The 144,179-nt window shown below is 41.2% G+C and overlaps 1 long non-coding RNA gene and 1 pseudogene across 1 annotated transcript; both read left to right on the top strand.

Annotated features, from left to right (window-relative positions):
• Positions 1-23,980: 23,980 nt before the first annotated feature.
• LOC141545847 (cyclin-dependent kinase 11B pseudogene) lies at positions 23,981-26,252 on the top strand (annotated as a pseudogene).
• A 30,363-nt stretch (positions 26,253-56,615) lies between these two features.
• Positions 56,616-106,939, top strand: LOC141547002 (uncharacterized). Its single transcript, XR_012483489.1, has 3 exons — positions 56,616-56,807; positions 71,841-71,966; positions 106,023-106,939. It is a non-coding gene; the product is annotated as an uncharacterized LOC141547002 (long non-coding RNA).
• Positions 106,940-144,179: the final 37,240 nt, after the last annotated feature.

Genomic DNA, 144,179 nt, shown 5'->3' on the forward strand with positions numbered 1-144,179 from the left:
AATAAGTGCATGCTTTTTGGTTCAGTTCAGAGAAAACACCCTAAGTTAATAATAGTGCTCTTTGGACACCAGTAGCAGCCTCTTTGAGCCAGAATTCAGCATTCATGGAAAGGAGGAACACATGAGATAGCTATGGGAAACCCCAAAATCTTCTCTAATATCCAACATTATTAGACCAGTGAGGCAGCCAATAATCATTTAGTAAGTGCCTGTTGTTCAGATGGCTTTTATCACGTCTAATGCTATTTGTGACCTAGTTTGGGGTTAAAAATTCTGAGTGGTTTTTCATTTTTTTTTCTCCAGCTCATTTTACAGGTGAGGAAATGGAGGCAAACAATTAAGTGACTTGCCCAGGGTCATATACTAGTGAGGTCTGAAGTTTTCCTGTCAGAGCAATTCTTGGACTCTCTTCACTAGTGGATGGGGCACCAGTACCAAGGGAAGCAGAGATGCTTAAAGTATTTGAAGTATTATCTTAAGGAGTTGGTGTGATGTCATAGAAAGGGAACTGAATTTGGAGTCACAGGATGTGAGTTTTGATCCTGACTCTGCCATTTTACTCCCTTTGTGATTCTGGGCAAAATACTCAATTTCCCTGAGCTTAGTCTTATCTGTGACATGAAGAGGATAAACTAGCTGGCCATTCAGATGCCTCTTCGATCTAATTAATGATGTTGTGCCCCTAAATTAAGGCATGCAATTGATTGCTAGGAGATGCAAAAACAACGGGAACATCTATATCCTTCTCTTCTTGGCTCATATAAGAAAGCCATAGGCAATCTGAGGATATAGCCAGTGTTTGTTAAATGAAATGAGTGGATGGTCCAAAATCCCCAGGCTAGCTGAGGGCTTTTCCGGCTTCCCTTTTTAAATGTCTTATGAATACCATCTTCTAGCTGGCTTTGGTGGTGTCCAGTGTCCCTCCATGCCCTGTTGTGAGCATAGGCCTAAATCCAGGACACCCATTTGCTGGATTTGAAAAGAGCACTGGATCCTGCCTCTGTTAACATCAGAGTATCTCTTCAGACCTAACTTTCCTCAGCTATAGTAAGAGGATTGGGACTAGGTGACTTTTAAGATTTCTTCCAAATTTAGATCTGTGATCCTATGGACTCTAGACCTTGGAAGTTTAATTCGGGCCCATTTTCTACTCCAAAAGTTGGGGTTCTTTGGGTTCTGAACTCCATTAACTTCAAAAGGAAAAGAATATTAATATAGAGGAGCGGCATTAACGCCAGTATCATTTAACCAATAAGCCTAGGTTACTTTTATAAAAGGATATTTACTTAGAAGATATAATAAGGACTTAAGCACAATGCCTCCCTTCCCCAACCCAGTCCTTCCTTTATCATGCTGGTCCCTGGGAGGAATGGGCTCCAACTTAAAGCAATTGCTGCAGAGCATTCCCTCCACCAAGTTTACTTGGAAAAAAACAATAGATAGACCAATTCTTCTTGGCTGCTATGGATTCATTGCTTTGTTGGGTGAATGTTACTCCTCCTTGGGTGTGGTCACTGGCAAGCTCTAAGCTCCGGCTTGGGTCCCAGTTACTTATACCCTCCTTTTCACATGTATAAAGTCATAACCTGGGCCATCCAATTCTAATACTCCTTCACCCCAAAAAGAGAAAGAATATTCAAGAGAGACAGGGGAAAAAACACCAAAACATAAATCTACTCCATGAGTTGAAATGGGTTTTATTTATACAAAATAAATACAAAAGGGAGAGAGTGTGGAAAACAGGAAGAGATCTTTTATAGGTGGAAGTAGCATTTGAGCTAAGTCTTAAAGGGTTCCAGTTTGCAGAGGTGAGGAAGGAGAATCCACGTTCTGGGATTGGCGACCAGTCTAGGAGCCAGGCAACATGAACTAAAGACCCACAAAGGACTGTGGGTCTCCAGGGTCTTGGGACATTGGGAGGAATTCCGTGTGGGCATAGGAATAAGCGTGCCCGAGTGTGCCCAGGGCCACACACAGAAGTTGGGCACGGATATGTCTGCATGCAGAGGGCTAAAATGGGAGTTTCTGAAGCTCCTGTGTTCTCGTGCAGCCTTACAAAGCAGGGTGTTTGCCACCAAGGCATGGATTTCTCACTGATTTGGGGGGAAAACCCTGGATCCTTGGGCCATGTCCTGTTCTGCATATGAATATATGTAGGCTCCAGGGCAGACAGATTTATACTTACCCAGAAAGGAATTCATTAACTGTGTGGGTACATGATGATACACAGACACCCCATCCTCAGCTCCCACCTCCCGGAAATGTGAATATATAGACAGGACAGACATGGGTAAGCACACACACACACACACACACACACACACACATACACACACACACACACACACACACATACACACACCCGGGATAAGCCCCCTGTACTGCTGCAATCTGGTCTGAGGTTCACCTCCTCCCACCCCAGCCAAGGTCGGGGCCCCTTAAGTATTGGGAGGCCGAAGTAATGGTGAAGAAATAGAAAAAAAGACGACCTGGTTGCCCCAGGTTGGCCCAGAGGAAGGACAGCTGAGTTAGAAAGCTATTTGCTTAAAGAAAATTGGCTTTTATCCACAAGACCACGGCCTAGCTGGTTGTGCTGACTTCCACTGAGGTAGGTGGTGGGGAGTCTAAGAGCAGATCCAGGGTCTGCCCTCAGGGGGCTTCCAGAGTGATTGAACACACACATCTTAGTCAGAGGCAAATCAATTCGAACACGCCAGCCAATGGTCATTTATTATGTGGCCACTATATGCCGGACGCTGCATGCTTTGTGCAATGTGCTTAAGCGGGGATGCAGAGAAGGGCAAAAGCAATCTCTGCCCCCAGGGAGCTTACAGTTTAATGGAGAAGGCAACATGGAAATGACCAAGTGTGAAAAGAGACAGAATCAGTTGGAGCTAATAGAATCACAAGCCAGCTCTGGGGAGAGGATAGAGCACAGAAGTCTCCCTGGAGGAGGAGGCCTGGAGCTGGCATTGGAAAGCTGAATTTCATTCAGATGGACAGAGGGAAAGGAGAAAGGAAGGGGACTGCAGGGGGAGGAGGCGGCTGAGGTGGGGTTGAGAATGAACTCTATAGCCGTGGGAGACAGTACAAGGACCTGCTTGGCGAGATAGAGGGGTTGTGTTGGAAGGAGGTGGGCGGTGGGGGAAGGGAAGATATGGTTGGATTAATAGGTGGAACAAATACCTCCATCCTGTTTTTCCAGTTCTAATTTCTTACTTTCTCTGGGTCATCATCAGTGTATCTGTCACCTTCAGGGATCCTAGGAAATAATCTTAGAACAGAGAATGTCAGACACCCAAGGGGTCCTAGAAACAAACTCTCACGTACAGTGAAGAAGCCGGGATGGGAGGGAAGAGCGTTACTTGTCCATGATCATGCAGCTAGTACATAGCAAAACTGGGATTCAGTATTCTCAGTTATTGCATAGATTGTGGATACTGGGAGGTTATTTAAACTAGAGTTACAGAGAAGCGACCCTCTCCAGGCTAGAAGAAATGAGGAAGTCTTTACCTTTTTCCTATAGGTTTCATGGCTTGAACCAAAATGGGGGCAGTGCAAGGAGCTAATAAAAGCAATGTCAGAGACTGGGACAGAGTGAGCCATTGTGCAAGGTTGGGAGGAGGGAACCTACACAATAACCACTTTCAGTCCTCCTGGCCCACAGCCCCCTCTAGGATTTTTATTGGGGGCTGCTCAGCTGGGTTGGACTGGCTTGGCCTGGGCTGGGCTTTAATTAGGGACCAAGCCCAGGCCCCTTGTCCAGGGCTGGATTCTCCCCAACTTTGAATATAGGGAGAAGTGGACCTGTCCATCAGATATCACATCCAGGATGTCTTTCAGAGCTATCTAAGGGAGGGCTTCTGGGGGAGACCTGTTTGGCCCAAGGCCCAAAGCATCACACAGACACAGTTCCCTCTCCAAGAATGTTTGCCCAATGAATGAGATTCCAGGCTGCGGGGAAGAAATCCTAATGGTGGCAGTAACAGAACCTGGCTGCAGCCGTTGTGACCACACACACACACACACACACACACACACACACACACACACTTATTATTTCTAAAGTTTCATGACCAAAAGATTAAAAAAAATATCATCCTGGTGATGAGTTTTTCTTAAGTAAGCTGGCTTGGACAAGAGATACTTAGGTCTATACCTGAAGCCCTTTTAGCCCACCAGACCCTGAACTCTGCTGACATTACTTCCACATCCCAGGGAAACATGAAGAGATGCAGCTGAGGAGATGAGCACATGTGCATACATATCACCTAATCCCATCTTACATTTCAGAGGCTCATGGGATGGAACTAAGAGGGACCCTGCATACCATACCATCCAGTCTCACCCCACACTGTATAGCTGTTGAGAATGAGGTTCATAGAGATGGATTAACTTGCTTAAGGTCACATAGAGAGTGAATAGCAGAGACCAAGCCAAGATGGTATAGTACATTCTGGGACCCAGCTGAACTTTCCCAACAATGTGGAAATATGTAAAGAAATATTGCACATGTTTAACTTATATTGGATTACTTGCTGCCTAGGAGAAGAGGAAGGTGGAGAAGGAGGGAGAAAAATTTGGAATGCAAAGTTTTGCAAAGGTGAACATTGAAAATTATCTTTGCATGTATTTTGAAAAATTAAAAGCTATTATTATAAAAAAATTAAGTACAGTCAAAAATAAATGGGAGGTAGAGGAAAAATTGGAAAAAGAAATAAGAGCAATGCAAGACAATTATGAAAAAGAGAATTCATAGTTTGGTAAAAGAAGCACAAAAAATATTGCAGAAAGTAATATCTTAAAAAAAAAACAGAATTTGCCTACTGGTAAAAGAGGCACAAAAATTCACAAAAGAAAAGAATTCCTTTAAAAGAATTGGTCAAATGAAATAAGGGACACAAATGCTCCCTGAAGAAAATAATTCTTTAAAAATTAGAATTGGGCAAGTGGGAGTTAATCACTCTACAAGACTTGAAGAAACAATAGACTAAATTTAAAAGAATGAAAAAAAAATACAAGAAAATGAGATAAAACCTTTGTCCTGGGATTCTTCTTTAAATCTTTTCTGGTTGTCTCAGAAGGACCATATTCTGGCCCAACTTTTTTTTAAATTTTTACCACTCTATGTTCACCTAAACACACAATTTTATCTTGTTTGTTGGAGTGATCTGGAGAGCTTGAAATTTTCTGACTTATTCCATCATCTTTCCAGAATCCTCTCTCCAATAATTCTTAAATTATTCCTCTTTGATCTATTTCCAAATCAATTGTTTTTTCCAATGAGATATTTCACTTTTTTTTTCAGGTTAGCTCTGCTGAAACAGCAAGCAGCGAATCCTGTGGCTCAGTGATTTGGAAATAGCTTCAGCCCTAACTACTGGAATTTTCACTTCACAGATAGTGTGGGGAGCTGGACATCTGAATGGGAAAAGATTGAGGGGATCTCTGCTGATAAGGGACACCAGGTTCAGCTGTACTGCTGACAAGATGCTGGGATAGAAAGAGCCAGCTCATTCCTATGGGTGCAGAAGCAGTGGAGCAGGGATGCTACTGTCTGTGGGTGAAATTCTTGGTTTAGTTCCAGACCAGAAGAATCAAAAAAAGCTCTCCTACCTCAAAGAGTAACATCAAATGTCTATCTGCCCAAAAATAATTTATAGAATTTAAAAACTACTTTAAAAATAAAAAAAAGAACAATCCAAGAAAAACAAGATTATTAAAAAAAAAAAAAAAAAAAAGGAAAAATAAGTCACTGATCATGACCTGAAAGAGATCCTACGAGGAAAACCTACAGGAATATCAAAACCAAATTCTAAAACCCCCAGCTCAAGAGGAAATTTCACAAACAGTAAGGGGGAAAAAGCCAATTTAAATATAGCGGGAGCCATAATTAGAATCACAGAAAACCTAAAAGCTACTATACTAAATGACCAAAGATTTTGGAACATTATATATCAAAGTGCAAAAGAAATGAGGTAGATTAAATACTAGATGGGCAAGGTATTAGATAAAAGTAAAGCAGAAGAGTCAGTGTAAAATAAAGATCAGGAATAGAATTTATTAGGTTAAAAAAATCAGGAATAGTAATCATGATCTGAGACAAAGTTAAAGCTAAAATAGATTTAATCAAGAGAAAAAATGGGGAAACTACACTATATGTCAGCCATATTAATCAATATTATTTTACACTATTTAAAATAACTGCACAATATAAGATTGGACTGTTGCTGTGGTGTGGGAAATGATTATTTGGTAGATTTAGAAAATTATGGAACTTATGAAGGAAAACGTGATTAATCTTCAGAGAAAGAAGATAACAAATACAGTACAGTTTTACATAGATGAATATGAATATACATGTGTATGATTATAGATATTTATGTCTATATATGAGTGTGCACATATATATTCGTATGTATATGTGTAACTATGTATGTGTATATATTTTACACACACACACACACACACACACACACACACACACATATATATATTTCAGTTAATTATATGCTTAATTGTAGCCTGCTTGGGGGAGGGGGAAGAAAGGAGAAAAAGAATAATGTAAAAAGTATATAGCAGAGAACAAAAGAAAACCTGCAAGGAAAAGATGGATAGCTCTGAATATAATGTGTACTATTTATTACATAGGCTTTCTTGAAATGAAAATCTACTGCATTATACTTTTGAATTCTCTTCTGTTTTGTTATGCTCATTGCAATTTTAAAAAATGTCCTATTTTGTATTTAATTTTTGAATAAATAAATAAATCTGACTAGAAAATAATTACTGGGCTACCTGAAAGCCATGATTTAAAAAAAAAAAGCTTAGGCATTATGTTTTAAGAAATTATAAAGGAAAAACTGCTCTGATATTTTAGAGTCAGAGGGTAAAATAGAAATTGAAAGAATCCACCTATCAGCTCCCAAAAGAGATCCCAAAATGAAACCTTCTAGGAATATTATAGCCAAATTCCAGAATTTCTTGATCAAGTAGCAAAAGCTGCAAGCAGAAATAATTCAGATATCACAGAGTCACTTTTAGAATTAGATAACATTTAGCAGCTTTCACATTTAAGGAGCAGAATATCATACTCTAAGTATGATATTCCAAAGGGCAAAGGAAGCTAGGATTATAACCAAAAATAACCTACCCAAAAAAACTGAGTATAATTCTTCAGAAAAAATGAATATTTAATGAAATAGAGAAATTCCAAGCATTCCTAATGAAAAGAGATAAATTTGAATTAAGAATCATTAAAACCTAAAGGTGAAAGAATAATCAATAAAGTTAAACTATTTACATTCCAATATGGGAAGATGATATATGGAACTCCTAAGGACTTATTATTATTAGGACAATTAGAAGGAATCTACATAGACAGTAAGCAAGATGATCTCCATAAAAATTGTAAAGATGAGAAAGGGATGCTCTGGAAGAAGGGTAAAGAAAGAGTAGAATGGGAAATTTTTTTTCTCATATAAAAGAGGCACACAAGAAACTTGGTAAAAAAAAAAAAGGGGGGGGCAATGAGGGGAGTGGGTGATTGGTAATGCTTGAACCTTACTCTCATCAAAATTGGTTCAAAGAAGAAAGAATATATATATATATATATATATATATATATATATATATATACACACACACATATTCAGTTGGGTGTAAAAACCTATCTTACTCAATAAAGAAATGAGAGGGAAAAGAGATAAGAGATATGTGGGAGGGTGATAAAGAGAGGGTAGATTAATGAAAACAGTGGTCAAGAGAAAAACAGATTTTTGAAGAGGGACAGAATAAAAAGAGAGAGGAAAAGATTAATGGAAGAACTTGGAATGGAGGGAAATACACAGTAATCATAACTGTTGATGTATATGGGATAAACTAACTCATAAAATGGAAGCAGAAGGATGGATTAGAAATTAGAATCCAACAATATGTTGCATATAAGAGTCACACTTGAAACAAAAAGACACACAGAGAATTAAAATAAAGGGCTGAAGAAAAAAAGGCAGGTATTGCAATCATGATCTCATGATTGCAAAGCAAAAACAAAAAGAAATCATCAGGGCAACTGTATTGTACTAAAGATACTATAAGCAATGACGTAATGTTAAAAATGTTTACAGCAAATTTCTCTGATAAAGTCCTCATTTCTCAAATGCATTTGAGCTGAGTCAAATTTATATAAAAAATAAGAGCATTTTAAAATAAGCTATTTTCAGAAGAAGAAATCAAAGTAATCTATGGTCATTTGAAAAAGTGCTTTAAATCATTATTGGTTTAAGAATGTAAATTAAAACAATTATGAAAAATCACCTCACATCTATCAGAAATGAGAAATGCTGGAGGGGATGAGAGAAAATAGGTACATTAATGAACTATGGTGGAGAAGTGAACTGGTTCAACCATTTTGGAGAATAATTTGGGAAAGTGCTCAAGGACTATAAAACTGCATGTATCCTTTGATCCAACAATAGCACATGTAGGCCTATACCTCACAAGATCAAAGAAAAAGGAAAAGGACTTATATATATATGAAAAAAAAAACCGATGGCAAGTTTTATATGAACTGATGCAAAGTAAAATGAGTAAAAAGATGATTGTACACAGTAAAAACAACATTTTAATGATGATCAACTGTGAAAAACTTGGCTATTCAGATCCCAGAGAACATTTATACCAAGACAATTCCAAAGGATTCATCATGAAAAATTGCTATCTACTTCCAGAGAGAAAACTGATGAATCCTGAGTGCAAATTGAAGTATCATTTTCTCACTTTTTTTTGCTTTGTTTTTCAATATGACTAATATGGAAGTATGTTTTGCATGATTTGACATGTATAATTGTTAAAATATTGTTTGCTTTCTCAGTTGGTGGGGGGAGAAGTAAGAAGGAAGGAAAGAGTCTGGAAATCAAAATTTAAAAAGAAAAGAATAGTAAAAATAAATACTTTTTTTAAAAAGAGTAAATAACACAGCTGAAATTTAAACCCCATTCCCTGGGTCATTGAAATATATACTTAAAACTAGGGACCATTAAGCCCAAGCTCTCTATTTTACAGATGAAGAAATGGGCCCACAGAGTTCAGTATCCTAGTATTATACAACTAGGACTTTTTAGAAAGGACTTCTTATGATATCTATACCAAGTCCTTTGGTTTACAGAAGAAGGAATAGCTTGGGGGTAAGGATAAATGACTTCCCCAGTATCATCTGGATAGTAAGTGTTACAGATGGGATTTCAATAGAGTCAGAGGACCAGATTTCTATGTTTAGCCTTTTAATTTCTCTCAGCTTCAGATTCTTTGACTTTAAAATGAGAATTTTGACTTTAATGATCTTTCCTTCCAGGGGTAAATCAAAGTTCTGATGATGCTATGAATTATATACTACAGGGGAGAAGGAGGCAAGAAAAAAAGAGAAGTTCAGACCAAGTGCCAGGAGAAATCTGAAGCTTGGAGATCATCTCTAGTGGATTAGAGATGCTTCCTGGAAGAGGAGTGACATTAGAATTGTCCCTTTGAGAGCGAGAGAGACTTCAGTAAGTGGGAATGGGAGTAGGAGAAAGGACACCAAGGATAACACAGTTGAGGTCCAGATACTTAAATCCTGTGCAGGTACTTGAAAAAGGTAGAAGAAAAATGGGGAACAGGAAATAAGTTTGACAAGAATGTAAATTAAGTGAAACTGTCATCTGCGATAAATAGATTAAAGCTTGATTAGGAAGGGTCCTGAAGGCCAACCCAAGGAATTTATACTTTGTTCTACTGTCAGTATAGATGCACTACAGGTTTTTTAGGTTGAAAAATGATAGAGGTTCATAAGATTTGGACCTAAATGGGACTTTTCAACCCAATGTTCTCATAATACAGAAGAAAAAAATTAGACTCTATAGAGGAGAAATAATTTATTTACCAAGGTTCCATAGTTACTACAAATGGAAGAGCCGAGATTTCAAATCAAGTTTTTTGACCCCTAATCTTAGACTCTTTCTGCTATTCAAAGCTGCTTTTCATATCATAGTAAGATTTGGGAAAGACCTGAGCTTAAAAATACCAAGATGCATGCTGGGCCACTGTCAGTTATACTGACCTATCTTGCCACTGAATTCTGATGACCAGAGAAAGATATTGAAGCTGATGACTTTGCACAGCCCTGCCTCACTTAAATGCATTCATTTGCAAGTCTAGACATCCCTTCCTGATGTCATTGGTCCTCTTTGAGAATGAAGGATGAACAACAACGTTTCATAGTGATACATTAGGAAGATTACTCCGGGAGCATGGGTGAGCTATGGATTGTTAAGGAGAGACTAGAAAGGAGGTTATTATACTGGTCCATGGCCGGTAATAAGGCGTGGAGTTAGGGGAAGTGGAAGAGGAAGAGATGGAAAGGAGGAATATTGTGGACACAAATCTTTCCTGTTTTTGCCTTCACCACCTTACTTCTGAATCCTGTTTTCCCAAAATTTTTTTTCAAAGCACAGTTCAAAAGCTATTTCTTCTAGAATGTCTTTTTTTGACCTCCAACTGATAGTGGCCTTGTCAATTAACTTGAATTAATTTTATTTATGTAACACATACATATGTACCTGCTATTTCATTGGATAGAATGGAAGGCAGGAGTTGTTTAATTTTTAGCTCTGCTTCCTCTGCTTCTAAGACAATGCCAAGTACATAGTAGGTGCTTAATGATTGATTGATTTTCTTCTCAAGACATACATGAAGTTAATGATTGAACCAGGCCTGGAATGCAAGTCTTTTGACTCAGATTTACTGTGTTGTGATGCATTTATGAGAGAAAGTCCCCATCTAGCCTCATAGGCCAGGGGATGGGGTAGTAAGAGGAGAACTGGGTTTGAAATTCAAGGACCTTGATTAAAATCCAAGTTCCAACACCTACAATCCATATGATCTTTGGTGAGTCAGTTTTCGTATTGTAAAATGGTATATCTTCAAAATGAGGAGGTTTGACTGGGATTTCTCTAGGGTCCCTTCCAGCCGTGACATTCTGTGCTAAGATTCCTAGAGAGGCACAGAGTCATGTTCTAAACCATTGATCTTCAGAGTTTGTTTATAACTCCATTTCAGACCTAAGGCCATTACTACAAAGCTATCAATACAAAGCTTGTATTTCAAGGAGATTTCTGACACTGAACTCCTTGGCCTTGATGGAAATGCCTACAGTTTCACCATAAACACCTTCTTTATAGGGTGTGCCTGGCTTGTGTAATGGGAAACATATTTGAGCCTCCTTAGGAAAAGATGGGCACTAGATCCAAAGATAGAACATGGCTGGAACAGTAGTGAAGGCTCTCTGTTAGTGAATCCAGTGGCCCTTCAACTTCTTCTTTGAAGAAGGGGTATGAGAATTACCAGTATTAACTTCTATGTACTATGGTGTTCATACTGGAATATAGCTCAGGAAGGCTTGGGCCAAGGGAAATAGGAAACTGAACAATGATCTGGTCCTGGCAAGGCTGGCTGTTTGCTGTGTGCAAATACCTTCCTTTCCCTAGGCTTCAATTTTCATGCCTGCAAAATGGAGGAGTTTGGCCAGATTGAAGCATCGTGGTACCTTGGAAAGAATATTATCTCTAGAGTCAGAAGACCTGGGCGTAAATCCTCCTTTGAGTCTTGCCAATTGTATAACTTTGAACAAATCACTTTAGCATCCCAAACTTCAATTTCCTTATCTGTAAAATAAAGGAGTTGGACTAGATGATCTTTGGGGTCTTTTCTATCTCTAGTTTTATGATCCTTTGCTTCTTACAGTCAATGTTCTAACATCTTTTTTTAATTCTTTTTTTTTTAATTAAAGCTTTTTATTTTCAAACCATATGCAAAATCTTGCATTCCAAATATCCCCCCTCCTTCCCTCCATCCCTTCCTTTATGTGGCAAGTCCAATGTGTTAAATATGTGCAATTCTTCTGTACATATTTCCACAATTATTAAGAAAATTCAGATAAAAAAATGAGAAAGAAAACAAAATGAAAGCAAACACCACAAAAGTGAAAATACTATAACATCCTTTTTAAATAGTATTTTATTTTTCCAAATACATACAACATTCACCTTTGTAAATCCTTGTGTTCCAAATTTTTCCTCCTCCTCAAGACAGCAAGTAATCTGATATAAATTAATCATATGCACTTCTTCTAAACATATTTCCAGATTCATCATGTTGCACAAGAAAAATCAGATTAAAAGAAAAAAAACACAAGAAAAAATAAGCAAATAACAACAAAACAGTGAAAATACAATGCTTTGATCCATTTTGTCTCAATAGTTCTTTCTCTGGTCGTCAATGGCTCTCTCCATCACAAGTCTATGGAAACTGCCTCAAATCACTTCATTGTCTAATATCTTTTTAAAACTTGATCATTCTGTGTTTCAAGGTTACCTTTAGAACCAATATTCTTTACTTCCAGCTCTTAGGTTTTATGTTCTGTGATTCCATTAATTAAAGGATCTGAAATACAATCAGTCTACTTTACTGGGTCTCCTAGAAACACAACTGTCACCTGTTAGGAGAAAGGGTAACCATTTGCATCTTATTATGAATTAGAGAGTTGGATGAATTAGCTGTCTCTTGGAGAGCTGACAATCCAACCTGGAGCAACTAGCTAGTCATTAGCTTTTTAAAGTGTTGCTACAGCCCAAGAGTTGAGTGAGGTTCAAAACCATAGTCCTTGCCTTTAGGAAATTTCCAGTCTGGCTGGAGAGACAAGACAACACCTGGTAAAGAAAAAGGAGAAGATAAGTATGTAATCACTAGTAGCATACATCAATATTTGTATTTCAACACTGCCAACCATCTGCAAGATTGTCTCTGTGGATGCTTCCTTGTTTAATACCTTCTATCCTTCATGCCTTAGAAAAGGTATCCAGTTTTGTAGAGCTGGCCAAAGCCTGCTCTTTGATGCTGTCACTAGCTTTCCAGAGCTGAAAGATTGTCCCTGGTGCCATATTGAAACAGCAGAAGAGGACTTTACAGAGAAGAGTGTGTGGTGTGACCCTAAATGTTTTCTGGGATTAGGAGGAAACTGGGTCTGGGCAAGGGAAGTCATCTGTCATTATGCGAGAGCCAGAATCCCACTAGCATTTTCTTTCTTTCTTTCTTTTTCTTTCTTTCTTTCTTTCTTTCTTTCTTTCTTTCTTTCTTTCTTTTTTCTTCTTTCTTTCTTTCTTTCTTTCTTTTCTTTCTTTCTCTTTCTTTCTTTCTTTCTCTTCTTTCTTTCTTTCTTTCTTTCTTTCTTCTTTCTTTTCTCTTCTTTCTTCTCTTTCTTTCTCTCTCTCTCTCTCTCTCTCTCTCTCTCTCTCTCTCTCTCTCTCTCTCTCAAAAATATCCAAAAGGAAAATATCATGATATTTTAAGAAACATCAGAAATAATCACTTAATATATAAATATATATGTATTTATACTGGGTGTCCCACAACCCTTAATGTAGAGTTGAACTTTGAGTAAAATATCAGGAATGTTACATTACTATTTTACTTAAACTTTAATAGCTTATATTTACATTTTGGTACAACCTGCCTAGTATGTGTACCAAAAACAACCAAAACCAAATTTTATTATATGTCTTTGAAGGATGTTCTTAATGATGTTTTTACTTTTCTTCAATGTGTCCCACTTGACAGGATAGAGTTGAGGACACAATCCAATAAGATAAAGTTTAAAAGGGACTGATGCAAAATCTGACAACTGGATTAAAAAAATCCACTTTACAAGTTCAAAGTAGAGGTGGTATTAGTGATGGAGTCTGTTAGGATTATTAGATGAGAACTCAGGTTGTATGGACAGTGACAAGGTGAGAATTCAGGTTGTCTGGACAATTACAAGGTGAGAACTCAGGTTGACTTGACAGTTCTCTGGCTCAGACCTTTGGCTTGGGCTATTAAAGGGAGTTTACACCTTAAGAATTCTAAGAGGAGCAAGCTCATTGGTTGGAGTACTTCTTCCCAGAATCCCTTGCACTATCCCACGCCCATTCTCTGGGAGGATAAAAGAGGACACCACTCCAGAGATAGGAGAAGACTCTGTACTACATCAGGCTTGATGGGGCTCTCTGCAGGAAGGAAAGTCACTTCTCTGGACAAGAGTTAACGACAACTGCCTGGAGACAACAGTTCTCTACAGGAAGAAGAATCTGTCCGAGAGATTTGAGTTGACACAGCAGATCTCTTCCCAGAGAGCGATCGGCAGCTTCTGGAGACAACAGCACGTTACAATTGGCACCCAACGTGGGGCAGGACCTTTCCTTATTCTGACAAGGACTTATTCTGAGCCCTTCAGAGGAGCTAGACCTGACCATAGCAGGAGTCTTCATTTGAAAAAAGATAGTGATTCACTTGAAAAAGAGCTAGATACCACTACATACTTCTCAGATTGACTAAGATGTCAGGGAAAGATAATGATAAATGTGGGCAAGGATGTGGGAAAACTGGGACACTAATACATTGTTGGTGGAGTTGTGAACTGATCCAACTTTTCTGGAAAGCAGTATGGAACTATGCCCAAAGGGCTATCAAACTATGCATATTCATTGCTCCAATAGTGTTTCTATTGGCCTGTATCCAAAGAGATCATAAAAAAGGAAAAAGGACCTACATGCACAAAAATGTTTGTGCAGCCCTTTTTGTAGTGGCAAGGCACTAGAAACTAAGTAGATGTCCATTAGCTGAATAATGGCTGAATAACTTATGGTATATGAATCCTTATGAAATATTATTATTCTATAGGCAATGACCAGCAAGATAATTTCAGAAAGGCCTGGAGAGACTCACATGAACTGATGCTAAGTGAAGTGAGTAGGATCAAGGGGCCATTGTACACAGCAACAAGAAAATTATGTAATGATCAACTCTGATGGAAGTGTCTCTTTCCAACAAGGAGGTGATTCAGGCCAGTTCCAATGGTCTTGTGATGGAGAGAGCCATCTGCATCCAGAGAGAGAGCTTTGGAGACTGAATGTGGATCACCTTTTTGGTTGTTTGCTTACCTTTTGTTTTCTTTCTCTTTTTTTTCTTTTTTGATATGATTTTTCTTGTGCAGCATAATTATGGAAATATTTATAGAAGAACTGCTTATGTTTAGCACATATTGGATTGCTTGCTCTAGGGGAGAGATGAAAGGAAGAAAAGGAGAAAAAATTTGGAATGCAAGGTTTGGTAAGAGTGAACGTTGAAAACTATGTATATATTTTGAAAATAAAGAGCTATTTTAAAAGACCTGAGGTTTTAGTGGACTGTAAGCTCAATATATCCATAGCCAAAAAAGTGAAAGAATTTGGGCCTCATTGGGTTCACTTATAGCATTATGGTTTGGTCAGCCTACACCTAGAGTACTATGTACAGTTTGGGGCAACATTTTTGGAAGGACATCAATCACCCAGAGAACTTCTTCAAAAAAAGGTACAATAAGAATGGGAAGGGTCTTAGCTTCATAATACCCTAAGAGCAGAACTATGGAACAGAGGGAAGAGAAATTAATTTGAAGGCAGTGGAACTGGATTCAAACTGTCTATACTACACTAGACAAGTCATCTCAGGTCTTTTAGAACTCACTTTATTAAGCTATAAGAAGGACTAGATAACTTGAAGGATCCCTTCCAGTGTCAACTCTATAATATTGTGAACTGGGGGTGTTTAGCCTGGGAAAGAGAAGTTCTGGACCATATGATAAGTGTCTTCAAAGGCCTGAAGACTTGTCTCACGGTATTTGTTCTGCTTGGTCCCAAAAGTCAGAGGTAGAAGCAGTGGGTGTGAGATCTTTAGGAAAGATTTAAGCTTGTTAAAGAGGCAATACTAGTGCAGGTCTCAGGACTGAGGGCCCTTCTGAGACTCTGGGGTTCTGTTTCCCCTATGAGATAATGAGATTTTTGAGGAAAGAGTCAGGTTCTGTTCTTGTTCCTCCTATTCCCCCCAATTCTCTGAGTCTGCTTGTCTCTTGCAGACTGTAAGCTCACTGAAGGCAGGCTCTAAATACATTCTTTGTCTTTGGCAGTGTAGCTTGGTACCCAGGCAGAACTCATGACATACTTGGAGTCTCCCCCATTAGAGAGTAAGCTTCTTGAGGGTAGAGAAGGTCTCATTTTTGTGTTTAGCATAATTCTTGGCACCTAGTAAGGCATAATAAATGCTTGTTGAAGCACTGATTGATAAATGAATAAATTTGTTACTCAGAACCATTCTGAAATCAGATGGAAAATCTGAGGATTGGAAACTCTCTACCATTTTGGGGAGGTGGTGGCGTAGAAGAAGAAGGCATTGTCAGAGCAGGAAATCTACCTCAGCTGGGAAAGGGGGAGGGAGATTCTAGTCCATCAAAGCCCCTATTCAGCATAGCCTGGGCTGGCCACACGCATCTCCTAGCACTTCCCTATGCCTTAAGTTGTGGGTCGACCCGGGCCAGAATGTCTGACAATTTCTTCAGTCTGACTCTTCCCTGGGGAAAGCTAGTGCAGACCCGAAGCCTTTTGGGTGATCACTTCAGCAGACCCTCCCCCTTCCCCCAGGACCCCACACTCTGTTCCTTCTAATCGAAACAATATCGCATTATAGCTTGAGCCTTCTTGGTTCTATCTGTTTTCTCTCAAAGAGTATTTGTTTTATATCTGACATGTTTATATATGGTAACTGTTTGTTAAAGAAATCTGTCAGCGTAACTGCCTGGCCGGAAACTCTTGGCCCAAAGCCAGAAAGGCCTTCCTTGAAAACCCTTCTTCACGAGGGGACCCAGGGGTTGGATGCCTACCCAGAAAAGGGACAGTGTTAGCCTCCATGGGAAGGGCTTCATGGGAAAGAACCTGGTTTGTACTCGCTGAAGACCTGTCCAGGAGTCATCTGGGAGTGGTTCTCCCCCTCCCCAGCCCCCCAGCAAACATTCCGAGCAGGACTCACCCTTTGTCCCAAATCAGGGAACGACATTTATGAGCTGCTGCTGAATGGGACCAGAAGGTCCTTTAAGAAAGCAGAAAATATGTACAGTTTTGATCATATCAGGGGGACATTTCCGAGAAAGAGACATCTTTGGTGTAGGATCAGGGAGGAGGAAAAGAAAATAAGGAGCCTCTCTTTTATCTGTTTTTAGGGAGCTGAGCCACCTTTTATTCTCTGGCCAGGAAAGCTTTTCAAAGACAGACACAGGGCAAAACACCGACAACAGCAGCTTGTATTTCTCCAGGACTTTGCAGTTTGTAAATTGCTCATGTTTTGTAGACACTCCCTTTTCTATAGCATTTCATGGGATGTGGAATGCTTTCTCACCTCCACTCTGTGGTGGTAATGGTGGAGAGTAAAAAGATTCCTTTTTTTCCCCCAGTGATTGAGACAATTGGAGTTTAGTGACTTGCCCAAGGTCACACAGTTAGTAAATGTTAAGTGTTTGAAGCTGGATTTAAACTCCAGTTCCTCCTGACTCCAGAGTTGGGTGCTCTATGCACTGTGTCATCTAGGTGCCCCTGAAAGGGATTATTATTATTATTATCATTTTACAGAGCAGAAAAGAGGTGAAAAATACAAAGAGGGATGCCAGGATCCTTAGCTGGTACCATAAGTGGGCGGAGTGCTAGTTCTGGAGTTAGGAAATCCTGAGTTTAAGCACTGTCTCAATGACTTCCTAGCTATATAATCCTGGGCAAGTTACTTTACTTTTCTCAGCTTCAGCTTCTTCACAATGGGGATAAAAACAGCAAACTCCCAGGGTTGTTGTGAGAGTTGAATTAGATAATAGATGTGAAGTGCTTTGAAAACTTTAAATCCATCTATCCATCCATTTGCCCATATTCCCATATATCCATCCATTCACCCATCTATTCATCTATCCATCTCTTTCTCCACTCAACTATCCATCATCCATCCACCTATTTATCCATTAATCTACTCATCTTCCCATCTATTCATTCATTCATTCACCTGTCATATCTCTCTCTTTCCATCCATCTTCCCATCTATTCATCCATCTATCTATCTATCTATCTATCTATCTATCTATCTATTTATCTATCTTTCACTATCTCTATCTCAGTGTCTGAAAAATAGTAGACTCTTAATAAAGGTTGTAGAATGAATGAACAAACCCAGCATTTGAAATCCAAATAACTGGACTTGAACCCTTGCTTTACTGCTTACTATCTTTGTGATTTTGGGCAAGTGCCTTTCCTACTCTGAATCTGTCTCCTCTTCTATACAATGATTATCTGGTCATTGGACAGAGATTGGACAAGATAAATGGTCTTCCAATTCCCTTCTAGCTTTAAGTCTATTCTCTATAAACCCAGGTCTCTGGACTCTGAATCTAGAGCTCTTTTTACTATTAGTATACCACTCCCCAGAAAGTATTGTTGTTCTTTATTCATATCACCTTAAGAAAAGTGTGCACCCATACTTATACCTTTGGAATCTAATACTTAATGTGCAACAAGAAAATGGTATTTACACACATATATTGTATCTGGGTTATATTGTAACACATGTAAAATGTATGGGATTGGCTGTCATCGGAGGGAGGGTGTGGAGGGAGGGGGGGATAATTTGGAAAAATGAATACAAGGGATAATATTATAAAAAAATTACTCATGCATATATACTGTGGAAAAAAATTCTAAATTAAAAAAAAAAAGTGCACCCCAGACACAGCAAAGAAATAAGATGTCACCATGGTGGATAGATCTAAGTTAGTGAGATTTGTATATTTATAGAATTTTGCATTTGGAAAGCACCCCATGGTCATAGAAAGTTAGAGTTGAAAGAGATCTTTGGGATCATGAGAGTAGGAACAGCCAGTTTATCTGGTAGTATATGTCAGCTTATTTTATATTCTGCAACTTTACCCAAGTTGTTAATGATTTCAACTAGTTTTTCAGTTTATTCTCTAGGATTCTTTAAGTGTACCTATTATATTATCTGCAAAGAATAGTATAGACGTATCCCACCATCTAACACAATTCCCTGTACTTAACAGGTGTTTAATAAATGTTGGTTGAATAAATGAAGAAACCAAGATCCAGAAAATGAAATAGATCTGTCCAAGGCAATGTAGCCATTAAGTAGCAGGGCTAAGTCTAGTAGTACCCAAATCTCTTGCTTCTCAAATTGATGTTTCTCAGCCTTATAGAAACATTTCCACAGGAGTATTAGCATGGCATAGTATATAGTGGAAGGCATATTGGCTCTGGAACCAGGAGACTGGGGATCCCGGCCTCATGTTCATCACTTAATGCTTCTGTGATGTTGAGCATCATTGAGGAAACAATGGAGATGTGTACGGTGGATATGAGCAGGGCTGTAACACAACCCCAATGAGAACTCCAAACAACTGGAACGAACACTATTATTGGAGATACATACAATGGAAAAAAAGAAGATAGGCTATCATGGGGAAAAAAACAAAGATGGATAGCCTGGTTATTTTCTACTGGTGTTCTTTGAAATGTCAAGAGAAATCATTGAAGGTTCCCAGCAAGATGAGAACCTGAAGAGAGGGCAGGAGAAGGCTAAAGGATAAAATATTTGTTAAAAAAAAACAACAACAATTTTTTTTAAATTATATATATATATATATATTTTATAATATTATCCCTTGTATTCATTTTTCCAAATTACCCCCCCTCCCTCTATTCCCTCCCCCCGACGACAGGCAATACCATACATTTTACATGTGTTACAATATAGTCTAGGTACAATACATGTGTGTGAATATCATTTTCTTGTTGCACAATAAACATTAGAATCCGAAGGTACATGCAACCTGGGCAGACAGATATTAGTGCTAACAATTTACATTCACTTCCCAGTGTTTCTTCTCTGGGTGTAGCTACCTCTGTCCATCATTGATCAACTGGAAGTGAGTTGGATCTTCTTTATGTTGAAGATTTCCACTTCCATCAGAATACATCCTCATACAGTATTGTTGAACAACAACAATTTTAATGTTCAAAACTTTGTTCTGAGAAATTTTAAAAAATATTTAAAAATTAAAGCAATTATTAAAGATATTTTACCCAATTATATGCCAATAAATCTAACAATCTAAGTGAAATAGATGTTTGCAAAAAATCTAAATTGCTCAGATTAACAGAAGAGGAAATAAAATACTTAAATAATCAAGTATAAGGGAAAAAAAATTTAAAAGCTATCAATGAATTTCCTAAGACATAATCCCCAGGACCAGATAAATTCACAAGAGCATTTTACTAAACATTTAAAGAGCAATTAATTCCAATACTATATAAACTATTTAGAAAAATAGACACAGAAAGCAATCTATTAACTTACTTTTAGGGTGCAAATAAGATGCAAATAATGGTGCTAATACTTAAACCAGGAAGAGCTAAAACAGAGAAAGATAATTTTTACCAATTTCCCTAATGAATATTTATGCAAATTTAAAAATAAAATACAACTAATGAAATTACAACAATATATCATAATGATCTCACACTATGACCAGGAATGCAGGGTGGTTCACTATTAGGAAAACTAATAGCATAATTGACTCTAATAAATAACAAAATCAAGAGAAATAACATAATTACAGATAAAACTTTTGACAAAATACAACATTTATTCCTATTACAAAACACTGGAGAGTATAGAAATAAATGGGACTTTTCTTAAAATGATAAGTAGGATCTTTCTAAAACCAGCAAGAAGTATTTTCTGCAATGGGGCTAAACAAGAAACTTTTCTAATAAGACTAGAGTAAAGCAAGAATGCTCACTATCATCATTATTATTCAATTTTGCATTAGAAATTCTAGTTATAGCAATAAGAGGAGAAAAAGAAATTGAAGGAATTAGAAAGGCAAGGAGGAAGCAAAATTTCTATTCTTTGCAGATAATATAATAGATATACTTAGAAAATCATAGAGAATAAACTGAAAACTAGTTGAAATCATTAACAACTTGGGTAAGGTTGCAGAATATAAAATAAGCTGACATATACTATCAGCATTTCTACATGTTACTAACAAAGTCTAGCAGCAAGGGAAAAAAGAGAAATTTAACTTAAAATAACTATAGATAATATACAATACTTAGGAATATGCTTGTCAGAACAAACCCAGGAACAATATGAGCACAATTGCAAAATAATTTTCACATAAACTTTCTTTTTTTTTTTCAGTTTAATTTTTATTTTATTTTATAATTATAACATTTTTTTGACAGTACATATGCATGGGTAATTTTTTACAACATTATCCCTTGCACTTACTTCTATTCAGATTTTTTCCCTTCCTCCCCCAACCCCCTCCCCCAGATGGCAAGCAGCCTTATATATGTTAAATATATTACAGTATATTCTAGATACAATATATGTGTGTAGAACCGAATTTTTTGTTGCACAGGAAGAATTGGATTCAGAAGGTAAAAATAACAGTTTACATTCATTTCCCAGTGTTCCTTTTCTGGATGTAGCTGGTTCTGTCTATCATTAATCAATTGGAATTGGATTAGCTCTTCTCTATGTTGAAGAAATCCACTTCCATCAGCATACATCCTCATACAGTATCATTTTTCATATAAACTTTCACAGAAAATAGAAAAATATTAATTGCTTATAGATAGGCCAAGCCAATATAATAACAATGGCAATTCTACCTAATTAGTTTTCTCAGTGCCATACCAATCAAACTACCAAAATTAGTTTATAGGCCTAAGAAAAAAATCATAAACAAAAACTCACCTGGAAGAACAAAAGGTCAAGAATGTCAAGGGAATCAATAAAAATAAATGGGAAAGAGGATGGCTTAGCTGTACCAGATCTCAATTCACAAACCAAGGTAGCAATCATTGAAATAATCTTGTGCTGGCTAAGAAATGGATCAGTGTGATAGATTAGTTTACTCATTTATTTAATATTTTAAACAGTTACATTCAAAACAATTTTTTTTACATTTTTTTTTTTTTTATTTTGAGTTCTAGGTTCTCTCCTTTATCCCCTCCCCCACAATTTGGAGACCACATATGAAGTTATGCAAAACATTTCCATAAAAGTTAACATAGATCTCCCACCCTAATGAAAATAAAAGTTGGTAGATTAGTTTAAATATTCCATACACAGTAGCAAATGATCAGAGTAATCTGGTGTTTCATAAGTCCAAAGATTCAAGCTTTTGGAACAGAAAATCAGTATTAGGAAAACTGAAAATCAATTTGGCAGAAACCAGGTGTAAACCAACATCTCACACCATTTGCCAAGATAACAACAAAATGAGTACATGATTAAACCACAAACAACTTAGAGAAATAGTTTATCTGTCAGAGCTTTGAATAAGGTAAGAATTTATGCTCAGTCAAGACAGAGTATTATGGGATGTAAAAGTAGATATTTTTGATTATATTAAATTAAAAAGGTTTTGCAGAAACTGAACCAATGCAGCCAAGATTTGACAGAAAGTAAAAAACTGGGGAAATTTTTTTAATGGCAAGTTTTTCTGATAAAGACCTCATTTCTCAAATATATATGTAGAATCAAATCAAATTTATAAGGATACAAGCCATTCCCCAAATGATAAATGGTCAAAGGATAAGAACAGGTAGTTTGCAGAAGTAGAAATCAGTTATAGTTATATAAAACTATTCTGTTTTTCTATTATATTTATATATAGAATATAAATATATTCTTTATTTATATAAAAATATAATCACTATTGATTAGAGGAATACAAATTAAAACAATTCTGAGGTATCACCTCTCACCTATCAGATTGGCTAAAATAGCAGAAGAGGAAAATGACAAATGATGAAGAGGATGTGGAAAAACTGGGACACTAATGTAGTGAACTTCTCTAGCCATTCTGGAGATCAATTTGGAACTATACTCAAAAGGCTATAAAACTGTGCGTTCTCTTTGAACCAGCAATACTACTACTAAATATGTATACCAAATAGAGTTTTTATTTTTGTTTTTTAGGAAAGAAAAAGGAACTATATGTACAAAAATATTTATAACAGATCTTTTTGTGGTGGTAAATAATTTGAAATAGAGGGGATGTCCGTTAATTGGGGAATGGCTGAACAAGTTGTAGTATATGATTGTAATGGAATTTTGGTATGCTCTAAGAAATGACCAACAGGATGATTTCAGAAAAGCCTGAAAAGACTTACATGAACTGATGCAAACTGAAATGAACAGAGCTAGGAAAATATTGTACACAGTTACAGTAATATTGTACAATGATCAACTGTGAATAATTTAGTTAATCTAAGTAATAGAATGACCTAAAACAACTCCTAAGAACTCATGATGAAAAATGCTGTCCACTTCCAGAGAAAGAACTAATAGAGTCTGAATGCCAATTGAAGCACACTTTTTTTTTTTAAACTTTCTTTACTTTTCTTGGGGTTTTTTTTGTCTGTTTCCCCCCACCCCCCACAACATGACTAATATGTTTTTCATGTCTGCACTTGTATAACCTCTAAACATTCCTTTTCTTTTTAATCAGGGAGGTGGAGATTCTGGCAGGGAGGGAATTTGGAGCTCAAAGTTTAAAAAAAAAATGAATGTTTAAATTTTTATTTGTACTTGGAAAAGATTAAACTATTTGGATACATGTTTAAAATTTTTTTTTAACATTCTCCCCCCACCCCGTGCGCTGGTGCCCCCTCCCCCCCAAAAAAAGGGTTAAGTGACTTGTCCAATCACTGGCCGGAAGAGGAGTTTCTTTGCGTCAGGAAACAGGGAGAGAAGTGAAAGGAAAGCCTATTAAACCAGCTGCCAGAGAGGTGTGAACAAGAGGATGGCAGGGTCACACAGCTAGGTAATATTCCTTTAAAAAAATTGAGTCCCAAATTCTTTCCCTTCTAGGGAAAATGCTTAGAAAACAATGAAAAGCTTAAGTCTGATCTCCTCACTCACTCTTTCCCCCTGCCCCCCGTGCTCCCTTTCCGTGCCCCTCCTCCCTTCTCCTTCCCGTCTTAGTCAGAGCACTTAGCTCACTTTACTCATTTCTCTTGGTTGCTTAGTTGGAGTAGCAGCAAAAGGCCGTGGCTCCGGCCAGTTTTTGGTTTAGCTCCAAAAATAAAAAATGAGTAATCAAAAGAATTCTTGGAGAGTGAAAACTTTAGATGAAGTTCTTCAGGAGAAGAAGGGAAGGAAGGAACAAGAAAAAATGGACGAGGCTAAGGGCATGAAAAATTCCCACGATCTGGATTCCCTCCACGAGGAAGAACTGAGAGATCCCTGGGAGACAAGATCCAGGAATTCCCTTCGCAGGAGGGAAGATGCCTCTTTGGCTGTCACACCTGCTCGGTCCACGTTACCAGAAACAAACTCTCTTCCCTGGACAAAGAAACGCCGATGCCGCGGTCATTCAGAAGAAGGTCGCAAGCGTGCCAGGATGGAAACGCGGGAGCGAGAAGCCGAGCGTCGGGCCCAGCTGGATGAAGTGCTTCCAGAATGGGAGAGGCGGAAAAGGAGGGAGAGGGCCCGAGAGCGTTATGGGAGGGAGAGCCATCCTGTGGAGGCGCCGCCCCAGAAGGGAGAGCGAGAGTGGACCATGAGGGAGCAGCAGCAGCAGCAAAGGGAACCGGAGCGGGAGAACCGGGAGGAGCAGGACAGGCGCAAAGAACCGGAGGCCGGAAGAGGAGTTTCTTTGCGTCAGGAAACGGGGACAGAAGTGAAAGGAAGCCTATTCAACCAGCCGCCGAAGAGGTGTGAACAAGGGGATGACAGGGAGCCGAGCAAAGAGGAGAAACTGGAAGAGAGGGATCTTCTTTCTGGTTTACACGATATAAATGACAGGGAGAGGACGCCCAGTTCAGCTGAGTCCTCCTCAGTAGAATCGGGATGTGGCTCTGAGGAGGAAGAAGGGAACAGCTCAGAAGAGGAGGAGGACACAGGAAGCAATTCTGAGGAACTATCTGAGCAGTTTTCTGATAGTGTGAGTGAAGAGGAAGAGAAAGGAGGCCAAAGGTTAGTTGTTAGGGAGTCAATATTTGATCGACATTTCAGAGAGATGGAAGAAGTACTTCCGAGAGAACTTCACAAAAATGACTCCGACAGGAGGCCACAACTCAGTGGTCGAATACAAGGAGATGATGGCCCAGACAATCCAACAAATCCTACAGAGATGAAACGGGAGCCCCCCACATGTTTTCCTGCCTTCCAGGGTTGTCGGAAACTGGATGAATTCCTGTGTCTGAACAGGATAAACGAGGGCAGATATGGTGTGGTATACAGAGCAAAGGATAAAAAGACCCATGAAATTGTGGCTCTGAAAAAATTGAAAATGGAAAAGAAAAAAGACGGCTTCCCAATTAACTTCCTCAGGGAAATCAATATCATGCAGAAAGTTCAGCACCCCAATATTGTCGCTGTCCGGCAGATCGCGGTGGGCAGCCATTTGGACGAGATTTATATTGTAATGAATTACGTGGAGCAAGACCTCAGGAAGTTCATGAATACCATGAAGCGGCCCTTCCTGCCAGAGGAAGTGAAAACGCTGATGATTCAGCTCGTTCGGGGAGTGAAGTATCTCCATGACAACTGGATCCTTCATCGGGACCTCAAGCCTTGCAACTTGCTCCTCAGTAACTCGGGCATTTTAAAAATCGGTGATTTGGGGCTGGCCAGAAAATATGGCAACCCGAGAAAAGCCTACACTTCCGTGGTGGTGTCCCTGTGGTACCGGGCTCCCGAGTTGTTACTCGGAGCCCAGGAATATTCCACCGAGATAGACATGTGGTCAGTGGGCTGTATATTTGGAGAGCTCTTATCCAAGGCGCCTCTATTTCGAGGGAAATCAGAGATTGACCAGATCAACAAAATCTTTAAGAAGCTGGGAACTCCAACTGAGAAGATTTGGCCCGGTTACAATGACCTACCGGTAGTGAAGAACGTAACGTTTGAATATCAACCCTCTAATCAATTAGCGACAAGATTCGGGGCCCTTCTCTCTGACCGGGGCTTCGAACTGTTGAACGAGTTATTGATCTACGACCCCAGGAAGAGGATCAACGCACAAGACAGCCTGGCGCATGAATACTTCAGAGAAAGCCCACTTCCAATTGACCCCTTCATGTTTCCCATGTGGAGGCCCAAGATCGAGTAGAACAGTCTCACACGAGGCCTAGGGCTCCAGAAGGACTTGATCGTAGCCAGATTATAACGGGAGACCCAGGCCGCCATCTCACCGTCATCAACCAGGGAAATGTTCAGCTGGGCAGTTCACACAAACTTCACACCAGGCCACAGAGCACAGGCAACCGGGAGGGAATTACAACCGGACCTAGCGAGGGGCACGGGGGACAGGCTGGGGTGGAGGGGCTGGAGGACAGGCCTCGGGGGTCCTTCTGCTCCCCCACGGGGCACGTGCAGCTGAGAAAGACAGAGGGGACGGAGGGGGACGCCCTGCAAACGTGAGAACGTGTGTGTGTTGTTATTTATTACATGATTTTACCAACTAGAGTTTTTCTGTTGACCCCTTTCTTCTGGACCCCAACGTGCTGGAGGTGGGGGGTGGGGGGAGATCCTTTGGGGGAGCCGGAGCCCGCCGTCCCTGCGGTCACCCCCGAGCGCCGGCCGCTCCCTCCCGCGCGGAGAGGCTGCTTACAAAGGCCCGAGTGTTGCGAATCAAGTCCGTTTTGTCTTCGCAGTAAAACTGGAGTCGAGGAAGGTTTTTTTCCCCTTTCCTGGAGACACCGTGCCCCGTTTCCAGCCCCGCGGGGACGGCGCGCGATCCCCGGGCCGCTGGTTGGGAAGCCCGAACAAAAGCGACTTTATTGTCCCTGGAGTAGAGGGTGGAAAGCGCCGGAGCTTTGGGGGGGGGGGAGGGGGCAGCTAGCCCGGTGCAAGATGAGCATGGGTGTCGGGACAAAAAACGGAGAATGCGGACTTTTCGGAGCGACGATCTGAGCAGTTTTTTGATGGAATGAGTGATGAGGAAGGAGACCAGAGCTCTTCCCACCGTTAGACTCTCCCTCCCCGTCCGGCCCTTCCCTCTGCCCCATCCCCCCCCCCCCTCCTGGGCCCCTTGTCCCACCCTCGATCACACCTCTTCTCCCTCCTCCCTACCCCTCCTCCCCAGCTCTCCCCTGGGCCCCATCTTGCCAGGCAGGAAACTTCAGATAGATTCACACTGATCGACTCTAGGAGGGAACGAGCTCTTCTCACGTTCCATTTACTGTTTTAAAGAGGGCAGTGCTACATTCTTTCGGTCTGTTCATTCATTGATTCACTTCATTATTCCTTTAGAGCTGGAGGGAGAAGCAGTCTGTGGTACGGAATAACATATAGGACAAGAAGCTGGGTTAGAATACCCTGTCCCACTGGTGCTTCCCACGGGGTCTTCCTGGATAAGTCATCTAACATCTCTGAGCCTCAGTTTGCTCATCTTTAAAAAGAGGGAAATGAACTTGATGGCTTTCAATTGATTATTTTCCAATCAGTTAACGTTTATGGCTCCCACCAGCGCTAGATCCTAGGAGAATTTTCTTTCCCCATTAGGTTTGGCTGGTGGGGACTATTTTTCTGTTCATATGTCCCACTGACTAGAGTGTGGCAGATACTTATGAAATGATGGTGTTTATTTGTTTACCCTTTTTTTAATTTGTGAGAACTCCCAAGGAGAAATCTCCATTCACCAGTAGAATGTGGCAGGTACTTAGTAAATGATTGTGAGTTGTTGTGGTTTTTAACCTATTTTTTATTTGTAGTGTTACCATATGGAACTCCCAAGGAGAAAACTTCCCCATTCAACAGAGTAGATCATCATCTTCTCCACAACAGAAGTTTTTTGTTTTTGTTTTTTTTTTCTTTTTCCAGTCGCCTGGGACACTGAGGCAAAGTTACCTGTCCAGAGTCACACAACCTGTATGTGTCATAGATCCTTTGGCTCTCCACACAATGACACTGCCTGTCTTGATTGATTTTTCAGATTCATTTGATGCAAATGACTTGTATTTAGTTGTTTTCTTGTCCTTATCAGACTAACCTTCTTGAGAGCAGAGACTGTATTTTTACCTCCTCTCTTCTTCAGTTCTTTCCCCATCCCACGAGGACTTTGGGCTAGATAGCTCTAAAGTTACTTCCAGCTCTAAACTGCAACTTGGTTCATGAAATGCATGTCTAATAATCAGAGCTGTAACTATGATGGAGTGACTGGGGTTTTGATTCAGGGCTACTTCGGTAATTTGCCAGAAATAATTAGTTAAAATAGGGAACTACCAAAGTGAGCTCTCCATCTTCTCCCAAAGATTTATGTCGCTCTTTCCACATATCTGACAACTGAATTTGTCTTAAAAAATTGATTTGGGGACATATTTCATGCTGCTGTTGCATCTAGCATTTTAGGTTAGTGAGAGTTCGGATGGTAGAAACAGTCATGTGTCAGAGGAATTTTTAGAGAGGAGGGGAGCGAGTCTGTTCAAATATCCAAATCACATTTCTGATAAATCAAGGCCTGACTGAAACACTAGGATTTGAGGCCTTGGTAAAGGGTCTAGCAAGATGCTTCCTATCAGAGGGCTGGGCTAAGGCTCATTCTACCAAGTTTGGGTTTTATCAGCTACTCATACTTTGTTTTCAATTGCCACTTCAGCTAATCAAGACAGGCCCATGAACTAACCTCAGTCCTTACTGCTAAATTATTTGAGCTCACTACATAATAAATGCTATTGTCTGGTGTAGTCCATTCAAATCATTTTGGTTAGGTCAAGTAAATCAACCATTCCCTAGTCTTCCTGGATTCCAGCCTGCATTGGCTATGCTGATGGGGAGAGGAGAGGAGACCTGGGCCTTCAAGCAGTTCAGAATCCGAAGATCTTGGCCACCGGGAGCTCACAAACTGGGGGAGACAGAGGAAGAACAACCCCATATGGAGGAATAAGTACTATGTGTCTGGCACTGTACTAAGCATTATTATTTTTTTTAGTAATTTTACAATGTTGACAATTGCCAAACCTTTTGTTCTAATTTTTCCCCTCCCCCCCAGATGGCAGGTTGACCAATTCATGCTAAATATGTTAAAGTATAAATTAAATACAATATATGTATACCTGTCCAAACAGTTGTCTTGTTGTACAAAAAGAATTGGACTTTGAAATAGTATACCATTAGCCTGTGAAGGAAATTAAAAATGCAAGAGGACAAAAATAGAGGGATTGGGAATTCTATGTAGTGGTTCATTGCATTATTACAAATATTACCTCACTTGATCCTCACAACAACCCAGAAGAGATATTATTATTTCCATTTTGCTGTTGAGGAAACTGAGGTAAACAGAGATTATTTAACCTTGCCTAGTAACAAGTCTAACAGCTTGGCAATATCCACAGCTGAACTTGAGCTCAGGTTCAAACAGCTGCTCTTATTAACAACCGCATAATATATTCACTTAACATTTACAGTTCACTAAGTGTTTGCTTCCTAATTGACTTCCTTCTGTAATCCATACTTTATATAGCTGTCAGTGGTATTTATAAACTCCAGGTCTTTCCTGATCAATAAATTCCACTGCCCCCCTGAGACTGAAGTACAAATTTCTCCATCAGACATTGAAAACCCCTCACAGTTTCCTCCTAAATTTATTGTACATTATTCTCCAATACTCAATCTACTTTACAGTATATATCACATTTAATCTCTTGCCTCCATGCCTTTGTACAAGAAATCCCCATGCCTGGAATGCCCTTTTTACCTCTGCCTCTTAGAAATGATAAATTCCTTTAAATCATAGCTCAAATGCCAGTCTTGCTTTATTTAGGCTGTAGATCTGTTGGCCACTTATCCTGATATTAATCTCACATTTATTTTCTATATACTTTGTTTATGCTTGTGTGTGTGTGTGTGTGTGTGTGTGTGTGTGTGTGTGTGTGTGAGTACATGTGTGTTGTCTCCCATAACAGGATGTTAGTTCCTCTAGGGTAGATCTTTCATTTTTGTCTTGGTTATTTCTAGTGCCTAGCACTGGGATTAGATAGTAGGAGCTTAATAAATGCTTCCTGACTGTTTTCATTGATGTCTCATTTAATCATTACTAAAAACTGGAAGTAGACAGAGCAGTTCTTAGTATGTGAACTTTACCAACAAGGGAGCTTTGAGTAAGAAGGCTAGCCCAAGGTCTGGCTATGACTGATGAAATGGAGACTGGGACACAGATCTTTCTGATTTCAAATCCAACACTCTTTGTATGCTTCTAAGTAGGAAGAGGATGGAAATTCAGAACAAGGTGAGATAGCAGTTGAACAGGAGTTGAAGAAAGAGTTTTTGAGGTTGTGGGGTAGGAGCTGGGCAGGTTTTGGAATGGAGGAGAGAGGAGAGATCCTTAGAAATGGTCCATCTCAGGGATCTAGATTCCACTGATCTGTGGTCTACTTTTTAGGCCAGTTCCTTTCATGAAACTGGTCCAAGGGGCCTATTTTTGCCTCTTTGACCTTTACTTTCTCTATTCACAGATTAGAGAGGATGTATGATGAAAGAAAGAGTTAAAGATTTCACCTTCAAACTGGAAAGAACTGAATTCAGGTCCTGCTTCTCATACATGCTAACCATGTGACCCTACACAAGTCACTTAATCTGGATGTGCTCCAGAAAACTATAAGGCTTTAAACTGCAGAGAAATTACCGATTGTGCCCTTGTAGAAGGGAGCTTTCTCTCCCATACTAACCAACATAGGTTCAACTTCCATTCATATGACTTATCAATTTAGAGCAGCATAACTTTTAGGGTCATTTAATAGTTTTCAGACTTTTTGGACTCAGGACTTGAACACTTTATCTCCCCACACTCCACCCAAGACCTTATGCTTTTGTGCATAGTCCTGTTGATATTTATTTATTTTTTGTTTGTTTGGGGTTTCATTGCAAGGCAATAGAGGTTAAGTGACTTGCCCAGTGTCACACAGTCTGGAAGTATTAAGTATCTGAGGCTATATTTGAGTCAGGTTTTCTTCCCTCCACAGACCCTGCTCTATCCACTGTGTTCTCTAGCTGCCCTTTTGTTGATATTTAGAAATTAAATTATTAAAAATGAAAACATATCAGTATCATGATACTGAATCAATAAACATTTAATAAGTGCCTACTCTGTGCCAGGCACTGTGCTAAGCATGAAGGGAACAAAGAAAGATAAAAGATGAATTTTGCTCTTCAGGACCTCCCAGCCTAGAAATTCACTGGATAATTTGATCAAAGAAGCCTTTAAATCCCACTCAGAGATCCTGAAGCCTCGTGGATCTTCCAGACCACCAAGTTCATTTGATTCCCAGAAGTCCAAGATAGACTGGCTCCTATCCCTAAAGAATTCCCTCTCTCCTTCTATTGCCACTCTCTGCAGATGCAGGAACTCAGCCCTCTGCACCCTTCTTCCTTTCCCAATTCTTCCTGATTCCACACCTTCCAGGATACAGGAGACTTTTTTCTTTCTTGAATTTATTCATAAAGGACAAGAGAATGCAAATTCAGGTATAAGACACGAGAAGATCATTAGCTGAACTTTGGAAAGAAAATTCACCAGTTCCAGACTAAGGGGCCCCTCAGCCTTCTATCCTAATCTTTAACTCAAATGTTTCTCTAGGCAGAGCTTTCCACAATGGGAGCCTCTATACCACATCCAGCTCCCTGGTCTTCTCCCTGCCCCCAAAAATGTTCTTTGTTTCCAGAACTGTCTCTTTTCTTCTACTCTTAGTGAATTCAGAAACCTCTCAATGATTTGGTGGGTTTTGTGGGCTGGACTATTCTTTCTTATTCCATAATCCTTCTGCCCAAAATTTGGGAGATGATAGAATCATCCTTGAAATATTTTCTGGTGGCTTGAATATCATAGTAATTCTACCTACAACTACTCAGCATACTACCCAACAAATGGGGTATAATTCCCAGTCAGCCAATCACAAAGTAATTGCTCCTGCCTTTACTCCACCATCTTGGCTCCACTTCCCACAAAGTAATTGTTAATTCTTTACTCCGTGCCTGCCCTTGTTCTGGGGATAGAAGGAAAGGCAAAAACACTGTCCGTGGCTTCAATGAGCTCCTCAACAACATGAAAACAAGTAGGTACATATATGGTGTATGCAGAATAGTCAGGAGTTAAGCTCAGAGAGAAGGCACCAGTAGCTGGTGGGGCTACGAAATGGCTCCCATAGAAGGATGGCTTTGGGCTGAATCCCGAAGGAAGCCAGGGAAGCTGAAAAGGGAGATGAAAGGGGATATAGTTCTAAGAATAGGGAAGAACCAGCATGAGGAACAGAGACTTTGTTGTGTTGTTTGGGTGAAACAGTGAGGAGGTCAGCGTAACTGGATCTAGTAATTGGGTCAAGAATAATGGGTAAGAATATTGAAAAAGTAGGAGAGGGCTAGGTTGTGAAGAGCTTTAAATGTAGGAGAGATAACTTCATATTTCATTGTTGAGGATAATAGGGAGCCAGTGCAATTTATTTAGAGGGAAATGCAATAGAGCTATGTTTTAGGAAAATCACATTGGCAGCTGAGTGGAGGACAGGTTAGAATGGGGAGAGATTCAAAGAAGGGAGGCTACTGGCATTTACAATATAGTACAATGGAAAGAACAGCTCTGTTGTCAAAGGGCGCAGGTTCAGATCCTACATGAGATGCTGTCTGCCTGTGTGGGACAATCATTTTGCTTTTTCATGGGTCTCAGGGTCATCATTTGTTAAACGAGGGGCATTGGAGCAGATGAACCTTTCCAGCTTTAGTTCTGGGTTCTGTGGTCTTTTCTGCTCTGATCTGCTTGACCAACTGATTTGACAGTCTCTTTCACATATGCTAGATTCCAGCCAGACTGGACAGCTTTGATCCTTGATCGTTCCCCCATCTGCCCATGCACAGAATAGATATGCTTCAATCTCCAGCGACTGAAAACATCTTTTCTTAAAGGTCCACCTCAAGTGCTACTTCCTCCTTTAAGTCTGTCCTGATTACTCCATCAGGGACCCACAGTACTCTGTCACTTTCTCACAATTATAGGACTTGGGAAGGAAAAGGACATGTTTTTTCCCCCCTTCTATCTCTGTAGAGATAGGTTATCCCTATAATAACTCCCCCTTTTTTGCTCTCTCCGAGCTCCCATCTTTCCCTATTTCCCCCTTCTCTACTGTCTACAAACACACTCAGTTTCTTTCATCCTTAAAAATGGAGCCTACTCTTCCCTCAAAGATGCCATTCTATCTTTTTTCTCCCTTTCACAGCCAAACTACTAGAAAAAACCAATTCATCCTCTGCTGCTTCTATTTCCTCTGCCCTCACTCTGCATCCTGGTTTCTGACCTCATCGATCAACTGAACAGCTGTCTTCAAAGTTACTCATGATGTCTTCATTGCCTGCTAGCATGACCTTGTTCCAGTCCTCATCTTTCCCGACCAGCCCTTTGGTCTTTACACAACAATGACCACTTTTTCCTCTTGCATATTCTCTTTATCACTTGTTTCTCTGTCTCTCTCTCTCCCTCTCCCTCTGTCTCTGTCTTTCTCTCTTTCTGTTTCTCTCTGTTTCTCCCTTCCCCTCTCCCTCTCTCTATGTCTGTTTCCTTCTCTCCCTCTTTCTCCTTCCCTTCCCCCTTCTCCCTCTCACTTTCTCTCTCTGTCTCTCTTTGTGTGTCTCTCTCCCATCTCCTCCTTCCTTTCTTTCTCCTCATCCTTCCCTCTCTTCCCCCTTTCTCTCTCTATCCCTCTCTCTGTCTCTCTCTCTTTCTCTGTCTCTCTCCCTCTGTTTCTGTCCTCTCTCTGTGTGTTTGTCTCTCTTCTTCCTTCTCTCTTTTCCCCTCTCTTTCTGTTTCTGTCTCTCTATTTCTCTCTCTTCCTCTCTATCTCTCTCTCCTTCACTCCCCATGCTCTCTTTATCTCTATCTCTCTCCCTTTCCTCCTCTTCCTCTCTATCTCCTTACTGTTCCTCCTCCCCTCCCTTCTCCGTCTCTCCCTCTTTCCCTCCCCTTTCTCTCCCTCCCTCTTCCCCTCCCTTCTTCAGATTCTACCTTGGTTTACCTTCTTCCTATCCCATTCTTCTTTACTAGGCCATCTGGGAACTCCGTGGAACTGATTACTTCGGTGCCCCCAGTAGCCTCTCTCACATGGTGGGCACATGATCAATACTTCTGAATTGAACAGAAAAGATGTCTCTTTCTCTCACAAGGACATCATTAAATACAGAAAAGGAACAACCCAGATGTGTTTGTAGGGGGAAGGGGTGATGAGGAGGCGGCAAACTACTATGCAGAGGATAAGATAAATCAGATGGATTCTATGCAGTTAGTCAACTAGCAAGCATTTATTAAGCACCTACTGTGTGTTGAGTACTATGCTAGGTGCTGGGAGTATTATAAAAATAGTCCCTGAAACCCTTAAGGAGACTGCATTTTAGCTCTGATGTGCATATTTTCTTGCTCATTCATTTCAGGTGTGTTCCATTTGGAATTTTCTTGGCAAAGACACTGGAGGGATTTACCATTTCCTTCTCCAATTCCTTTTACAGATGAGGAAACTGAGGCAAACAGGGTGAAGGGACTTGTCCAGAGTCACATACCTAGTAAGTTTCTGAGACTGAATGTGAACTCAAATCATCCTGATTCTGGCCTGGCACTATATCCATTGTGCTACCTAGATGTCCCATGTACATATTTATATATTTTTTGGGTGGATGAATAGATAGATAGATAGATGATAGATGATAGATGATAGATAGATGGATGGGTGGGTAGGTGGGTCAGTGGATGATTAGATAGATAGATAGGTAGATGGTGATTTGGCCTGAGCAACTGGGGGCTCAGGAAGCTATCTTCTACAAGACAGAGCTCAAACTGAACCTTTGAAGGAAGCTAGGGGATTCTAAAAGAGAAGTGGGACAAGCATGCATTCAAGGCTTGGGGGACAGACAATGCCTACACATGGAGTCCAGAGAGGAGTGCTGTGTATGAGAAACAAACGGCTAATTTGATTGCATCTGTGTGTGTGGAAAGAAGGAACGTGAGATGTAGGATTGTATAACTAGAAATGTAGGTTAATCTCAGGCTGTGAAAGGCTTTAAGTACCAAACAGAAGAGCTTAGAGGTGATAGGGAGCCATGGAGTTCATTGAGTAGGAGAGTGATAGATGTATGTTTTTGTAGGGGAAGTCCTGTTTGATCTGTCTTCTGTGTTCCAGTGATTGAGGCATTTGTAAATCTCACAGTCCAAGGATTATAAGCAAACACCAGGAGAAGATAGTGTCTGGGCTGGTGAAATTGCTGACCTTTCAAGAGGCCCTGCTTTGTCTCTTCAGCCATGGCTCTGCGACTAACTCATGTGATTTCTTTTCCCAAGCAGGTCTCAGCTTCTTCCTTTGGTAAAATAAGCTCACACTAAACAGGCCCCTGCCGGGTCTCATTCTGTGATATAATGGGAACAGTGCTGAATTTAAAGTCAATGGCAGACTTGGAATGACCTGCAACAAATGGGCTTTGGGGCATTGATATCAGACGGGATGTGTGCTTCTGCCTGTCACAGATTACTGTCCCTGAGCCTCATTGTTGCCCCTGTCCCAGGTTTCTTTTCCAGGGTCTACCTTCCCTTTTGGGGCAAGGAGTTCTCTCTCTCTCTCTCTCTCTCTCTCTCTCTCTCTCTCTCTCTCTCTCTCTCTCTCTCTCTCTCTCTCTCTCTCTCTGTATTTGGTAGTGGTAAGGACTCCCCCTTCCCTATGGGCAAGCATAGCCGTGGTTGAACTATCCTCTGCAGCCACCCAAGCCACCTGTCCCTTTCAAACTAAATTTACCTCTGCCCCAGTTACAGTTAATTACCATTCCATCCAAGGATCTGGATTCAAATTCTGCTGTATTACTTAAGGTTTCTGAACCTCTGTTAAAATGGGTGATGGATAGATGGATGAATAAATAGATAGAGATGATGGATAGATAGATACATGGATGATGGATAGATGGATAAATGGAGAGTCTGGATGACTGTCCCAGTCCCTTTCATATGTGATATTCTGAAGTAAGTCCTCCAGCCCAGATGGTCTGTAATTCTCCTATTCCCAGGAGGAAACTCTCCAGCACAATAGAGGCATGAGGGGAATGGGGTATGTGGACAATGGCACCAGAGAAAGACTACACCAAGGTGGGAAAAGCAGATCGGACAGGAGGCTCCACGCTGTTATCAGTATCGGGAGTAAATGAGACACAAGTTAGATTTCACAGTTCTAGAAACTTGAGCCCCACGGAGGGTCTGTGTTCCCAGACACAAATCAATGCCTGTTTTCCCTGGTGCCCAGAGTCCTGAGGGCCTCTCCAATGCCCCCTCCCCCAGGCCTGTAATGTTTCTCCTTTTCTGACACTGGGTACCACCTGATGCCAGCATGAGCCCCTGGGGAGAACACCGGAGAAAGGCTCACATTGAGCAGAGATGAAGCCTCAGCCTGATGCGGGGAGACATCGATAGCTGTCATCGTCCCCCAGCCCGGCCCCTGGACAATGGGCCAGGCAAGGCTGGGGCTTGTTGGCTGTCCCTGGCAGTAAGCAAACACTCCTAGCTTCTCTCTGTATTGTTCTTGGACTCCCTGTCCTAGACACCCGACCCAAATCACAGCTGTTATCTGAGCAGGAATGGGGGAAGTGACTGAGCCGTTGCTCTGCCTATGACACTGCACCCATTAGCTCCCCATGCACAGTGTGCAGTGTTTCCATCTCCCTCACACCTTGGGACCAGAATCCCAGAATTCTGGAGTGAGAAGGAGCTTAACAGGATAGTTCATTTAACCCATATCCAAGCAAGAAAGCCCAGTATAACATCCCTAACCGATCCCAATTCATTCTCTGCTTAAAGATCTCCAAATTATGAAGAAAACTCGCCTACAGAGCAATCACTCTGGGTTGGATTTCTTTGTTAGTTTGTTCAGCCTTTGGCAACTCCCCATCTCCCTTCCTAGTTTCCTCTTCCACTAGACAACCCTTTAGACAATGATTATACTCTTCCTAAATCTTCTCTTTCTCAGGTAAAATATTTTTATTTCCACAAGTAGCCCATGTTTTATCTGATTTCATAGATGTTGTCGAAGTCCCTTGAATTGTGGGAGTCAGCAATAATGACTGTCTTTACATTTATTTCTGTGAATCATCGTAGTGGGGGAGCATGTGGGCCTAGTGATAGGCAGTCTCTTAACTAGTCCTACCTCCTGACCCTGGACATAGTTTAGGGTGTGAGACATCAGTATGAGGGATTGACAGCTTAGCTGCTACTACCTGTTTCTCCAGCCCAGACCAAGCCAGGAACATTGCTTTAGGATCTGAAAGCGTTGCTTCTCTTCCAATGTAGTTCATCTTGGCCCAGCCTTGGAGTTCGGCTGTGAACCTCCCAAACCTGTCTTTCTATGCAGTCTCAGGGGTAGGTATGTTGACATGACATTTTCCTTAGGCAAGAGGCTCAAAGCAGGCTCCAGGGGCAGAGACTAAGAGAAAGCCTGATGAAAAAGCCCCAAAGCTGTAGAATTAAAAAAAAAAAAAAGAGCTGGTGATTTTCGGCACTGCTGGGTACAGTGGTTCAAGTGACAAGTCAATCATTTACTTCTTAGAAACAAAAACTTTCCCAGTCATTTAGAAGTCAAATTTATTATCAGGACAAAAAAAATATGTTGAAAGGGATCTTCCAAGGGAACATAAACTGTCATAATTAGGAGTGATCCTTAGAACACAGAACTTTAGAGATGAAAAAGGCCTCATGGACATAAAACATGAAGGCAAGGAGGAGCCTCAGGACATAGAATCTCAAATTTGGGAAGAACCTTATAGACCATTTAGTCCAAACACCTCATTTTACAGATGAAGAAATAGGCTCAAGGGAGTTAAATGAGTTAATGAAGGTATCAACACTAATAAATCAGCAGAATGAGAATATGAATCCAGTACTCTTGAAGGAACCATGAACATAGACAAAGGGAGTTGGGAGGTTCCTTTGAACATAGAACATTAGAGCTTGAGTTTATTACTTCTGCTTTCCGAGCTACAGAACCAAAAATCTTGCACTACTGTGCTCACTGCCCATTATTGTGAGGGTAATTATTTGAAAAAAAAAATGCTACAAAATGACAGCATTCACCTTCTAAGACACCAGAGTCAGTTTGGGGGAAGTTGGAATGATCATCCCTGATGTCACATGAACAAGGTTGTTCCCAAATGTCCTGGCTCCCCATCATTGCCTTAATTTAATTAATACACATTAGTGCAATATTAATTTATCAAGACTTGAAACTGTCCTCTTGTCTAGAGATACCTCTCATCCTCCACTGAATTCCTCTCTCAAGACCCTGAACTTCTTCAATGGACTCCCCATAATGTCCCTCTCTCAGGCCTCCCAAACTGCTTCAGCCCATAGTGGACCTTTCCCTTTACAGTGAGTGTAGTTGACATCTGTACTGCCCCTGTGGCTTGATAGTTATACATGTTACCTTCCGCTACCAAATGTAGGCTCCTTAATTAAACATAGGGTTCAATGAGAGTTTTCTTTCTCCAAACTGTGAGCTTTCTGAGAAAAGAGCCTGGCTCTGTTCCCCCTGTTTATTCAAGTTCCTTGAAGTCAAGACCTTCTCCTTCTTCTGTGTGCCTTAGACTCAGAATTACCTGAAGGCAGAACCTGGGCCTGTTCTTTCTTTGTCCCTTTTAGACTGTAAGCTCCCTGTGGATAGGATCTGAGTCTTTTCTCCCTCTGTGTCTTCCAGGGACTGAGTCTCAGCAACTCAAACTGAATCTTCTAATGTTCCATCTCCTAAAAGTCTGAAATTACTGCAAATAACAAAGATAAATGAAACTGGTTATGTCCCCTGTTTCCCAAGAAGGGTTTTGTTAGTGTTGTTAGTGTCAACTAAAACATTGGGATGCTGGTAAATGTTTAACAACCAACTCTCTGAAAAGCAAAACATTTTTACATTTAATCTGCATTATGAATATATTCTCTCTTCCTTCCTTCCTTCCTTCCTTCCTTCCTTCCTTCCTTCCTTCCTTCCTTCCTTCCTTCCTTCCTTCCTTCCTTCCTCCCTCCCTCCCTTCCTTCTTTCCTTCCTTCCTTCTTTCCTTCCTTCCTTCTTTCCTTCCTTCCTCCCTCCCTCCCTCCCTTCTCCCTCCCTCCCTTCCTTCCTTCCTCCCTTCCTTCCTTCCTTCCTTCTTTCCTTCCTTCCTTCCTTCCTTCCTTCCTTCCTTCCTTCCTTCCTTCCTTCCTTCCTTCCTTCCTTCCTTCCTTCCTTCCTTCCTTCCTTCCTTCCTTCCTTCCTTCCTTCCTTCCTTCCTTCCTTCCTTCCTTCTTTCCTTCCTCCCTCCCTTCCTTCCTTCTTCCTTCCTTCTTTCTTTCTTTCTTTCTTTCTTTCTTTCTTTCTTTCTTTCTTTCTTTCTTTCTTTCTTTCTTTCTTTCTTTCTTTCTTTCTTTCTTTCTTTCTTTCTTTCTTTCTTTCTTTCTTTCTTTCTTTCTTTCTTTCTTTCTTTCTTTCTTTCTTTCTTTCTTTCTTTCTTTCTTTCTTTCTTTCTTTCTTTCTTTCTTTCTTTCTTTCTTTCTTTCTTTCTTTCTTTCTTTCTTCTTTTTAAGGCACTCAGAATTAAGAGAAATATCCAGTGTCATGCAGCTGAAAATGGATTTGAAATCAAGTCTTCCTGACCCAGAACTCTAATCATTGTGTTGTCTCCCTGTCCAGTGATACCAGAAAGCAATTTTGAATTATACCCAGAGTAACCAAACTGTTACTATATCACAATTAGGCATAATACATCAAAGATACCAAGTGTTAAAGAAAATGATCCATGCATATAAAAATATCCACAGTAACACTTTTTATTGAAGGAAAGAAATGAAACAATGATAGCTGTGGAAACAGCTGGACTAATTATGGTACATGGATACAAAAGGATATTATTATGCTGTGAGAAGTTACCAAAGGAATGGATTCAGAGAAACCTCGGAAGACTTGTATTAATCGATGCAGAGTGAAGTGAACAAAACCTGTCATACAATAACAACCTTGTAAAGGACTGTGAAAGACTCTGATCAATGCTGTGCCCAATCATGACTTGAGAAAACTACTGCTGAAGCATTCCTCCTATTCCTTGGGTATTGAGGCTACTGGCACAGAATTAGGCACACTTTGTATATATGACAAATAAAATATTTGTTTTGCTCAACTATCCTAATTGTTACAAGGAAGGGTTTTTTATTTTGAGGTAGTGAGAAAAATGCATTAGTGATAATGATGCAAAAAAGAAGAAAAACTTTTATAAAAGTATATACAGAAGAGAGCAGAGGAATGGGACCCAAATAAGGAGGGAATTGCTTACCTCATTAAATGAAATATCTATTAGAAAAATAAGCTCTATGCAATATTGTTATTTAATTATTTCATATATAATTCCACTTTTCTAGATTTCTTTTAATACAGAAATATTCATTTTTGATGATGATTTTCTAGTTAATAGCAAAATTTTAAAAATATAGAATTTATTGATTTCATTGTTAGAGATAGGGAATCTGAGGACCAGTCAACCAACCTATTCCCAGACATCTATTAAGCACCAGTGGGTTAAGCACTAGGGATATAAAGGTGGAAATAAAATAATACCTGCCCTCAAAAAACTTATGTTTTGTAAGCAGAATCAATGTATATATTTATTAATATATATGAATCATTAAAAAAATGAATGTAAAGGTTTTCTTTTTTTGGAGGGACATTAGCATCAGGAGGGATCAGAAAATCATTTATCTAATTTTATTTTTAAAATTTAAAATTTTTATTTTAAATTCAAAGTTTTCTCCCATCCCCCATGCATTGAGGAGGCAAGAAATATGATACCTATTATACATATGAAGTCATGCAAAACATTTCCACATTAACTGCATTGTTGTAGAGGGGAAAGCAAGAAAAATAAAGAAAAAATTGCTTCAATCTATGCTTAGAGTCCATCCCTTCTCTCTCTGGGGGTAATAGCATTTTCTTTTATTATGAGTCTGGAATTCTTGTAAATCACTGAAATGATCAGAGTAGTTAAGACTTTTATAGCTGATCACCATTAAAATATTGCTGTTACTATGTACAATGTTCCCCTGGTTCTGCTCACGTCAATCTCTATCAATGCATACAAGTCTTCCCAGTTTTATCTGAAACCATTCTTGTCATCATTTTCACAATTTGTTCATCCATCCCCCAGTTAATGGTCATTCTTGATTTCCACCTTTTTGCCACAACAAAAAGAACTTCTATAAATATTATTGTATATACGGGTTCTATAAATATTATTGTACATGCGGGTCCTAAAAAGGTTTTATTTGGACTGTGGCATTTAAACTGAGCTTTGAAGGAAGCTAGGGATGCTAAGAGGTGGAGGTGAGGAAAAGGAGCAGATGGGAGGTGAGCATAAAAAGGCAGAGATGGGAGGAGGAATGTTCCAATGAGAAGACACATGTGGCTGACCTGAAAAGCTTGAGAAATGGAGTAATGTCAAATAAAACTGGAAAACTAGGCCCAGGGAAGGGAGAAATGGATTTGCTCCAGATCCCTTCACAATGAGGAGGGGGAGAGAGGTCAGAGATGGGGCATGTGGGATGCTTGCCTGCCTGGCTGACTTCCCTCCTATGTTCTGTCCTTTCTGGGGCATTTAATTAGCTTGTCTCTTCAATCAAGAGGAATTTCCCATTTCCTAGTGGTAATCAGAGGGCCCCAGCTTAGCACCTCTTGCATTTCTCCCTTCTTCTCATCAGGGTGTTTCTCTCTAACTGGGCCCAACCAAGAGGAAAGAGGCTTTGGCTGGTTGAGCTCATCCCGGAAGGCACACGCCTCAATGAAGCCAGCTGATGAAGTTAGGAAATGGAGGGTCATCTGCTGTCAGAGCTGGAAGGAAACTTAAGCATCAGTGGAGCCCAAGCACCAGATAGCAGAGGAAACTGCCTCTAGGAGGGAGGAAGTGCCCCTCTCGTAATCTGTTTCCTTTGTTCTAAAACAGAAAAAAAAAAATCTCTAGACTCTCATTCAGTGCTCTTTTATTGCTAAAATGAGGATGTAAAGAGACTCTAGCCTTGGTATAACACCTTTCTTTACAAACAGGGAAGCTGAGACCCAGAGCAGGGACAAGTGGTCATTTGTATTCTACTAGGACAACTGCAACCATGAGGAACTCACTCCTGATTGAGATAGCCTCTTACACCCTGAGTTGACTGCCCCTCAAATGAAACACTTCCTCTCAAACTAGGTCAACATGCTCCTCAGATGAGATAACTAATATATTGTGCTATCTAAGTGTTAGTGCTTATCAACCACTCTTTAGGGGAAGCAGGACACGGGTCATTATTTCTAGTTGGCAAATGAGTTAATTAAGACCCAGAGAGGGAAGATGTCCTGGCCAATGTCACCCAGTAAATTAGTAGTAAATTAAAGTGTTGTTTCTCATACTACCTAGTCTGTGTGAGAGCCACTTGCAAATTGGAAGCTGTTTAGGCCTCTGTCTGTGGTTCCAAAGGAGAGCAGAAAGAAAGAGGGGTGGTCAGCATCCCTTTCTCCTCTCTCCAGTCTGTGCTCCTGTCCAGAGGGCTGTCTGTTGTCCCAGCAGAGGTGTGCTATCTGGGAACAGATCAAGTCTGAGAGGCAGTACAAACACTGCGGGTGTTAAGCTGCTCAGAGCCTCCAATAGCTTCTCCTCTCTGGCTTTCCCCACAGGATGACAGAATGTGCCAGAGAATGGAGATTGGGTTACTGGCTCCCAGGCCAAAGCATTCCCGGGAGACGGGAGCAGACACCTGCCTTGGCCTGGAACAAGGCCTATTCAATGGATTCTCAACAATAGCCCATCAGAATCCTGCTCACAAGCTGTCCAGGGTAAGTGAACAAAGGTTGGCAGTGAGCTCTTGGGAACCCACAACTGATTCATTGGGGGTAAATTATGGGGGGGTCCAAGAAGGCTCAGAATATCCCTGTGTTTCTCCTTAATCAAACCCTCACAGATTCTACGAATATTCTCCCATCAGAGCTTCATTCTTTGGGATTAAATGTTGCCTCTTTTTAGATTTTAGATGGACAGAGTTCCATGCATCGGGATTATAAAATCACTGACATATAGAGCTAGAAGGGGCCATCTATTTCAGCTCATACCCAAGTAGACCTCTCTGACAAGAGTTAAAAAACTTTTATCACAAGACTTCCAGAGAGAAGGAAACCACTGAGGTAGCCCAAAGACCTGATCTGACTGGCACCCATATTTTTTCATGCAATGTAGTGCTCTTGACTGAGTACAGTGTCTAAATATGATACTTGACCTCTTAGTGAGTGAGTTTATCAGTTTGTCCTACTTCTCCCAGGAAGGACTTCAGATAGCATAAGGGCTCTGGATGCCTAATAGAAATAGTTATTGTGGGAAATGAGTTTGATTAAATAAAATAAAGGTAGAGAAATAATTTTGCCCAAGACTTCTTGGTCACATGTTATTCTTTTTTTTTCTTCTTAGAGATAAGCTCAATCATTATGGACAGCCCAATATTTTATTTTTGCACTTATGGTTAGAATCGAGTAGGGCCCGTTGCTGTAGAACACTCGATTTAGAGCTCCAAGTGGTCTGAGAAGTCAGGTAGTCCAGAGGGATCAATCATGTTTGCATGAGTCTGGTTCCCAAGTGCAGCCCAAACTCAAACTATATAATTGGGAAATATGTAACAAAATACATGAAAATACAACAGCAAATAATCAACATTACATTTTAAAACAGTCAATATGCAATCCCCAGAGATCCTGAGGTACAGATTAACGGCCCCGTTTCAATGTGAGTTGATTGTTATTGTTGTTCATTTGTTTTCAGTCATGACTTTCTGTGACCCCATTTGGGGTTTTCTTGGCAAAGATACTGGAGTGGTTTCTCGTGCCCTTTTCTTATTTTACAGAAGAAGAAACTGAGGCAAATAGTGTTAAATGGCTTGCTTACGGTCACACAGTTAATAAGTGTTTGAGGCCAAATTTGAACTCAGGTTTGGTGTCTTGGACCCTAAGTCTGGTGTTTTACTCACTGTGCTACCTTATGAGTTTACCCTGTGAGTTGAGAATAAACTATTTTCTTATTTCACTGATGGGGAAATTGAAACCCACCAAGCTGAAACAGTTGTCTAAGGTCATACAAGTTATAGTGAATGGTAGAGCTAAGATTGTATCACAAGTGCTCTACAGAGCATGACCTCAGAGGCCATATAATCCAATTTACACATTTTACAGATGAGAAAACAGAGGCCCAAGAATGCTGAGGCACTTGCCTAATGTTGAACAACAAGGTTCAGAGGTTATATTTGAAACCAGATCCTCTAAATTCAAATTTATTATTGCTTCCCCTTACCACAATGCCTCCAGGTAATCACCAGCCTCCAAATTAATACTGATTTGCATCACCAAGATCACACTTCTTCTATTCTAGCCATTTATACTTATCCCCCAAAAGTTATGTAACTGGCTAGAGCAATAAACCTAGAATCTAGAATTTGCAAGAAAACAATTATCAGGGATAAATATAAAGTCTATACTTGGGCTCAAAAAATCAACTGTATTACAGGATGAGAGACATTACCAGGAATCAATTAGTTGATTTTAGTGACTTTCAAGCCCATAGGATTCAACATAAAAGCTTATGAGATCTGAGGCTGTATTGATAGACATGGCATTCAGAATTGGCAGAGCAGAAAGTTTGAGTCCCAACACTGGTCATATGGAAACTGTGTTTCTTTTAGGAGGAACATTAATAGACTGGATTGAGTCCATAGGAGAGTGACCACAATGTTAACAAAAAATGAAAAAATGTATCATCTGAGGTTTGAGCTGAAAGAACTTGGTATGTTTTGCCTGGAAAAGAAAAGACTTAGGGGAGACAGGATAGCTGATTTCAAGCATTTGAAGGGCTTTCAGAGAAGGACAAATTATACTTCTCTGTTTGACCCTGGAGGGCAACCAGGAGCAGTGGGGAAAAGATACAGGGAAGCATAGGTTAGCTTTATCTATGGAAAAACACCCTGCTAAAACTCAAAGTGAATGGATTGCTTTATAAGGTAGTAAACTTCTGGGCAGTGGATGTTCTCAAGAAGGGACTGGACGACTTTTGGTTTAGGTAAGACTGTGGCTAGAAGCTCTCTGATGTGTCTTCTACCTCTAAGAATCCAGGACTTTAGGATTCATCCCATCTGGTGGCTCCCAGGGGGGATGTGCTCTCAGGAGACGCCCAAATCTCTGTAGCTCGCCCAATCCCCAGAGACATTTTGGAAGAGTTAAATAAAAATCCCTTATTTTCTTAGAAAGTTCCAATTCCTTTCTCTCTCTGCAATGTGAATTAAGTGATTTGCCCAGAACCACACAGCTAGGAAGTGTTAAGTGTCTGAGGCTGTATTTGAACTTAGGGGTCCTCACTCTAGGATTCTATCCATTACCCCATCCAGCTGCTCTATAGTGTCCAACTATTAAATGATATTTCGTGACTTATGTGGGGTGTTACAACTGAATGTGGGGATTGAGAAATTATGATTTATTATCAGTAAATGTTTGATCTATTTTATATACCATATACTCGCAGTATATACATTTTGGGGGAATGTTTGGTGCTTCCCACGCTTCTGACACCTTGAGAACAAGAACAAATTTTTTGGGCAAAAAGTGGTATCAAGTGGAACAAGTTTAAGAAGTCCTGGTCTAATGGATAGAGGCCCGATTTGTAGTCAGGAAGACTTGGATTCAAATCCTGCCTTGGATGCCTACTAGTTATGTGATGGAGCCTCAGTTCCCTCTTCTGCAAATTTAGGAGGTGGGATTTAATGGCCTCTAGTGCTATGATCCCATGACTGATGAGAATATGTTTTGAGATCTAAATCCTCTTTCTCGCCCCATGGGGAGGGAGCTGATGCTTCCTTGAACACAGATTTTCCCAACAAAAGCTCCCACAAGCAGGGTGGAGGTGTGGGCCGGGGTGGGGTGAAGAGTGAATTTACTTCTTGTCCGGGGATGATTGATGCGTTCCTCATTTTCTCATTTTTTTTAAAAGGACAAAACCCAACTCTTTTAATGAACCCAGCTCAATAATTCCTAATCCCAAAGTTAAACACTAACAGGGGACTCAATAGGCGCCCTCCCAAGTCTCAAGACACAAGTCACGACCAGAAACCATTTGTAAACATTCCAGAAAATAAAGTGCTTTCTTTCTTTCTCATGCCCCTTTCCCCCACCCCCCAATCCCTGCAGACAGCCCCTCTCCCATAATCTTCAGCCTCAAATCATAAGCTCATCAGACTTATTCCCACCCAGAACAATGGCTTTCAAACTGGGTGTTGAGATGTGTAGGGAAGCTTCTCTCTCTCTTCTTGAGAAAGACTTGGGTCAATTCTTTTTAAAGCTCCCCACAGCAAGATGCTTAAAGGGCTTCTGTTCACCCTTCCTTTCTCCAGTAAATTACTTTGGGAATCAGAGAAAACAGCAGCATGAACTGCCCCTCATGACTCAACACCCACCCTCGTCTTTTTTGTGGTTTCTGATGTCCTTGTTTAGTTGTCTCTGTCTCTTGGTGCCCTTCCCTCTGTCTTCCTATTTCTGTACCTTTCTCTCTCCTTTCTATTTTCCCCATACCCCATCTCCCTCTCATTTTCCTTCCCTCCCTCCCTCTCTCTGTCTTCTGCCCCTTTTCCTATTTTCTTCATCCTTCCCCTGCTTCCTCTCTCTTGTCCCTCTCTGTTTCCCCCCTTTTTTCATTCTCTTCATCCCCCTCTGTCTCTTGTCTCTTTCCCTCTTTCTCTCTCTCTCTGTCTCTTTTTCTATTGGTCTATCTTTATCTCCTCCCCCTCTCCCTTCTCCATCTCTCTGTCTCTCTCTGTGTGTCTCTGTCTCTGTTTCTATCTCTCTCTTTGTGTCTCTATTTCTGTTTCTGTCTGTTTCTGTTTCTGTCTCTGATTCTGTTTCTATCTCTGTCTCTGTCTCTCTGTCTCTCTCTCTCTTTTTATTGTCTATCTCTCCCCTCTCTCTGACTTCTTCCCTCTCTTTTTCTCCCTCCTTCTCTCTGTCTTCCTCCCCTCCCCCCACGCTTCCTTCCCTCTGTCCTCTCCATCTCTCTGCCTGTGTTTCCTGTATTGTCTGGCTTGGGGTGGTGGTGGGAAAAGTCCTGGGTTTGGAGTAAAAAAAGAAGCAGCCTGGATTCTGAGCTTTCCCACTTACAGCTGGGTTACCTCGGATCTGTTTTGTGTTCTGTACATAAGCAGGGCACATACTTCACTTGTGAGAATAATAACAGTTCAAGGGAGAGAGCCTCTACATGCACCAGAGACACCCACATGAGGAGATGCCAGATGGAGGCGGAGGTGGGGCAGGAGGGACTGAGGGAGAATCCACACTGTAAATGTCCTCACTCATCAGTAAGCTGCTGAAGGAGAGGAAGCTGTTAAGAGATAATAATGTATACAATTCAGAATTCACATGGTGCACCCAGAATAATAATAATAGCTAACATATATATATATATATGTTATATATATTACAAACATTTATATAGTTACAAATATTATTTAATTTAAACCTCTTTCCAATTTTGGAGGTAGGTACTATTATTGTCCCATTTTATAGATGAAAACTGAGGCAGACAGTAGTTGGGTGACTTATCCAGGGTTATATAGATAATAAGTATCTGAGGCAGATTTTATACTTAGGTATTCCTAACTCCAGAATCAGAACACTATTCCCTGCACCTCCTGGCTAACTACCTTCTTCCTTGGAAAGGTAACCTTTACTTTCCCTTTTATACCAAGCTGGCTAGCATCTTCCACATAGAGCTCATCTACTCCAGCCCAGGGAATTGTTATTCATTTCCGTTATTGATTTCTTTTTGATCTGGCTAATGAATTCAATGCAGAGAGACCAAAAGGGTTTTCGATCTCTGGGGAAGAAATCATGACCCTGCTGCTTCCCTACACGCTCCTGCTTGAGGCTGATCCATCTCCCATTTCCCCCATATGGATCAGTCTCTATCTGCAACATTGATGACTCAACCAGGATTAGGGGACCTCTGTTTTCTCATCTGTAAAATGGGAAGGGGGTGAGGTCGAGAGGGCCTTTAAGGTCTCTTCCAGTTATAGTCTATGTCTCTTTCTGAGACACATTCGCTCTGTCTCAGTTTCTCTCCTCTTTTCTCTCATTAGGTCTCCTCTCTGTTTTCTGCCTTTCTCTGAATATTTCTTTCCCTCCTTTTGCTCTCTCTGTATCTTGATCGCACTCAGGATAGTGGTAGTTAGATGAGTCACTGCAGTTTGGAGTTTAGGGGGGCTTCATCCTAGTTCTCCCTACTGAACCACTGCCCATATGGAGAAGTAAGAGTAAACAGAGAAAGTGAGAATGTCAACAGAGGAGTTAACATAAGCAGAAGAGGTGATGATGTTTCAACAAAAGTTGAAAGTGCAGTATGACAAGAAGCAGCTGCAGCATTAATAATCTGGCAGCCAGGACTACGGGGACTGGTTCAAAAAACGCCCCTTCCTCATCAAGTCTTTGGGTGGGGGAGGGGTGGGAGACTGAGGGCAGCCCTGAGCAGCCAAGATCCAGGTACTGGGAGAAAGGAGGAGGTTCCAAAGAGGAAGAGGCTGTGAAGGGCGGCTTCTTGTCTCAGGATCTTGGGGAGAAGTGACTCTCCTGGAAGGAGCCCAAGATTGGAAATCAAAGAAGTCATGTTCCAAGTCTAACCTTTAGGACTTGGGCCAGTCTCACATGATCTCCTTGTCCAACTCCCCCATTTTAAAAATGATGAAACTGAGATTCAGGGGAGAAAGAGGAAAAGAGATCCTCCTAAAAAGAGCCCAAGATTGGAAATCAAAGAAGCCTTGTCCCAACTTTAACCTTTAGGACCCTGGGCCAGTCACATAAGTGGTTTTCAATCTCCTTGTCCAACTCTCCCATTTTAAAGATGATGAAACTGAGATTCAGGGGAGGATGGGCAGGATGGTGCATGCCATGATGCCAGGGAATCAGTTTGAAACAACTCTCTGGAGTCTATAGTTTCTGTGGGCCATTTACACCTCGGAAAGTAGCAAAGACCGCATATCTAGGCTTTATTTGTTCTTTTGTTTATTTCTAGACTTAAGAAAGTGATGGAGAAAATGTTAAGAAAGTGTGTTAAAATGTGTTAAATGTGTGTTGTGAGCGCATCTCTCCTCTCCTCCTGCCCTCAGAGAATTAAATGATCTCAGATCATAGGGTCACAAAGCCGGAGCTAGAAGAGGCCATTTAGTTCAAATCCTTCATGGTAGATGAAATGATACTCAGGTCTCAAATCTTCCAAGGTGAATGAAAGCTTCGTTTCATGTAACCAATTAAAATTCATTGGCTTTTTACAAAGGAATTTGTCAAGGATGGAAGTACAAACGCTTCTCCTGGGTATCTCAGGGTACACCCTTCTTATTTTATTTTTATTTTTGTTTGGGGAGGGGCAATTAACTGCCTTGCTAAGGGTCACACAGCTAGACATATTAAGTGTTTGAGGCTGGATTTGAACTCAGATTCTCCTACCCCAAAGCACATCCTTCTTTGAATCATTTTGGTCCCTTCATTGTTAGTCTTATTTTACAGAAAAGGAAACTGAAGAAGGCTAGGTGAAATGTCTTATTCCCAAGTTGTAAGTATTTGGAGCCACATATTGAACTCACTTCCTAACTCCAGGCTCAGCAACTCTGTGTAGGACTCTCAAGTCTTTACTCCTCATGGCCTAGCTTCTGGCAAACCCTAGCATGGATTCCAGTTTTTGAGTTTCTGGTTCCTCATTCACTTATCCTTTTGAAGCTCACAAAATTGTGGTCATATCCAATATTCATTTGCCTAAAAAAGGGAAAAACTAGCAGATATTAATTAATAAAAATAATAATAACAGTTCCATAATAGAGATAGGAGCAACAGAAGAATGATGCATTCCTAGGCCATATGGTGGTGGCCCAAGGAGCCGAGGTCTCTCTTGCCAACTAAAGGCTCATGGCAGGCCTTAAATTCCCAACAGTCAGTCAAGAAAGTGGAAAGCTGAAGCAAAGAGACTCACTTTGGCTGGCCAGTGCTTTTTGAAAACACCCCAGTTCTTTCAATTTTGAGAAATTTTTTATCACAAGATTAGAGGGCCAGAAACAGTAATAGAGAATGTGTTGATGTTCCAAACCCAGGAGTGAGCTTTTCCATCACGCCTTTTAAGGATTACACTCCCCAGACTCTTTAACCAAGGGACTGCTGAACTTGGGACTTGGGGCTCCATGTTGCCGTCCCTACCCCCACCAATAACACGAGAACTGAGATCCAAGGAAGCTAAAGACCTCCGCAACTTTACATCTGTAGCAATTGTCAAAAATGGGATTTGAACTCAGAATCTTTCATTCCAGAACCAGTTATGTGTTTGTAGTGGATAGAATAGTGGACCAGGAGACAAGAAAATCTTTCATATTTAACTTCAGACACTCTCTGACTGAAGGATCCCCAAAGAAGCCGCTTAAATCTATTTGCTTCAGTTAACTTTTCTGTAGAATAAGAACAATAATAGCATCTGACTCCTAGGGTTGATGTGAAGACCAAAATGAGATATTTGAAAAATGCTGTTCAAACATTAAAGCATTATATACATGCTCATCATCATCATCATCATCATCATCATCATCATCAGCAGCAGCAGCAGCAGCAGCAGCAGCAGCAGCAGCAGATTTTGGAGACTATCTAATAACTCCTTATGATTTGTTAATCAAGGTAAATTTGGAAGTCAAGAGACCTGAGTTGTAATCTGTCTCTGTCCCAAACTCACCGTGTGCTCTATTTCTCACCATCTGTAAAATGAAGGGGTTGATCTCTAAGACTCCTTTCAGCTGGGATGGTCCATGTTTTCCTAACTAGGGACGGTGAAGAGTGCTCCGAGATGTCGGGATCTGAGAGATGACACAAGAGCACAGCTCAGCTCCCCTCTGGGGATTCTGGGGGCTTTCGTCCTGTGCTTCCTCCTGAGATCCTCTCCAGCCTTCCATCGAGAGAAGCTTTAGTCCGTGGGCTTGGGCACGTCGACTGGGCCGGGCTGGGTCTCAGCCACCCAGCTGTGGTAGGAGGGAGGGGGTGGTTGGGGGCCCTGGAGCGTCATGGCAAAGGAGAACACAAAGTGAAGCTTGTTTATCTCATGGGTGGTGGAAGTTCTCAAGAAAACCAAACACAGGCTCAAAGCCCAGTACTGCAGAACGGGTGGGCAGCGGCCCTTCCAGGAGCCTCCCTCTGGAACTCAGGATTCTGACAGCTGAAAACTGGGGGAAAGCCCGATAGCAAGGTATAAAGTATCAATATCAAGGGACCTTCCAGGTCAACTAGTCCAATGATCCCAATTAATAGACAGGGAAACTGAGACCCAGAGAGGAGGAAGTCACTGGCTCAAACAGGATGTGATTTGTCTGAAATTTCAGCTTAGTGAAATAATAACTTCCTATAGTGAGGCTAATGGCAGAACTGAATTTAGAATCTAGGATGACTATTTCTCAGATAAGTTTCACACAACTTGTCTTATCATGGATGGTCAAAAAGAGCGCTGGATCTAGAATCAGGGTCTGAATTCAAATCCTAACTGGAACGCCTGGTCCCCAAAGAGGAAGCTGGCAAGTCACTTGGGGATTGGATTAGATACAAAAATAAAAACAAAGAACCGTTCCTGTCCTCAAGGAGCTTACATCCTATCAAAAGAGAACATACAAGTATAAGTGTAAAAAGGGTGTGGATTTGAGCCATATATGGAATGCTTCTTAAACTGTGAGTCGAGACCCCATGTGAGGTTGCATGATTGAATGTGGGGGTTGCAAAATTATGATTCATTAGCAGTAAATTTTGATCTGTACCTATTTTATATACCTATATAATCAGAGGTGGATACAATTTCTTGAGAATAAAGGGGTTGCCCTGCAACTAAAGCATCCTTCCTTAGGCTTTGCTGCAGAAAGATACACATTCTTGCAGCTGTATAGTATCACTGGAAGAATACGGGTGTTAAGAAGATGGCCTATTGTATCAAGGAGCAGCACAGGATGTTGTAAGCGCTACATATTTTCTCCAAAGGTGACTGGGCAGCTACCAGTGTGACATGAAATACCATCATTCAAACTTCATTCCTAGTGGGCAGGAGCATTTAACTAACACTCTCTCTCTGTCTCTCTGTCTCTCTGTCTCTCTGTCTCTCTCTCTCTCTCTGTCTCTGTCTCTCTCTCTCTCTCTCTCTCTCTCTCTCTCTGTCTGTCTGTCTGTCTGTCTGTCTCTCTCTCTCTCTCTCTCTCTCTCTCTCTCTCTCTCTCTCTCTCTCTCTCTGTGTCTCTCTTCTCCCTCTCCCTCCTTCCATTTCTTTGCTTCTCCCTCTCCCCTCTCTCCCTCCTTTCTTCCCTCCTTGCCTCTCCCTCTCTTTCTCTCTCTCCTCCTCTCTCTCTGTTTCCAACACCCTTCTAGCAGTCTGGAAAGCCTATGGACTCAATCTTTGAATCATATTTTTAAATGCATAAAATAAATAGCATTATGAAGTAAACTTAGTATAATGACAGATACAATGTATTTATTCAAGTTGATAAAACACCCCCCCCACATAAAATAATTCTTAAAAAATATTCTTTAAAAAATTCATGGACCTCAGGTCCTTATCCTACAAAGTAACACTCTTCTTTAAAATGTAAAGAGAATAGGAGAAAGGGGTGGTGGGGATTGAAAGAGAAAAATATGGAATACGAGGTTTTGCGAGGGTGAATGTTGAAAACTATCTTTGTATATATTTTGGAAAATAAAAAAGCTATTATGAAAAAGAAAATAAACAAATCTTTGGGAAAATAAAATACAAAATATATAAAGAGGTCTACCACAGTGTTTGACCTGGAGTGGGTACTTAAAAAATGCTTGCTGATTGATTCCCTAGATGTGATTTATTCTGTGAGACAAAAAATAAAAACAAAAAAGGATCCTTTATCATGCAGTAAGAAGAAGCAGCAGATTCATATTCTGCCCTATGGGAGCTTCTCATTCTAGTAGGAACCTAGGCAGGCAGAACAGAGAATTAAGTGTTGAAGTTGGGGTGAGAAAATGGGGCAAAGGTGGGAGGAATGTGTGGGGGAGTATGGGGTAATAGGAAAACCATTCCATGCTTTGTAGATCAGAGGATAAGGAGTCTTTAATGGCTTGACATGACCAAAGATTTCTCACCTTCTTTCTATCAAGGCAGACACATGAAAGTAGTTTTGTTAAAGGGAGGGAGGGGAAACAGAGTCAGAGCTTAAAGCTGGTCCTGAGCACGGTTGTTCTCAGAAGTTCTGAGCAACTTGGGCAGTGTAAAAACTCTGAGTTTCAGGGTCTGATAAGGAATATGGCTACCAAAGGAAGGTAGATGGGGAGGGGGGGAAATGCCAAAAATAAAATTTGTTGCCTTCTAAGTTTTCCTAGCATTGGTATCAGGCTGAAACCATCATGAAGTAGAAAGGTTGGTTGAAGGAACTGGGAAAGTTTAGCCTGAAGAAGAGACGATTTGAGGGGGTGGTAGTGGAGGATGATCAGAGAACTAACCGTGGTGGGGTGATTGGGGCTTTGCCCCAGGGAACTGAAAATTAGAGGGTGCTCACAGAACTTTCACTCCTTCTGAGCTAAACACCTAGTTAGCATAAGTAATTAGATAAAATGGAAAACTAGCAGATGATTGCTCCCCGCTTCCCCTCCTCCCATCCCCTAGAGCTCTTTCCCATTGCAGCCATGATGTTTTCTTTTTCTGAGGATTCCTTAGAGGTGCCTTCTTTGTCTCTGAAGTCTCCACTTATTAGGCAATGTTTTGCATTCTCTTCTCCCTTGATGCCCTGTGTCCTGAAGCTCAAGGTCTCTCTCCACTTCAGGGAGAGGAGGTAACAATTGCACGCATCTCCAAAAGTTGATTCAAGGAAACCTTTTATGCTCTGCCTTGGGCTCCAGAGTTGTTAGTTGGTTACAGCTCTCGGGGATGGCCTGGAATCCTGGGTTCTCAGAAGAGATCTGGAAGTTGTCAAACCATTTCCATGCCTGAACAACATTGCTCCTCCTCCTCCTTCTTTCCTCCTCTTCCCCTTCCTTATCTTCCTTCTCCTCATCCTCCTCTTCTTTTTCCTCCTCCTTTTCCTCTTTTTCCTTCTCCTTCTCCTCCTCTTCTTCTTTCTCTCCTCCTCCTCTTCCTTCTCATCTTCTCCTTTTCTTCTTTCTCCTCCTGTTCCCTTTCCTCTTCCCTCTCCCCCTATTCCTCCTCCTGTACTCTCTTCCTCCTATTTCCATATCTGTCACATTGTGCAAGAAAAATCAGATCAAAAGGAAAAAATATATATATATATATGTATATATATGTATATACATATATATATATAAGAAACAAACAAATAAACAAAAAGGAGGAAAATACTACCCTTTGATCTATGCTCAGTTTTTATAGTTCTCTCTCTGGATTCAGATGACATTTTCTATCCTAAGTTTAATGGAATTGCCTTAAATCACTGCAATGTTGAGAAGAACCGAGTTCATCACAGTTGATCATCACATAATCTTGCTATTGCCCGGTACAGTGTTCTCTTGGTTCTGCTCACTTCACCCAGCATCAATTCGTGCAAGTCTTTTCAGGCTTTTCTGAAATCAGCCTATTCATCATTTCTCATAGAACAAGACTATTCCACTACTTTCCTATACCATAACGAATTCAGCCATTCCCCAACTGATGGGCATCCATTCAGTTTCCAGTTCCTTGTCACCACAAAAAGGCTGCTACAAACACTTTTGCACACTTGGGTCCTCTTCCCTCTTTTATGAAGATCTCTCCTTCCATATCTTTGCTAGCAGGTCCTATCCAATTTTGCTCAGCCTGAAGGCTCTTAATGGCAGTTTTATTCTCTGCTGTGCTAGCCCGTTCATCGAGGGCTCTCCTTGGGAGGGAATTTTCCTTTCTATTCTGTTGGCATTTGCTTCTACTCATTGTTCCCACTTCTGCCCTCTGAAGCAAAACAGAACACTTCTCATTCTTTTATTTAATACCCTTTTCAAACACTTAGAGATAGCCAGCACTTCTCAATAAAGAATTTTTTTTCCCCTCCAGGTGTTGTTCCATCGTGTCTTACTCTCTGTGACCCCATTTGGGGTTTTCTTGGCAAACATCCTAGAATGGATCACCATTTCCTTCTCCAGCTTATTTTACAGATGAGAAACTAGGCCAAACAGGGTCAAGTGACTTGTCAGACAGCTAGTAAGTGTCTGAGGCTAGATTTGAACTCAGGTTTCCCTGACTTCAGGCCACCATGCTGCCCCTCTTCTCCAGGAGGAATACCCCTAATTCCTTCCACTGATGTCATGACAAGGAAAACTCATCCCTGCAATATCCTTACAAGCCATTAATCAGCCGCAGCTTGGAGGCCTCCTTAGGAGGGCTCATTCATTCCTGAAGGACAGCCACAGGGAAAGAGATTGTGTTTGTTTTGATTGACCAGAGGGCTGGATCAACCGAAGAAAGGGAAAGAGGGCGGACAGCAGCTGAATATGAGATCAAGGTAGCCCCAGTCAGAGCTGTCACACATGGAAAGGGCTACCTTTGGAGGTAGTGAGTTCCTTGTCCCTGGAAGTTTTCAAATAGAGACTGAATGGTCTCATTAGCTGAGAAATCCCTACACTGGAAAGCACGTTGGGATAGATGGCATTTGATCATGGGGTTAGTTGACTTTTGACATTCCTTTTAACACTAAGATTCTGTGACTTAATTCAAGAGCATTTGGGTTTCTCGGAGGGTGGGGGCTAAGCAGGGAGCCTGAAGGTCCTGGATGAGCAATCCAGGGCACAGCTGTTGAAATGACACTTGATTCAGTTCAGAGGACAGAGGCTGATGATTATGGATAGGCCAGGCACTGGCATCTCTGTTCTGGGAGCCAGGGAGAGGTGGGTCCCATGCATGACCTGGGGACCTATAGTCCCAGAGAAGAAATCTTGCTACAGGATGCTGGGCAAGCCCTTTCCCCTCGATGGGGATGCATTCTTCTCTCTCTCTCTCTCCTTTTTCTTTTTCCTTCCCCCTCCCACTCCCCCCTGTCCTCACAATCAGAATTGAGTGACTTGTCCAGGATCACACAGTAATGAGTGTCAAGTGTCTGAGACCAGATCTGATCTGAGTCCAAGATCAGTACTTTATCCACTGCACTACCTAGCTGTCCCTCCGAGTCTCCATTCTCTTCTCTGCAAATGAGGGTCTTAGGGCCACCAGACCAAAACCCCCCATGATGCATCAGTCTATTGCCAGCTTGAATATTTACATATATGTATATATAATATATAAATATATATACATATACATGTATGTGTATGTGTGTATATATATATATTATGTGTGTGTATATATATATGTATATCTTCTCTCTCTCTCTCTTTATATATATATATATATATATATATATATGTAACTCCTGTTGCTTCAGTGAGGTTGGGGATTAGTAAGTCAGGCAAGAATTTGGTTTCTGGGTCTTGTAAGTTCTTGCTTCACGCCACTGGATTCCACATAATCCCCCGTGTGGTGTAACCAGAGCCGCTCCTGTCTCAGCCAGGGCCGTGATACAGTGCCCGAGTCATCGAGGAGGATGGATGGGGGCGGGAGGGGGGGCAGAGAATGATTTTTGGCCGGGAAGCTGCATTCCAATTAGTCCCGGAGAAGGCTTTGCACGTACTCATTGACCTGGGAGCCAACTGGATACTGTGACAGAAAACGAGGATGCAAACAGGGAAGCAGAGAGCTCGATGTGGGGGAAAGGACATTGTACCGATTCGAGGTTACAGGGTGGCCGATCTTTGCTTCAATAGAAGGAAGAATTTCCTAAGGAGGCTAAATGAAAGCGACGGTGGCAATAGGTAGGGAGCTCCCCAGCAGTGCTGGGACTCAGGCAGAGGGGAGGTAAAGCCTGGAAGTGGAAGATGGGGCTCACACCTTGGAAAGGGGCTTGGACTGTTTGCTTTCCGAGGGTCTTCTATATCATTCTAACTGAGAATTTCCGTGTGAGATCCCTGATTGTTGATACAGGAACCCAAGCCCTAGGATAGGAAGGGGGTAATGTCCAGAACTTGACTGGATGTGTCATCAGAAGTCCTGGGTTTGAATCCAGGTTCAGCTCCCCATCCTCCCACCTCGTTTCTGCAAAGTCTCTGACTGTGGTCAAGTTCCTTTCCCTTTCCAGAATTTTAGCTTTGTCATTTCTTAAGCAGGAATGATTCCTGCTTTGCCAGATTTACAAGATTGTGGTGAGGATGGAAAATCACCTCTTCTGACAAGCTCTCCTGGGCTTTCTTCACCTTTTTCAGGTTACCTTGCAATCCTTCCCAGTAGAAGAGAATCTCCTAGAGGGCAGGAGCTATATCATTTTTATCTTGCACACACTAGGCATCAGGCAACTATTGAATTCAGTTGAACTGCACAATGCCAGAAGGGCCTGTGGAACAAACAACAGAGAATGTCAGGGCTGGAACTTTTGGGAAGTGCCATTCAGGAGCTGCCTTTTGCAGGTGTTATCACACCTAAGGAGAAGTGACTTTTTTCAGGTTTCGAATTAATGGAAGAACTAAAGAGGAAATTTATTGGGTGCTTTCTATTGATTATTTCAAGTAGATTCCACCTTCCAGATACTCCTTATTCCTGCAAGGATCCTGAACTGCTGGATCATAAGCAACATGTATTATTAATTGATAACTAACTTTTAACAGTTGATAACAGATCAAAGTCTACCCTGTCCCTATTCAAAAAGAAACTTGAATTACAAAATTTCAGGTTCTTTGATAACGTGAGTGATTTTCTGAAGCAAATCTGACTTAGGAGATATTCATGTCCATAGAGCCTGTCTACTGACAGCAATTGTTTGAGGTGTATTTCACCTTGGGCATTTGATGATTCTGTAATTCCCACTAAAGTATTAATGGCTAACAAGTGAAGTCTGGACCCTTCCCAAATGGTGGTGGTGGGGATGGTGGTAAGATGGGTGGGGATGGATTAAACTTGGCACCCAAAGTACACCTAGGAACAATAGGTGCAATTTGAAGAGAGGCCTATGTGTCTGTAAGGCAACTTCCTTAAGATCAGAGCTGTCCAACCATGGAATGGGCAGTTTCTAAAGGTAGGGAACATCCTGTCACCAAAGGTATTAAAGTGAAAGATATTCATCTGTTCCTAAGATCTAGATCAAGGAGAAAGTTTAAAGACTGTTTGGTTCAACCTTTTCCATTTATAGATGAGGAATTGGAAACCCAAAACTTTGAATGATCTGTTCTAGTTCACAAAGGTGATAAGAAACCCTTTTTTTTTGAGGATGTAAAGAGGATTATGCTCTCTAAAAGGTTTCTTCTAACTGAGAAACATCAAAATAACAAGCACTGGGCTTACTTGGGCAGGTAGATCTGGGTTCAGTATGTGAACCCGAACAAGTCACTACATATTTGTGTGCCTCAGTTTTCTCATCTGTAAAAGATGGCCTTAAAGGCGACTTTCAGCTCCAAATTTATGACCTTTGAGCCTATGAATTTTGAGTCTGTGATTTTAGTTTAATGGATGACTTCTTGTGCCAGTGACTTCTTTCTTTTCAGTCTCAGGCTCTTCGTCACCTAAGTTATAAAATGAGGAGGGTGAGACAAATTAGGGGTTCTTAACCTGGGGGTTGTGAACAAGTTTTTTAAAATATATTTTATGACTGTATTTTAATAAAATTAGTTTCTTTCTTCATCTTATGCATTTAAAAACATGGCAACAAAAGGGATCCCCCACGATATCAGAGGGCTCCATTGTACAGAATGGATTAAGAACCCCTGAGTTAAAGATCCCTTAGAATTTTTCAAGGATTGAAGTTTTCTGTTCTAGGCTCTAAAGCCCCTTCAAGCACTGACATCCTCTGTTCTGTGCTCCAAGGGCCCTTCAAATGCAGACATTTTCTGTTCTCTGTTCCAGTGTTCTCTGTTCTGGGTTCCAAAGCCCCTTCATGCACTGACATTCTGTTTTGGGCTCAAAAGCCTCTGCAAGTACTGATGTTCTCTGTTCTAGGCTCAAAGGCCCCTTCAAATGCTGACATTCTCTAATATCCCCTATTCCATATCCTAAAGCCTTCACCAGCTCTGACATGTAGTAAAATACTAGTCTTTCTCTATGTGATTTCAGCTCTGGCTCTGAAACTTGGGGAACAGCCCAAAAATCTGACTACTGTTTTCTGTTGGGACTGCTGGCGGGCTCCGGGTCTCCTGCCTCTGGGATCAACACAACTGCCAACTCTACACATTCGGCAGGAGATAAAAGTTGAGTTAAAAACAAAAACCATGAAATTTTAAAGCTGTGAATGATTCATTCTCTTTTGCAATTTTTTTTTCTGCTGGCCCAGGTTAAGGGACTTAGGAAGCCAGACCAGACTCCTGTTTATAAGTAGATACAGGGAGGTATCTCCTGGGTATTCCTATCCTTCAAGGTGTAACTCAAGGGCCACTTCTCCCAGTAAGCTTTTCCTAGTCCTCCTTCAATTATTATCTCTTGGCCAGTCCTATTCTCCCCTCCACTGATGGGGAGTTCAGTACTTTCAGGAGCAGTCTATCCCTTTATTGAACAGTTCAGATTTTTCCTACCTTTGTATTTATCACAAGAACATTTTGCATTGTGACTAAACTTTGATTTCATATAATAATCATAAAAGGCTGTGTGAAAACAGTTTTTTAATGGTTTACCAAGAGCTTTACAGTGTGAACATGACTTTATTGAAGGCTTAACAGTTTGTAAAGCTCTTTCATTTACAAAGCTCGCAAAGCACTTTATAGGTTATGAAGCTCTTTGGAGTTTACAAAGTATTTTCCCATCCGTTACCTCATTTAATCCACACAAGAGCCCAATGAGCAAGCCAGAGAAGAAATTATTACGTGTCTTAGCACAGTATGGGCTGGTAAGCATGATGTGTTCTGGAAATAGCAAAATTGGAAGAAGTGATCCTTAAGACTAAGGAATGAAGTCCCGGAGTCTGAGCATAGGAAAGGATCTCCAATGGCGTAGACAAGTTGTACCTGATAGGAATTACCCCACACAACAAAGTCATCTTACTTGGAGACCTCTTGTGATGGGAAGCCCTTTTATTCTCCAGGAAACCCATTCTCCTTTGTGTCATCTCTTATTTTTAAGAAGCTAGTTCTTATCATAAAATCAATGTTTCTATCTATTGTTTGTTCATAGGTCTGTCTTTTTGTGAGTAAACAGATGGCTTTTCAATTACTTCATGATGTAGGTGCTGGGTAGGTAGTGCAATGGTTAGAGAATAGGCTGGAGTCAGGAGGGACTGCGTTCAAATCTTGACTTGGACACTTGTGGGCCAGTGACTAAGCTCTGTGTACCTTAGTTTTTTCACCTGCAAAGTAGAGATAATAATAGCACCTAGCTGCCAGATTGTTGTGAGGATAAAATGAGATAATATTTGTAAACTACTTTGCAAAACTTAAAATCTACATAAATCTTGGCTAGTATGTGTGAGTTTTTACAAAATGCTTTCTTCACAACTCTGCAAGGTAGGAGGTAAAAAAGTGTTCTTATTCCCATTTTATAGATAAGAAAATAGAGTAGTAATAAATAGAATGTTAGAATTCTTCTTAGTAGTAAGAAGAATAGAATTCTTCTTAGTAGTAAGAAGAAGGTTTACAACGAGTGTTACATATGCTAACACATTTAAGCCTCCCAACAACCCACTGAGGCAATCAAAAGACTTAATTCTTGCTACATTCAGCTGATGAAATCACAGATCCATGTCCAAGAGAGGGTGGTTTGTGAATAGTTGGGCAGCTGCCAAACATCAGAGGCAACAGAGTAGGAGAAAGAGAATAGGTTTTGAAGCAGGAGACTTGCTCTACTTCTAATTACCTGTGACCTTGAGTAAGTCCCTTTGCCCAAGTAATCCTCAGTTTCCCTTTCTTCTAAGTCCCAAAAAAGTGGACTTGTACTACCTAGGAGGACTATTATGGGCTAAGTCCTTTGTAAGCCTTAAGATGCTATAAATAATAAATATAGCTAGAATTTAAACAATCCTTATGGGCTTGCAGAGTATTTTTACAAATATCTCATCAGCCTTACAACAGTCCTGGGAAGTAGATGTGATTATTACCTCCATTTCCCGGATGAGGAAACTGAGGCAGACAACAGTTAAGTAATTTGCCCAGGATCACATAACTAGTAAATGTCTGAGACAGGGTTCAAGCTGCTGATTTTTTTTGGTTACATATGTGCAATTCTTTTAAACATATTTCCATATTTATCATATTGTGCAAGAAAAATCAGGTCAAAAGGGAAAAAAAAACCTCAAAAAAGGAAAAAAAAAACCTAAGGAAACAACAACAAAAGGTGAAAATACTTGCTCTGATCTATATTTAGTCTCCATAGTTCTCTCTCTGGATGTGGATGGCACTTTCCATCACGGGTCTGTTGGAATTGCCCTGAATCACCTCATTGTTGAAAAGAGTCACGTCCATCACAGTTGATCATCACGTAATCTTCTTGTAGCTGTGTACAATGTTCTCTTGGTTGTACTCACTTCACTCAGGCTGCTGATTATTTTTAATGGTGTCATCACATTCCACTGTGGACCAATGAGCTCCCTTAGATCCCTCCAGCTGCCCACGTTCTGGGGGAAAAGAGCCAGTATGGCTTGTTTCCCAAGTTGAAGCCCCCATAGGTTTATTGTACTTCCATCTTCTTCTTGGGGGTCCCACTTCATCAGCCCAGCAACCCCCATCAGAGTCAGCCCCTGGACCTTTATTTGAAGGGGACAAAGTACAGTATATGTGGGGGTAGTCAGTTACAGGAACCAAGCTTCCCATTTCTCAGTGGGCTTGGCAGCAGTTGAAAGGATACAACTGCGTCTTCCAGCTGCTAGGGTTCGGGGACCTTCCAGTCATCCATCTCTCCTGACCCCAGCCTCGTAGGTCAGGCAGCTAGCTCTTCCTCGATCACTCACCCCTTACTTCCCTGGCCCTAGAAGGCTTAGCTATGTATTTCTCGAGATCCTTTGGTCCCTAGAGGAACAGGGCTCTTTAATAATGACAATAATAGCTTTCACATGGCAATTTAAGGCTTGTAAAGCACTACACGTGTTATCTCATCTCTGGGGAGCTGGAAGGGATTTTAGAAGCCATCTTGTCCAAGCTCTCACTTAACAGATGAGGATATTGAGACCCAGGTCACCTAATGAATGGGATGTCTGAATCCTGGTCCTCAGCTTCCAGGGCTAGGGCCCTTTTCCATCCTACCGAGCTGCAGGTGCCTCCCCAGCAGTGACCCTGACAGGATGACAGTACAAGAGTTGTTTATACCCATTTTTGAGATAAGAAACTGAGATTCAGAGCAGATCAATAACTTGGTCAGAATCTCAAGGATCAAGTAAGCAAATGACAGCCTTGGGATTTGAACTCAGATCCCTTGGGTACAAGGCAAGGGTTCTGTCTTTTTTCTTCATCAGTCACATGCTAGGTTGCTCCTCTTCTGCTCCTCTCTCAGTAAACCCAAGGGTCTTGTGAAAGTTCCTAATTTCCTCATAATTCATCCTCCCCCAACCCCCAGCACATTAAACACTTTCATCCTGACCCCACATCCTGTTTTACTATTGACCTAGCCCTTGCATTATTGAAATCACAGACTTCCAGGATTGAGAAGCACCCCAGAGGACATTAATCCAAACTCTGCCTGAATCACAAATCCCCTCTAAAACTTAGTGAGTGATCCAATGACTTCTTGGACTTCTCCAGTAACAGAGCCCATCACCTGTGGAAGTTACCAGGACCACTTTTGGACAGTCCTGACAGGAAATCCTTCCTTTTGCTAAGCTGAAATCTGCTTTTTGGCAACACCCTATCTCCTCTCCCCTTTTGAGGGCTAGGAAAAATACACTGTACCCTTCTCCTCCACACCAAAGTCACTCACATAATTAAAGATGGCCATCATGACCACACACCCTTCCAATCCCCCATTCTCTTCTCCAGGTTAAACATCCCCAACTGATTTTTTCTATAGCTGCTCCCCAGCCACCCCCCTCCTCTGGACATCCCAGTTTGTCATCATGCTTTTTAAGGTGCAAGTGTAAAGAGTTCTGGGCTTGTTCTAAGACCCTTCCCAGACATTCTGATATTCTATTATTTTAAGTCCTAAGGCTTAGCATGAAGTTCTGACATTTTCTGAGCTCATGAAAGATTCTATAAGATGAAAATTGAAGGAGTTTTCAGTCCATCATCCAGATGTTTTGGCTTCAGTTCCTCACCCAGATGGTCTGGCTATATAATTCCTCATCCAGGTCCCTTTGCCAAAGTTCTGTATATGTGGAAACATCTGGGGATGGACAGAATTTTCCAGTGCATAGCCAGATGTGAGGCTGCATGTAGACAAGAGGCAATTCATTTCTGGTGAATTTTATTTTTGGTTACCTTCATCCTTTTCGTTCTATTCCACTATGGGATAGCATTAGTCTACAGAATTCTTCCTTATATGGATTTGAAATATGTCCCCTGATAACTCTACCCCCCCACTGGTCCTACTGCTGCTTTCTGGGGACAAACAAAGCAAATCTAGCTCCTCTTCAAAATGTCAACCTTTCAGTTATTGGCTGGAGTTCAGTGGATTTGAAGACAAGAGATGTGAGTATAATAATAATAATTAATGATAGTAATAATAATATTCGTATAGCTCTTTAGATTTTGTAAAGAGTTTCACGTATATCATTTCAGCCAAGTCCCAACTAGTCTCTTTACCTGTTGTATGGCCTTAAGTAGATCACACTCCTCTCTTGAGACCCTTAGTTTCCTCTTCCGTGAAATGGAGATAACTATTTCAAAGGCTTATGAAGGGGACAATACTTTCTAAAATGCTTTGGAAATGTGAGCTCTTAGTACTTAAAAAAGACTCTTACTTCGAATAAAGTCTTCTTGCCTGGCTAAAACACTTCTTTCCACCCAATCTACTCTGCAATGGCCCCTGAACTCCCACTATCCTAGATTGCCTTCCTCTACATTTGCTCAACTAAAGTCAGAACTCTAGATTTGATGGGGCAAACACCAAGTAGAATAAAACTATCAATCTCTCACTAACTTTTACTAGATCCCTTCCATCTTCATTTTCCTGCAATTCTCATCACTCTGTCACATTCTCATACACTTACAGTGTAATATCTCAGTTAACTAGAGCTCACTTATCCAATAGTCTTATCTATAAGGCTCCATCTTCAAAAGGGGAAGAAAGCAAGGTCAAAAAGTTTTTGAAGAGACAAATAGTGTCTAAATACAGTCTAAAGATGGTCTAAATATGGTGTCTATATATGATTTTTTGAATAAGTTTTTATTGTTTTTTGAATTATTCTTGGCTTTCCCATCATATCATCGTTTGCTTTTTCTCCCTAAGAGCCATTCCATTTACAAATAGTATCTTTTAAAAGTTGGGGAGAAATCATCATAAATGATTAATACATTGAAAAAATTGTGTACTGTGTAACACTTGAGGACCTTTGATCTCCAATAAAGGGGATGAGAATTGTTTTCTCATATCTCTTCTGTTGAGCCACGTAACTGTCTTGTTTTGTGTATGTATGTGATTTTTCAATATTCTCTGTGTAGGCTTCTAATGTTAGATGCAGAGGTTCTCACTTGGAGCCTCATTTTATCCACTAAACCTGGTGACCTAGAGATAATGGTTAAGTTATGTTCAACGAATTTCACTGGAGAAGTCGGCAACAATTTTTAGCATGGTAGAAAGGACATCGGGTTCAAAAAATCTGGATTTGAGTCCTTGCTCAGAATCTTGGCTAATTATTTTTCCTCTCTGAGTTCCAATTTCCTCCTATGTAAAGGTAAATGGATATTATGATACTTGCTCTGTCTCCCTTTCTGAGCTGATATGAGGAAAATAGAATCTAGATCTGGAAAGGACCTTTGAAATAATTTATTCTAAGTCTCTCATTTTACAGATAAGGAAACTGAGACCCCAAGCAGGAAGGGACTGTGTTAGGATCACTCAGGTGATAAACAGTAGAATTGCAATGTGAACGGAGGTCTTTGGACTCAAACACAATACTCCTTTCATTCTCCTTCACATTCACGTATGTGTGTGTATGTATATGTCACATGTGTGTATGCAATTCTTACTTCTGAAATATAAACCTTTGGCTCTAAAAGGCTCAAATCCTCAACTATCTGAAAAATTCTTATATTGTGGGTGAGCTGTCTGGATAAGCTGCCCATGTTTTCAATCAATAAACATTTATTAAGTACCTACTATGTGCCAGGCACTGTGCCAAGTTCTGGGGATACAAAAAGAGATAAAAGATAGTTCTTGAACTCATGAAGCTGACCATCTAATGGCAAGACAACACGCAAATAAATATTCAAAGCTGTTTATTGCTGTATCTTTCTCCCTTCCTTGTCTCTCTCAAGAAAAGAATTTCAGAAGGATACAAGTTGGGAGGTAGAGGCAGTAGCCATAGTGTCAGTCAGCCAAAAAAAATGTATCAAACACTTACATGCCAGATACTGTGCTTAGTTCTGGGGATACAAAATGAAGCAAAAGATAGTTACTAACTTTAAAGAGCTTACAATCTAAAGAACAGATGATGAGAGGGTTGAATTTAGGATCTAGGGAGATCTGAATGGGTTCAAACCCTGACTCAGACTCACTGTCTGAACCTACTTAATTTCTCTGAAGGTTAGGAAATTCCCCAATAACAGTAAAGATGGGATAAATAGGAAAAAATAAATAAGAATGCCAAGAGCCAAGAGAGGAAGTGTCCTTTTTTTCCTCTTTAAAAAATTATTTTTAAAAAATTTTATAATTATAATTTTTTGACAGTACATATGCATAGATAATTTTTTACATTTTCCCTTGCACTCCCTTCTGTTCCGATTTTCCCCTTCCTTCCCTCCACCCCTTCCCCTAGATGGCAGGCAGTCCCATGCATGTTAAATGTGTTATAGTATATCCTAGATACAATATATGTGCGCAGAAATGAATTTCTTGTTGCACCGGAAGAATTGGATTCAGAAGGTAAAAGTAACCTGGGTAGAAAGGTAATAGTGCAAACAGTTTACACTCATTTCCCAGTGTTCCTTCTCTGGGTGTAATGAGATGAAGTGTCTTGATTATACGAGAGCCAAAAGCTCAGTGTCACCAGATGGAAGAATATATATGTATATGAGAAGACTGAAAAGGTAGAAGGGGATTGATTTAAGAAGGACTTTGAATGCTAAATAAAACATTTTGTGTTTGATTCTGGAAGCAATAGGGAACTACAGAAGTTTATTGAGTAGTGGCAGGGGGTGAGGGCTAGAGTAGGTGAGTGTGTGTGACATGATTGAATCTGTACTTCAGGAAAATCATTTTAGTGAGTGAAGGGGGAATCTGTTATAAATATCAAGCTTCAAGTTCAGGGTTGACATCCAGCTGCCAAACTTCCCAATAAGCCCCCCTCCCTCTTTAGGAAGGGACAGCCCTGCCTAGAAAGCCAGTGATTCCCTGAATGAAAATAATCCTGGTGTTCTTGAAGTCAAACAGCTGGTTCTGGCTGGCTGGGTTCAGGGTGTGAAAAGGTGAGTACAATGTGACTCTCCTATAGGGATGGTTTTTAACATCCCACTGGGGACAGCCTCGGATTTCTTCCCTAGAGTCACACACAACTCAGCTGCTCTGCTCAAGGAGCCTCTCAGAGCTTATACTAATCCACCACGTGTGCAAAGAGCTTTACTGGCCCTATTCTGGAAATCTCTCATATCATTAATGGCACTTTCAGCCCGCAATCCTATACAGCAGGTAGGGGGGCAATGTTATTGTAACCCATTTTACAAGATGGGAAACTGAGGCTTAAGATTTGAAGTGACTGCCAATCAAACTGCCAAAAATTATCTTAGACAGCTAGAAAAAGTAATAATATAATTCATCTGGAAGAACAAAAGGTCAAGAATATCAAGAGAATTGATGAATAAAAAAAATAGAAAAGATGGTGACTTAGCAGTACTAGACCTAAAACTATATTATAAAACAGGAGTCATCAAAACCATTCGGTACCATCCAAGAAATAGAATGGTGGATCAGTGGAATAGGTTAGATACACATGGCACAATAATCAGTGACTATAGTAATCTAGTATTTGATAAACCCCCAGTCTCCAGCTTCTGGGATAAGAACTCAGTATTTCACAAGAATTGCTGGGAAAACTGGAAAATAAAATGTTAGAAACTCAACATAGACCCACATTTCCTACTATATACCAAAATAAAGTCAAAATTTGTGCATAAAGAGTGATATCATAAGCAAGTTAGGAGAGCAAGGGGTAATTTACCTATCAGAACTTTGGAGAAAGGAGGAATTAATGACCAAAGAAGATCTAGAGAACATTATGAAATGCAAAATGGACAACTTTGATTACATTAAATTAAAAAGTTTTTGCATAAACAAAACCAGCAGAAACAAGATTAAAAGGGAAATATAAATCTGGGGGGGGGAATTTTCAAAGTCAGTGTTTCTGATTAAGGTCTCATTTCCAAAATATATAAAGAACAATGTCAACTTTATAAGAATTCAAGCCATTCTCCAATTGATAAATGGTCAAAGGATATAAGCAGACATTTTTTAGATGATGAAATTAAGACCATCTAAATCATATGAAAAATGCTCTAAATCACTATTGATTAAAGAAATGCAAATTAAAACTCTAAGGTATCATTTCACACATCTAAGATTGGCTAAAATGTTAGGGAAAGATAATGATAAATGTTGGAGGGGATATGGGAAAAGTGGGAAACTAATGCATTGTTAGTAGAATTGTGAACTGATGCATCCATTCTGGAGAACAATTTGGAATTATGCCCAAAGGGCTATCAAACTGTGCATATCCTTTGAACCAGTAGTGTCACTACTGGGTCAGTATCCAAGGAAACCATTAAGGAGGGGAAAGGACCCACATGTGCAAAATGTTTGTAGCAGTTCTTTTTGTGGTAGTAAATAATTGGAAATTTAGTAGATGCCCATCAATTGGAGAATGGCTGAACAAGTTGTGGTACATGACAGTAATAGAATATTATTGTTCTATAAAAAATGATGAACAAGCTGATTTTAGAAAGTCCTGAAAAGATGTACATGAACTGATGATGAGCTAAACAAGCAGAACCAGGAATACATTGTACACAATAAAAGCAAAAATGTGCGATGATCAATTATGAAAGACTTGATTCTTCTCAGTGGTTCAGTGATTCAAGGCAAACCCAATAAACTGGATGAAAAACTCCATTTGCATCCAGAAAAAGAGCAATGGAGATTGAATGTAAATCAACACATGCTATGTTCACTTCATTTTCTGTTGTTGTTGTTTTTTCCCCTTTCCCACGGTTTTTCCTTCTTATTCTGACTTTTCTTTCCCAATGTGATTCATAAAGCAATGTGTATTTGAAACTTAGTTAGTTAATTAATTTTTTAAAAATTGATTTGAAGTGATTAGACTACCAAGTCCTAAATTTCCCTGGTTTTGAAACCAGCACTTTTTTCTCATCTCTCTGCTTGTTTTTTGATTCTTCAAAGAGACTTTCAAGGAAGAGAGTGATCTATTACTCTAAAAAACCTATCTGAATCAGAAAGACTTTGTTTCAATAACCAAATCCCCATCACCCCCACATTCTAATTCTGACCTTGAGTCAGATAGGAAGGTATTTAATCCACTATCTCTTCCAGTACAAGAGTCACCTCTATGGATGACAGGAGATGGCAGGAAGTTCAATACTTGTGAGGGCAGTCACTTCCCTTGTGGGACAGTTCTGTTTAAATTGAAATCTGCTTCTTTGTATCTTTGCCCTCATCCTCAGTTGCATCTAGATTTGCCTCTTGAGTCCAAGCCAAACAAATTTAATATTGCTTCCCCTTGAGGCAGCTAGCTGGTAAGATGGGTAGAACATGGAGCCTGGAGATAGGAAGACCAATCTGGCTTCAGATATAGTACTAGCTCCAGGCAAATCATTTAATTCTCATCTTTCTTAGTTTCCTCAGTGGAGATAATAATAACACCTACTTTATAAGGGTGTTGTTTCAAATTATATATTTGTAAAGAGTTTAGTATAGCAGCTGGCACAAAGTAGGTGCTTAATAAGTGCTTGTTTTCTCCCTCCCTCTCTTGATCCCTTCTTCCTTCCTTCTTTCTCTCCTCCTCCCTCCTTCCATTTCTCCCTTCCTTTCCCTCCCTCCCTTCCTTCCTTCCTTCCTTCCTTCCTTCCTTCCTTCCTTCCTTCCTTCCTTCCTTCCTTCCTTCCTTCCTTCCTTCTTTCTTTCCTTCCTTCCCATCCTTTCAGATGCTTAAAGATAGTCCCTCATACAAGAATACAAGATATCTTTTCTCCAGGCTAAACATTCTTATTTCATCTAGCTCTTTTTTATATTACATGGTCTCAAGTCCCCTATCCATTCTGCTCACTCTCCTCAGGATATACTCTTTCCTTAAAGGTGGTGTTCAGAATTGAGCATAATACTTAGCTGTGGTCTGACCAGAGCAGGAGATGCAGGACTGAAATCTACTTCATTTTAGACACTTTGCCTTCATTTTTTAAAATAGTTTTTATTTACCAGATATATGCATGGATAATTTTACAACATTGACAATTGCTAAACCATTTGTTCCAATTTTTCCCCTCGTTCCCCTTCCCCCCCAGATGGCAGGTTGACCAATACATGTTCAATATGTTAAAGTATAAATTAAATACAATATATGTATACATGTCCAAACAGTTGTTTTGCTGAACCAAAAGAAACGGACTTTGAAATAGTGTACATTTAGCCTGTGAAGGAAATTTTGCCTTCATTTTAAAATAAATTTTTATTGACAGCTTTTATTTTTATATCACATATTATTATATATACTATATATTTATTATATCATATACATTTTCCCTGTATCTCTCCCCTCATTCTCTCCCAGAAAGGTATCCCTTATAATAAAGAAAAGAAGGAAAAAAGCAAAAAAACCTAACTACCCCATCAAAAAAGGCTGATGTATACAGTGCTTCACATCCATAGTTCCCCATATATTTAAAGAAGTGGTGTGTAGATCTATTCTCATATCTCATATTTGGAACCGAGTTTGGTTACTACAATTTTGGCAATGTTCAGTTTCTGTTGTTTGTTGTTTTTTAACCATTGACATTATTACAGTCGTCGTGCATATTATTTTTCTGTTTCTGCTCACTTCATTTTGTATCATTTCATATGTCTTCCCAAGCTTCTTTGCATTGATTATAATAATTATTATATTATTGTGGCTAATTATAATCAGCTCAGAAATGCTCTATTATATTTATGCATAGCAACTTGCTTAGCCACTCCCCAACTGATGGATATCTACTTTTCTCCAATTCTTTGTTACCACATATAAAATTACTATTAGTAATCTTTCTTTTTTTGTCAATGACCACTTTATGCTTTATGCCTACCAGTGGAATCTCTGAGGAGAATGGAATGGAAATATTAATATTTCTCTTCCTGTATCTCTAAACTATTTTCCAAAATGGTTGAATCAATTCACAGCCTCCACCAACAATGTATTAGTGTGCCTGTCTCTTCACAACCTTTTCAAAACTGATTATTCTTACTTTTTGCTATCTTTGCCTGACTGCTGGGTGTAAGGTTAAATCTCAGAATTGTTTTTGTTTGTATTTCTCTTATTTATAATTTGGAGCATTCTCTCAAATCATCATCATTAGTTTACAATTTGGGGTAAACACTTCATATGTATATTATCTAACACCATGTCTTTTTAAATACATCCTACAATCATATCATTAATATAAATTAATGTTGACTAATGCATCTGATCATTCATATTAACTGAACCATAACTCAAGGAAATGAGTGCTCGTCAAAAATATTTGCTATTGTCAAAGAAGAGATTCAGCTCATAGTTCAAGTGGAAAAAAAAGATTCCAAAGATAAGATGAGAGCCTTTAAATGCTCCTGATTCTGGATCATATGGTGCTAGTTACAGCAGGTCCCAGCACATTGGAAAACTTTCTAAATAGATCCATAATGATTCAGAGGATTCCATCTAATAACCCAGGAAAAAAACAAAATGGATTTAAATTTTTATTTTTCAGATGACTATGTGTAGCAGAATGGATTTGTCCATAGCACTTTCCCATCAGTACTTATATATCTTCGATACTGTATATGAACAATAAATTGGAGAGGGGAAGCGATGTCTATAGTTTAACATAACATCAATATACATCCTTCTTTCCCTTCTATATCTAGATATGCATCCTTTCTTTCCTTCGACATCTCGATATACATCCTTTCTTCTTCTCAATTTCTTAATATTCACTCTTTTTCCTCTTTTTGTCTCAATACGCATCCTTCCTTCCCCTCTATATCTTGATATGCATCTTTTCTTTGTTTATTTTTACATACGTCTTTTCTTCCCTTCTAGATCTTGATATACATCCTTTTCTCCTCTCAATTTCTTGTTATGCATCTTTTCTTCCATTCTATATCTCGATATATATCTTTTCTTCCTCTCAATTTCTTGATATTTATCCTTCCTTCCTCTCTATGTTTCAATATGCATCCTTTCTTCTTCTCTATGTTTCAATATGCATCCTTTCTTCTTCTCTATGTCTCAATATGTATCCTTTCTTCCTCTATAAATCAAGGAGTTCAAGTTAGATCACCACTTCTAAGGTTCTTGCCAATGGTAGCATAATACTCCAAGGTGTGTTCTGCTCCTGATCTTTGGGGTTCTTTATTATTATATTTATATTGAGGTGATTCTGCATTTCGGTGATTATGGTACTTTAGCTGTACGAGCATCTGTGCATGTTTTTCAGGCATGCACTTTTGATTTCCACTGATGTCATCTCCTACTAAATATTCCTCTCATATAGAACTCTTCTCGATGACCAAGAAGTGCAATTAATTCAGCAAAGCAAACTGAGCCATTGACCATGTCTAATGCAGCATAAGCCTCATTCTGCTCTGCAGCCCACCATGTCTCTACCAAAAGAAGAGAGGTATGTTTTCTCATTTGTTTTGGTTCTAGGTTTTAGCGGTTCCATGATTTCATCATTCTGTAATTCCGTGGTTCTCAGGGGTCCCCCCTCCCCAGAGCTGCTGCTCTCTTCCAGCACCCAGGACAGACCACGAATAATTAGCTGAAATAGGGAGAGATGTGCTTTATAAAAAGAGGGGTGGGTGATACCGCCTGCCAATCCCTAACCATGTTCCAGACCCAGAGGCAACAGCAAAACCACGAGCACGCACTAAGCAACCCTCCCCCTGCCCCAGAGACTGAAGCTCTGGAGAAGCCACATAGCCAGGCGACTGACTGTCCTCCTCCAGTGCCTTGTTCACATCTGGGAGCCACCTTAGTAGGAGGAGCAAGAATGAAGTCTGGATCCAATCATGGCCAGGAGGAGAAAGGGCAGGGCTGCTCCTGCTTATGAGGAATGGGAGGAAAACTCCCAGAACAGCTATTTTTGGTTCCTAGTAACATGAAGTCACAAAAATGTCAGAGCTGGGAGGGATACTAGCTATGATCAAAACTTACCATTTTAGAGAGGAGCAAACTGAGACTCTTTGACAGGATATGACTTATAAAACCATCAAATCTCCAAGTTAGAAAGCATCTCGGTCCAGATTAAATTTGAGCAGAATTTGACTCTATAGTATCCCTAAAATGTATTATGCAGACTCTCCTTTAAAAGTTCAAGTGATGGACTCATTATTTTTCAAGGAGGTCATCATTTTGGACAGCTCTTTTCCAAGGTCATACTAGAGCAACTTAGTGGCAGAACAGTGACAAATCCTTAATTTTCTCCCATATCATGGGGACTGCTGTGGAAGTATGCTGGAGTACATGGACCCCTTTCCTACAATGATGCTTTTAAATGCATAAAACAAAATTCACTGGATTACAAAGGAAACTGTTTAAGTACAATTTACAAAATATAAACTAAAAATCCAATCCACAGATTTCAGGTTAAAAACTTCTGCTTTATACTGTCTTTATGCAATTTATTATTATTATTAATTGAATATCCTGATGTCACAAGGCCCTGAAAACCCAAGAAAGAAGTTATAGGGCAGTAAGCAGGTAGCAACCAATCTTTATTAAACTATAATATTTCAAGAGCTAGCTTGAAATATAAGTATTATTATTATTATTATTATTATTATTATTATTATCATCCTATTAACTGTGATTTCACCTGGCAGCTTCTGAATAACTTACAAAATCTTCAAGAAGTCAGAGTTTGGGTCAAAAACCTAATCCAATTTAATAAGCATTTATTAAACATTTACTATAATCAAGGCACTGTGCTATGTACTGGGAATATGTAGGGGGAAAAAAAGTAAAAGGAAACAAATCTTCCCCTCAAGGGACTTTCATTTTCTCAAGTGGAATACAACATATTAACAGATGAGGGTCCCACCCCTGGTTCTTTGCTTCTTCCTTGGAAATTCCCTTTGGAACAAGCCCCTCTGCCTCTCTTCTCCCATTGACAGTGACCCACACTGGAAAACACCTCCTTTTGGAGAATTTCAGGTCAAAACCAGGGGCAGCAAACCACAGGCCTGCTCGGCTTCCACCTCCTTTCCCTCCCCATCCTCAGAGTCATAAATCAGCCAGGGTGTTTTTTTGACTCTCGGCCCAACTCCCTGCAAAACTGGTGGTCATGAGAAGGTTTGCAATTTTTGGCCGAACAGATTCTGGAGTGGGTTCCAGCCCAGCAACTCCCGATCATCAAAGCAGACCCTCAATCTGCTTCCCTTCCCACCCCAAGCCCACCATACCTTAGATGTTTCTGGCAATCACATCCACCCACATGGGGACAGGGCAGTAAGGAGACTAGACATTTTCCTCCTGGTTCCAACTCATACTCTCTGTGTGGTCTCCTTGGACAATTAAGGTAAGTTGAGGTCAAATTTTTTTTTGCAATGTTGCAGAAAGAGCCCTGAATTTGGGGCTGGAGGTCCTGATTTCAGATGATCCCAGGTCTGCTTCTTGTGACCTCGGTAACTTTGAATGAATCCTTCCCTTGTTCAAGGTTCAGTTTTGCATCTGTAAATTGCGAGTGCTACATCAGACAATCTCTAATCTCTTTTGCAGCTATAAATGTTCACATCCTATGATCTCATGAATAGTTGGGTGCATTGGACACTATGGAAGGAAATGGGAGAAGGAGAAAAGATACAAGTCTGCCTCATTTATCTGGTTGGCTGTTTATAAGGAACCAGCTCCAAAGCTGGAAGTCAGTTCAAAAGGTCTCTGAGTTACCAAATAAATCACTTAATGTCCATACCACTCTATTCAGAACAGAGACTTCAGAACCTATCGGCTTATTATATACACTGTCCAAAGAAGCATGAATAATCTCTGTCTCTCTCATCTTTTCTTCTTGTTCTTGTTCTTCTTCTTCTTGTTCTTCTTCTTCTTGTTCTTTATTATTCTTCTTCTTGTTTTTCTTTCTTCTTCTTCTTGTTCTTCTTTATTCTTCTTTCTTCTTCTTCTTGTTCTTTCTTCTTCTTCTTGTTCTTGTTCTTCTTCTTCTTCATCATCTTCTCTTCTTCCTCCTCCTCCTCTTCCTCCTTTTCCTCCTTTTCTTCCTCCTCCTCTTCCTCCTTTTCCTCCTTCTCTCTTTTTGTCTCTGTCTCTCTCTCTCTTTCCTCTCCTCTCTTCTCCCCCTCTCTTCCTCTCTCTTTCTTCTCTCCCCCTCTCTCTCCTTCTTTCCCTCTCTCCATGTTTACATATCTCTTCTACTTCTTCTCCTTCTCCCCACCCTCACTCTCCCCCCTCAAAGGGAGATGATCTAAGACTTTCCAATTACATTCTTGCTTATGTTGTTGGTGTTCAGTCATCTCACCCACAATCCTATTTGGGGTTTTCTTGGTCAAAATCCCGTAAGGGATTTTCCTTCTCCACCTCATTTTATAGATGAGGAAACTGAGGTAAACAGGGTGAAACAACTTGCCCATGATCAGGCAGCTAATAAGTGTCTGCATCCACTGCAGCAACATTTGAACTCAGGCCTTCCTGACTCCAGGCCAGCACTCTATCCATTTTATCACCTTTTCCTTCACACTTCATTGCTAAGTCTAGAGGTGAATTGTATAGCAATTACATCACGAAAGTTCTGAGACTGAAGGGATCTTTCAAGATCATCTAATTCAGGGCTGCTCAATCTTTTTTGTGTGTTATAGACCCCTTTGTCAATGAAGCCCTCTTTTTAGAATTGTTTTAAATGCAGGGAACAAAATGCATAGGATTACAAAGAAAATCAATCCCATTGAAATTATATATATATATATATTTCCCTCCCCCCTTATCCAAGTTTACATCCATGCTCCCTCCTCTAAATGGAAAAGGCTTCTTGCTCCTGCTCTGATTCCACCCCTTCTTTTTATAGACAGGGTATTGAGACTCAAAGCACCTCTCTGAGCTTACTCCGCTAATTAGCAGCAAAGCCAAGATTCCTCCCCAGGGCCCTTGATTCCCCCCCAGGCACACCACCTACTCCAGCACACGGCTTGCCGCTTAAAGCCAGGCTGGGGCTCCCCATTTGCCTGCCTCCTTGGGCCAGGCCCTGTGCAAGGCTCCTCAGGGAGACCTTTGGATGCCCCTCCCCACAGAGCTGTGCCCTCCCCCCATCTCTTGTTTACCCCACAATCCTTCGGGGTTTTCTGTGTAGCTCGCAGACATCATTCTCTGACTGGGAAATCTTTTCTTTCCTTTCTCTCGTCCACACCGTCCAGATTCCGGGCCTTCTTGTGTCCTAGTCTTTCTTTCTTTCCCCCTCCCCTCACTCCCTGCCCCCTCCCCATCTTTTTTCTCCCCTTTTCCTGGGGACTCCACAAGTGAGTTCTAATTACCCACAGGCCAAAGGACCCTAAAGAGCCTCCTGGTCTATTCTTTGGGGACATTTTATGAACTGTTCAGTCCCCAGCTCCCCTGAGGGAGTCTGATTAAACTAATTACCCTGATTGGCTTGTTTAATCAATTGCTTGCTTTAATTGGGCCCCGCTGCCAGGGACTGGGAGAGTTCACAGTCCGTAATGTGAGAACCACAAGACCCGGGGCAGGCTGGTGACACCGGCAGAGAAAGAGGCCTGGGGTTCCCAAGCTCCGGGTGTGTCTGTGTGTGTGTCTGGGAGGGGGGAGAGTTTAATCAACGCCCGGCGGGCCCCGGGGACCGAGCAGGGGGATTAGGCCCGCCTTTGAATGGGCCCAAGGTTTTAGTGATAATTAAAATTGTCAGCCTTCTCCCCTTCTAAATACACCTCCCCCGCCCGGCCGGTCCCTCTCCCCCCCTCATTAAAGATGCTTCCCCAGTCAGGAATCTGGTCCCCATAGTCTTAGGTAAACACTCCATCTGCCTGGGATGCCTGGCCACAGAATTCCAGGGGGAAGGAGCCCTGGCTTTGCTGTAGGCAGAGGACCCGCTTCATGTAGCCCTGCCCTGCCACTGTGTGACCTGCAGGAAATCAGGCCATTTTCTGGGTCTCGGTTTCCTTCTCTGGAAAATGGACCTCTAAGATTCCAGATCAGTTCTAGACCTGGTCTCTGTGTTGTAAAATTGGGGAAAAAAAACAACCAACCACAGGCTGCTGGGATACCTGGCTTCAAAGCTCTGTTCTGATATTAACTGGGTGACTTTGGGCAAGCTCATTTCTTTTTCAGAATCTCAGTTTCCTCATCATGAAAACGGTGCCAATTTCTGCCTCACCAAATGGAATCTCATCTCTGACACTTCTTTCTGTCTGTGTGATCCTGGACAGTAACTTATCTTTTCTGAGTCTTGTTTTCCTCATCTCTAAATTGAGAGCACTGGGCTAAATGCTATTCAAGGCCCCTTTCATCTCAGAATCTATAATCCTAAGGACCAAACCCTAAGCCGGAGCAAAGTGCAGTACCAGCTCTCAAGAAGACCCCTTCCAGCCACCAGTCTTCCAAAGTGATGAGAGTAAATGTCATGTGACCAGACATTTCTGGAGTATTGTTTGGGGAGGGAAGTCTTTTTTTTTTCTTTCTGTTATTAAAAAAAATTCTTTCCCACTGTCATCCTTCCTATATTCTCCAACTCTCAGAAATTCTTGTGACATTAACCAGTGAGGGGTGGGTTTAAATTATCCATGTAAAAAAATCTGAGTGGAGTCTTTCAATCAAGGAAACAGATTATGGTTCTTTTCCCTTCTTTTTACACATGGTAAACTTGAAATAAAAATTCCACTCTGGATTTAAGCATGAAATTCAGTTCAGTGGTCAGGTCGAAGATTTTAAAAATATATATTCTATGATAACTGCATTAGAGAGGGATGAACAAGGTGTTATGGGAATTCTGAGAAATCAAATCAGCTGGGATGGGAATAGTGGTCCAGAGAAACATTTGGGAGTGAGCTTTATAGATGGGGAAAATTATACTAGGTTGACCTGGAGGCAGTTCCAGGGAAATAGTTCAGAGGCAGGAAACTGGAAATTATTTGGAGGGTAGCCGGGCATCTGGTCAAGCTTTCTTGAGTTATGGTGCAAAGAACACTGGGCTTGGGGTCAGTTGTTTCAGATTCCAGTCCTCCACTGGATTCCTTATCTGTCAAATGGACATGATACATATTTCATAAGATTGCTTTTATAAGTTTAAAGATGCTACAGATATGGAGGCTTTGTTTTTGCGTCATTACAATCTGTAGATCACTTGGCATGGGCCCAAGAAAAAGCTATAAACCCATAATATATCCTGTGTCCAGAAGAGCTGAAAATAACACTGGCTCCCACAGTGACTTGCTACAAGTAATAGGATTATAGACTTTGAGCTGGAAGACCAGGCCTTACGGGATATGCAGAACAAATCCTTCATTTTTACAGATGAAGAAACTGAGAGCTGGAGAGCCTTAAAAGACTTACTCAAAATCACATAGGGAGTCGTAGAGTCAGGATTTGAACCCAGATTCCCTGACTCCCAATCCAGCACTTGAAATTTCCACAGTGCCATTTGCCTCTAGGATTCAGACCCAGGTCTCTTTTTACGCCTGTGTTGTGTCTCCACATAATGAGATGACATGTTTTGGAAAAGTTAAAAGCAACTTAAGAATGTAAGCATCACCTGTTATAAACAGCAATCCAGATGTGTGCCTTTTGATAAAAGTCTGGAAAGTGAGAAAACCAGCCTTTTGATCCCAACATCTGGAATGTCTCCTCATCCCTCTCCACGACCATTCATGCTGTCTCCAGGAACTTCACAGCTGTTCTGAAAATTGCACAAATGCACAACTCACTCTTTGAAGGAAATGAGAAAGCTGCCGGGAAACAGAGAGAGGGAAAGGGACTTGTCCAAGATCACAAATAATGGAGCTGAAACTGCAGGCAATGTATTCTGCCTTGAAATCCCCGTGCTTTCAGTGCCTAGTTAGCACAACTGCCAAGCTCATGTCATTCTTTAATGAATATGTGTTGAGTTGAATTGATTTTCCTAAAAGTACTTTTTTTTTTTTTTTTTTTTTTTTTTTTTTTTTGCTTCTGGGTCTTTGCTAACGCTGGTATGATCTCCTACCCTTCTCCTACCGTTTTTTGCTCTCCCAGAGGATCTTGGGAGTAGAATATTTGGAGCAAGCTCCTTATTTTCGGAATGAATTGCAGAACCTCAGAGTGCAAAGGACCAGAGAAGCTGTTGTGTTCTCTCTACGACATCCCTGAAAGAGGCTTTCCACTCTCAGTTACAGCAAAGGAAGGCCAGCCCACAGCCTCCTGAAGGAACCCATTCTACTTTTAGACAGCCATTATTGTCGGGAAGTTTTTCCTGATGTCGAGCCCATTTCTCTTAGTTTGATTTTCTTGGGCCAAATAGAACAGTCACCTCTCTGTTTTCCACATGACAGCCCTCCAAATACTTACAACAGCTGTTATGACTCCCCTAAATGGCAGGCAACTCTTATGTATGAAGCACTTAATATGTGAGAGGCACTTGGGCTAAGTGCTGATGGTACAAATCCAAGCAAAAAGGAAAAAATCCCTGTCCTCAAGGAGCTGACATTCTAATGAGGTAGAAGCTGGGGCTAGAGAAGACACTCAAGAGGGGCCATGTAGTAGAATTCTGGAATTCAGAGTCACAAGCACTGCTGCTGGCAGGGAAAGGAAGTATGTTTAGCTCCCCAAAGAAATTTGCCAATGGAAGAAGGGGACTGGCATGTGGAAGGATCTTTCAAGGAGTGAAAAGGCAGCTGACCCTCAAAAATTTGGAGAGAAAGAAGAGAAAATTAAATCTTCTTTCCTTTAAGCTAAATAAACACTGCCAGTTCCTCCAATCAATTCTGGCCTTTCTTTGACATACTTTAATGTTCAGCGTCCTTAAATTGTGGTATCTTAAGCTAAATATCTTTATGAAGAATCTGAGGGTAATGTAGTTTTCAAAGTCGCATAAGAAATAAAGAAGCAAAGAAAAAAGAAGCAAATAATCATTGAAATTTGAACTCAGGCCCTCTGATTCTAAATCAATGCCCTCTCTACTCCACTGCCTTCTGGAGGATAAATTACTTGAGCTGGGTCTGGAAAGAGAGGAGCTAAAAATGTCAAAGGACAGAGACAGGGCATTTCTTTTGTTCTGAGAATTTGTAGACTGTAAAGTATTGGCAGAGCCCTGGGGTTCCTGAGATTAAAAATCGCAGCATAGAGAGCTATACAGGCCTTAGAGATCAGCTAATTCAATCTCCACTTTCACAGAGGGATAAACCAAGGTTTGGAGAAAGAGGCTTGTTCAAAAAATCACAAAGCAGATCAGGAGAAAGACTAAGAGTTTAGGCCTCCTGACAAATATTTCCACAATACCACATGTGAGATATTCCTTCTTATTAAATTTCAGCATTCAAATGGATAAATAAGATAGCCCCAAAGTTCAAAAAGACCCTCCCCTTCTTCTTCTTCTTCTTCTTCTTCTTCTTCTTCTTCTTCTTCTTCTTCTTCTTCTTCTTCTTCTTCTTCTTCTTCTTCTTCTTCTTCTTCTTCTTCTTCTTCTTCTTCTTCTTCTTCTTCTTCTTCTTCTTCTTCTTCTTCTTCTTCTTTTTTTTTTTTTACAAAGTATGTCTAGATAAGAGCAGAACATTATTAAATGCTTTAATGCTACAGATCCTTGACCCCAGTGAAATTTTTTGCAATTGTCCCTCAGAACCACTACAAAGACACATCCCACCTCCCTGCTCTGTGGTTGGGACCATGTATATATATTGCCCATCGATTTCGGGAAGACCCAGGAACCCAAGGTTGATGTTGGCTGAGGTTTAATAATTGTGGGTCTCTTAAAAGAGTCTGATGAAGCTCATTGTGGGTTCCTGGTCTCCTCCGTTGGCCAAACTCGGTCTCATCTGGTTTTTAATGTTCTCACCCACCAATCCCTCCTGTTGGCCAGAGCACTTGGGGTCGGCCACAGTCACTCGTGGCATTTGTTCCCTCTGGGGGGAAGAAGAGAAATTATCATTTATCCAAGAATCAGTCCTGTCAAATGTGTTGAATACAGGGTGCCACTTCACCAAACAAAATTCCTGTGTTATTTCAGCTGGAAAATCTTAGAGGGATCTTAGAACTTCGGATGTCAGAGTTGGAAGGAGCCTTGAAAAATGGAATGTTAGAAATGGACACACTTCAGAGCATAGAATGCAGAAGAGCTACATACAGCATAGAACTTCAGAACTCTTACTCTGGAGTCTGTGAACTTGTTTTTAAAAATAATTTGATAATTATATTTTAATATACTTGGGTTCCTTTGTAATTCTATGTAATTTCTTTTAGAGATTTAAAAATGTTATCCTGAGAAGAGTTCCACAGGCTTTACCAGATTGCCACAGGAATCCATAACAAAAAAGTTTAGTTACTTTTGCCTCAGTTAGGAAGAGACTTTAAAGTATGGAATAATTGGCATGAAAGGGAGAACTTAAAATTTCAGACCTGAAGAGACTTTAAAATATAGAATGTGAGAAACCTTAGAACAGAATGGCAATATTGGAGGGATCTTAGGAGGACAAAGACCATAGGATATTAGCACTTGAAGGAACCTTATATCCCATTTATTTCACCCTCCTTGTTTTACAGAAGTAGAAATTGAGTCCCTGAGAAAGGAAAACTTGGACAAGGCCACTCAGTACGTGTCAGGGACAGGATGACGTCCTTCTTAAACAACCAGGGAGCTTTTCTAATATACAACCTAACAGGATCCGTCCTCTGCTGGCTCAGGAAAGCCCAGATTCAATGCACAAGGCCAGAAGAGAACAGGGTGTTCGTTCGTTTTGTTAGGCAGTCTTGAAATACTAACTTGTTCAAGGCTCCTCTGGCATTGAAGCATTCAGGGAAAATTGGTAGATGGGGATGAAGGTTTGGCGTCCATTCAAATTGCATCAGGGCTGAAGTCTCCGCTCTACAAAAACACAGAAGCCCGGGACTGGAAGGGGCCTCAGAGGCCATTCAGTCTAGCCTGTACATGAATGAGAATCTATCTTCTCTTCAAGAAAAGAAAAAAAAATCCAAGTGGCTGATAAAACAGTCAAAACTACAGGAGCCATTTACTCCCCAGATACCTGTCAATAGCAACTCCTCAATGGGGACTGAACCATTGATCACTTTCTTTAGAAGTCTCTTTGATCACATTAGAGAAGTGTGTGTGTGTGTGTGTGTGTGTGTGTGTGTGTGTGTGTGTGTGTGTGTGTGTGTGTTTGCCCCTCTGATTAAGGAGAACTCAGATAACTCAGATATTTCCTCATTTCTCGCTCACCTGGACGCATTACTTTTCAGAAAAATTTCTCCAAGATGTCTCTATAAGAGGTACTTTTTCCTCCCTGGAAGGAAGAGACTCTCTTTGTTCTTTTGTTCTATCCCCCGCTCTTAGAGTACTCTGCCTAGTAGGTGCTTAATAAATGTTGACTAACTGATTATTGTGGATTTACAGAATATCAGAAGTGGCAGGTCTTGTAGAGACCCTCTCAGTCATCCCCTTTCCCATCCAGACATGAAAACTGGGGACCAGAAAGGGATATGAATTTTTTTATGGTTACATGTTGACTTATGGCAGAATTGGAAGTAGGAGCTAGGTTTCCTGGCTCCTGTTCTAGGGGTCTTTCTGGCTTGTGGTCAATTCTTCAATCGATTGGAGAAAGAGGAAAGGAATAGATCCCCTGGGACCTGCCCTGACAGGCATGTTCCTTTGTATCTTAAGAGGAACTTGGAGGAGAGGCTCACTCGGGTCCTGACTTTGGGGACCTGACAATATGGGGATCATGGAGCTCAGTCACTGAAGAGTGTGATGAGAAATATTTATTTGTTCTTTCTTAACTATTGTCTCATAGTTTCCCAATAACTCTGAATTCATAGATTATTATCCCCATTTTGGAGAGGAGAAAATTGAGGCTTAGAAAGATCCAAAGTCAGAGAGCTAATAGACATTAGAGCAGTGATCCTCAAACTTTTTAAGTAGGGGCCAGTTCACTGTCCCTCAGACTGTTGGAGGGCTGGACTATAGTAAAAACAAAAGCTCCCACTCTGTCTCCGTCCCTCAGCCCATTTGCCATAATCCAGCGGGCGCATAAACGTCCTCAGAGGCCGCATCTGGCCCGTGGGCCGTAGTTTGAGAAGCCCTGCATTAGAGGATAAACTGGAGCTTCAGTGTCCTGACTCCCCTTGCTGGAGTATGGACAACAAATGTTCTTGGAATTGAGAGTAAAGATCTACGATCTCCAGCTGAGGCAGTCAGGGACATGTTGGGATTTGAACTGGATTTTGAAGGATGATAGGATTTGATGAGGAGATGGTCCTCATTCCGGGCTGGTGGGGCTTTGGGAGTTTGGGGGCCTGGGATCTAGACCCAGCTTTTCCACTTCCTTACTATGTGACCTTTGATAAGTATCTTTCCTCTTTTGAGTCTGGTTCTTCTCCTGTAATGTGAAAGGGCACAGTAGATAAAGGATGATTTTGAAATCAGAAAGACTCAGCTTCCTAAGTTCAAATCCAGCCTCAGACACTCACTAGCTGTGTGAACCTGGGCAAGTCACTTAACCCTGTTTGCCTCAGTTCCTCTTCTGTAAAATGAGCTGGAGAAAGAAATAGCATCCCACTCCAGTATCTTTGTAAAAAAAAAAAAACAAACAAACCCAAATGGGATCACAAACAATAAGACATGGCTGAGATGGCTGAGCAACAACAATGTGAGGAGGTTGGGCTCTCTGAGTTTCCTGCTACTTCTGATATTGTAGATTTTATGGCTCTTCTCAAGCCTATTCAAGACTCTCTGACTCCTGTATTTTGTGGGTAGTAGAAGGGCCAGGCTGTCAGCAAGATATATCTCTCTAGAGTGTAATGATTCAGTGCTGATCCTTATGTCTGAACATTGCAGGAACTAGATACAGCTCCTGGAGAGTGAATTATGGTTCCCATGGCAACATCCCATTGGACTACCTATTGTGAAGAACAACTAGTGGGTTCTTCTCTGCTTGAACACACTCTAATATTTTCATGGACCTTAACATATCTTTAAAGACAGCTGTTACTTCCCATATCAGAGCATAACCAGCAGCTTTTTCAGCAGCTGGAACACTATTCCCCAGTTTAAGGATTCTCTGAATAGCTAGATAGAGTTAAACTGGGTCAATGAAGCCATAAGTTTATAAGCCACTGGTCCTCACAATTTTTAAATAGGGGGCCAGTTCACTGTCCCTCAGACTGTGGGAGGCCGGACTGTAGTAAAAACAAAAGCTCCCACTCTGTCTCCGCCCCTCAGCCCATTTGCCATAACCCGGCAGGCCATGTAAACGTCCTCAGCGGGCCGCATGTGGCCTGTAGTTTGAGAACCCCTGCTATAAGGTATAAGAGCTAGAAGAATATTAAAACAATGACCATAGAATACTAGAAGAGAAATGGCCCTTGGAACATAGACTACAGAATGTTAGCACTGGGAGAGAACTGAAATATAAAATGTTGACTATTTCAGTTGGAAGCAATCTTAGATGATAGAATAGCGAAGGTTAACACTGGAAGAAACCTTGAAATAAAGAACATGGAGCTAAATGAGCCCTTAGCACATAGAATGTATTGAGGAGTCTGTACATTCATTACTAACTCAAGAAGCCCTCCTGATATCTAGACTAGGTTGATCCATTGAGTGGGAAAAAAACAGATCCAGTGCACATGCCTCAGTGGAGGAGCTGCAAGTGAATGGTAATGCAGCTGACAAGTCTCCCGTGTCCAGGGTCTTTTGTAGTGGCAGATGTAATGGGGAAAGAGAAATAAAACATATGTGATCAAGGAAACTCACAAGTCTAGTAGGGGGACCTAAAAACGTGGACATGAGAAACTGTAGTGCATGGAGAAGTCATTTCCTATTGCAGGGGGCAGGGAAAGGCTCTGGATGGACCTTGATGGATGGTGAGATCTCAAAAGGTGAATGTGAAAGTTGGACTCAGGGAAGAGTATGTGAAAATTTGGATAAGGATTAGGTAGGGGTAGGGTAAGGAATAGAACAGAATTGAATGCAAGGAAAGATGAAAGGAAAGGGAAGGGAAAGTAAGGGTAGGGAAAGGAAGATGGAAGGGAATAGAAGAAAAGGGAATGGGAATGAGAGAGGGAATGGGAATAGGAGAGGGAAGAGAAGGGAAGGGAAATGGGAGAGAGAAAGGAAAGGAATTGGAATGGGACTAGGAATAGGAATAAAAGAGGAAAAGGATGGGAATGAGAGAGGGAAGGGAAAGGAAGGGAAGGGAAGGGAAGGGAAAGGAAGGGAAGGGAAGGGAAAGGAAGGGAAAGAAAGGGAAAGGAAGGGAAGGGAAGGGAAAGGAAGGGAAGGGAAGGGAAAGGAAGGGAAAGAAAGGGAAAGAAAAGGAAGGGAAAGGAAGGGAATGGGAATTGGAATGGGACTAGGAATAGGAATAAAAGAGGAAAAGGATGGGAATGAGAGAGGGAAGGGAAAGGAAGGGAAGGGAAGGGAAAGGAAGGGAAGGGAAGGGAAAGGAAGGGAAAGGAAGGGAATGGGAATTGGAATGGGACTAGGAATAGGAATAAAAGAGGAAAAGGATGGGAATGAGAGAGGGAAGGGAAAGGAAGAGAAGGGAAGAGAAAGGAAAGGAAGGGAAGGGAATGGGAATGGGAATAGGAACAGGAGTAAAAGAGGAAAAGGATGGGAATAAGAGAGGGAAAGGAAAGGAAGAGAAGGGAAGGGAATAGAAGGGAAAGGAAGAGAAGGGAAGGGAAGAGAATTCTTTTTTTATATATATTTTTTATAATATTATCTCTTGTATTCATTTTTCCAAATTATCTCCCCCCTCCCTCTACTCCCTCCCCCCGATGACAGGCAATCCCATACATTTTACATGTGTTACAATATAACCTAGATACAATACATGTGTGTAAATACCATTTTCTTGTTGCACAATAAGCATTAGAGGGAAGAGAATTCTTAAAGCTTTTCAGAGCAGAAAATCTGAACATCATACAACTAGAGACAGGAATTTTGTTTTGTTTTGTTTCAGGGATATATAACATTTCCTTACTAGGAAGGTAGTAAAGTCTGGTTTTGGGAGTCCTCTTCTAGAACTCTTCTATGTCTTAGCTCTTCTTTCTCACTCTGCTTCCCAGGAATCTCTCTTGTCTCTGAGTCCCCTAGTGCTTGTCCGGCTGTCAGTTGCCTGTGAACTACACCCCCAAGAATTTAGTAGTTTAATGTGAATCTTTCCAGTTGGAGGCAGATTTAATACATTTTTAGATATTCTAGATGGTGGAGTAGATAAAATACTTGGCATGAAATCCGTAAGACTTGAGTTCAAATCCAGCCTCATACACTCCCTGGCTGTGTGAGATCGGATAAGTCACTTAAACCTCCATTCGCTCCAGTTTTCTTACCTGTGAAATGGGGACAATGATAGCATCGACCTCACAGGGTTGTGGTGAGGACCAAATGAGATAAAAATTGTACTGTGCTTAGTATATTGCTTGGCACACAGTAAGCACTACATAAACGTTAGCAATTATTATTAATATTAGTTGTATGACACTGAGGAAGTCACTTAACTTCTGCCTCTGTGAAGGCAATAATAGCAATTGCTTCTCAGGACTGTGCTGAGGATAAAATGAGATAATAATCATAAATTACTTTGTAAGCCATAACAATATCTATTTTATAGAATATTCTGGCAAACCTTTAACACGCAAAAGAATGAATTTCTAATGGTGGAATCCCAGGCATTATAACCAGTTGGTGAGAAGGGCTTGTTCCGGAAGTGGAGGGAAGGAGGGGATAATTTGGAACAGAAGGCTTTGCAAGGTCAATGTTGAAAAATTACCCATGCATATGTTTTGTAAATAAAAAGCTTTAATAAAAAAGAGAGAAGGGGTTGTTCCCACATATCACTCCACGTGAGCAGCAGTGTTTTACACCTGCTGCCATTATCTGTACTGGGGGGAGGAATAAAGAATGAATCCTGGCTCAGGGTGTTAAGAGTCTTGGGTTAGGGTCTTTGCTTAGGACACGTATTAGATGAATCACTTCATAGGGACTGACTTTGCAGTCAGAATAGCCGGATTTGAATCCCACCTTGCCATTTATAGAAAGTCATTTATCCTCAGTAGACCTCAGCTTCCACATCTGTAAAATGAAAGAATTGGACTAGATGGTTTGTTTCTAAGGTCCTTTCCAAATCTGAGATCCCATGAGTTCCAGTTTTGTAACTATGTGACTTTGGGTAAATCATATCTCTTTCTGTGCCTCAGTTTCCCCCTCTGTAAAACTAAAGAGTCGTACTAACTTTCAGCTCTAACGTTCTGCGTCTTGAATCCGTATGGTCCCCTCTAGCCTTTGGCAGGTAAAGAGCCCTTTATTTCATGTTTTAAAAAATCTCCGGCATGATCTCCTTCAGGATGGCAGTTTGCATAATTTGGGGCTGGAAAGAGGGTCCCCCAAGTACCCTCTTCAGGTTTCTTCTCACTGGATTCTCGGTCCTCGCCCGCCCGCCTGCCATCCCTCAGTACAGAAAGGGCCGTTCAGGCTCCATCTCGCATCTGATAAATGCCTTATTGGCTCTGGCCTCCCCCGCTTGCCCTCCTAAATCAAACATTTTCCCAGCCCTGAATAGCGAGTCTGTGCTGACAGACCCTGGCAGGGCAGGAGGGCCATGCTGGGTACTCAGTGAGACTAAGAGGACATGAGTGATGTAGTGTGGAGCAGCCGGACCACCTGGATTCCTCTGGTAGAGGAGGAGCCGGAGTCTGTGGAGCTGCTGCCCATGGCTCCGGGGAAGGAAGGCACCGTGATATCTGCCTTTGCCTCTTCTCTAGTCAATCTTAAACATTCAGAGGAACATATTTCATTCATTCAGCCTTCAACAAACACAATACTTACTATGTCATTCAATTTAATTCAATTCAATAAACATTAAGTACTTGCTTCCTGTATATGTTGGACCCTGGGAGAAAGAGAGTGTAGATAAATCTTCATCCCTGTCCCCATGGAGTCGATGAGGACAGGGGAATAGGACAAAAGCTCAGTTAGTTATGATATATGATATTATGGAGCAAGTACATCAGAGAGAGGAAGAATTAGTGCAAAGTAGAGAAGGACTCTGCTGGGAGTCAGGAGAATGGGATTTTCCCCACTTTGCTGCTTACTTGTTGTATGACCTTGAGCAAACCTGTGTCTTTCTTTTAGCCTCAGTTTACCCCTCTCTATAAAACAAAGGGCTTGCGGTTTGGGGTCTTTTTCAGTTCTAATTTTCTGTGCTTTGAAGAGTCATACATTTTCCTTCAGTCTTGATGGTGAAAAATGCTCTCTACCTCCAGAAAGAGAACTAATGAACTCTGAGTACAGATGGAAACAGACCTTTTTAAAAAACTTTATTTTTCTTAGGTGGTTTTTTTGGGAGTATGTGTGTGTATTTTCTTTTGCATCATGGCTAATATGGAAATGTGTTTTGCATGACTTCACATGTATAATTGATATCGTATTGCTTACCTTTTCAACAAGTGGGGGAAGAGTGGGAGGGACGGAGAAATTGGAACTCAACTTTTTAAAAATAAATGTTAAAATGGTTTTTTTATATGTAGTTGGGAAATACTGAATTAAATAAATAAGCAAATATGAAATCAACGTATAATAAAATAATGAAATTATTTTAAAAAATAATATATGTGTATAATAAAAAATATATAAAATATAAAAATAAAAGTCACTGGCATAGATCCTTTTAGGATCCTCTATTCCTTAAAGTCCCTTCAGCCCCTAAATCAATGCTTTTCTGCAATCCTAGACAGCAATAAGTCTTTCCTCCAATGATTCTGGTAGTCACTCTCTTTTGCTGTGTGTCTTGGTCCTCCATAAAATGGGGATATTAAGCCCTATCTTGCCTACAATCTTCTTGGGGCTGTCTAGAGGGGGAAATGATTATGAAAGAACTTTATAATGTGCTCTGGAAATAGGAGGATTATGAAATGTTTGTTTAGTGATTATTACTATATCCTAATCCCTTAAATCTCATTAGTACTTCAGGTGTTTTGAAGTCCTTTCTGCCATCCATTACTTCACAATATCTCAGTGACACAGGAAGGGCAAGGCAGGTATGAGTAGCTCCATTTTACAGGTGAGGAAACTAAAACTGGGGAAGTAGAGTGATTGGAAAGGCAGAGAGAGAGTTAGAACCCAAGACTTTTTCTTTCCTATTCTTAAACCTTTTGTGAATTCTTCCTCAGCTATGAGAGAGAAACCAATGTTTTCATTGAAATATTCATGCTTTTCAAATTTAGAGACTACCAGGTTTGAATGGGTCCTGGACTTGACAAAGGTTCCCTTCTCTACTTTATCCCCGTGTGACAATTTAGTGCCTCCATGTCCTGCTTCCCATCACACCCCCTTATTCATCCCATGTTCCATCCGAATTTATTGTGCATACTCTTATACAAGTCACTCCTCCTTCCATTCATCTTCCATCTATAAAATGGGCATATTGGGCTACATGGCTTTGGATCATTCTTAAAGCTCTGACATTCTTTGTTCTCTATCTATAAGTTCCTCCTTCTCCCCCCAAATCTGATATTTCATGTTCTGTGTTCTAAAGCCCTTCCTAGCTTCTGTATTCAAAGATTCCTCTCAGCTCTGACTTTTTCTAATGCTTTAGGATCCTTTGCTTCCTTAGTCCGATTTGAATGATGAGACATAGAGTACATAACCTGTGTTGGGCTATATTCTGAGCATACAAATAAGTGTATATAAATTGGGTCCATGTGGTCAAGAGCATGATCTCTGTGATATTAGTCTTGGTATATCCCTAACTTTGAGTAAATGACTTTGTACATACAAGATTAGATAGATAGATGGATGAATGATGGATGGGTGAATGGATAGATGATGGGTGAGTAGGTGGGTCAGTGGATGATTGGATAGATAGATAGATAGATAGATAGATAGATAGATAGATGAATGATGGATAGATACATAGATATTTGCTTAATTGAATAAAAGAATAGGTAAATGAATGGAGCAAAGAAAAGTACTTCCCAATTTAACACATGTTAAAACACCTACTATGTTTCAGGTGTGTTCCGGGCACAAACTGGATCTTGCCAATTTCCCCATCAATCCAGAGAGAGAATGATTTCCCCTTTGCTCCTTTTGAAACACCTTCCTCAAGGCTTTAATCCTGATTTCTTCCCCCACCCCCAATCACCAGTGTCAGCAGTTCTGAGGGCAGCAAGCCCGGCCTGATCAAAGGTTTTCCCCCAGTGGGACCCAGGAGAACATTCCTGACGTGTGGCTGTTGGCCGAGGTTTCAATAAGAGCTTTCTTAGTGGAGCTAAATTTGATGTCAGACCAAGCCCACATTAAATAGCTCCTTGAAATGCATCCCCTCTCCCCCTCCTCCTGCCCACCTCTGTCTCTGCTGGGGCCTGTTTGCAGAGTTACCCCTCATTCCCCAAGGGCCCAGCCTGGTCCCAACTCAGCTTCCCAAGACCCCAAAACCAGCCATGGAGGAGGGAGGAGTGTCCTGGAGGAGTTCATCCAGGAGCAAGGACAGGGAAGCAGCAGGATGTGGGAGGGGAGAGAGCCCTGGGTCTGAGCCTGGGCTCCCACTTGCTGAGTGACAGTGGGCAAGTCCCTTCCCCGAGCTGGGCCTCTGAAAAATGACTCAACCATCTCAAGGACCTTTGAGTTCCCCAACCCCAGGTCTCCGAAGATAGATGGTCTGCCCCCTGACCCGTAGGGCCAGGGAAGATCTTGGCTGGCCCAATCCACACTTGAGGATCTGGAAATAGCTTCACTCTCCAGTCAGTCTGTGATTTATTTAGCTGCAGAATTGTTTTGTTTGTTTGTTTTCAGATCCTCTTTAAGGGAAAGGAAGACACTGTTTTGAAAAATGCTGGTGTTACTTGATGCTCAATGGGAGTTTATTGACTATTGACCTCTGGGGATCTCTTACACCCCTCCCCTCCCCATTCCACTCCCTGGGCCTCTACCCTGGGTCAGGACCTTTCCCCCTCCCCCTGGCCTCCTCAGCGGTCTGCCAGCCTCCAGGATGTACCCTCTCTTTGCCACTCTGTGCAAGCCATGATTCTCACAAACCTCCCTTCGGCCTACAGAATTAATTCTCCTCATCCAGGCTTTCCCGACCTCGTGAACAGAGCTCCAACTTCCCTTTGCAGTCTGCACCTTCTTCCTTCTCTGCTCTATAGTGCAAGTTAAAGGAGCTACTCACTCTCTGTCCTTCTCACCTTGTCCAGCCTCCCTCCCCTAGCTCTTTCAGCTATGCCATCCCCCACACCTGGGAGGACTCTCCCCACCCTGGACCTGTGCCATCATCCCCCAGCCCTGGGATGGACTCCTCCCCACGCCTACCCCTGATGTGTGCCATCCCCTTGCTTGAAAGGAGCTCGTTCCCCCCGTTTCTGAGCTCTGTTGAGTGAAGCCCTTCCTTTCCTCAAGGTCCGGCTCAGATGCTCCTACTCTAGAAAACCTCCCCCGACCTCATCCCTCACATTCCTTGAAGGGTGAAAACCATTTATCTCTTGGTACCAATAACACCTCCACAAAGTCACAGCTTGATGGATGTTTGTTGCTTTTGTTAAGTCTGGATGGAGCAGGATCGGCGGGTCCAGAGGGTGGCCGAGCCTGGGGGGAAGGGAATGGGAGTCTGAAGAGAAAGTCTGAAGAGAAAGAGAGATTAATGGCTGTCAGTCCTTCTGGAAGACCTCTCCTCTCCCTACTCCAACATGGATTCAGACTTCCAGACCCAACTTCAATGTCACCCAGGTGCTTGTTCAGCCTTCCCCATCCCCCCATCTGTAGATGGGGGAACCAAGCCTAGAGGGGGGTCCCTGTGTGAACGTTTCTCGTCCTTGATCTCAGACTGAAAGCCAGCAAGATAAGGAGCAGGGGATTGGAGAGAATGCGGAGGGATCTGGCTGCCTGCTGGAGGGGGGCGAAATCCAATTAGCCCGGCAATAGACAGATTGCGTGCACGTGTGCATTTATAGAGACTCCTCCACTATAAGCTCTGGCTAAAAAGTTAAATCTTGGAAGAACTGTGTGTCACCGTGTTGTTTTCAGAAAAGGTGTCCTTCCATGGAGACGGGGCGTTGGTAGCATTGATCATGCTTTAGCTGACTGTGATATCAGGGGTCAAATTAGTAGTAGCAACATTCCCAGTCCCTTCTAGCTCTAGGGCTCAGTATTCTTCCTTAAGCATTTCCCCACCCATTTCATCATTGGTTGTAGGATTCAGATCTGGAAGGGATCTTAGGATATGGAAGAGGAAATATTCCAGCTTAAATGGGGCTTTAGAACATACCATCTGACTCCCTCCCCCATCTCCAAACATCACTGAGGCCTGAAAATAGCAGAGACTGGATTGGGTCCCAGATTTCCCAGCTCTTATTCATGAACTAGCCCTGTGAGAGCTGAGAGAGATCAGTCTGGACCGGGCCTAGGATTCCTCTTTTTTTTTGAATGAGAAAATTGATATTCAGAGAACGTGTCGTGCTTAAAGTCACTCAGTGAGTGAGTGAATGGCAAAGCTGGAGATTAGAAAAAAATTCTAATATTTTTAATATTAGAAAAATGAGAATTAGAAAAAAATCTAATAAAAATATTAGAATAATAATAATAACTATTCTAATTGCATTTATAAAGAACTTTAAGGTTTGAAAAGTGTTTTGTAAATATTATTTTATCCAAATAACTCTAGAGAAAGGTACTATTATTACCCCCATTTCACAGATGAGGAAACTGAGGTAAAGTACATGTCTAGGGTCACACAGCCAATAAATATCTGAGGCCAGATCAGATTGGAATTCAGGTCTCTAAAATATACTATACTAACCAATCAAAAATGATTTTCAGAACTTTAAGAACTGTGTTCCTGGTTGTGCTATGAGGGAACAATATAAAATATGAGACCCCCTAACCTTGGATCGGGAAGGCAGAAGAGAAGCTGATCCGGGACCTTACTCTGGGTGAGGGGGAGAAGACAGAGGACAAACTCAGCTCTCCCACTACCTGGCTGTGGGACTGTCTCCTCTCCAAGTCTTGGTTGTCTTCTGACGTTTGGTTTGTACAGATGTAAAGGTTCCTTCTAGCTCTGGCATTCTGTGATCTCTGTACGAAGGTCCCTTCCAAATCGGATACTCCATACTCCATATTGTTTCCTATAGTGCTTAATAAATTCACACATAGTCAATAAGCATTTAGTAAATGCTTACTGTGTACTCGACATTGTGCTAAATGTTGGGGATAAAAGATAAGCAAATGAAAAATAGAACACGCCCTCAATGAGTTTACATTTTAATGGGGAAAGTCCAGAGTGAATTCTCAGCGATGAAGGATGATGTTCCTTATAATGGAGATCCTGGGAAGACCCCACCAAAGGGAAAAGAAGACATGGAGGGAGAAGACTGGTTGTTCATTGAATGATTCTAAGGTTCCTTCCAAATCAGAAACCTCATGATTCCAATTTTCTGTCTTGCCAAAGCAGACCTTTCTACTGCGTGGGCCTCCATTTTCTCATCTGTTCAATGGGAGTAAAGATCCTTAGCTTCCCCTCACCGGGGTAGTTTGGAGGATGAGATAGGAAGGCTTTTTGTAAAGTGGCGTCACAGAACATGAGGGAGCTTTACCGCGTCGGTTCAGTTCTGGGTTAGCGCGCACACACGTACCATGTGTGATGGTGTGGGGGGTGCTATAAATATTTTATTGCTGAATTTAAAATGCTGGTATGAGTCATGAGTGGCTTAAAAGCGGAGTGAGTGACTTAAAGACGGGCTTCCTGAACAAGAGACTATAAAATCTTTATGGCGGCGCCCGCCTGATATTTTTATGCAACTTATTTGAGCTTTCTAACTTGGTGGGTTTTCCCCCCATCCTGCAAATAAAGCTTATTACTTTTCTTCCAGGGTTTGTTTTCCTGGGCCTCTGGTTGTTAGTGTCCTTAAGAGGCTGAGTATCAGGCTTTATCCAGAGGCAGGAGGTGGTTAGATCAAGTGTGGCACCCCTGAGACCCAGGGAGAGAGGAGATCCCTCAGAGAACCATGGCTATGGGGCTACAGGAGAGGTCATCTCTTCCAATACCCTCCCATTTTATAGATAAGAAACTCAGGGCAGATGAAGGGAAATGCCTTGTTTATATATAGTAGGACAACAGAGCTAAGGGTCAAAACCCAGACCCTTTCTAGTGTATCTTGGTGCTCATTATAGTCTAAAGCAAAGGGGCCAAATGTGGGAGTGCAAAGGCAACATTTCAATGAGCAGAGGATCCAGATTAAAATGGAATTGGGAAATATGTAGCAAAATAAATACAAATACAATAGGATATAGATAATGTTAATTTTTGGTTTTCTAAGTCAATACGATGCCTTCAGAGATCTTTATTCATGATTTGGTGAAGCCATTCCCCCCATTTCTATTTGACTTTGATATCATTGGTCTATAGTCCTAGACTGTCAGATTGAGAAGGGTCCTTAAAACCTCCAACATAGAACATCTGAGTTAGGGGGACCCTTAGAATATAAAACATGAAATGTCAGCTCGAAAAGGGCCTGAGCTAGGAGGAACTTAGAACTTCAAAAACATGGAAGATATGACTTAGAAGGGTACTTAAAACTACAACATGGAAGATCTGGCTGGGGGGGGGGTTGGAACTTAAAACAGAGGTCAGAGCAGGGAGGGGCTAAGAACCTGAAACATAGAAAGTCAGAGGTAGAAGGGCCTTAGAACATAAAACATAGAAGGTCTGAGCTGGGAAGGATCTCAGACCATAGGCCCTGGGATGTCAAAGTTTTAATGGACTTAAGAACAGTGAATGTTAAATCTGGAATGAGGAGGGGTCTAGCATTTCTCTAGTTCAAAATCTCTTCAGTTGACAGAGGGCCAGAAAAAAGGTTTCCTTTCTTAATATCCTGCCTTGATTTAATAACAAATTCAGAATTCAAATTCAAAGCTATTGTTTAAAAATTGCTTCCAATTAACAAGAATTTTCTTTCTCTTTCATTTTCCTTCTTTCCTCCCCATTGCTCCTTCTTATCATTTCCCACCCACAGATTTTTTGTAGTAAGAGTTCACATGCCAACCAAGAAGAAGACTTCCTTCTTCATCCCTATTCATTGTGAATTGTACACTATTGCACTGTGTGAATTCACACTTAGACCATCTTCTCCATCTTTACCCATAGTCATGGGCATTGAAAGCTTGCCTTCAAAAATTTAGGTCTTTCAACTTTCTCTTAAGCAAAGAAAAGTCCTCTCCAGGACTCAAGATCCAGTTAATGAAGATAGGGAAGGAGGCCTCAAGAGCTATAACACAAAGTGGTTGAGGGCTTACATCTGTTTCCAAGGAAAAATTCACTTATCTGAAACTTTACTGGCCCCAGCAATCTTGTCAGTTAAGGATAATTGAGAGAGGGGGGGAGAAAGAAAGAAGAAAGAAAAAGGAAAGAAAGAAGGAAGGAAGAAAAAAGAAGGAAGGGGAGAAGGAAAGGAGAGAGGGAGGCAGGGAGGGAAGGAGGGAGGAAAGAAGAAAGGAATGGGGAAGGAAGGAAGAAGCAAACAAACAAAAAAGAAAGATAAGACTTCTGTAACAAAAACATAATCAAGCAAAACAAATTCCAGAATTGGTCATGTCCAAAAATGTGTCTCACCATGTTTTCCCCCTATCACCTCTTTATCAGGAAGAAATAGCACATTTTATGATGGGTCCTCTGGTCATTGTGTTGATCAGAGTTCTTAAGTGTTTCAAAGTTGTTTGTACTTAAAAACCCTTGTATTGTCTGCTTTCCTGGTTCAGCTCCTGCACCCTTTATCGGTTTATATGAGCCTTCTCAGATTTCCTTCAACATGTCTCTTTTGTAATTTCTTATAATATTGTATTCCATTCATACTTTGTTCAAACATTCCCCAATTGAGAAGCATCTCCTCAGTTTCAAATTCTTCACCCTAATAAAAAGAACTACAATAATTGTTGTACATGTAGGTTCTTTTCCTCTTTCCTTGATATCTTTGAATAAGTCTATTGTTCTTCCCACCATGTCTCACAATCTAGATACCAAATCCCCAGTGACCCTGCACTCAAACTAGGAATAGAAATAATATTAGTTTTGGGATTTTTTATATTATTAACAAACACAAATAGTCAGACATTACCAAGGTAAATGGGACCATTAGGATTTCTGGAAAATGAATTTTTTTCACTCTGTATGGTAGCTCTTGTAGTCATCTTTCATGTCTTAGTCAACACTATCTTGAGACTAGGATATAACATTTCTTTGTTCAGGGAGAGTTAAAAGAGACCTAAAGGTCAGATTTTGAGGTTGGACTTTCAGTGACCATTATTATGAATTAAGATGAAGAAGATGAAAGAAACTGGTGTAACTGAATTTTCAATGTGCAAGCCTATGAATAGGGTCGAAGAAGGAGGAAGAAACTGGCTACCAAAGCCGGTATATGGCAATGTAGAAGGTGGAGGATATTGGTCTGTGTGTAATAGCCCACTATGGGCTGCTTTCTTCAGAAGAGGACCCTGATACTGCAAATAAAACTGCTGAAACTCTGACCTCCCGGTCTCTTACCCCGCTCTGGCTCTAACCAGCTAAGCCTATATTCCATTTCTCATTTCATTGAGTTTGCTTACTTTATGATTTTGCTATGTTTTCTCTCATATATTTTTCACTGTGATATCATTGGGGGCTTAATAGTGTCTGAAGAAAGCTGTAGTTACTCAAGGGAGGAGGGAAAAAGAGGGAGAGGGGAGGAGGAAAGGAGAGAAGAAAGGAAAGAAGAAAAAGGAGGAAGTGAGATGGGAGGGGGAGAAAAGAGACAGAGAGAACAGAGAGATTTTCTTTGTCTCTTTCCTCTTTCATCTGGGATCATTGGCTAAGGATTTGAGACAATCCAGAGACTTGATTGATAACTACCATTATAGCTTCCCTAAAGCAGGGAAGATTAAATGAATCCAGACCATGTTTCATTCCCTGGGACACAGAATGATTCTGAAGTGTTTTGAGGAAATAGGATTGGTGAGTAGAAGAAGCAAGCTCTGTTGAAGGCTTTTTGCTTCTAGCTAAATTTTCTATTATACTTAACCTGGGGTCCATGGACCCCCATGGAATCCCTAAATAAATTTCAGGGGAGAGCATGAATGTTTGATGGGAAAATTACATCTTTATATTCCCTAACCTAACTAAAATTTGGCATTTTTTTCAATGATTTCAAATGATTCTACGAACAGGCCCATGGGCTCCCCCCAGGCTGCCCAAGGGTTCATGAAACAAAAATATTAAGAATCTCTCTCTTTCATCTTCCCCCTTCAGCAAACTAAAAATTCCCTTCCCCTGAAAGTAGAGAGAAAGGCATTGACTGAAGGGAAAGCCAAGCTCCAGGAGATGCACAAAGGGAGGAACTTGGAAAGAGGAGTTTCTAAAGTGGAAGGGATAGTTCCTCTTTAGCCAAACAACTACCTCCAACTATTTTAGACTAATACAGAGTGCCTAGAGTTGGGTATAATCGTCCCTTTGGGATCTAACCTGAACAGAGGACAGTTGGACTATTACCTCCTCATTCTAAGATCAGTGTCTCTCCTAAAGCAGGCTGTGACCATTGTATGGCATGATTGGCTCATATTGAGCTTGTGGTCCATTAGATTTCCCTGGTCTTTTTCACAAAGATTATCCAGACATAGTTTTCTAGCCCATATTAATGACTTTGATATTTAGAACCCAAGTGTGTAGGACTTCAAATATAGTCCCATGACATCTTATGATATGAGAATCAATCCATTATTCTAATCATTGAGTTAGTAAGAATCATTCCATTATTTTAGCCTTTCAATATCCTTTTGAATCCCAACTCTATTATCCCACACCTACCGATCTAATAAAAGACACCCAATGGCACTCCCAAAGGCGTCACTCAGCCCGACAATCCTTATGTTTTGAATCCTATGCTTTTGCGTGCTCTCTGGGTTGACATCCAGTTCCCATTTCTCTATCTTGTGCACCAGGACAGCATGTCACATGCTTTGCAAAAATCCACTATACCATGCCCATGACATTTCCCTGAACGAAAGCCAGTCTAGTAACCTTGTCAAAGAAGGAAATGAGTTTAGTCTGGCATGACCTATTTTTGGTGAAACCTTTCTCTCTCAGGGATCACCGCTTTCCTTTCTAAAGGTTCACAAACCATCCTTTTAAAAATGTCTTCATATTTTGCCAGAAATCAGAGTCAGGCTCTTTGGCATAGGATTTGTGATTCTTCTTCTTTTCAATGATGAGATCAGTCCTTGCCTTTCTTTTCTAATGTGTCTCCTGTTCAAAGATCCCTTGGAAATGAATTGAATGATTATTTATTTTTCTCTGTTTTTTTCCTAAACCGTTGGCTCTTGTTGGGCAGGGCTTGGATCTACCCATCCTTCTTCCTCACCCCAGACTGTTTGATCCCTCAGGGATCTAGTTTTGTTCTGACTTCCCCCAGATTGTAACTAGTCTGCAGGTAGCCTCCTTGTAATCTTCTTTAGAGGAGGACCTTCTTTGGTCTTCTGCAGATTGTCAGTTTTGAGAGTGTATATTCCAAGGACTCTCTCCTTTCTTCTCTTCTTTCCCCTTAGGGTTGTCGAGAGGGCTTGGCACTCAGGGTGGGGATCAAGAAATCTTTATTAACTTACTGAGAAAGCCAAGTTCTTTCCCAATTAGGTTAACCTGGATAAGATGGTCAATAGAGACATGACACTCAAGGTAGATTCATCACTTACAGAAGGCTGGTGGAGTTGAGAGTGTTTGGACAAGATGAGAGAGATCCAAAGACGGAAGGGGGATTCGACGCCATGTTCTTTTACTCCAAATACATATGTCATACATCCTTTTTCATGTGTGATCTGAGACAGGTCAGTTCACTCGTCTCTCTAAGCCTCAGTTTCCTCATCTGTAAAATGTGAGAGTTGCACCAGATGACCTCTGAGATCTCTTCCAGCACAAGATCCATCGTCCTTTGGTCTTTTTCGGAGTTTTTTTTTATAGAATCTTAGAATTTTGGAATTGAAAGACCAAGGCATCTGGTCTAATTTTTCTCCCATGCAGTAAATCACTTGGCATGGAAGAGAAGAGGGGGAATCATCAGCCAATCTCTATTTGTACACTCTCAGTGATGGGGAACACATCACCTTATTCTGAGCACCATTTTTGTCAATGGCACCCAATCTTCCTTGTCTGAAGCCTTGGGATTTCCAACCTTCCCTTCTGTCACAGTTAATCATTCTGTATTTTCTACTTTCATTGTATTTCTCAAAAAAGTCTCTTGATCTCTATTCTCCCAATCATCACCAGAGCTTAACCCCTTATCACCCTCTACCTGGTTTTCCTACCCTACCACATCGTCCCTTTTAGTCCATCCTTCATGTGGCTTCTAGAGTTCTTTCCAACCATATTGCTCTTCTGCTTAGCATTCAAAACGTCTCCACAACCCGTCCTCCTTACATCCCTCAGCATCCCTCTTCACTGCCTGATAGCCTTTTCTCTCACCCTCATGGTGCTCATTAATAAAGGGCCAACTTGCCCTGAACAAAGTCCAGAAGTGGGAAACAGTCAATTTATGGGTTCCATTTCTTCCTTCTGTAAAATGAGGGCTTGTATTAGGTGGCCTTGTAATTCCTCCCAGTTTGAGGGTGGAATTTCGGGGGGCCCTGGTTCAGGGCTCCTCTGGGGCTGAGAGGAAGCAGAGGGCAGGGGAGATGCAAACAGTGTCCAGGAAAAGGAGACATTGCTAGGAATTTCAAACAGAAACTCCAAAATTCTCTGTGTGTGCGTGTGTGTGTGTGTGTGTGTGTGTGTGTGAGAGAGAGAGAGAGAGAGAGAGAGAGAGAGAGAGAGAGAGAGAGAAAGAAAGAAAGAGAGAGAGAGAGAGAGAGACAGAGACAGAGACAGAGAGACAGAGACAGAGAGAGACAGAGAGAGACAGAGACAGAGACAGAAACAGAAAGAGGCAGAGAGGAGAGAGAGAAAGAGAGAGAAACAGAGAGGAGAGAACAAGAAAGAGATATAGAAAGAAAGAAGAGAAAAAGAGACAGAGAAAGACAGAGAAAAGTGATACAGAGAGGCAGAGGTGGAGATGCAGAGACAGACTGACACAGAGTTAGAGACAGAGACACAAAGACAGAAAGATAAAGACAGATGGATAAAAATAAAGAGAGAGAAGAGAATGAGAGAAAGGCAGAGAAAAAAACAGAGACAAAAGAAAGAGACAGAGGCAGAGATACAGAGACAAAAAAAGAAAGAGACAGAGGCAGAGATACACAGAAGGTGAGACAGAGACAAAGTCACAGAAACAGAGAGAGAAAAAGAGATTATAGAGTGCACTTTTCATTTTGATTTTTTTTCTTTTCCTCATTATTGTCTCCTTGACTCTTGAAGAATTGGTCTGGAGGTCACCTCTTCCAGGCAGGCAGATAAGTGTGATGGGAGCAGTGTGTGTGCACTGCTTGTGCAAGGTCTCCTAGAAGTGGCAGTAACAATAACTCATGTTTCTATGCTGTTTAAAGTTTCTCAAAGAGTTTTCTTCACAAACCATCTGCTGAAGTTGCAAGTATTAACTCTGCCCGATAGATAAGAAAACTATGGTACAGAACTCTTTCCCTTAGTCCTTGAAAATCTTTCCCAACTTTTCTGAAAACATTATTTTGTCCTGGGGTCAGCTCATGAGACCTCAATTCCCCACAGCTCTGGATGGGATGTGCTTTCCAGGTATGAACTACATGTGTGTCTGTCCCCTGAGAACCTCCTTGGCCACCATCAGAATGTGGGATTTATGGAGGGCCCAACCAACACCAGCAGGGCCTTTGACCCAAAAGTGTCATGGTTTCTGAGTTCTGTCCCCCGGAACTAGACTCTAGAGGCAAAGAATGAAGTTAGGGGATGCGGACGTCCCAGCGGGTCTGGCTTTACAATGTCAATGTAACTCCCTCGCTCCCTCCTGGAGTCCTAATGTCAGCAGAGGCAGCAAGCCTTTAGCTCCATCTTCCTCATTTTTACAGAGCAGCTATGGTGCCTGGGAAGGATGTTGATCAGAGTCAAAAGTCCAAGAGTTCAGTCCTATACTCTGGCTCTTAGTAGATGTGTGATTTTGGATTTCAAGGCAGGAAACAGGTTTGTTTTTTTTTTTTTTTTTCCAACTGCCCCCTTCCTCATTTTACGATTTTTAAAAATGAAAGAAAAAACCTCATAACCAATATAAATACTTCAGAAAAAATTCCCACATTGGCCATGTCTAAAATTGTATCCCATTCTGCATCTTGAGTCCATCCCCCCTCTGGCAGGAAGTGGGTTCATGGCAATGATCAGGGTTCTAAAGTTTCAAAATTGCTTTTACGTTGTAAAGTTGTTGTAGTGCTCCTGGGAACATAGCTTCAAATGGTTTTCAAGAATGGCTTCACCAGTCCACAGCTCCACCAACAATGAATTGATGTGCCTGCTTCTTTGCAGCCTTGCCAGCTTTCATCATTTTCCTCTTGCCATCTTTACCATTCTAGTGAGGTTGAGGTAGTTCCTCAGAGTTGCTTTAATTTGCATTTCTAAAATTACTAATGATTTGGAACATTTTTATATGGTTATTAATATCTTGGATTTCTTCCTTTGAAAACTGCCTTTTCATGTCCTTTGACTATTTATCTCTCAGTTCTTTATATATCTTGGATTTAGCAAAGGAAGGGGTGGAGATGGGATTTGAATTTGCCTATTGATTCCACAGTTAGGGGGCAGCTAGGTGGCGCCGTAGTGGATAGACCTGGCACTCTACCATTATGGCATCACCTACCTAGGTGCCAACCATGCAGCCTTCTTTCAATTAACATATTTAATGAGTACCTAGTTTTGTGTCCTGTCCAATACTAGGCTTTTTCCCCCCCCTAGTTAACTGTTTCCATCCTAATTTTAACTGTTTTAGTTTTATATGTGCCAAATCTTTAGAATTTTATAGAATGGCAATTGTCATTATTTTTCTTTTCTGTAAACCTTCTGGTCATTTGTTTGCTCTATGACCTTTTCCTCATCCATAGATTTGAAAGGTAACTTCTCCAGCAAATTTGCATTTTATCTAATTTTCTCTCTCTGCTACTTCCTATCTATTCCCAAGAGCATGTCTTTAGATCTAGCAGGGCCTGAGAGATCAACTAGTCTAACCCCTTTATTTTATAAATGTGAAAACTCAGACCCAGAGGGTTAAGTGATTTAGCTAAGGAAGAAGCGGAGATGGGATTTGAACTTGCTCACTGATTCCAAAGTTAGGGGCAGTTAGACGGTGCCATAATGGATAATCCTGACACTATCCACTACAGCACCCCCTAGCTGCCCCTGAGTGCCAACCACACTGCCTCCTTCAATGAACATATTTACTACCTAGTGTGTGTCCTGTCCACTGCTGGGTCTTGTAGAGAGATAATATCACAGATGATTCTGTGATCTGGGTTCAAAACTTGATTTTGTCCCTGTACACATGAGCCTGCAAGCCTGAACTTGAGGACATGAGACATTGGGTCCCGGGCTCCAAAGAATCAGCTTCCCAAGCCCAAGATGGAAGAGCATTGCCTGAAGGCTTACAAAGTATTTTCCTTACAACAATCTAGTGAGGCAGGGAACGTAAGGGCTGTTGTTCCTGTTTTACTGAGAAGGAAACTGAGGCTCAGAGAGGGCAAGAAAGCACAGTAAGCATCAGAGACAATATTGGAACCCAGCTCTTTTGACATTAGAAATGCTCCCCTCCCATGGTGCTCCTACTTTTTGACAAAACCAAAGAAGATACAGGGAAAATGGGACAAGCCAAAATAAGCCCATTTCTGACTTTCATACTGCTCAAAAGTTTCCAGATGACTTCCCAGATAAAAAACAAAGGTGAGAGCTGGAGAACGAAGCGATGATTGTCCCTATTGGCAGGGAAGAGAAGGGGAGACAGGTAAGGACACATTGGGGTACCTGGGCCCCAGGCTTGAGTGCCAGGCCAAGCCGGAGGCAATCTCAGGGCCCTTTTGGGGAATGTTTGGTGCTTCCCACGCTCCTGACACCTTGGGAACAAGAAAGCACTGTTCTCCTTTCAAAGGGACAGACCATATCTCCCAGGATGGTGTGGGTGAAGGCAGGAGCTCACCACAAAGGCACAGGATTGTCTCTCACACAAAGGGCATTTGTTTGTGTCTTTTGGGTCCATGCTTCAGCCTGAGGACACCCTGGGAAAGGAGAGAAGGAACTCAGCCCTCAGAGCAGCTCCCGGCAGCATCTTTGCACAGGCAAGAGAGATCCCAGGTTTGGGACCCAAGGTTTGAAACTCAAAGAGCCATCAGGGCCCATCTATGCCACGTTACAGGGGAGGAAGCTTAGGGCTAGGGAAGGAAGTCACCACAATGACAAGCAGAAAAGCCAGGATGCTAGAGACATGGCGTGGTTCGGTGGGAAGAGCCCTAGATTTGGAGCCAGGACATCTGGGTTCGGTTGCTTCTACCACTCTGAGAGTCTCTGGTCAAGTCCTTTCTTGACTTTGATCTGAAGTTATCTGGTGAAATGAAGAGAATAGGCTTGATAACTTAAGATCCTCTGGTCTTCTAACTCTAAATCACTGAATTCATTCATGTTCTTGCTCTCCCAATTTAGTGCTCGGTTCCCACAGAGGTTGTTGTTATTGTTTGTTCTTGAAGAGGATCATGACATCGGGAAGATGATACAGGATGTGCAAGTGAGTTGGATTTAAGTGAGAGAGGGCTGTGCAAAGTCACTTGCCTCATGTTCCCCTCCAGAGCCATCTGGGTCCGGTGGAAAGATATAGATCAGGACACCTGAAGGCATGCAGCAATAATTGCAGGAATTCTTATAAGCAAGTGTGGAAGAAGTCAGCCCTTTACACAAATGCCATGAAAGAGGTTTATATTTATCAGTGTTGTATTTCATAATACTCTCTTGTTTGATCATGAATTATTTCCTTTCCCATAGATCTGATGGGCAGACCATTCCTTGCTCTTCTGATTTGCTTATGGTGTCTCCCTTTATGTCTAAATCATGCATCTGTCTGACTTTATCTTTGTATATGCTGTGAGATAATGGTCTATACCTAGGTTGTGTCCTGTTATTTCCCAGTTTTCCCTGCACAGTGGAAACACTGTTTCAGTCGAAGATGTATTAGGCAGACAAATGATCCAGGTTGTTCTTGACACAGATTTATCAATTGACAATTGTACATCATCCTGCCTGTGTCAATGAAATTCCAAACTTGAGATTGTTTTAGAAGAATCCAAAAAACATGAATATTCATGCAGAGAGTGGAAGAGAACCCTGTACTGGGACTTAGGAGCTCTGGGATCCTGGTTGTAGTTCTCCCTATGTGACCACAGAAGAAGTCATTTTCCCCATCTCTGATTCTTAGTTTCCCCATCTGTAAAATAGGAGAACTGTTATTTGCTCTCCTTCTCTCACTGGATTGTTGTTGTGAAGAAATCACAAGGTAAAGAATAAAACATTCAAGATGTGACTTAGAGGTAGAGTAGGGGTGATAAGAAGTCCTTAAACCTGTCTTTTTGATGTGATATTGTTTTTGGTTAACAGACGTGACCATGGGCTCTCAGAGGCTATACCCACTGAGCACAGCTCTGGAAGGTTAGCCTGGGTCCAGATTTATCTGGTTTTGCTCCTTTCCTGGTCCAACCAACAGAAGGGCAGAGGGACTTATCATCTAGATTCAAGAGAATCCTCTTACTCATAGGATTGGAGAGCACCTTCTCTCTCCTCACTTAGAATGAGGAAGATCTTAATTCAAATCCTGCCTCAGACATTTACTGGTTATATAATCCTGGGAAGGTGATTTGACTTTTCCTAACCTTAGTTTCTTACTCTGTAAAATGGGAATTACAATGGCACCTACCCAATGGAACTTTTGTGAAGCTCAAATAAAACAGTATATATGAAATATTTTGCAAACTTTTAAAATATCATGTAAACATTAGCTATGAGTTATAAGGAGCTGGGTGATTAGAGAGATCCACATGGATAAAATCATAATTTTGAAGTGCATTAATAAATCACAGGGGATTGTTCCTCAAGGTTTCAAACATGTTTCTTCTCTAACCACCATTAACACTACCAACAACACTTTCATGTATCCCTTCAGTCCCTATAAGTTAATTTACTTCAAAATTATTTCCATTTCACAAACAAGTCAACTGAGGATTAGAGGAGAAAAGTCATTTTTTCTATGGTAAATGTCATAACCAGAACACAAACCTGCCCCCTATGATTGGAAGTGCAATAATTTTATTGCTATACCCTGCATCCTTTGGAAAGAAAAAGTTCCCTGCGATTCAAGAGTATTTCAAGATGTGAAGAAAAGGAAGAATGGGAGGGTTCTGATGAAGGAGGAGGAGAGGAGAAAGTGAAAGACTTCCAGGGACAAGGGCTTTGAATTCAGCACTGGATGAATGGACCTTGACTTTGTCAGTTTGTTGGTGATGATTTTCCCCATGAGACCATTTCCTCACTTTGATACATCAGTAACAACATAATCTCTACTCTCAAAAACGTTTACCATCTAATTAGAGGAGATGAGTGTTTTAAATCTTGGACACTTGAAGTCATTCCTTCCTGCCTCCATCTTCCCTCCCTTCTCTCCTTCTCAGCCCCTCTATGCTTTTCCTTCCTCTGTAATTCCAGGCTACACAAAATCTGCATCCATCTGCAAATCATTCATACTAGGTCCACCTCAAGTGCCAAAGACCTCCCTCTGGTTCTTTTAATATTTCCTGGATCTGAGGGCAGCACCCAGACTATCCATATGTCACCCTCTCCTCTTATTACATGACCAGCAAATATCTTTGGAAGGGCCTGCTTTGATGCTGTCTTTTGTAAACAGTTCTCATAGGCAAGTCTGAATCACAGAAACACGTCATAGCACAAATGTAAGGGACCTTGGATTTTATCTAATTCCATCTCTTTCATTTTGCAGCAGAAAAAACTGAAATAGAAATACATTTTCCTAATGGCACAATTCAATTATGATTTAAAAAATTTTGAGTGCCTACTAAATGCAAGGAACCAAACTAGATCTGAGGAATTCATCTTAATATAATCAAATTTATCTATTTTGTATTTCATAATAGTTTCTCTCTTATTTGTTCATGAATTATTTTCCTTCCCATAGATCTGACAGGTAGACCATTTCTTGGTCTTCTAATTTGTTTATTGTGTCTCCCTTTATGTCTAAATCATGCCCCTGTTTTGACTTTATCTTGGTATATGGTGTAAGATAATGGTCTATACCTAAGTTATGCCCCTATAATTTTCCAGTTTTTCTGGTTTTTGTCAGATAGTGAGTTGTTATCCCAAAAGGGATCTTTAAGATCTTTGAGTTTATCGAACACTAGGTTACTATGGTCACTGACTACTATGTCTTGGGTACCAAGCCAGTTCCACTGACCCATCATTCTATTTCTTAGCCTGTGCCAGATAGTTTTGATGCTTTCTGCTTTATAATATAGTTTGAGATCTGGTATTACTAAGCTATCTTTCTTTATACTTTTTTCATTAATTCCCTTGATGTTTTTGACTTTTTATTCTTCCAGATCTGAGGAGTTCAAGAACAGAACCCAGCCCTTGCTCTGGTGTGGAGCTTACATTTGTGAGAGGCCACTCACCATGGAAAGGAAATGATCCCTGAGCTGGAGCACAAGGAAGCTAAGGATTTTCAGAGGTGGATGTGAGGTCGGAATAGAGAGCAGCTCTAGCAAAACCTCAAAAGTGGATGATGAGATGTCCAGTTTGAGCTGTAGTAAATGGACTGGCTTGATTGAAACCCAGAGTAATTTGAAATAAATATGAAAAAAAGAATGGAGTGAGGTGTGAAATAAAACCTGAGCTGAGAAAACTGGACAATATCTTATGATGTACAAGAGAGAAATAGGGAGTTCTTGAAGAATCTTGAGCTGAAAAGTGATGTGGTCAGAAGCTGTGTAGAGGATGGGATAAAGAGGATAGAGATTAGAGGCAGAAGGACAATTAGGAGACTAGTGTAATAGTCTGGAGCACAGGTAATAAGGCCTGAGGTCAAGAAGAGAGAGGAAACAGAAGGGAAAGAAATAGTTGTTCCTTCTTCATACATGGTGTACAGTGTGGTTGTGGTAGATCAGTTTAATATGAGCTTGGAAAACTCTACTGTAGGTAGAATACTAAACTGAGAGACACAGGGCCTGGTTCTGACACGGCCAATTCACTTCTCTTTGGGTCTCATCGATAAAACAACAGTTTTGGATTAGAGGATCTCTAAAAAAGCTCTTGGCTCTAACTCTATACTGTAATCTAGGATGCGTTTCCAGTCGAAGTACCACAGAAAGGATCCTGATGTTAACAAAGTTGGGCTTTCAAAGCAGAGAAATAAATACTGGTAGAGTGGATGGAAAGTTGACCTGGGCTGGGAGCTCATCAAGGAAGGCTTCCTTAGGAATCACAGTAGCAGCTAACACTCAGACGGCACTTGAAGGTTTACAAAGCATTTTATATATGTTAGCTCAATTGGTCCTCATGACAATCCAGGGCCATTATTACATCCATTTTATAGGTAAACTGAGGCTAAGGGAAATTTAACAATATTTTTTAAATATTAATTTTTAACTTTATTAAATAATTAAAATAATTTTTAAAAAATTAATTGACATTAAATATTAATATTTAATATTAAAAATATTTAAGGGAGACTTCCATAGGGTTACATAGCTATTAATTTTCTGAGACAGGATTTGAACTCAGAATTTCCTGCCTCAAGGCCAGAACTCTATCTGTGCCATGGAGGCCTTCAGGATTAATGAAGCAATACTCTTCAGGATGAGTCACAGATTTATGGAGGGCTCACTGGATGGAAGGCCCGTGATGATGTAGTTTTCAGGCATTGTGGGGGTCTGGGGAGGGACTTGCATGAAATGACAGTCTCCTGATCCTAAATGTCTGAAAGAGCCCCACAATGCCTTTTCTCCTCATCTGCTAATGACTCTTCTGCAAAAAGTTCTCAATTTAGAGTCAAAGAATCTCAGGCTTGAAAAAGTCCTTAAACATGGAATAAAATGTTTAAAGTTGGAAGGAGTTTAGAACATAGTATGTCAAAGGTATGAGGAAACATAGAATGTAGAATAAAAAAGCCAGGAGGAGTTAAGTGTATGTTTTAGATAGGGGACACCTTAGAATTCAGTGTGATAGAACTGGGGAGACACTTAGAACTTGGAACACAGAGAACTTGGGAGTGACTTTAGAACATAGAACAAAGAATGTTAGGACTGGTTGAGACCTTTGACATCAATCCCTTCATTTGACAGATCAGGAAACTGAGGCCTGAAGAGAGAAAATGGCCCAGCCAAGGTCACATAGCTGATCAGACAAGGAGTTTTGAGAACACCGTGTGGTTTTATAGGAGTGGAGGTAAGATGAGGGGAAAGAGAAGTGTGCATATTTTAAAATCTCTGACAAAGAAGCTTTCCAAAGAATTTGGAAAGATGGGAAAAATCCTCTAGTAACACATTCCTAGGAGCAAGTCATCGAAGAGGAAGAGGCTCCTGTTCTAGGGATGGCTAGCATCACAGGTTTGCTCCAGGTCCTGTTTCTCCAGCCACTGGCTGCAGAAGCTGAGACATGTCCAGGCTAAACAGGGGCCCTGGTTTGCTTGTCTTGGATGCTAGAAAAGGAAGCAAAAGGTGTGAGCCAGCTGGTTGGGCGGTCTCGGAAATTGTCTTTCACCCATATGACAACTTGGGAGCCCAACTGGGAGCACCACTTGGAAGGCAACAGGTGTAAGCTTCATATAACCAAGGAATAGATTCTTCACTGTCGGACCCTGTCCAGAAAAAGGGAACCAGCTGCCTTAAAGATAATGAGCTCCCCACCGCCTGAGGTATTCAAGCAAAAGTCAGGTGAATATCTGTCTGTGATTGCCACTGCTCACTTACAGATCTGATTAAATGTCCTCTTTGTTCCTTTCTTCTGAGCTTATAGGATTCTGACTCAGAGACATGGCCAAAAGATTTTCAGGCAGCCTTTGAGATGGTAAGTCCCAGAAGGCAATTTAACTTTGGCCAAAATGGTGTGAATTTGAAACTAATCTTTGGAGAGTTGATGATGTGCCTGGGACTGTATTCATCTATATAGTGGGGAAGGCAGGAAAAGGAGTCAATTCGAGTCCTGCCCTTGGGGAGCTCAGTCTAGGGGAGATAAGATTCACATTTGGAAATGTTAGACCATGAAACACAGTCAGCCCCCAAAGGCGCTGACACTGAATGTCAGAGCTCAGAACATAGAACACAGACTATCAGAGCTGGGAATGGATCCCCACACCATCTAGTGCGATCTCTTGATTTCATTCATTTATTTATTCATTCATTTATCTATCTATCCATTCATTCATTTATTTATTTTGTTGATATTTTTTACTTTCAAAACATACGCAAGGATCATTTTTTTCAACATTGAACCTTGAAAAAACCTTGTTCCATTTTTCCCTCTCTTACCCTCACTCCCTCCCCTAAATAACATATAATCCAATATATGTCAAACATAGTAAAAATATATTTTAAATCCAAAATAGGCGTACATATTTATATAATTATCTTGCTGTACAAGAAAAATCAGATCAAAAAATAAAAAAAAATTTTAAAAATGAATCTCTTGGTTTCATAGCAAAGAAAATTGAAGCTCAGAAAGGTTCCGTGACCCCAGAAACATCCCAGAAGAGGCCGGATGCCCTTTTGTTGGGATGTTATGGATAGAATTCTTGCTTGGGTCTGTAGGAGTCTACATGCTCTCTGATGTCCCATTGGAATAGTGAATGATTCTATCCAAGGTGACTCAGCTAATTAAGTAGTGGAGTACTTTAGTCCATTGATTCTTCAACTACACAGTGATGGGGGTCCTGATGACTAGATTGTGGGGCAGGTAAAAGAGACTGGGCCTGATTTCATTCTGCAAACAGCTGGTAGGCCGGGCCGGCCCCCTCCTCAGCCTGTCTCCCTCACATACTGCCCTGCTCCTGACGTTCAGTAACAAATCAAGCAGCTAAGGGGTTATTCTGGCCTTCGCTCCAGAGCCCAATTTGTCGATCATCTGAGTCAGAGAATGAAGGAAAAAACCAGGGGGGATAAAAGCCCATTGGCAGCCAGGCCTAGCGAATTGCCTGGAAGGGAATCATGCGGGCGTCCACTTCTAGAAAGGATTTATTTTAAAGCACGTTGCTTGTTCAGAGCCCTTTTCATGGAAATGGACCGTTTTACTTTTCAGAGTTAATTTCTGGCCTTGCTCCAGACAGTTGGTACACAGTGGTTCCTTAGTCCTCCCGACAAGCCTAGCTGTGTTTGCGGGTGAGGGGAGTCCAGGCGCTGCCTGGAGTGAGGCCGCTGTTTGCGAAAGAGCCGGCCTTTGGGAGCCTCAGGCCGCAGGGCGAGGGGCCAGGGGCTCCTATTTCCAGACTCCAGGCCCTGCCTGTCCGTGGCTACCCCTGACTCCAGAGGCGTCAGAAGATGAGGGCTAAGGAATCTATGGTTAATATCTAATCTCTTCTGGGCCTGGGGCACCCCTTCTTCTCCAGTGCCCAGTAGGGTCCTTCACAGGGCACTGAGAGTCTGCTCAGCTATTGAACAGTAAGTGAATCTGAAGATGTCCTTGGGAAAAATGGGGCGACAACTCCTATTTGACACTTTCTCCTTGGTATTATACAGGAGAAACTAAAGCTCAGAGAGATGAAGTGGTCTCTCCAAAGCACCAGGGAGATGCTTGGCTAGGATGCTTTTCAGGAGAGGATGACTTCTACCGACATTAAAAAGCTCTGTTAATCTGAGGAAGTAATGAGATCTCCATCACTGGAGATATTCAGTGACGGCCACTTGATTCTGTGTTAAAGGAGTTATGGATGGGATTGCTGTCTGTATCTATAGGATGACCTCTGAGATCCCTTCTTGTCCTGGTAAGCTTTGGTAATGTAGCAAGTGAACAAACATTTGTTAAGTGCCTACTATGTGCAGAACACTCTGCTAGGCAGTGGGTGAACTGGAAAGCCAATCTCAAGAAACATTTATTAAGATCTGGGAATGAAAAAAAAAAAAGGCAAAAATATAACCCTTGTCCTCTAGGAGGTCCTATTCTAATGAGAAAGACAGACAGCATTTACTGTATGCCATGTAAATAGAAGGTAGTTTCAAGAGAAAGGCATCGGTAGTGAAGGTACCGGGGAAAACTTCCTGCAGAAGGTAGAATTTGAATTAAGGCTGAAAGGAGGTTAGGAGATGAGGATGGAGAGCATTGCAAGCTTTGTAAGTAACGTGTGAAAATGTTTAGAATTAGGAGATGGCATGTCCTATGGAGATCATAAAATAACAAGAAGGGAAACAGAGGAAGAAGACAGATTGTGTAGCCTTAAAAACCAATCAGAGGGGCAGCTAGGTGTTAAAGTGACTAGAAAATTAGTTCAAATTTAGCTATGTGATACTGGACAAGTCATTTAACCCAGATTCCCCCCCCCCAAAAAAAAAAAAAGAAAACCAATGAGAATTTTATATTTGATCCTGGAGATAATGGGGAGCCATTGGTGCTTGTGGAAGGGTATAAGGTGACATGGTTGGCCATTAGAATAATCATTTCAGCAGCTAAGTGGAGGATGGATAGTTGTGGACAGACCAAGCAGAAAGCTGTGTTCAGTGGTCCAGGCATGAGATAATGAGGGCTTGCACCAGGTGGTGATGGCATGAGGAGAGATAAGGGGATATATACAAGATGTGTTGTAAAGGCAGAAATAACAGGACTTAGTCACAGAATAAATATGTGCAGGAAGTGCAAGTGAGGCAGTGAGGTGACACTAAGGTTGTTTGCAAGCCTGGATAACTGGGAGGGTTGTGGCACCCTGGAAACTAGGGAGAGAGGAGAGTACAGGATGATTGCCAGTGGGATTGTGGGAATCAAAGGAGGGTTTTGTTTTTTTTTTTAAGGACGAAGGGCCTTGGATGTGATAGGAATAAAGTAGTCTACCTACTTTGTAGGTAGTAGGGAAGCAGTCAGAAGGCAGGAAGATTAATGAGAAAGGGAGAATGAGGGAGGAAGCAGTCTACTGGAAAAGATTGGTTGGAAGAGGAATAAGAATATAGAAAATGTTGGTAACACACTGGTCCCTACCTTCATGGAGCTTACAATTTAGAAAGGTTCAGAGATGCAGAAGAGAAAAATAACTGCTATTTACATTCTGAGTAAATCAGGTCCCAAACAATGACCAAATGGGACTTGACTTAAGACCTATTGGCTGCCAATTATAATCAGATTGGTTTGGGTTTAAGTTCTGACCCTTAAGAAAGAAATTTGGCCAGAAAACCCCAAATTATATTCAGTCATTTCAATCATGCCGAACTCTTCATAATCCAATTTGGATTTTTTTTTTTTTGCATGAATCCCCACAAAAATTCCGGGAGGTGCCTTATTATTCCCATTTTACAGATAAGGATATTAAGATAGGGAGAGGTTAACTGGTTTTCCACTGCTGCTAACTGCTGGAGGCAGAATTTGACTCTGAGTTTTACAGAGGTAAGGTCTAACACTTTACCCACTAGGCAACATTGCCTCTCTTCTCTACCTCACCATCACAGTTCTTAAAAAGGTCTGTCTAGTGCCAGAATCTAGAAGAAGAATCAGCGCAATGATGATTCCTTGAGAGGCCAAATGCAAATGGAAACAATGCCTCCCCTTTCATGGGATGGTGCCCCCCCCCAATCTGGTCCCTTGATAACGACTGAGAGCAAAAGGATCTAAAGATCATAATGGAAGAATAGAAGAACATGTTTTGAGGAGGCAGGGAGCAGCAGGAAAAGATGGAATTTGGAGCCAGAGTTGGGTTCAAAACCAACTTCTACCATTCATTCCCTGTGTGACGTTGGGTAAATCATTTAACTCTCTGAGACTCAATTTCCTCATCTTATGTGTGATCCAACCTTGAAGGAGCTGGGCTCCCCACCCTCCTGGCTCTTATGATGTTGGGAATGGAGTCGTTACCTGGGTATCAGGCAAACAAAGTATTATATGTAGTCTGGGAGAAGTCCTTAATGACTGGGGGGAGTGGTGTGTTGGAGACAGCTCAAACCAATTAGAGCCGATTGTTAAATTTTCAATGCAAGCGTTTACACCTTGGAAATTGGCAAACTCTACAAATCAGGGTTTGATTTATTGTTGTGTTGATTGCCCGGGCTTACGAAAGTGGTGGAGAAAATGCAGATTAAATTTAAGACTGGCTCCTGCTTACATTCCCCATTCCATCTCCCACCCTAGGGGATTGTTAAACATTTACCGGAGCACCACTAGGTCAGGAAACTTTCTGGAGAAGGTGGCATTTAAACTGGGCTGTAAAGGCCAGGCAGGAATGTTGACAGAAGAAGGCAGGGGCAGATGCCCCCTGATTCTCAGCTCAGATGCTCCCAACTCTGTTGATTTCATCCAGAAAGGTGAAAAGTTCCAAATTCCCTGAGCTCACAACTCTCCATAAGCACAAGCAGGCCCTCACACACCCTCAGGGCCATCTTTCTTCAGTTAGGTCTGTTTGGGCTGTTTATCCTCAGCTGTCTCGGGGCTCTCTGAAGATGGCACTACAATTAGGCAGTCTTTGAGCAGGGTTCTCCTGGGCCACCCGTTGTAGAGAGGATGGGGGAGATCCTGGCTCGCGATCATGTCTGAACACTGGGCAGGAGCGACTGGGCAGGTTGGGGCTCCTGGATGCCCTGCCTTGTACTTCCCAGGTTGTGGCATCCCCTGCCATACCGGGGATGTGTTTGGCCACGTTCATCATGAATCACAACTGCTGCCTGAGTAGGGAGAAGACGGCAGAGGGACACTGACTGGAGCATCCCAGGGAGCCAGGGTGGGCCCCATGCAGGACCGAGAGACAGACCCAGCAGAACAGGAATTGGCAAAGACCACAGCAAAGTGGAGCAGTTGATTAGCTGGGGTTTGTTTGTTATTTTCCCTTTGTTCGCTGGTCTGGCTTCATTCTCTGTCAGCTAAAACCCTAGGGAACTGGTCCTGGGGCCAGGAGTGGGGCTGGTCATTCCAAAGTGGTGAGCCCCTGAAGTAGGCACTGACTTGCAATAGATTTGTGAATCGTTTTCTTCTAGGGAATTTTGCATATGCTGGGCACTCAACAAACTTTCTTTCCCTTCCTTCCCTCCCTTTTTCCTTTCCCCTGACTTCCCTTTTTTCTTCCCTTCTTTCTTCCTTATTTTCTTCCACCTTTCCTTTCTCTCTTTTTCCTTCCTCCATCCCTCTTTCTCCCATCTTCCCTCCTTTCCATCTTTCCTTTCTCCCTCTCTTTTCCTTTTTTATTTCTCCCTTTCTTCCTTCTTCCCTTTCCTCTCTTCATCTCTTCTATCCTTTCTTCCTTCCCTCTTTCCCTCTCTTCTTTCCTTTCTACTTTCTCCCTTTTCCCCTCCTTCCTTTCCTTCCATCTGTCCCTTTCCTCATTCCTTTCTTCCTCCCTTCTTCCCTTCCTTCCTTTCTTCCTTTCTCTTTCCTTCCTTCCTTCTCTGCTTCTTGCCACTTCCCTCCTTCCTTCTCTCCTTTCTTCTTTTTCTTCCATCTTTCCTTCTTTTCTCCCTTTCTTCTTCCTTCTTTCCCTCCCTCTTTTCCTAACTTTTGTCCCTCACACCTACCTATTTTCCTTCCTTTTTTTCTTCCTTCCCTCCTTCTTTCCTTCCTTCTGTTTACTCAACATTTACTATGTGCCCATCCCTTTTCCAAGATGCATGGGTGAAAGAGAAGAAATAAGACATCATCTCTGTCCTAGTAAATTCACATTCTGGTTGAAGAGCCAAGACATAGAATAACCCCCTCAGAGAATCTGATCTCACAGAACATTGGAGAAGGAAGGGAGCACTCTGGGCAAATGACAAACAAACAAAACCTTTCAATTCAGATGTCCCCAGAGGAGAAAGATCTACAGTGGGAGCAAGTTCTAGGTAGCAAGAGAGTCTGTAATCATCTTAAACTCAGGTCAAGCTCATTTGATTTCTTTGTCTGCTGATCCTGGTTCTAGTTTTCATTTCTCCATTACCAAACATCTGGCATAGTTGGAAAAAAAAAAGAAAACCCCCATTAGAAGAGGGCAGAGCAGAATGTGGGGACAAATGTCAGAAAAAAAGGGAGAGTTGGATGATGGGAAATGCTTCAGGAGGGAGGCTCTCAGTCTATAAGTCTAGAGTTTCCCACCTCTTGGCTTATGCATCTAAAATGGGAGAGGCAAATGTGTAAGAAATAAGAGCATAGAGTGTTTGAACTGAAAGGGAGTCTTAGAACAGAGAATAACAACCAGGTTAGGGGTAACCAAGACAGTGCAGGGACTTGAGAACATGACAGATTAGTTAGTAATAATGATAGTTAGCATTAATTAACATTTTAAGCCTTGTAAAATTACCTTCCTCTTACAATTGAGGAAACTGAGACAGAGAATAGGTGACTTGGTCAGAGTCACACAACTAGCAAGTATCTGAGGCTGGATTTGAACTCAAGCTATCTTGTCTCCACATCCAGAATGCACTCCACTGCCCCTATTAGAGGGGAAATTTGGGCATTTGGGATATTGGCTTGTATGAAAGAAGATTTAAGAGCACAAAACATCTGGCTCCAGGCATACCTAAGAGAGAAAGGGATGAGACTTAGTCTACTTGGCCCAGAATTATGGTAGAAATAGGAAGATTTTTGGCTCAATATAAGAACAAACTTACAAACATTCAGAGTTCTCTCCCAGTGAAATAAGCTTTTCAAAGGCAAATGTTCTTGGGAAGAGTATTACAATAACTTGTGATCAACCACTAACAATTTAGGGGGAATTCCTTGATCAGAATAATTACTTAGCACTGATAGATTATGTGATTTATGCTAGAATGTACGGCTCAGCCGGGGAATGGTTGAGGAGTTCCAAGAGGTCAGTGATCAGTGTGGGCTGAAGTGTCCATCCTGAAAAAGGCGGGATGGATTGAACTAAAAAAGAGGGAGGGAGTTTTGAGATGGGATGGTTAATGGCTGAAGTTAATCCAGTATGGGCAAGAGCATAGAAATAAGCATATCATGTCTGAGGGACAGGGAGGCAGTTGACTTGACTAGTGCCAGATATGCAGATAGGATACAGTTTGTAATAGGCTCTTGCATAGCCAACAGAATTATTTAGAGAATTTAGCACATAGCACATTGGAAAGATAATTGGATTTGGAGTTCAACAGACTGGGCTTCAAATCCCTGACCAGGTACTTGATTAATATCTATTTGATACCAATTGGCATTTTCCTTCTCTGTAAAATGCTGGAAAAACCCATCTCTACTCTAAATCAACTAGATCAGTAGAGTGCTGGGACAGGATTTGAACTGAGTTCAAATTTGATCCCAGATGCTTGTCAGAAGTATGACCCTGGACTAGTCACTTAACTTATGCTTGACTTGGTTTCTCTTTGTTCAGTCATGTTCAGCTCTTTATGACTCCATTTGGTGTTTTCTTGACACTGATAGAGGAGTGGTTTGTCATTCCTTCTCCAACTCATTATACAGATGAGGAAATTGTGGCAAACAGGGTTAAGTGCCCAGGGTCACACTGCTAGGAAGTGTCTGAGGCCAGATTTCAGGAAAATGAGTCTTCTTGATTCCAAGTCCAGTGCTCTAACCACTGAACCATCTGGCTTCTTCTGACTCAGTTTATTCAAATGTAAAGTGGAGGTAAGAAGTTGCTGTGAGGATCAAATGAACATGTGCATGAACATTAAAAAAAATTGTAGCAGCTTTTTTTGTGGTGATAAAGAATTGGAAAATGAGTGGCTGCTCATTTTCCATCATTCCTATTATTCCCCATCACTTGGGAAATGGCTGAATAAGTTATGGCATATGACAGTAATGGATTATCATTATTTGATTAAAAAAAATAATGAATGGGCTGATTTAGAAAAGGCTGGAAAGATTTACATGAACTGATGCAGAACCAAGCAAGGAGAACCAGAAAACAGTGTACCCAGTAACAGCAGGATTTGTGCAATCGACTTGTGATAGACTTGGCTCTCCTCAGCAATTCAGAGATTTCAAGACAATTCCAACAAAAATAAATAAATAAATAAACAAACAAATGAAGAGATATATAAACATAAATGAATGAATAAACGAATAAATGAAGGAATGAGTGAATAAGTGAATGAATAAATATATGAATGAATAAATAAGTAAATGAATGAATGAAGTGCCTGCACACAGTAGATACTTAAGCAATCCTGTATTCCAAGGATGAATGATGAATAAATGAAGGAATGAGTGAATGAATACATATATGAATGGATAAATAAATAAATGAATGAATGAAGTGCCTGCATACAGTAGGCACTTAAGCAATGCCGCATTCCAAGGATAAATTCCTGCTCCCAACCCTATCCTCCTATGAACCTACAACTTCACCATGGAGCAGTGGAAGCTGCTGGCAGTTCCTGAAGAGATGCAGTACAAGAAAAAACAAAAAAAGCACCGGAAAAGCAAAGAGAGACTCTAGCTCGGGCCAGTCGGCTGCCTGAGGCTGTGCTCCCCCCTCGGGCCCGGTCTGCGAGGATTGCTCGCGGGCCTCCCCGCCGGTCCCGCAGCCCCAGCCCCCGGGCTCTGGGCGCTGAGCCTGGACCCGCCGGGCCGCGCTAGGGGCGCCTCGGCAGCCCGGCTGCGGCCGCCCCGCAGTCCTCAGACGGGCGGCACTCAGGGAAATGCTCCCATTTCTCTCCGTCCCTTCGCCCCTCAGATGTCTTTTGAGGCAAACAGGAGCCATCTGGTTTTGATTGATTCCGGCTCGGAGCTCCCCAGGATGGCTTTTGGAGAGTTATTTCATATCTGAGAGGCCGCCGGAGCCTTCCTGAGCCGGCCTTTTTCAATGTCTCTCTTTTCTCCGGGTCCGAGCAGCCACTTCGGCCAGGGGTAAACAGACTCCCACCCGGAGCCCTTCCTGGCTGAGCCGAGCGCTGGACACCTTCCCATAAAGGCCCTCCCTAAGGGCACCTTGTCTCCCTGCCCCCTCCCTCCTGCCCGCGGCCGGCTCCTCTCTCAGCTCCCCGGGGACCCTGGGCAAAATGTCTGCGGGAGCTCGAGGGCCCGGCTAATCACCGCACGGGCCAGGCCGGGAGGCTTCGGAGGAGACAACGGGGCGGAGGACGCTGACTTGGAACCAGAGCGCCGGGCTCCGGGCTCCGTGATTTACAGGCTGGGTGATTTCGGCCAAGGCACGTCCTGCCTCTGGGCCTCGGTTTCCACTTGTGGAAGACGCTCTCTCAGGTCCTTCCCACTTCCGAAACCCAGAAACCCAAACAGCCCCTTCCTGAAGAGCTCGGCCGGTTCTTGGAGTCCTCGCTGGGCTCCTGCAGAATTTGGATTCTGCGTCCTACTGGCCAAGCTCTTCTGGCGCCTCGTCAGTGAATAGTGGCTACATTATGAATCCCACAGGAGAGGGGCTAGGCTTGAAGTCTAGAGGACTCAAGTTCAGATCTCGTGTCTGGTACTTACTGCCTGCCACTAAGCCTCTGCAGTCTCATCTGAGAAATGGGCTACTGGCATTTGGAATGGAAATGGAAAAATGATACTGGCAGCAGTTCTTCAGTTAGAGGAGTATTTGAGGATCGCGTGAGATCACAGCCTCTCATATAGTGGGCGCTTAATAAATGCTTATTTCCTTCCTTCCTCTGAGCTCAAGTCCTGGTAACTTCACGCCAAGAGATCAATCTCTTTTCCTTTGGCTCTTTTGTGATACCAAACTAGGAAAGCCTCCTCTAAAATTAAATTTAGATGTACCTAGTGCTTTCAGAGTCCCCAAACATGGGATTCCTCAAATCCTACCCAGGCATTTAATATACAATATGGTTATTGAATATGAAACAGCCTTTATTTTACTCCACAAAAACAAAACAAACAAAACAACAACAACAACAACAACAAAAAAAAGCAAAAGCAAAAACAAAAACAAACAAAAAAAAAACACCTAAGAGGGTAAATAAGGGGTCACAGGAACCTGCAGGATTAGGACAATGAGACTTCAACTTTTATTATTCTGAGATTTTGCATTTTGTGCTGCTGGAGAAGCCCATTATCCTGACCAGGGTTCGAGGGTTGAGACCCTTTACCTGGAACATTGACAACCTAGAGTATATTGAAGAAGGAGTGATCAGCAGACCTTGTGGCAAAAGAGAGCTGGGGGAAGAAATGAGGGATGTTTACTTTGGAGAGAAGGCCTAGAGAGGGCAAGACAACTGGCTTCAAGCATCTCAAGCATTTTCCTGGGGAAAAGCTTTTTTTAAAAATATGGGGGAGCTGGGGTGGAGGGAGGTCGAAGTAACAGAGATATCATTGCAAAGAAGGATTACAATTAATGAGTTCCCTATCACTGGAGATGTCCAAGTGCGCATTCTCTGTGTCCCTTCTCCACCTCTCTCTCCTTCCCTCCCTCCCTCCCTCCATCCTTTCTCTCTCTGTGTGTCTATTCCGTCTGTTTCTCTGTCTCTCTCTGTCTGTCTCTCTCTGTGTCTCTGTCTCTCTTTTTCTCTGCCTCTCTCTCTGTCTCTCTCTCTCTCTCTTTCTGTCTCTCTTGTCTATCTCTCTCTGTCTCGCCTTCTCCACTTTCTTCTTTTTCTTCTCTCTCTCCCTACCCCTGTTATTCTCTGTTGCTTTGTGTGTCTCTGTTTCTTTGTTTCTGTCTCTTTATTTTTGTCTCTGTCTCTGTTTCTCATTTTCTCCACCAGTCTCTCTCTTTCTCCTCTCTATCTCTCTCTTTGTCTCCTCTCCCCTCCCTCTCTCTCTCTGTGTCTCCCTCCTCCAGCTCTGAGATTCTCAAGATTCTGAAACCTCTTTCTCTCTTCTGACGCCAGAGATCACTTTGTATCCTCCTATGCCCTTGCTAAGCCCTGTATTGTTTTAAAGTTACCTGGACTCATCTAGTACTACACTGCCATTTATCAGGGACTGTCAAATAGTGTGCCTTGGACACCTTTGTGTTCCCAGCACCAAGCACAGAATTTGGCACTTAGTAGACATTCATTATCTATCAGTTGATTATTATTTTTAAATTAGAGATTCTAAGATTCTATGGCAGAGAGGCATTGATGCCCAGTGGAAAGGAAGAAAACTGACCTTGGAGTCAGTAAGCATTAATATAAATCTCAACTAGCCAATTACTAGCCTTGTTAGCTTGGGCAAGTCACTTTATTTCTCTGAGCCTCAGTTTCCCCATCTGTAAAATGGGTATCATCATAATAAACCATCTACTGTGTGGGAAAGATTTTGCTTCTTTGAGTCTTATGGGCCTGCCAAAGTGGGAGCTATACATAAGATTCTAAGATTCCATGGTACTGGGGTCACTTCCCCTTTCTGGGCCTCAGTTCCCTCCTTTTTAAAGAATGAAGGGGGTGGACAAAATGATCCCTCAGGTTCATCTCAGCTCTAATGCATATGAAATCAAAATGTTTTGTGCAGCAGACAATCTCACTCTTGTTTTTATTTTCTCAGCTCTGAAAAATAAAATGTTTTCTTTTTGTGTGTGTGTGTGCCCTCCCCTCCCCCCCAAGGCTGCCCGCATCCCGGGCGTGTTCTTGCTGAGACATTTTCCTCTGTGTTGTTGATGGATTCAATTAACTGCTTTGCTTTTCCAGCCTCACTGACTGCCTTGATTGCCCCCACCCCCAGTAAACATCCCAGAATAAGTCCAGGCAGGGCACTCTGTGTTCCATCCTGGTCTGGCCTGTGCAAGGGCTTGTCACCAGGTAGCGAGATACTGTGAAAGCTCAGCACATCAAAGGGCATAATCCGTGCTCATGCAAAACAACTTTATTTTCCTTGGCCCTGGGACTGCCCCACTCGGACAAGCTGCCCGTACAGGAAGGGTAGGGCCCAGCTCAGCCCTGTCAGAAAGCCGGGACTCCTAGAGCCATAGAACGGAGGACATCAAAGGGGGCAGAGAATTTAGAGCGCAGAACATAATATGTTCAATATGGGAAGGGCATTAGAAAATGGGAAGTCCGGGCTACGAGAACTTTACACTGTAGAACACTGAATGTCAAAACTGGAGGGAAAGCTAGAATACAGGATGGCAGTTCTGGAAGGGATCTTAGAACACGGAATGTCAGGCCTTCAAGAATCCTTAAAACAGCAAGTCAGAGCTGGGAGGGACTTGAGAACGTAGAACATGATTGATCCGAGCTAAAAGCCTTCTTAGAGTACATTCTAGGATGATTTTCCCAGAATGCCCTAAAGGGAAATCTCACAGAGATTTAGATTAATATCCAATCCTTTCTAATGCTGAGAATCTATGATTGTACAATCTCAGAGCTGCAAGGAACCTTGGAATGCAGAATGTCAGCACTGGAAGGATCTTTAGATTGCCTTTTGTGAAGTGTTTGGGGAGCCAAACACTTTGTATGGAGAAGGAAACTATGCCCCAGGGAGAGAAAATTACACCCACGGCTGTAAAAGAAGATCTTCAGGGCTCCTGTTCCGATGTCTGATGAACCTTCTACAGTCTCTCCAGAGAAGTCTCTGATTCCCAGGGCACTAGGGCAGAAGACTTGAGGAGGGACAGAGAAGGCAGAGAACACATTTCCTCATCTCTTTTTTTTTTTCTTACAATGAAAGAGGATCACAAAATTATAGACTTGGACCTCAAAAGGACATTAGAGTCGTGATAAATATTCAAGAAGTGCCTGTTATGTGCTCTCGCCGTCTCTCTCTATCTCTCTGTCTGTCTCTGTCTCTGTCTCTCTGTCTCTCTGTCTCTCTGTCTCTCTCTGTCTCTCTGTCTCTCTCTCTGTCTCTCTCTGTCTCTCTCTCTCTCTCTCTCTCTCTCTCTCTCTCTCTCTCTCTCTCTCTGTGTGTGTCTGTCTATCTCTCTCCTCTCTCTCTGTGTCTGTCACACACACACACTCTCTCTCTTTCTCTCTCTCTGTCTCTGTCTCTCTGTCTGTGTCTCTCTGTCTGTCTCACTCTCTGTCTTTCTCTCTCTCTCTCTCTCTCTCTCTCTCTCTCTCTCTCTCTCTCTCTCTCTCTTTCTCTCTCTCTCTTTCTCTTTAAAAGGCAGGGCCTGACTTCAAGGAGTTTGCAATCTAATGGAGGAGAAAACAAGCAAATAAATATAAACAAACAAGCTATTTGCTGTTTGTACATAGTTATTTAGATAGGATAAAAAGCTATTTACAGGATAAATAGGAAATAAGAGAAAGAAGGCACTAGTCCAGCTCTTTCATTATGTTCATGTGAAGTAGAAAAAGACCCAATGATCTGTCAGGAGACTTGGGGTTCAAGTCCCAACCTAAATTTAAGAAAATCATTTTGTCTTTTATGATACATGGGAATAGTAAATTGTGTGAATGTCAACTCTTGGGAATCTCAAAGGGCAGGTTGGTTTCTTATAAAAATATTCTTTCTTTTGACATTTTGAAATGTTTGGATTTGCTGATGTAAATTCATAATGAAAAAAGAAAATATTTTTCATTGGGTTTCTTGTCTTGCCCTGCCCTCTTCTATAACCTTTCTGACAATTGTCTATTTTAGCTTGAAGCCCTCTGATGATGCTCCCTATTTCTCTTTGGGAAGTCCATGCCTCAGGTAAGCTGAGATCTTCCTGTATTATCCAGTGTGATGCATTGACTCTTGAGTTGGAAAATTAAGGCGTTGGATTCCTTTCAGGTCTAGATCTCTGATTCTGTGATTCCTGCTCCTTAAAGGAGATATGGGCTGATCCCCAGAGAGATGTCCTTCCATTCTCCTTTGGGATCTTCTCTGGATCTCTTTTTGGATCGGCAGAGTTCCCCTGACTTTGAATGTTCTGGATCATCTCCACTGGGGAAGGAATGCTCTTTCCTCTCCAAGTCATGTACTAGAATATCCAAAGATCCATCCCTTTCCCTCCCTTACTGAGACTCTCTCCCATCTCTTCAGAATTCTGCCCTCCCTCCCTTCTCCCTCATTCTAAATATCTTCTCATTTCTTTGTTGTCTTAGAAAAATTCTGATGAATAAATTCATCTGTCGAGTGTGAAGGTCTCCCTTGCAGAGATGTGTATTTTTTAAGGGAAAAGAAGATTGAAGGGGAAAGTAATGGCTGTCTTCAAGTATGTGAAGGGCTGACCCATGGAAGAGGTTTAGATTAGTTCTCCATAGCCCCAGAGGACAATAAAGAGGATGACTTTAAAGCAAATTATTTTAAATTACAAAACTATCAACAAAGAACAATTTAGAAATTGTTACAAATACAAAGAACAATTTAGAAAAGAGAATTGTTTATGATTTGATGTCCATAAACTTTTGTTACCCCCGGGTTTTTTGGTAATTGCATATTAAAAATTTTTAAATAGTAAAAATTATCCTGTTGGTCTCTCTTTCAGAACTTGTTTATTTTTTTTTTTGTATTTTTTTTGTTTGTTTTATTGATGCTTCTTTGTTTCTTCCCTCCCTCTTTTCTTTCCTTCTTTCTTTTCTTCCTTCCTTTCTTCCCCACTTAGAAACCTCTTTTTTAACTAATAAGTCTTAAAAAGTCTTAGTGCCATTTTAAGTTGTTTAAAACTAAAAACATCCCAGAAAATGAAGCAAAGGAAAAATGACACATTTGACACGTCTGCCCCCAAATACATCATTCTGCACCTTTTCACTGACCAGTGAAATAATTTGTCCGTGGTCACTCGTTTCAGACATAGGAACTGAACCCAGGTTTTGGCTCCCTGTTGAAGGAAAACTCCCTCAAACAAGGATTGATGTGCAATGCGATGGACCACCCGGAGAGATAGCGATCATCCCGTCCCTTGCAGAGCTAAGAAGAAGCTGTATCCAATCATCTCCTGAGGACTCTTCTAGCCCTGAGATTTTAGGATTCTCATTTAACAATAACTGACATTCTCATCCTTTTCATTGTTATTATAATCGACAATAGCAGCTTTCATTCCTGTGTCACTTTGAGGTTTACAAATTATTTCCCCCATGATAATACCATGGGGAAAAAATGTCATGCAAGAATAATTATTCCTATTTACACTGCAGGAAATGATTCTCAAAACGTGACTTGCCCACGGTCACAACTGGGACACAAACTCCAGTTGTCTGACCACTACTATTGAATTCCAAGCACAAAAGCTGATGGAAAATGTGTGTGTGTGTGTGTGTGTGTGTGTGCACACTTACACATATGAGTGTGTATGTATATATATGTGCGTGTGTGTGTAATACACATATATGTGCATGTGTATATATAATATATATAATAAGGATATTTATTATGTAAAATATATAATACACAGATATTTAGGGGGGAAGACTTCCTGATTCTGCCTTCAAGGCCCCCAGTGAGATCTCTGGGGCTGGGACCATGGTCCACAAGCCCCCGCTGTCAGTGTAGCTGCCTGAGCTCTCAGTCTCAGAAGTGACTTGGGTAAATATCACTGGGGTGGAGGCCCAGCACAGAGGGCTTTCACCAGCCGCCTGCCCCGGTAACAAAGAAGCCTCACAGAGTGGGTTCGAGGCTCAATGCCCAGCTAATATTCCCTAATCCCAGAAGGCTTGGCAGATAAACACAGCCCCGCAGAGGTCTGTTGACTCAACAATTGGCATTTAAAAAAAAAAAAGAAGAAAAGAAAAGGAGGAGGAGGAATATTCCTCAGATGAGACTATTTGAAGCTTCTGTTTGTAGTCTGGAAAAAAAAAATCAATCTCAGGGAGCAGGGAGGGGAGGGGAGTGCTCTTAGGAGACTTTTATCCTGCCTGTGATTTCACAAGGCAAAGCCTCAGCCCCCTGATGGCTTAATCTTTCCTAGGACGTGTGCCGGGAATGAAGGAGGCCCAAGCTAACCTTTGGAGGTGAGCCTGGGGGGCAGGTTTACTGCGCCTTCTGGGAACGTCCATCTTCCAGGGTCCCAGAAAAAATGAGATGGGGTCTTTGTGAGAGGAGGAGCATGGAGAGGTAGCATAAGAGGGCCTTCGCATGAGACGTCGCTCAAATCGTTTCACTGCCAAAAGTTGCCAGTTTTCTCATTTTTCAAACGAGGGGGTTGGACCATACTGTTCTGAGATCTTTCCACTTCAAGGATGATAATCCTATCATCTGAAATTTCTGAGCCTTGGTTTCTTCATATACAAAAGTGATAATTCCAATAAGGTCCATTCCATTTTCCAAAGGGCTCAAAGATTCACACGGCACTGACAAACAGAAATGTAGAAATTCCTTTTTTTCCAGAAGGAGAAACTGAGGCTTTGAGAAATTAACTTATTTATTCAAGGTTGCTCAACTAGAGTTCATTTTTGAACAGAGTAGTTTCCAAATTTTACAGATGAAGAAACTTATGTAGAGAAAAATGAAATGGCTTTCCCAGAATCATATCCTTAGGAAATGCTTAAAGAGAGATTTGAATTTAAATCTTCCAGATTTCAGTTTCAATACTCTATCCACTGCACCATCTAGCTGCCTTTAGATAAACAATATGGCAAAGCTTAAAATCCTAGTTGAAAATAACCAGTTAGTAAATCAGATTTAATAGATTTTTAAATATTCTTATTTTTTATTTTTAAAATTTATTTTAGGGCATATTTTTTTTTCAATTGCAAGTAGAGATGGTTTTCAACATTCATTTTTGTAAGGTTTTGAGTTCTTAACTTTTTCCCCTCTCAGAGACAACAAGCATAGGTTATACTTATACAATGAATTTTTAAAAAATGTATTTCCAAATGAATCATGTTGGGAAAGAAAAATCAGAACATAAAGAAGAACTACAAAAAAACACAACAAAACAGAAAACAGAAAAAGTGAGAACTGTAGACTTCGATCCACATTGTCTTTCTTTCCATCCAAAGTCTAAAATAGATTCTTAAAGTATCAAAAATAATTTCTTGATGTCTTTTCCTAATCTTATTTCATGAAAAAGTCAGTTAAAAGTTAGATTGAAGGAGAAGGAAAATCCACCATAAAACTGCCTTTTTGCCCTTGATTTGGAGATTCAATTTCCCGAGTTTAAAATCCAGTCTCAGACACTTACTAGCTGAATGACACTAGACAAACTTAACTCTGCTTGTCTCAGTTTCCTCATCTGTAAAATGAACTGGACAATGAAATGGCAAACCGCCCCGGTATTTTTGCCAAGAAAAATTCAAATGAGGTCATGAAGACTCAGACAAGACTGAAAAAATGAATAACAATAACAAGCCCCTGTATTTGCATTACACATTCAAATATTTCAAGAAGTCATTCTTATATCCCCTTTGTGCCCAGCCCTGTGCTGTGGGAGAGAATCAGAAGAAAATAATCCCAATCTTAGGCCACTCTTGGTCTGTTTGGTCTGTTCCCAAACAGAGGAAAAAACAGGATGATATATCATGAAAACAAAAATAAATCAATAGATTTAAAATCGAGGGTCCTGGGTTTGAATCTCAATCCTGTTTGTTGCTATTGGTGTACATTTGATCTTAAGACTTTAGTCCTCTTTGAGCCTTAATTTTCTCATGGGGAGCAAACTAGATGATTTCTAAGGTTCCTTTCAGCTGGAAATTCTGTGATCTTAGAATCAGATCTTCGAGTGATTATTCTCTTTATTCCCTCCCATTTGGTGCTAAATTTCTAGGTCTTCTAAACTTATCAGAGCTATAATTAGATAGTCATAAAGACTTTTCCTTAGGGTACTAATTATGGAGAAAAGTTCCTTCTCCCAACTTCCTCCTCAAAGCAATGTAGAGATGACTGTATCCATGATCTCAAGGTCCTCTGCTACCTTAAGCCTTTTATGGCAAATCAGCTCCCTCACTTGGGTCCTCTGTGTCCCTTAACATGGCAGCCACTCCTGGGCTACCTGTTTGTTCTCCTTCCTGGTGCCTCTGCATCTATGACCGATTGAGTGATGGCCTCTGCTCCTCTGCTACTGCTAAATCCACCATGTCCTCTCCTTCTCCCCTGGCTCCTCCCTTCTGTCTCTCTTTCTGCAATCATTTACACTTTAAACCCCTGCAGGCTGGCATATATCCCCAGCAGTCTAATTAAAGCTTCTTAAATTTGGGTTGTGACTCCATATGGGGTTGTGTGAATGTGGGGAGGGGTGAAAAATTATACTTTATTATCAGTGGCTGTTTGATTAATATACTTATTTTATATATCTATATATCCGGGGTCACATAAAAAGTCTTGGGTGAACTACACACCTGTCAGATTGGCTAAGATGACAGGAATAAATAATGATGAATGTTGGAAGGGATGTAGGAAAACTGAGACACTAATACATTGTTGGTGGAGTTGTGAAAGAATCCAACCATTCTAGAGAGCAATCTGGAACCATGCCCAAAAGTTATCAAACTGTGCATATCCTTAATCCAGCACTGCTACTACTGGGCTTATATCTCAAATACTAAAGAGGGGAAAAGGACCTGTAAGTGCCAAAATGTTTGTGGCAGCTCTTTTTGTAGTGGCTAGAAACTGGAAGATGAATGGATGTCCATCAGTTGGAGAATGGTTGGGTAAATTATGGTATATGAAGGTTATGGAATATTATTGTTCTATAATAAATGACCAGCAGGAGGAATTCAGAGAGGCTTGGAGAGACTTACATCAACTGATGCTGAGTGAAATGAGCAGAAGCAGGAGATCACTACACACTTCAACAACGATACTGTATGAAGATGTATTCTGATGGAAGTGGAAATCTTCAACATAAAGAAGATCCAACTTACTTCCAGTTGATCAATGATGGACAGAAATAATTACACCCAGAGAAGGAACACTGGGAAGTGAATGTAAATTGTTAGCACTACTGTCTATCTACCCAGGTTACTCATACCTTCGGAATCCAATTCTTAACGTGCAACAAGAAAATTGGATTTACACACATATATTGTATCTAGGTTATATTGTAACACATGTAAAATGTATGGGATTGCCTGTCATCGGGGGGAGGAAGTAGAGAGAGGGAGGGGAAAATTTGGAAAAATGAATACAAGGGATAATGTTATAAAAAAAATTACTCATGCCTATATACTGTCAAAAAATGTATAATTATAAAATAAAAAAAAAAAAGTCTTGGGTGAGAAGGGGTCGCAAGTGGAAAAAGTTTAAGAAGCCAAGCTCTACCTAAGCTGCCATCTGCAACATCATGCAGCCTCAGGTCACCAGAGAAAGAGCATTTTCCTGTTCTTATCCCTCTTGCACCGTCTGAGATATTTAGCACTACAGACAGCCCTCTCCTCCTTACCTATGTACTGGTGGTGGTGGTGGGGAAACGTGTAGACTTTGTTGACTCACCCTTCTCCTCCTCCTTCTCTTTCACTTCTTCTCTACCTCCTCCTTCTTTCCCTTCCTCCTCTACCTCCTTCATCCTTCTCTTCCTCCTCTTCCTCATTCTTCCTTCTCTTCCTCTACCTTATCTTTCTCCTCTTCCTCCTCCACCTCTACCTTCTCCTTTTCTTTTCCCTCTACCTTTGCCTTCTCCTTCTCCTCCTATATCTTTTTTCTTATCTTTTTTCTTTCTCTTCCTCTACTTCCTTCTTCCTTCTCTTCCTCCTCTATCTTCTTCTTCCTTCTCCTCCTCTACTTGCTTTTCTTTCTCTTCTTCCTCTTTCACCTTTTTCTCTTCTCCTCCTCTACCCTCTCTTTCTCCTCTTCCTCCTCCACCACCACCTTCTCCCCTTCCTTTATCTCCTTTTTCCTTCTCTTCCTTTTTCTTCCTCCTCCTCCTCCTCTTTCTCTTATACTGCTGGATGAGTTTATTTAATCCACATGTGTTAACTGGATGAATGATCCTGAAGATCTCTTTCCTAACACCTGCCTTTCCGGGCCCACCAGGGACCTTTCTGCAGAGCCCAGTGGCCTCTATCACCGGGGATGTCTCTTGGGCTCGAGGAAGTGTTGCTTGGAATGGCCCCTGGCCAAGGTGTTTGTGTAATGATATTTCCATTTGGCAGGCTTCTGCTCCAGCCACCTGTCAGAGAAGCAGAAGAGGGAGCTTCAGAGAGAAAAGGAGGAAGGGGAGAAGAGAGGAAGCAAGAGAGGAAGGGAGAGAGAAAGGAGTCACATCTCACATTCCTAGAGAATGGGGTTTCTTTACCTCTTTGTGTATCCTGGACCCCTCTGGCAGTCTAGTGAAGCCTAGGGACTTCTCAGAATCAGGTTTTTAAATGAATAAAATAAAACACATAAGATTTCACAGGAAACCAATTATATTGAAATATACTTATCAAAAAAAATTTAAGTTTATGGACTCTAGGGTAGGAATTCCTGCATAGAATGTTGTGGCTGACAAAGTAGGACTTTTCTTTTCCTCTCATAACAATTCTGGGAATAGTAGGAAGGGCAAATGTATTAGTCTTTTCATTTTAGAAGGAAGGAAATAGGGATTCAGAGAAATGACTTGTTTTGGCTGGGGTCAAAGAAGAGCAAAGCAAAGATTATGGAGAAAGTCAGATGACTTCAGATCTAATGCTCTGTCCAAGGAAGGAAGAAAGGAAGGAAGGAAGGAAGGAAGGAAGGAAGGAAGGAAGGAAGGAAGGAAGGAAGGAAGGAAGGAAAAAAGGAAGGAAGGAAAGAAGGAAGGAAGGAAAGAAGAATAAAAGGAAAGAGGAAGAGAAAAAGAGAGGGGGAAGGCAAGATGGAGGAAGAGAGGGAGGGAAGGAGGGAAAAAGGGATGAAGAGAGGAAAGGAGGGAGAGAAGGAAAGGAAAGGAAAAGGAAAGGAAAGGAAAGGAAAGGAAAGGAAAGGAAAGGAAAGGAAAGGAAAGGAAAGGAAAGGAAAGGAAAGGAAAGGAAAGGAAAGGAAAGGAAAGGAAAGGAAAGGAAAAGGAAAGGAAAGGAAAGGAAAGGAAAGGAAAGGAAAGGAAAGGAAAGAAGGAAAGGAAAGGAAAGGAAGGAAAGGAAAGGAAAGGAAAGGAAAGGAAAGGAAAGGAAAGGAAAGGAAAGGAAAGGAAAAAGAGGGGAAGGGAAGGGAAGGGAAGGAAAGAGAAGGAAAAAGAGGGGAAGGGAAGGGAAGAGAAGGGAAGGGAAGGGAAGGAAAAGGAAGGGAGGAAAAGGGAAGGAAAGGTAAGGAAAGGAGAGAGAAAGGAAGAAAAAGAGGTAGAAGGAGAGGAAAAGAGAGAAAGAGATTCATATATATTTGCATGTTGGTCAAATTTGGGACTTCTGAGGGTTTTTTATTTTTAATCAATATTCTAATATATATTCTAATATTTATATAAAATTCTGATATTAACCAGACAAGCCAATAATAAAAGGAACTAAAATTTGTCAGAGTTGTAAAGGATCTTAGACATAAGGAAACTGAGCGTTTGAAGTAAGTTAACTTGTCCAAGAAAACAGAACAAATAACAGGCAGAACTGGGACTCATTGTAGTTCCTAGGGATAACACAGAAGTGCCTGTTCATGATTGGGGTGTGTCATCAGGATAGGAAAGAAGCAGTCAGTCCCATTCTGGTTGGAAGTAGCTATACACTCCCCCTCCTCCCAATACATCTCAAATATACCCCATCTGCCTATTGTTGGCCTGTCGTTTTCTCATGTCGTTCATCCCATTGGGCTGTGAGCTCTTTGAGAACAGGGACTGCCCCTTTTGTCTTTCTCTATGCCCCCAGGACTTACAGCACAGTGCCTGGCATGTAGTAGGTGCTTTACAAATGCTTATTGCCTCTGACTTCTGAGCAGGGGAGGTGACTTGATTCTCTAACACTGTGGTGTGATTTTGATGGAAAAACGAGCAGGCTGGCAGACAAAGAGGCAGACAGAATTAGGTCTCTCCCTAGTGAAGCCTCTTTCCCTTGATGGTAGCTGGTGTGTAAGGCAATACTAAAGAGATCATTCTCTGGGGGTCTGATGCTGAACCCAGTGGAAAATGAGATATAGACTCTCTAGGTTAGATCTTTCCCCCTTAAGGTAGTGTGTGTGTGTGTGTGTGTGTGTGTGTGTGTGTGTGTGTGTGTGTGTGTGCAATATGCAGTTCCACCCATAAGATACATGTTAGACACGTGATTTCTTCAAACTCTGGAGAGAAGCTCAATTTCTCTCTAGATCCCTTTAGGAGGAGGAGCCTGGAGCCCCTAATCCAGAGCTTAAAACACCCCCTTTTATCAGTAGCTGCAGGACTGGTGGACTTTTTGCTCAATATCTTCATTTCCTGGGGGATATTTCCCAAACAGCAATAATGCAGGAGGGGGACTTTCACACACAGGGACATATACATGCAAAGAAACATATGCACAACACATAAGGATATAACCATATTCATTTGCTTTTCATGGGCTCACACATGTGTGTAAATACATGTAAACCCCCCACCATCCTTCTCTCCTATGGCTCTCTCTTTCTTAATCTAAAAAGGAAAGACACATTTTTTTTTCTCTAATTGGGAAATAAAAGAAGCTATTACACTCCCTTGTGATTATGCAAATCTCATGGGGTCTTTTTTTCCCCAGTTATATCTTCAGCAGGCAGTCCCAGGCTTTAGGCTGCCAAGCCCTTCCAGGAGGAGAGATAGGGCCCGAAAGAGGGGGCTGACTCCCCTTCCTGAGTTAGAAGCCAACAGCTTTGTGTATCCTTTGCACCCCAGACACTCCCCGAGCTGCCATGGGTGATGGGAGCGGGTCAAAGGCAGGACTCCCTTGAAATATCAGGCAGCTGTTTGGAGAGAACAACTCTTTCCCTACAGAGGAGGCAGAGGCCTGGGAATCATTGTGGCTTAATCCCTGCTTTGGCCAGAGATGAAACCTGGATCTTCCCTTGTCCTGTCATTTCTTCCACTGACCTGGAAAGAGACATTGCCGCTCATGGCTCTGTGAGTTTTGTCTTTGCTAGGGAATGGACCGGAGCCTAATCCTCAGTAGAAAAAGCCCACCAGGGCCCTAAGCTCAGGAAGTCTCTGGGTCTCTGTTGGAAAAAGACTTCTTGAAACGGAACTGAATGGGAGCTGGGAAAAAGCAGCCGGAGGGAGCTTCAAGCTGGGGAGTCACAGCCATAGCTGTGTCGCTTACTGGTTGTGCCTCCTCGGATGATTATTTAACCTCTCTGGGCTTCCTTTTCCTCATCTGTAAAAGAGACTTGGACTAAATAACCTCCAAGGGCACTCATACACAGGTTCCACTGAATACTGCATGCATTAAAAATCCAGCAAACAGAGGAAGAGAATAAGCATTTATTAAACACCTACTGTTTGCTAGACAGTGCACTGAACACTTTACATACATTATCTCATTTGATGGGATGACCCTAGGAGGGAAATATTATTATTCTCATTTTACAGTTGGGAATACTGAGGCAGACAGAGGTTAAAGTGGCTTGCTCAGGGTTAGATAGATACCTGGATTTGAATTCAGGTTTTTTGATTCCAGGTCCGGAGGGCTATCAAATGCCTCATCTAACTACCTCTGCTGTCAAGCACAAACTATGTACCAGAGGTAAAGAACAGAAACAGAGAAAACCTTCTAGGGTTTTCCTGATGGGAAATTCAAATCAATATACTTTATTAATAATCATCTGTGCCAGGCACTGTGATAAGTGCTGGAGATACAGAAAAAGGCAAGAGACAATACCTGCCTTCAAGGAGCTTGCCGTCTAACGGGGGGGAGACAACATGCAAACAAATACATACAAAGTGAACTTATACAGAATAAATAGAAAATAATTAACACAGCAAAGGTTGGGGAGAGCTTCTTGGAGAGAAACCAAGTGGAGCAGGGAGAGCATTCCAGGCCTGAGAGACAAGTCAGAGAATATAACTGGGACTGAGAGACGGGGCATCCTGTTCAGAAAGATGGTCGAGCCGTAAGGGAAGACATAAAATTTAGAGCAGAAAAAGGGCTACTGTCCTATCCCTCATAGCCAGGTGAGAAACAGGGCACATAGCCATAAAATAAGGAGATGGCCCAGAAGATCACAGATTTAGAGCTGGCTGGCATTTTCAAGGTTTTTCCCTCTAATCTAAACAGAAGGAGAGTGATTTGCCAAAGCTCACAAAATAATAATTATTATGATTATGAAAGAGCCTCAGGTTTATCTCTCTTCAAAACAACCTGCAGCACACACATCATCACTTTAGTTTACACAGTGGAAAACTGAGCTGTTATAAAGTTAAATAACCTGTTCTAATCTCACCATAATTATTGGAGGCAGAATTCAAACTCAGGTTTTACTATTTCTAGCCCAGCGCCCATTTTATTATTGATGATTGCCTCTTTCTCTTCCAGTTCTAGGGATCTCTTGGAGATATGTCTACAATACACAATAATTATGAGTCATCGGAGGGAGAAAGTAAAATGCCATGGAAAGCCTGGGTGGGGAAGGTTGCTATCAACAGAGAGCTGTTGTAAATGAATTTGGGGGTTAGCATAGGATCCTAGATTTGGAGGTAGAAGAGACCTTGGTGGAAATCATAACTAATATCTCATTTTACACAATTAGGTAACTTGTACAGGGTCGCATAGCTAGTAACTGTCATGGGCAGGATTTAAGCTCATATCTCCCCAATGCTCACAGAAAGTAAACATATGAAAAGGAATGTGTAGAAAGATCTTCTCCAACTCAAAGACAATCAGGGGAAAAAAAGGAAAAGGAAGAGTGACTTACTTTTCTTAGTGAATATCTAGTCCCAGATATGTTCTTGGAGCAGGTGAAGTTCTTCCAAAGAGCTGGAGGAAGCTGAGGTTAATAATGTTTGTATCTCAGAATCCATAATAAGGTTTCGAGTTACATGGTTTTTAAACCTTAAATTACTGCATGCATATTATGATCTTTTGTGTTCTAGATGGATCAGTTCTCTCCTAGAACAACCATTTCTCCCCACCCTGATTTTCCAGCCTTAACCTAGCAAGGAGACAGAGTCTTGTGAGCTATACTTTCTAGGATTAGAAATACAGTGTATTCTTTTTTAAAATTTTATTTTAATTACTGCTTTTTATATACAAAACATATGCATGGGTAATTTTTCAACATTGAGCCTTGCAAAACTTTCTGTTCCAATTTTTCCTCTTCTTCTCCTTACCCCCTCCCCTAGATGGCAGGTAGTCCCATACATGTTAAACATGTTAAAGAATATGTTAAATACAATATATGTATACGTATTTATACAGTTATCTTGTTGCACAAGAAAGATCAGATTAGGAAAGAAGGTAAAAATAACCTGAGATGAAAAAAACAAAAATGCAAGCAAATAATAACAGAAAGAGTGGAAATGTTATGTTGTGGTCCATACTCATTTCCCAGTGTTCCTCTTCTGGGTGTAGCTGATTCTGTCCATCATTGATCAATTGGAACTGATTTGCATCCTCTCTTTGTCGAAGATTTCCACTTCCATCAGAAGTATCCTCGTACAGTATCATTGTTGAAGTGTATAATGATCTTCTGGTTCTGCTCGTTTGACTCAGCATCAGTTGATGTAAGTCTCTCCAAGCCTCTCTGTATTCCTCCTGTTGGTCATTTCTTACAGAACAATAATATTCCATAACATTTTTATACCACAATTTACCCAACCATTCTCCAATTGATGGACATACATTCATCTTCCAGGTTCTATCCACTACAAAGAGGACTACCACAAACATTTTGGCACATACAGGTCCCTTTCCCTTCTTTAAGATCTCTTTAGGATATAAGCCCAGTAGTAACACTGCTGGATCAAAGGGTATGCACAGCTTGATAACTTCTTGAGCTTAGTTCTAAATACATAGTGTGTTCTGAACCTGGGTTATTTATCCCTGGGGGGACCCCCCTTGTTGGTGTGAACTGGGGGAAGGAGTTAGCTCCAAGGGATGCTAATGGTGAAATCCAGTCAAAGGAAGCTTGATGGAAAACATTTTGATAAAGATCAATAGAAGCAAAACTGACTCACTGGAGTATCTTACTGGTAGCTAGATGCCTCAGAGGAAAGCTGCCTGGCATCAGGAAAACCTGAATTCAAATCTAGCCTTGGACACTTACCTGTGTAAGCCTGGGCAACTTTTTGTTTGCCTCAACTATCAAATGGGAATTTTAAGAGCCCCATTTTCCAGGGTTGTTGTTAGTATCAAATGTAATTGTCCAATTGTTTTTCAGTCATATCTGACTCTTTGTGACTCCATTTGGGGTTTTCTTGCAAAGACAGAGGAATGGTTTGCTATTTCCTTCTCTACTCTATTAGGCGATGAGGAAACTGAGGCAAACAGTTAAATGACTTGCTCAGAGTCACACATTAAACAAGTGCCTGAAGCCAGATTTGAACTCAGAAAGATGAATCTTCCTGACTCTAGGTCTGGCAAGCTATCCCCTGAACCACCTAACTGCCCCTCAAATAAGATAATAATTGTAAAAAGTACTTAGCACAGTGCCTGGCACATAGTAGGTGTTTAATAAATGCTTGTTTCCTCCCTTCCTTTCCATTATATGCTGCTGATTAATCAAGAACTTCAGGAAGGGATTTTTTAAAAAAATGATTAAGCTTAATTTCAAATATAAATGCAGCCAATTAAATTTGCCTGCAACTATTTACATTTAAATGAATGAATTTCAATGCACACCATGTTAGTACTCTTTAGTCATTCCTAAATTTCTCTCTGGCTTTTTTGTCTATTTATTTCTATTTGCTTTTCCTATAACATGGCCAGAGTCAGGGGATGTACTCTCTTCTAATTATTTTTTTCCAGATGAAATATTTAATAAAATTTCTTCTTTATTTCTTCATGAACTCCATAGTTGTATATTTTAATGCCTTACACTATCCCATTATACTAACATATCTCAATTTATTTAACTCTTCTCCAATCACTGGAGATTGAGGTTGCTTCTAATTTTGTTTTGTTTTTTGCTTGTTTATTATGAAATTACCAACTATGTTGCTATAAAAATCTTTGAAAAGTAATTCTCCAACAATGGATTTATTGATTAAGCCAAAAGGCTTAAGAACTTTTACAACTTTGGCTACATATTGCCCAAATGCTTTCCAAAGAGATTCTGTTATTTTGCAATTCTACCAACAATGTTTAGACTTGTTTCTCCAAAAGCCCACCAGTATTGAATTTCATTGCTTTAAAAACAAATTTTTATTATGACTTAATAAACCTAACCAACAAAGGACAAATAACAAAACGAGTACATGAATGCAAAATAGTCTTACATGAAATTCTCAAACTCAGAGAGCAGAGAAACAAACAAATGAATGGAAAACAAATAAAGAAATGCATTTTCTTGGTGTCTCTCCCAATGCGTGATTTCATTTCTGTTCTTTATGTATGGTTGTGCAATATTTGACCATTTGGGGTAGTATTTGCTCAGCTCCCTTAGCTTCATTTCATCTAAATAGTTCCATGTTTTCTTGCATTTACATTAATGGTTTTCATGGCATATTTAACAAATTATAATTTGATCAATTATTCTCCAATAATTGGACTAAAGATTGTTTTCAGTTTTTGTTGTTGTTTAGTCATTTCAGTCATCTCAAATTATGACCCCATTTAGGCAAAGACATCAGAGTGATTTGCCATTCCCTTTTCCAGATCATTTTACACAAGAGGAAATTGAAGTAAATGGGGATAAATGACTTGTCCAGGGTCATACAGTTAGTAATTATCTGTGATCAGGTTTTATTCTAAAGGCAATGCTAAAGACATTTTGGTGATAGAATCAACAAAACTTGGCAAGGTGAGGGAGGATAAAGCATCTAGAATGACACTGAGACTGAGATCGTAGACAATTGGAAGGTTGGGGGGGTGCTTCACAGAAATAGAGAAGAGATGGAGTTGGTGGAGGAGATAAATAAAGCGTTCCATTTTGGGCATGTTGAATTTGAGATGTCTGCAGGATATTTAGGTAGAGGTATCTTATAGGTAGTTGGTAATATAGGCAGCGGGAGCTCAAGAAAGAGATTTCTGTTATTGTTGAGAGCTATTTTTCAGTCAAGTTCAACTTTTATGACCCCATTTGGGGTTTTCTTGGCAAGGATATTGGAGTGCTTTGCCATTTTCTTCTCCAGCCCATTTTACAGACGAGGAAACCGAGGCAAATATAGTGAAGTGACTTGCCTGTGGTTGTACAGTTAGTAAGTGTCTGAGGCCAGTTTTGGAGTCTTTCTTATTCCAGGCCAACATTCTATCTACTGTGTCACTTAGTTGCATTGAGGAATCTAAATAGACATGATGATTGAACTCATTGTGACTGGTGAGGTTATTAAGAAAGAGTAAAGAAAGGAAAGGAGAGGAAGAAAAGGGAGGAAAAAGTGTTGGATGATAAAGATATATATTAAATTATGTCAAAAATATGAGTCTCATGACTCTTATTGTATATTGCTGGATTGCTCTGCAAAATATTTGTACTAGGGGCAGCTAAGTGGCAAAATGGATAGAGCACCAGCCTTGAAGTAAGGAGGTCCTGAGTTCAAATTTGATCTGAGACACTTAACACTTCCTAGCTGTGCATCCCTGGGCACGTCACTTAACCCCAATTGCCTCAGGAAAAAAAAGCAAAAAAATTAATAATATTTGTACTATTTTATAGTCCCACCAATAAAGTACCTATTTCCCTGGAGTCTTTTTTTCTTATTTTTCTCTTCTAGCAGATATCTTGTGATTGTCTTGATGTACATTTCTTTGGTTATTAGGGAATTTGTGCATCTTTTCATTTGATGATGAGTAACTTATGAGTCGCTATGGTACAATGGATAAAGAACTTTCCTTGGAGTCAGAAAGACTCAGATTCAAATTCTTATTTTTTAAAATATTAACCATACTAGCCCTGAAGTCAGGAGGATCTGAGTTCAAATTTTACCTCAGACACAACACTTCCTAGCTGTGTGACCCTGCAAGTCACTTAACCCCAATTACCTCAGGAAAAAAAAAAAAAAAAAAAAACATTAATCAATGGTAAGCCAGCCTTCCTCAACTGTCTAAGACTGTGTTGTAGACATATGACCTATCAGAATCAATGAAGATAATTTACAAGCCCTTGGAATTCCTTAAACTGAACTACCTTTTTCCTACTCCTTAAAAGGGAAAAATTAGCACATTGTATTTTCTTCTTTCAAAATGATCTATTTATATCCTTTGCCCATTTTCCCACTGGAAAATGTGTATTATATGTGTGTTAGTCTTGTAGATATATATTAGTTCTTTATAGATTCTTTATCTGATATATATGTATCCTCCAAACAGGAATTTTTTTCCCTTTTAAATCTAGAGAAGGTACTTTTGGTTCTACGAAATCTTTTTGTCTGTATAATCAATTCCACTGATTTTTGTCTCTAAATTATTAGGCTTTCCATTTGTTTGATTGATGGAAAATTTCTTCTATTCTATAGTAGGAACAAATAAAATTATTGTATTTTCTTCTGGTTTTTACATGTTTAATTGAATTTCATTTAGCTTTATAATTATCAGGTTTTCTTTCTTCAATTATTTTATCATGAGAGAACAGACACTTTCTCAGGCTTATAATTTCTGTTATTAGCCCACATTTAGCACATCACTCTAAACAATGTTAGCCTATTTTACATTCATAATTACATAGGAATCTTTAACTTGAGCATTCCCTTTATCAAATATTCTTCTTTAAGAACTCCACCCTTATATCCTTGGATTTTTTTCCTCCTTTTATTTCTATGAAATACTTTTCTGAAACATTAAGTGATTGAATCTATATGAAGCTCTGAGAGTTCTGATGTTGTAAGAGTGATTTGTCTCAATTTGAACTATGTGAATTACTTTGAGTGCTTACCTTTGGGGATGAAGTCTGAACTTGACTGTTATTAGAAGACTTCCTTGTAACAGATAGCTCTTTTTATAAAATTTTTATAGGCAATTGTCTTTTAAATGTTCATCTCTGACCCAAAGATAACAATCTGAGTTTTGTTGAGCTGATAATTCTGGGTTCATGGCCCATGTTTCTCAATTTTATATATGTTACAAGATGTGACATGAAAATGAAGTAGGAAGGAGGGAGGGAGAAAGAAAGAGAAGGAGGGAGGGAGGAGAAAAAAGGAGGAGGAAGAGGAAGAAAAAGAGGAGGAGGAGAAGGAGGAGAAAAAGGAGGAAAAGTTGATAATAATGAAGAGGAGGAGAAGGAGGAAGAAACTGTTCCCCCCCTCAAGGAGCTTAATATTCATCCAGAGGAAGAAGTATTGAGTGTGAACAAAGTCATTTCAAGATAGAAAGAGAGCTAATATCTGGGAAGACTGGAAAAGATCTCCTGTGAGGGAGGTGGCACCCCAGTTGTGCTTTGAAAGAAGCTGATCCTAGATCATGAAGATGAAGAAGAACATCCCAAAGGGAAACATAAATAATGTAGGTGGGAAATATAATGTTGTGTAAGAAGAATAGCTAATTGATTAGTTTGACTAGAAAGGAGAATAAATGAAGCAAATAGGGCAAGTAGTTAAATTTAAACTATGAAGCTCATAAGAGAAGTAAGTTGTGCTTTGAGGAGCCCAGGGGGGTCTTCTCAACCAAACCGGGTCTTCTGGGAACTTGATCATACTGTTCCCAGCTACTTAGAGCACACTTTACCCCCTATTTCTCTGGCTAATAGATCTGCTTTCTTCTTCCCTCAGCTGACCTGGTTGAGGAAAGGTTGGGGAGCTGCTGAATCAGCCGTGGAAAGCCCCTTGGGAAAGTATGGAGGAGTCTTTCCCAAATGAGATAGTAAGCTATTCAAGAGGAGATAAGACAAGCAATGACACTTTCCCCTCAGGTCTAATCTCTCTCCCTTCTCCTCTCGAGCCAGCTGGTCTGTTTTCATGCTTCATCCCACAAAAATACAAACCAGAGAAGAACCTGGATGTACTAGGATCAGAGCAGGAAAAAGACCTTAGTAGTCTTTTAGTCCAACTTCCTCTTCTAAGTTACAAATGGGGAAACCAAGTCTTATAGAGGGTATGTCCAAGGTCACATAGCTGGACAAGTATTAGAACCAGGATTTCAGGTCGACCAGGTTCCAAGTCCCATTTTTTATCCACTGGAGCACATGTCACCTAAGATAGTAAGCACATCACCTTTGAGACCCGGTACTAGTCCTGGTCATGACATTTTCTTGCTGTGTGACCTTAAGCAAGTAATATGCTACCTCTGAACATCTTTGTTTCTATTCTATAAAGGGAAGGCTGGTAAGACACATTCAAATTATCTCAAGAAACTATTATTCACCTACCAAAAAAAATGCTCATTGACTATTAAAAAGCAGCATATGTAAGATCAGGAGACTAGAATTCCAGACCTGGCTATGCCATTGACCATCTAGGTGACTTCCTTTCTTCACACTCCAGTTTTCCTGCCTATTAAAGGAAGATTTCCAAATAGCAGGTCTCTAAGGCTTCTCCTAACTCTTATATTCTATGATCAAAGGGTTATGGATATAAACTCAGAGAAGGTCTTTCATCCAATTCAACCCATCCTCATTTTTATAAGCAGGGAAACTGAGGCTCAGAGAAGTGAATTCCCTGGCCCAAGGTCCCAAAGGTAGTAAGGGTCAGAGGTTGGATCCAGGGATTCCCATATTTAGCATTTTTCATTGTACCAAACTAAAGCCCCATCCCAGTTCTGCCATTCCTGGAAACCTTGGTTGCCAGTGCTCAATTTTTTGAGTTGATAAGTATGAAGCAGTACTATCAGAAGAATTGCCCTTCAGATAAGGGTTCACCTCAACCCCAACCCCAACATAACTTCAGAGAACTTTTACAAATCTCTTGCCTCCGGCCATTCTTGACAACTTTTTCATTGGTTTGGGGACAAGAACTCTGCAGATTTCAAACGAGGCCCAGATTGACTCTTGCAAACACAGAGTGAGGGGAGTGGAAGAGGAAATTTTCAGCCTTCCCTCTCAAGAACCTGGTAACATAAGGAAGATTCTTGATTAGCATGGGGAGGAAGGGGAGCTCTCTCAGCAGAGACCATGTATCCCTTAGGACTTTCTTTCTCTTATGTCATGAAAGGGGCTCCTGCTTTGTCATGACATGCATAATAGAGATCCATAAACTTCCTAGGAGACAGCCTGAGGTAGTCAGAGGACCTTGATCTAAACCCTAATTCTGATGCTAAATATCCACATGCACTTGCCTTAAATAAGCTTTAGTTTCTTCATCTATCAAATGGGAGATTGGATTAGTTGTCCCCTCGGGTCCTTTCCAACTTTGAATTTGGGATTTCATACTCTGAGATAAACTGGAGAACTTGATTCATAATCTTATATTTAGATGCATTCCCACTATATCTCTATGGAAGGAATCCCCTTTTACCTTTGGAGTTTCAAAGGAGACTTGGATTTCATTTCCTCTCTATGCCTTGTACAAAATGAATGGGATGATGATACTTCATCTCTGAGATCTCTGACAGAGCCTACATACTTTGTGCTGTGACTTCTGTGAGCTCTCAACATGCCTTTGTTTTTAATGAGAAGGGGAGGGATCCAGTGGGTCAAGGATTCATCTCCATTGTTTCTTTCTTCACTTCCAGGGTTGTCCAGTCCCAGCTCCCAAAGGCCCAAAGAGCTCTAAATTCTAAGGCCCTGGGAGACCGGGATTAGTGTTCTTTTCACTTTGACCTATTCAAGATTTTGCTGACCTTTGATAAATTACAGTCTCCCACTAGGGGAGAGCAAAGGAATTTGGAGCCATATTTACCTTGTAATTCATCATTCCTTCATGTTTTTCAGCCTCCCCCTGGGGACCTTTGTCTACTGATGAACAGCTCAGAGGGGAGTTTGTGGCCTGGGAGCTATCAAGGACCAAGGTCAGAGATTAATAAGTCTCTAGAATAGCTATGGAAAAGAACCCAGAGCTGAAAGGGGTGTTGTGGAAGAAAGAAGAAAAGGAGGAGGAGGAGGAGGAGGAGGAGGAGGAGGAGGAGGAGGAGGAGGAGGAGGAGGAGGAGGAGGAGGAGAAGAAGAAGAAGAAGAAGAAGAAGAAGAAGAAGAAGAAGAAGAAGAAGAAGAAGAAGAAGAAGAAGAAGAAGAAGAAGAAAGAAAGAAAGAAAGAAAGAAAGAAAGAAAGAAAAAGAAAGAAAGAAAGAAAGAAAGAAAGAAAGAAAGAAAGAAAGAAAGAAAGAAAGAAAGAAAGAAAGAAAGAAAGAAAGAAAGAAAGAAAGAAAGAGAAAGGAAAAGAGGGAAAGAAAGAGAAAGGAAAAGAGGGAAAGAAAGTGAGAAAGAAAGGGAAAGCAAGCAAGCAAGAAAGAAAATGAAAGTTATTTGACTATGATTAAATCTCTTCTCTTTCCTAGTTCTCCTCGCTTTAAGATAAAGAGGCTATACTAGATGAGAGTTAGGATACATTTGTGCTCCCTTACTGGATCCCAAATTCCTGATCTCCTATCCCATCCTAGTGGATACTGACACCATAACTTGCTTCTTTCTGGATTCCACCTTTCCTTACCACCTTTCTCTTACCTCCTGATTTTTGCCTTCTCTTTCCTCCACTCACACTGGATGTTGAAGGTTGAGGACTAATGATCATTAACCATGTCTGGGCTTCTCAACTCTTGTGCCATGACTTTCACATAAATGCTTAGAATCAGCAGTAACATCGGTGCCCATGGGCCAACTCCTTAGGCCTATCTTTTCTTATCTTACCTTGCCCACCTGCCCAGGGCCAAAGTTCCTAATTAAAACTCTGGTGGTTTAGGCTTGAAAACATTAGGGTTAGGGTTGATTTGGAGTTTTAAGTTTGAAGTTAGGGTTCAGGTTGGAGTCATCAGCAATAATCACAGCTAGCAGGTACATAGTGCTTTAGAGTTCGCTATGCATTTCCCATATTTTATATGATTTGATTGTGTCTTTATAATGATCCCAAGAGCTATAGAGATGCTATGATTATCCCCATTTCTTGTAGTTTATTGTTCAGTTTTTCAGTCACGTTCAACTCTTCAAGACTTCATGGACCATTGTATGTCATACTGGTTCAAGAGTATTTTTTGGCAAAAATACTGGAGTAGTTTTCCATTTCCTTCTCCTGTGGATTAGTATAAACATAAATTAAGTGGTTTGTGCAAAGTCACACAGCAGATTTTAACTCTGTTCTTCCTGACTCCACACGTAGCACTTTCTCCCCTGAGCCCATTTAGCTGCCCCATCCCCATTTTACAAATGAAGAAAAAAAAGTTAAGAGATTTGTCTGATCACACAATTACAAAGTATCTGAGGCAGAATTTGAACCCAGTTTTTCCTTGACTCTGAGTCCAGACGAATGCAGGGTATGTAGGGTACTATATAACTGCTTCAAGACATTGGTTGTCAAAAATAGAATCAGAGTACAGAGTGTTAGAAATAGGAAAACCCTTAAAACATAGAATGGTACAAGCAGAAGGGCTTTAGAATGCAGAACACAGAACATTAGAACTAGAAGAAGCTTCAGGGCTAATTTAGTCCAATTCCTTCATTTGACAGTTAGATAGGAAAGACCCTGCCCAAAGGGTCAGGTTCTGGAGCAGACCTAGGGCCAGATCTCCTGATTCCTTAGGAAAGTCTTATTTCCCTTCCCCTCATCTGCTATAACCTTTTATTTTCAAAGTCTTTCTGAGTTCATCCTTTCATTTTTCTCTATCCTGCTCTCCCGGAGTCTGCCATGAAATGGGACAAAGGCGGTATATATTCTTGAATTGAGCAGTCAGCCCTCAGGCTCCCAGGTTTACTCATTGATGATGGCATAAGAGGAACATCTGCCCAGGTAGGAGCAGGGGAGTTTTGAGTATCCCCCACCTCCGCTGGCTGCCCAGACTGGCTGTGGACTGGAGGAACAATAATAATAACAGCAATGTCATCCAAACCTTTGGTTACTTCTACTGAAGTCACCACAGATGACTAACAGGGCCAGGATGGCTTGGGAAATTTCAGGCACCAGAAGGAGGTGAGATATTTTTGGCCTTTTGGGGGTGGGGTGTTGTTTGAATTTCCAGAAGGTAGGGAGAGCCTCTTGACTCCACAGTGCACCAGGCTGGTCAGTCTGAGAGGGCAGCTCTCATTCAGGGAGGATGTCATCCGGAGGGAACCCCCTTTGGCAACTTGGTCACCGCAGGGCAGTAGAGGCTCAGCCAGAGTGGGGGGGGGCACTCCTCTTTCCATAACACTGCCTCTTGGCTGACTTCTCAGGGGCATGGAGAGCCAGGTCTGGTGTCTCCTTGGTGTTGGGAGGAGAAGAAGGTGGCAAAATATTCAGCGCTGGAGAGGTTTCCATTTGATGAGTCAACACTTTTGCCAAACCAGCAAATATGGCCTCAGGGGATGAGTCCAAACATGGACTGATCAAAGGGCCAGTATGGGATGGAGAAAAGAGTTTAAAATTTGGAGACAGAAGACAGAATTCGGGCAACTCTCTAAGCCTATTAGTTAAAGAGAAGGTGCCCACCTTCATGGGTGGAAGGAACTCCTTCATCCGGGAAATCCACAGTCAAGTACTTCTTTTTACTTATGTGCCACATATTATGCTAAGGATACAAGAAAATAGCAAAACTCTCCCTTCCCTCAAGTAGTTTACAATTAATATAATATATTATATCTATAATATAATATAATAATATTATTAGATGCATATAGAACATATAGATGATAGTCTTTTTTTTTAAAAAAGGCACAAACAGCCAAATGAGTCTAGAAAGAAGCCAGAAATGCTCAAAGATGGGGGACCTTTAAGCATCCAGCAAAACCAATGCAAAGACCTAGAGGAAGGAAATGGAGCTCATGTTTGAGTACCAGTGGATGGTCAATATGACTGGGCCATTGAGTTCATAGAAGGAATTAAGTGTAAAAAGACTGAAAAGCTAGAAAGTGATGACATTATGAAGAGTTTTAAT

This window comes from Sminthopsis crassicaudata, chromosome 6 (genome assembly GCF_048593235.1).
Source record: "Sminthopsis crassicaudata isolate SCR6 chromosome 6, ASM4859323v1, whole genome shotgun sequence".
Taxonomy (NCBI): Eukaryota; Metazoa; Chordata; class Mammalia; order Dasyuromorphia; family Dasyuridae; genus Sminthopsis; species Sminthopsis crassicaudata.